This window comes from Barbatula barbatula (genome assembly GCF_947034865.1).
Source record: "Barbatula barbatula genome assembly, chromosome: 11".
Taxonomy (NCBI): domain Eukaryota; kingdom Metazoa; phylum Chordata; class Actinopteri; order Cypriniformes; family Nemacheilidae; genus Barbatula; species Barbatula barbatula.
Window position 1 is genome coordinate 17205094 of NC_136774.1, and position 131131 is coordinate 17336224.

The 131131-nt window shown below is 37.3% G+C and overlaps 20 protein-coding genes across 36 annotated transcripts; 12 read left to right on the forward strand and 8 right to left on the reverse strand.

The window, feature by feature from the left end:
* Positions 1 to 838: 838 nt before the first annotated feature.
* Positions 839 to 19336, reverse strand: col2a1a (collagen, type II, alpha 1a). Of its 2 annotated transcripts, XM_079468320.1 has the most exons (54): positions 19017 to 19336; positions 16956 to 17165; positions 15550 to 15566; positions 15401 to 15433; positions 15267 to 15299; positions 15031 to 15084; positions 14760 to 14861; positions 14563 to 14640; positions 13847 to 13891; positions 13617 to 13670; positions 13346 to 13399; positions 13176 to 13229; positions 12994 to 13047; positions 12853 to 12906; positions 11868 to 11912; positions 11693 to 11746; positions 11519 to 11563; positions 11353 to 11406; positions 11162 to 11260; positions 10868 to 10912; positions 10647 to 10745; positions 10491 to 10544; positions 10268 to 10375; positions 10097 to 10150; positions 9916 to 10014; positions 9567 to 9620; positions 9327 to 9425; positions 9172 to 9225; positions 9021 to 9074; positions 8856 to 8909; positions 8682 to 8735; positions 8522 to 8566; positions 8313 to 8411; positions 8030 to 8137; positions 7860 to 7913; positions 7701 to 7754; positions 7557 to 7610; positions 7346 to 7399; positions 6661 to 6768; positions 6486 to 6539; positions 6274 to 6327; positions 6021 to 6182; positions 5801 to 5908; positions 5441 to 5548; positions 5295 to 5348; positions 4759 to 4866; positions 4414 to 4467; positions 4062 to 4169; positions 3921 to 3974; positions 3686 to 3793; positions 3276 to 3564; positions 2951 to 3138; positions 2340 to 2579; positions 839 to 2238 (listed from the first exon to the last, which is right to left on the reverse strand). In XM_079468320.1, exons 1-54 carry the CDS (start codon positions 19108 to 19110, stop codon positions 2092 to 2094), a joined length of 4473 nt encoding a protein of 1490 aa, XP_079324446.1. In that variant the 5' UTR covers positions 19111 to 19336; the 3' UTR covers positions 839 to 2091. The 2 variants fall into 2 exon arrangements, with proteins under 2 accessions (XP_079324446.1, XP_079324447.1); XM_079468321.1 differs by lacking the exon at positions 16956 to 17165 and having other exon boundaries at positions 19017 to 19279.
* A 5494-nt stretch (positions 19337 to 24830) lies between these two features.
* Positions 24831 to 33062, forward strand: gls2a (glutaminase 2a (liver, mitochondrial)). Its single transcript, XM_079466971.1, has 18 exons — positions 24831 to 25214; positions 25371 to 25461; positions 26185 to 26306; positions 27030 to 27159; positions 27236 to 27315; positions 27473 to 27636; positions 28212 to 28270; positions 29456 to 29488; positions 29566 to 29624; positions 29722 to 29788; positions 29887 to 29937; positions 30262 to 30438; positions 30657 to 30788; positions 30920 to 31012; positions 31104 to 31165; positions 31267 to 31343; positions 31466 to 31529; positions 31615 to 33062. The coding sequence occupies exons 1-18, from the start codon at positions 25036 to 25038 to the stop codon at positions 31802 to 31804; spliced, it is 1830 nt and encodes a 609-aa protein (XP_079323097.1). The 5' UTR covers positions 24831 to 25035; the 3' UTR covers positions 31805 to 33062.
* On the reverse strand, positions 32254 to 35507 carry spryd4 (SPRY domain containing 4). 2 transcript variants are annotated; one of them, XM_079466972.1, is made up of 2 exons: positions 35321 to 35507; positions 32254 to 33929 (listed from the first exon to the last, which is right to left on the reverse strand). In XM_079466972.1, exons 1-2 carry the CDS (start codon positions 35448 to 35450, stop codon positions 33388 to 33390), a joined length of 672 nt encoding a protein of 223 aa, XP_079323098.1. In that variant the 5' UTR covers positions 35451 to 35507; the 3' UTR covers positions 32254 to 33387. The 2 variants fall into 2 exon arrangements, with proteins under 2 accessions (XP_079323098.1, XP_079323099.1); XM_079466973.1 differs by having other exon boundaries at positions 33056 to 33929; positions 35435 to 35507.
* Positions 35508 to 35854: 347 nt separating this feature from the next.
* Positions 35855 to 41543, reverse strand: porcn (porcupine O-acyltransferase). The gene is made up of 14 exons (XM_079467488.1): positions 41397 to 41543; positions 40743 to 40882; positions 40418 to 40610; positions 39858 to 39901; positions 39571 to 39752; positions 39341 to 39471; positions 39067 to 39087; positions 38637 to 38762; positions 38438 to 38538; positions 38140 to 38216; positions 37959 to 38022; positions 37482 to 37567; positions 37150 to 37260; positions 35855 to 37073 (listed from the first exon to the last, which is right to left on the reverse strand). Exons 2-14 carry the CDS (start codon positions 40876 to 40878, stop codon positions 36972 to 36974), a joined length of 1374 nt encoding a protein of 457 aa, XP_079323614.1. The 5' UTR covers positions 40879 to 40882; positions 41397 to 41543; the 3' UTR covers positions 35855 to 36971.
* A 301-nt stretch (positions 41544 to 41844) lies between these two features.
* Positions 41845 to 45494, forward strand: cpt2 (carnitine palmitoyltransferase 2). 3 transcript variants are annotated; one of them, XM_079468293.1, is made up of 6 exons: positions 41845 to 42116; positions 42189 to 42371; positions 42816 to 42896; positions 42984 to 43090; positions 43210 to 44514; positions 44645 to 45494. In XM_079468293.1, exons 2-6 carry the CDS (start codon positions 42193 to 42195, stop codon positions 44971 to 44973), a joined length of 2001 nt encoding a protein of 666 aa, XP_079324419.1. In that variant the 5' UTR covers positions 41845 to 42116; positions 42189 to 42192; the 3' UTR covers positions 44974 to 45494. The 3 variants fall into 3 exon arrangements, with proteins under 3 accessions (XP_079324419.1, XP_079324420.1, XP_079324418.1); XM_079468294.1 differs by having other exon boundaries at positions 41897 to 42116; positions 42255 to 42371; XM_079468292.1 differs by having other exon boundaries at positions 42052 to 42371.
* Positions 45495 to 45582: 88 nt separating this feature from the next.
* magoh (mago homolog, exon junction complex subunit) lies at positions 45583 to 47057 on the reverse strand. Its single transcript, XM_079468297.1, has 5 exons — positions 46783 to 47057; positions 46356 to 46414; positions 46159 to 46269; positions 45989 to 46071; positions 45583 to 45803 (listed from the first exon to the last, which is right to left on the reverse strand). Exons 1-5 carry the CDS (start codon positions 46871 to 46873, stop codon positions 45704 to 45706), a joined length of 444 nt encoding a protein of 147 aa, XP_079324423.1. The 5' UTR covers positions 46874 to 47057; the 3' UTR covers positions 45583 to 45703.
* Positions 47058 to 48451: 1394 nt separating this feature from the next.
* uck2a (uridine-cytidine kinase 2a) lies at positions 48452 to 62830 on the reverse strand. Its single transcript, XM_079467164.1, has 9 exons — positions 62569 to 62830; positions 61726 to 61830; positions 58258 to 58448; positions 54016 to 54175; positions 53648 to 53744; positions 53377 to 53519; positions 52939 to 53036; positions 52255 to 52303; positions 48452 to 51825 (listed from the first exon to the last, which is right to left on the reverse strand). Exons 3-9 carry the CDS (start codon positions 58360 to 58362, stop codon positions 51689 to 51691), a joined length of 789 nt encoding a protein of 262 aa, XP_079323290.1. The 5' UTR covers positions 58363 to 58448; positions 61726 to 61830; positions 62569 to 62830; the 3' UTR covers positions 48452 to 51688.
* On the forward strand, positions 60136 to 62317 carry tmco1 (transmembrane and coiled-coil domains 1). The gene is made up of 7 exons (XM_079467165.1): positions 60136 to 60317; positions 60467 to 60544; positions 60614 to 60673; positions 60758 to 60804; positions 60927 to 60994; positions 61111 to 61255; positions 61736 to 62317. The coding sequence occupies exons 1-7, from the start codon at positions 60248 to 60250 to the stop codon at positions 61832 to 61834; spliced, it is 567 nt and encodes a 188-aa protein (XP_079323291.1). The 5' UTR covers positions 60136 to 60247; the 3' UTR covers positions 61835 to 62317.
* Positions 62831 to 63913: 1083 nt separating the features above from the next.
* On the forward strand, positions 63914 to 68913 carry LOC306900456 (4-trimethylaminobutyraldehyde dehydrogenase A). The gene is made up of 12 exons (XM_079467468.1): positions 63914 to 64075; positions 64620 to 64776; positions 64989 to 65134; positions 65342 to 65471; positions 65949 to 66083; positions 66245 to 66441; positions 66649 to 66789; positions 67155 to 67343; positions 67448 to 67535; positions 67773 to 67914; positions 68029 to 68141; positions 68272 to 68913. The coding sequence occupies exons 2-12, from the start codon at positions 64626 to 64628 to the stop codon at positions 68364 to 68366; spliced, it is 1527 nt and encodes a 508-aa protein (XP_079323594.1). The 5' UTR covers positions 63914 to 64075; positions 64620 to 64625; the 3' UTR covers positions 68367 to 68913.
* Positions 68914 to 69827: 914 nt separating this feature from the next.
* Positions 69828 to 72687, forward strand: LOC306900951 (uncharacterized protein). The gene is made up of 7 exons (XM_079468346.1): positions 69828 to 69936; positions 70242 to 70321; positions 70396 to 70479; positions 70730 to 70864; positions 71301 to 71368; positions 71485 to 71629; positions 72110 to 72687. The coding sequence occupies exons 2-6, from the start codon at positions 70306 to 70308 to the stop codon at positions 71488 to 71490; spliced, it is 309 nt and encodes a 102-aa protein (XP_079324472.1). The 5' UTR covers positions 69828 to 69936; positions 70242 to 70305; the 3' UTR covers positions 71491 to 71629; positions 72110 to 72687.
* Positions 72688 to 74007: 1320 nt separating this feature from the next.
* Positions 74008 to 79299, forward strand: LOC306900568 (4-trimethylaminobutyraldehyde dehydrogenase A). The gene is made up of 12 exons (XM_079467686.1): positions 74008 to 74464; positions 75009 to 75167; positions 75380 to 75525; positions 75733 to 75862; positions 76340 to 76474; positions 76636 to 76832; positions 77040 to 77180; positions 77546 to 77734; positions 77839 to 77926; positions 78163 to 78304; positions 78419 to 78531; positions 78671 to 79299. The coding sequence occupies exons 2-12, from the start codon at positions 75017 to 75019 to the stop codon at positions 78763 to 78765; spliced, it is 1527 nt and encodes a 508-aa protein (XP_079323812.1). The 5' UTR covers positions 74008 to 74464; positions 75009 to 75016; the 3' UTR covers positions 78766 to 79299.
* Positions 79300 to 81243: 1944 nt separating this feature from the next.
* On the forward strand, positions 81244 to 85149 carry LOC306900429 (uncharacterized protein). 2 transcript variants are annotated; one of them, XM_079467407.1, is made up of 9 exons: positions 81244 to 81426; positions 81715 to 81811; positions 81886 to 81969; positions 82217 to 82357; positions 82615 to 82740; positions 82949 to 83089; positions 83345 to 83470; positions 83667 to 83786; positions 83945 to 85149. In XM_079467407.1, exons 2-9 carry the CDS (start codon positions 81796 to 81798, stop codon positions 84718 to 84720), a joined length of 1530 nt encoding a protein of 509 aa, XP_079323533.1. In that variant the 5' UTR covers positions 81244 to 81426; positions 81715 to 81795; the 3' UTR covers positions 84721 to 85149. The 2 variants fall into 2 exon arrangements, with proteins under 2 accessions (XP_079323533.1, XP_079323534.1); XM_079467408.1 differs by having other exon boundaries at positions 81324 to 81495.
* A 63-nt stretch (positions 85150 to 85212) lies between these two features.
* LOC306900426 (uncharacterized protein) lies at positions 85213 to 88376 on the forward strand. The gene is made up of 8 exons (XM_079467393.1): positions 85213 to 85410; positions 85774 to 85905; positions 85995 to 86159; positions 86284 to 86442; positions 86546 to 86659; positions 86825 to 86950; positions 87030 to 87071; positions 87147 to 88376. The coding sequence occupies exons 1-8, from the start codon at positions 85329 to 85331 to the stop codon at positions 87935 to 87937; spliced, it is 1611 nt and encodes a 536-aa protein (XP_079323519.1). The 5' UTR covers positions 85213 to 85328; the 3' UTR covers positions 87938 to 88376.
* A 771-nt stretch (positions 88377 to 89147) lies between these two features.
* Positions 89148 to 96258, reverse strand: LOC306900427 (uncharacterized protein). Of its 9 annotated transcripts, none has more exons than XM_079467397.1 (13): positions 95974 to 96225; positions 95541 to 95677; positions 93540 to 93628; positions 93232 to 93431; positions 93040 to 93135; positions 92450 to 92484; positions 91932 to 92018; positions 91669 to 91746; positions 91441 to 91565; positions 91236 to 91294; positions 90664 to 90813; positions 90406 to 90437; positions 89148 to 90242 (listed from the first exon to the last, which is right to left on the reverse strand). In XM_079467397.1, exons 1-13 carry the CDS (start codon positions 96179 to 96181, stop codon positions 90102 to 90104), a joined length of 1437 nt encoding a protein of 478 aa, XP_079323523.1. In that variant the 5' UTR covers positions 96182 to 96225; the 3' UTR covers positions 89148 to 90101. The 9 variants fall into 9 exon arrangements, with proteins under 9 accessions (XP_079323523.1, XP_079323526.1, XP_079323528.1 ...); XM_079467400.1 differs by having other exon boundaries at positions 93040 to 93087; positions 95974 to 96224; XM_079467402.1 differs by lacking the exon at positions 93040 to 93135 and having other exon boundaries at positions 95974 to 96258.
* A 6518-nt stretch (positions 96259 to 102776) lies between these two features.
* On the reverse strand, positions 102777 to 106007 carry LOC306900234 (uncharacterized protein). Its single transcript, XM_079467015.1, has 4 exons — positions 105726 to 106007; positions 104955 to 105091; positions 104234 to 104322; positions 102777 to 104164 (listed from the first exon to the last, which is right to left on the reverse strand). The coding sequence occupies exons 1-4, from the start codon at positions 105931 to 105933 to the stop codon at positions 103096 to 103098; spliced, it is 1503 nt and encodes a 500-aa protein (XP_079323141.1). The 5' UTR covers positions 105934 to 106007; the 3' UTR covers positions 102777 to 103095.
* An 881-nt stretch (positions 106008 to 106888) lies between these two features.
* haus5 (HAUS augmin-like complex, subunit 5) lies at positions 106889 to 112177 on the forward strand. The gene is made up of 19 exons (XM_079467386.1): positions 106889 to 107132; positions 107238 to 107300; positions 107428 to 107460; positions 107662 to 107686; positions 107771 to 107903; positions 108082 to 108241; positions 108389 to 108464; positions 108564 to 108649; positions 108746 to 108800; positions 108878 to 109005; positions 109076 to 109157; positions 109254 to 109387; positions 109503 to 109665; positions 109773 to 109853; positions 110004 to 110149; positions 110262 to 110358; positions 110822 to 110960; positions 111412 to 111544; positions 111699 to 112177. The coding sequence occupies exons 1-19, from the start codon at positions 107041 to 107043 to the stop codon at positions 111799 to 111801; spliced, it is 1929 nt and encodes a 642-aa protein (XP_079323512.1). The 5' UTR covers positions 106889 to 107040; the 3' UTR covers positions 111802 to 112177.
* Positions 111983 to 120487, reverse strand: fzr1a (fizzy/cell division cycle 20 related 1a). 2 transcript variants are annotated; one of them, XM_079467387.1, is made up of 14 exons: positions 117452 to 117668; positions 116582 to 116694; positions 116310 to 116441; positions 116141 to 116204; positions 115731 to 115861; positions 115568 to 115647; positions 115306 to 115489; positions 115131 to 115196; positions 114114 to 114216; positions 113779 to 113963; positions 113375 to 113608; positions 113167 to 113271; positions 112991 to 113083; positions 111983 to 112915 (listed from the first exon to the last, which is right to left on the reverse strand). In XM_079467387.1, the coding sequence occupies exons 2-14, from the start codon at positions 116648 to 116650 to the stop codon at positions 112874 to 112876; spliced, it is 1488 nt and encodes a 495-aa protein (XP_079323513.1). In that variant the 5' UTR covers positions 116651 to 116694; positions 117452 to 117668; the 3' UTR covers positions 111983 to 112873. The 2 variants fall into 2 exon arrangements, with proteins under 2 accessions (XP_079323513.1, XP_079323514.1); XM_079467388.1 differs by lacking the exon at positions 117452 to 117668 and adding an exon at positions 119797 to 120487 and having other exon boundaries at positions 112138 to 112915.
* On the forward strand, positions 116326 to 119843 carry LOC306900424 (uncharacterized protein). Of its 3 annotated transcripts, none has more exons than XM_079467390.1 (2): positions 116326 to 116462; positions 118480 to 119796. In XM_079467390.1, exons 1-2 carry the CDS (start codon positions 116418 to 116420, stop codon positions 119662 to 119664), a joined length of 1230 nt encoding a protein of 409 aa, XP_079323516.1. In that variant the 5' UTR covers positions 116326 to 116417; the 3' UTR covers positions 119665 to 119796. The 3 variants fall into 3 exon arrangements, with proteins under 3 accessions (XP_079323516.1, XP_079323515.1, XP_079323517.1); XM_079467389.1 differs by lacking the exon at positions 116326 to 116462 and adding an exon at positions 117658 to 118327 and having other exon boundaries at positions 118480 to 119843; XM_079467391.1 differs by lacking the exon at positions 116326 to 116462 and adding an exon at positions 117991 to 118374 and having other exon boundaries at positions 118480 to 119835.
* dohh (deoxyhypusine hydroxylase/monooxygenase) lies at positions 119809 to 122245 on the forward strand. Its single transcript, XM_079467392.1, has 5 exons — positions 119809 to 119958; positions 120316 to 120668; positions 120749 to 120825; positions 121034 to 121280; positions 121408 to 122245. The coding sequence occupies exons 2-5, from the start codon at positions 120395 to 120397 to the stop codon at positions 121722 to 121724; spliced, it is 915 nt and encodes a 304-aa protein (XP_079323518.1). The 5' UTR covers positions 119809 to 119958; positions 120316 to 120394; the 3' UTR covers positions 121725 to 122245.
* Positions 122246 to 126477: 4232 nt separating this feature from the next.
* Positions 126478 to 129466, forward strand: smim24 (small integral membrane protein 24). The gene is made up of 3 exons (XM_079466890.1): positions 126478 to 127129; positions 127642 to 127780; positions 128961 to 129466. The coding sequence occupies exons 1-3, from the start codon at positions 127063 to 127065 to the stop codon at positions 129055 to 129057; spliced, it is 303 nt and encodes a 100-aa protein (XP_079323016.1). The 5' UTR covers positions 126478 to 127062; the 3' UTR covers positions 129058 to 129466.
* Positions 129467 to 131131: the final 1665 nt, after the last annotated feature.

Sequence of the window (131131 nt, forward strand, 5' to 3'; positions counted from 1 at the left end):
ACCTCACTAGGTGGATTCAACCTGCCTTGAATGTGGGTTAATACATTTGGTCTCATTCAACAGCAAAATATATTAATTCATAATCTTTTTATTTTATGTATATTATGTCTCTTGACATATTTTGATCTGTGTGAGGCGGACCCTTCTGGTCAAGACACGTTGCACTGTAGGCCTACTACTTACCCTACATTACCATTGAAAATATGCTGAATGGTATGTCGTTTTATTCACATGACCCAAGGATTTGAGGGATACTTCACCCAACAATGAAAATTCTTGGCGAAGGGGGGCATCATAATGGAATTATGCTTAGGGCACCAAAATGGCTAGCAGCGGTACTGGTTGACTCCCATAATATTTATTTATCTACTATGGCAATAAATGGGAAATGAGATCTGACATCCTTCCAAATATATTCTTGTGTGTTCAGAAGAACAAAGAAATGTGTAAAGGTTTGAAACAATCGAAGGGGTAGTAAATGATACCTCAATACAATTGTGTGCAGGTACTTGCTTTAGAATGTGTTCTCTTTAGAACATCCATTAACCTTGCTTAATGTCATTTATAGTCATGCTGGATGCTATTTAATATGAATTACGGTTTTCAATCTTGTCAACTTTCTAAAAGACTCTCTAAATGGCTGTTTACTTTCCTGTTTTTGTTTAAAGCTTTTTCGGTTTTTAGAAGCCATTTTATTTTCTCTGTGTAAGCTGATATCCGAGCCTCTGTATGATACCTTTTCTTGAAATCTTCTAGCCAATTCAAACACTCACAAGCAAACACACACAGCAAACTATAGTTTGCTCATTTAAAAGTAAACACAATTAAAATCTGACTTCATAATTCCTTGTTTTTTCCTTTATTTTCAATTTACATTAATTAAAATCGTAACAAAACCAGAATTGAAAAGAGAGAACAAACAAAAAAAATCATGATCATAATATTATTAATATAACAAAAATATACACACCCTCACACAACGCACACGCATCCTGCTCAGTGCTACGGAGAAGCTTTGGGAGCAAACTTCCGGCATTCCCAAGAGTCCCTCTGTCTTTTGATCATCCCGTGTGATTCCGCATCCTCTGAGCAGGCTGTGGGTGTTGAATGAGGCTAGCTAGGGAGTGGGGTGATCTGGGAATTTTGGGAATACTGACTGATAGATGGAAACTAATAGCACCTTCTGAAGATGGACTGAGCCATGCCGGGGCGTTTTTCTGACCATTCCGGAAGCCCAGGCTGCTTCTGTTCAAATCCAGATTTTGACGTTTTTCCTGTGTGAGGTAGCTTTTCTTTAAAGAATGAAGATCATGCAAATAAACAAAAATAGAAATTGGTTCCAAATTTATTAGATTTTTTTGTTTGCTCTTATGTCAAGGGACCAAAACGTCCTTTTATGGGCAACCAAGGGAAGAAGGTACACAAAAAGGACCAAAAAAAAGAAAAAGAAAAATGAAATGGTAATGCACTTCCCCCAAAATAATGTTGGTGTGAACAGGCACATGCTTACACACAAACACATATAATTGTGAAAATATATAGATCTGGCTGCTTCAGAACGTATCGAGATTTTAGTTATTATACACAGTAAATATTAACTTATTCCCTCCTCAGATTTAACATTTCACAAAATCTTGCAGAGTGTGATTTTTCTTCTGAGTCACAGTCAAGAAGCAGAGAGAGGGGTGAAATGGAACTGGGCGTGGCCTTCTTTAGTGGGAGGGACTACTGTAGTATCCAGCCATAACGCTGTACAGCATCACCTGCCCACCCCTGCAGGAAGTGATGACATCAAGCCATGTTTCTGTCTTTCGTTTAATCTCTTGCTTGTTTCATCCTCCCTCTTGGCTCCCATCAGGAGGGCTTGCGGGAAACATGGCTGGATTTCAGAGGGAGGGACTATTTGGGACGATCCCGTTTAGCGCTGGGATTCCAGTGCGCTAAACGTGATTGCGTTTTAGAGAAAAAAAACTCAATTTTCTTTTCTTCCATATTTCATGATTTGGAATGTGTATTGCATCCTCACAGTTATTGCTCATCATTGGTATTTTTCCATGTCTTATCTCATAATCCACATAGGTTTGGTTTTCTTTATAAGAAGCAGACTGCACCGATGTCCACTCCGAACTCCTGATCCTCTCCTCCGATGTCCATGGGAGCAATGTCCACGATGGGCAGCCTGGATGTCTTCTGAGTTTTGTACTCAATCACAGTCTTGGCCCACTGACCTGTGTGTTTCTATAACACAATACAGAAATATCAATGTTAATGACACTGTCTCACCGACATATGTTTTCTTATTAGAACACTCGAAGAGTATAATGTAATATTTGGCTTACCTTGCAGCCATCTTCCAGCACGCTGTAGGTAAAGCGGCTGTTGCCCTCTGCTCTGATCTCCACGTCGTTGGATCCCTGCAGGAGAAGGGCCTTCTTCAGGTTGCCTGTGGCTTGGTCCATGTAAGCCACGCTGTTCTTGCAGTGGTAGGTGATGGTCTGAGTGGCTTCAGTAGACAGCAGCCTCAGGAAGTTCATCTGGATGTTGGCGGTGCTGGTCTGGCCGTTTTCAGCATAGCTAAACTGTAACAGAAAATGAGAAAGGCTTTTATTCACGATCATGGAAAATAAAATACAAGAAATCAGAAATGATTCAAGACAGTTCTCCATCTGGCCATGAATACACATGTCTCCTCATCTTTACTGGTTTATGATTGTATGATATATAGATTTTCAGGACCATGAACAGCTACCCAAACCAGAGGTTGGAAATGTAAAGGCCTTGCATAATCGAATCCAAATGTGCCTTGTTCTGGCACACTTCCTCTAGGATACTTTATTGTTTAATCAATCTGGACATTATATTTCGTATTTAAACTTTACATTAAGCATGAATGTTAAAAAGGCCAGGACCCTGTGCAACATCACTGAACTCCATAATCAATGTTACTCACGTGGAATCCGCCATTAATGCTCTCGCCGAACCAAATGTGCTTGTGCGTCTTGCTCTTGGTGGTCCACCAGTTCTTGCGTGGGATCTTGGGAGTGCTTGGCTTCAAGCAGGTCTCGCCGGTCTCCATGTTACAGTACACTTTGATGGCATCAGCACTGCTGCCATGGTTAGGATCGACCCAGTAGTCACCTAAGGACCAAGTAACAAAAACCATGGTTATGCAAGTATAGCAAAACTAAATATTTTAGAAACTAAAGTGCCTGTAAACATACTGTAAACAATAATAGGTGCTGTTTAACTTTGTCATTGTGTATATGTTCTCTTACCGCTCTTCCATTCGGGGTGGCACAGCTTCAGGTCTCGGCAGCTACGGGCAGGGTTCTTGCGGGAGCCATCGGGGCTGCGGATGTCCTCGATCTGGCTGTTGATTGACTTGAGTGTGGCATCCACTTCTACATCATGCTGTCTAAGAGAGCTGGAGGCCTCGTCGGCACGCATATAACGCAGGGGATCGGGTCCCTTCTCGGTCTGAGCCAACCCAGCAAAGGCAGACATGTCAATGCCAGGGCCTGGGGGACCAGGAGGGCCAGGGGGTCCGGTGTTACCAGGTGGACCCTAATGAGAACAAAAACGGAAATCATTTTTTTTACATGTTCTTCATTATTTCTACTTATTTTAATACTTTTGGAATTCTATACAAAATGTATCATAAGTGTAGTCTGTAGGCTGCACTCACAACAGGGCCAGATTCTCCAGAACGTCCACGAGGTCCAGGTGGTCCAATGGGTCCAGGCTGACCATTAGAACCATCCTTACCACCAGGTCCAACAGGTCCGGCAGGTCCCTATACAAACAAGATAATACACAACTTTAATAACCCATCTGATTATGAAAGAAAGTTTCTAAAGAGTATATTTATACTTTTGCTACTTCACTGCTGTGAAAACCAGTAAAATAAATCAGTCACTAACCTTAGCACCAGATGGTCCAGCAGGTCCGGCAGCACCCTGGTCTCCGGAAGAACCCTTTAATGAGAGACAAAAATAAAGTGTTTACAAATTTCCAATCTCTTACCAACAAAATAGTTACTAGGCTTAGTAGATAAAACTCACAGGAGGTCCGGGAAGACCCTGAAGACCAGTGAATCCCCTGTGTCCTTTCTGTCCTCTCTCTCCAGCCTCTCCTGTCTCACCCTTATCACCACGAGGTCCTTGGGGTCCCTGGTGAAGAGAAATTAACAGGACGCATTACAATAATGTGAGCATCATCGAAGTCACCAGAAATGAACTCCTATATGATGATTTGCAGTGTAAAATGAATTGATTCCAAATTTGCTTGGATGAACAACTAAACTCTACGGGTAGATGTACTGTATTTTCTTCTTACAACAATAAAAAAAAAAATTATGTCAGTGTGCATTTCGAGCTCTATGTGTTTTCTGCTCTCTTCATAAAGTGTACTTACAACCATGCCTCTAGCTCCAGCAGGTCCAGGGGATCCAGCAGGTCCTTGTGGGCCCTTAAGAATAAAAAAGGGAAGTGTTAAATATGGCATCAACACCTGATATGAGAACATTGCTAATGTTTTTAATCTTCATAAGGATCTCTCTTGTTTTAGTGATGTAATTACTTTACTAGAAAATAAAATAACCTGAGGACAGACTGTCAACGGTTTGGTTATTGTGTACACGTTACTATTATTTTGTGTATGTCTGCTTAAAACTGCATCCAGAGAATCCTTACATAGTCTATGATATGATACCTATGTGGGTGATTAAGGGATATCAGGGCAGAAAGGTATGGTACTCACATTCTCTCCTCTGTCTCCCTGCTTTCCAACTGGGCCAACGGAACCAGGAGCACCAGGGGCACCAGGAGCTCCTGGAGCTCCAAGTGGGCCAGTGTTACCACGCTCACCCTAGAAAAGAACAAAATGACACATGACATATGTCAGCCATTTGGAAACTGGGTCTTTTAAAATCACTTTTATGACATATTTAGAGTAATTCAACTGTTTCCTAACTAAAGGTCCAGTATGTAATTTATGGGATGATCTATTGATAGAAATGCTATATAATATACAGTAGGCTACATAGCTATGTCTTCAGAGGTGTATAAAGAGCTAACGCAATGAAACCTTTTATTACCTTAGAATAAGCTATTTCTATCTTAATACACCTTGGGTCCCCTTGCATGTAATTTGCTATGTTCTGTCAGCCATCGTAGTGTTTCGAAAGGTAGGGGGAGGGGGGAAAGTGAGCGGTTGGTTGCAATTTGCATCCTTGCCGCTAGATATTAATAACTGGACCTTTAAAAGAGACACAACACAAGTGTTGGTTTACTCACCTTTACACCAGCAGCACCATCTCTACCAGGTGGACCATCAGCTCCAGCATTACCCTAAAGAGATACAGAATGAACAGTGTTAGAACTCTCTTAAACCAATAAAATCTGAGATAGATAATTAGATAATTCATGTATTAGTTCTTTACCTCACGTCCAGGCTCTCCAGAAGGTCCACTCAATCCAGGAGGTCCAACAGGACCAGGAGGTCCACGGTCACCAGAACTACCAGGACCTCCCTGTTTGCCAGGCTCTCCCTGTGGAATAGATCAGTATTTTGGAAGTCGTTAATGTCAGATTATCTCCTATATCAGATTATAAACAGCATATCCTAGGTGTTTTTTGCTGGTCTGGATTGTGAACCGACATAGCAATGATGTTGGTCAGCCATATTTAGCTGGTTGACCAGCATTGCTCTATTGAAGCTTTTAAACCAAGGAAGTCTTGTCATGGTAAACAGTGTGATATGTTCTTATTGTATTGATGTTTCCACAGGGTTGTTTACTTACAGAGGGTCCTGGAAGTCCGGGGAAACCTCTTTCACCACGCTGACCAGGCAGACCAACAATACCGCGCTGACCAGCAAGACCCGAAGGACCGGAAGGACCATCAGGACCCTACATATGAGGAAATACGGAGAGAATATACATGATTTATTAGATGATTTTATTGCAGAATACAGCGGTTACAAATGACACTATCACAAATGGGTATCAATCTCAGCCATACAGGAGGACCATCCTCTCCAGGCTCTCCCTTCTCTCCAGGAGAACCAGAAGGTCCACGCAGTCCAGCATCTCCAGCTCTTCCAGGGGGACCAGCATCACCACGAACTCCCTTAGGACCATCCTTTCCAGAAGGACCAGCTGGACCAGCAGAACCGGGGTTACCCTGAGAAGAGAGGAAAATCATGTAAATAGAGAATAGACTGTACATCTGCAAGAACTATGAAGAAAGCGCAAAGAGATTTAATAAGGCTTACATTGGGGCCAGGTGAACCAACTCTTCCTGCAGCACCAGGGAAACCAGTGGCACCCTAGAACACAGCAAAAATGTTCGTTAAACTCAGTTTCTGAATATCAAAATCTCATATGATAATATCAAATATCTTTGGTGTCAAATTAAGTTAAAAATGTGAAACATTGGAAAGCTGCAAAATACATTCATGAGTAATTGACTTGTTAAGAAACTCACCGGGGCTCCTTGTGCTCCACGTGCTCCCTTGGGTCCAGAAATACCAGTTGGGCCCTAAAAATAAGCAAACATACATTGAAGAGCCAAATAGGAAGTCTATGCAAGACCATTTAAAAAACATCAAAATGCAAACACAAATCTTGAGTACCACAACTTGTCCAAAACCAAAACTTACCACTGGGCCGGGTGCTCCTGATGGACCCTGTGGTCCGGATGTTCCAGCATCACCTTTCTGTCCTGACTCACCCTGCTCTCCCTTAATTCCAGGCTGGCCATCAGCACCCTGTGGAGGAAGGCAAGAGATTGGAATCAGATTCTGCATTACCGTAAATCAATGTTTAGGCGTAACTTTCTTTTTAGTATTTTATCTTCCACATGACAAGAAATTAAATATGATTTTTTAATAGGGATTGTTAATCCAAAAAGGTATTGTGTGTCACCATTCATTCACAGTTATGTCACAAAATAAAATATTTTTAAAATCACCAAATAACATTGGCCCCCTTGATTTCATTGTATAGGCACAAAACCACTTCACTTTCACATTTCTCAAGAAAATCTTATTTTGTGTTCCCAGAAGAAAGAGTTTTGATAGGTAGGGTTTTTAAACAAAACAAGGGTGAGAAAATTATGACATAGTTGGGTGAACATCCCATTTTATGTCGAAGAATATTCTATACAAATAAAATTGTATTAGAATCAAATTAGAATATACCATTGCATTCCCAATTTACACAACTGGTTGTCGTGTCATGGTGATCTTTCCTTTTAATGAGGTTTAACTTCTGACCTTATTTACTTAATAAACGTATCTCCATAGATAATTGAGGTTTACTCTATGTGGCTGTGGTTCTACTTACAGGAGGTCCGGCAAATCCAGCAGGTCCAGGTGCACCAAGCTCACCACGATCACCCTGAAAATAAATAAACATTAGTGGTACTGACTACTAGAATTTAAAACAAAATTAATTATTTTGAAAAATGGCAGAACCAAATGGTATTTTTGCTCTAGACCTGCGGTCTAATTATAATTGCACTAATCACATGAAATCACATTTAATTTTTGCTTACAGGGGCACCACGGACACCAGGAGCGCCAATTGGGCCAATTGCACCATTTTCACCCTGTAAGAGAAGAAAAAGAACAATAAAATATAAGCATTCATAATTTATCATGTTACTATGGATGGGAGAACGCAGGGATTAGACACTTACCTTTACGCCATTGGGACCAACAGGACCAGGTGGACCAATTGGACCAGTCAAGCCCTAAGAAAATGACAATCACATGATAAGTAAGAGACAAAACCAGCACCTTCCTGACTTTAGATCGTAAGACTTCCATATTTGTGTTGGGAACATAACAGAACATACTCTAGAGCCATCTTTGCCAGAAGCACCTTCAGGTCCTTTCTCTCCGCTGTCACCCTAGAGAAAGAGATGCTCGATTATTCATCCAGTCAGCCGATGCATGTGGATTTAAGTGATGTGTACAGTGGTAGTGCTGCACCGGGCCTCGAGGACAGATGACTGAAGATACTTACTCTGTCACCTTTAGCTCCAGAGATTCCAACAGCTCCTCTCTCACCAGGCATTCCCTGCAGACCGGGAGGACCCTGAGTACCGGAAGCTCCAGCAGGTCCAATGGCACCCTGATGATAATCAAACAGAGACAGAGAGGGGTTAGGAGATGGCTCAAAGTGTTAGCCAGGTCAAATACACTAGGGTCCATAAGTCTGGAAAAAAATCTTACAATTCTGCAAGAATTGCAATGTATTTAGATTATCCAATAGCTTTAAATATTTATGTTAATCCATATGGCTTTACCTTGGGTCCATCAGTTCCGGGTGTTCCTGGAAGACCCCTGGGTCCCTGAAGACCCTGAGGGCCACCACCTCCTCTCTCACCAGGGAAACCACGTTCACCCTAAAAGAGGCACAGCAGAGTGTCAAAGTAAGTTTTAAGCAAAATAAATTAAAAGTTACTTGGGATATCCATATTTTGCAATTTGGGAGTTTTTATAATGAGTAACTCACTCTTGGTCCAGTGATACCAGCAGCTCCAGCTTCTCCAGGAAGACCCTACAGAGCAGGCAAGAGGGAAATGACCTTATAGTTAGGATGATTCCGGTCACTAATGACACCAGAACAGCACACGTGATGTGGCCTGATCTAAAGTATCTAAAGCTATTCTCACCTGGTCACCTGGTTTACCAGACTCTCCAGGGGGCCCAGAAGGACCTGGCAGACCCTGTGCAAAAACAAAGTATTTTTTTAAAACATGATCCCTTGAATAGACAATTATCATTACTCAAAAAGAATTTTTATTTTACAATTTCAACATTCACAATATTTATATTTAGAAATGTACCTGGAAGCCAGAAGGACCAGGCTGACCTTGTTCTCCTCTCTCACCAACAGCACCCTATTAATTACATTGAAAGCACATTTTAGCAAACGGCTGATGGGATATTAATACTAAGCTGTGCAGAAATTTTTTTTGTTAATTAATTGTGGGAAAGGCAGTAATACTCACATGAGGGCCAGGAGGACCAGAAGGTCCAGTCTCTCCATCTTTACCAGGCAAACCCTAATGACGAAATACATTTGTATATTGGTTTTGTTGTTCTGCTATATTTTGCAAAACATTTTGATGTGTGAAATATAGTCTCAAGAAGTTGACTTACTCTCAGACCAGTGCGTCCAAGAAGACCTTTCTCTCCAGCTTTTCCAGGTTCACCCTGTGGAAGAGAAATATAATTCATTAAGTTTCATCTCGTAAACAAACTGAACGTGAATTTTCTGTTATAAATGATGCGAGGAAATACTGTGATGGTCATACATTGGCTCCCTTGGGGCCAGGGAAACCCATCACTCCAGGCTGACCACGAGTTCCAATAGGACCAGGGGGACCAGGTCGACCATCTTCACCAGGGGTTCCCTACAACAAATGAAATGCTTTCAAATTATTTTAGGTCTAAAAGTCTCATCCATTATGGAAAGTGGAGCTTTTGCGTTAAGGTAAATTGACTTTGGGAATGGTTTACCAATAGGGGATGATTGAAAATTTTGAGATACTCACACTTGGTCCAACTTTTCCTTGAGGTCCAGCATCACCAGGACGACCAGTGAGGCCCTGCTCGAAGAAAGGACAGAAAATTATTGAATATGAACGCATCTCCTTGCTTAAATTAAATGGGTTTTGTAACTAGCAAAATGTTAACAGTTTCAACAATGAAGTAGTATGAAATTCTCGAAGCAACAGAAATAGAAAATAATCATATGAGACGGCACATGTTTATCACGTACTATATATCATATAATGTTTTTTTAATGGCATTCAGTTATTGAGTTGTGAAAAGTCAGTCAAGAGATGATTCCAAATGACCTTGTGTAAATCCTAAAAATATAACTCCAACAAAATGACTCACTCTGGCTCCAGGAAGACCAGACTCGCCGGTGCGACCAGGATCTCCAGTTCCTCCTTTGGGTCCAGTCAAACCAGGAACACCACGGTCACCAGGTGCACCCTATCACATTGAAGAACATTTGAGTATAAGGACAAGATGTCGTCTGAGCTTGCCTATTATTGGTAATATGTCTATCACCAACCTTTGCTCCAGCTAGACCATCCTGACCAGGGAATCCACGATTACCTGGAGCTCCCTAGAAAAATAATGCATAACATGTACAGTATTAAGAGTTGGACTCATTTGTGCGCTATTTTAAGAGCTTTGTCATCATACCACCGCACAGAATGAAACACCAGTGGATAAAACTCACTCTCTCTCCAGGAGGTCCAAGAGGTCCAGCAGAACCGGGCTCTCCTCTGGGTCCCCTTTTGCCTTCCTCTCCTGAGGGCCCAGCAGGACCTAGAGGTCCAGCAACACCCTACATGTTAGAAGGATTAAAGATAGGTTAGATTAAGTTTCTAGGATATTTCACAACGTCTTGGTCACACTTTCAAAGCTGGTAATAAAAACAATGTTGGGATATTGGGACTTACACGCTCTCCCTTGGGTCCAGCATCGCCTTTGAATCCTGGGATGCCAGGATCTCCCTATAAACATGAAAACAAATTACTTTAAAATGCTGTCCAAGAATACTTATAAAATGACATATGGCATATTTCCTTAATTTGATTCTTAAAATGATTACGTACAGATTGTCCTTTAGGCCCAAGAGGTCCAGTGGCTCCCTGAGGTCCTGGTGGGCCACGGGGTCCTGGGAAACCAGGGGCACCAGCAATACCAGCACCTCCCTGTCAGAGGGTAACAAGTTGTAAGTATGTTTCCAAGAGACAAGATCCTGATAAATCAATCAAAGATCAAGTGGGTGCATGATAAAAATTTGTATAAGAATAATGTGGGAAGATATACTCACAGCAGACCCTTTGGCTCCTGGAATACCATCAGTACCAGGGTTACCCTGTAGAATGTGACAAAAATCACTGTCATTAAAAACATGTTAAAGTATGTGAATTTTAAATTATGTTCTGAAGTACAACAGTCTTAAAAATGTATAAATCGATGCAAATGATTATTACTTGTATTCAAAGAATATACACTAAAACATGTCCCTCTTGTGCAAAAACTGGTTGATGCAAAGTTTTGTCCAAATGATGTGACACTGTATGTGTAAAGGCATCTTCATCATTATCTTAATGGTTTTACTCACAGAAGCACCAGCAGGTCCAGGTGATCCAGGAGTACCACCCTCTCCACGTTGTCCTTGTTGGCCCTCAGGTCCCCGAGCACCAGTGGGACCAGCTTCTCCCTGCAGGAGTGAAGATCACATCAGTCCACTGAGCCTTTCCTGGTGTCTCATGAAAATGTCAATGTTTCTTCTGGAGATGACAGATATTTTACCTTAGCACCAGGGGATCCGGGGAAACCTGGAGCACCAGCGGGACCAACAGGGCCCTAAGAACAAAACACATCAACAAGTGACAGTTATTTGAAGATCATTTGGCTTCTAGTATGGTAAAAGTCTTCTTGTAGCCTATGTGAAAACTTTTTGAAGAAGTGCACTTACAGGTGGACCAGCAGGACCAGGCAGACCATCATTACCACGGGCACCCTGTGGATAGACATAAGAACAAGCATTATAGCTTGAACCCATCATCAACTGTTAAAAACGTTATGTATTTTTAGCCAGCACACTTAAAAACTGTAACAATGTTGTAAACTACACTAAGTATGCACTTACAGCAGCACCAGAAGCTCCAGGACGGCCTCTCTCGCCAGGCAGACCACGTGGACCCTGGTGGACAAAAGTTAAATTAAAGGTAGAGAATTAGGCGGATTTTGCCAGACTGAAAAAAAGTTACGTATTTTCATGAGACAGATGATATGGTCATGATCTGATGTCGTTGATTACTCACCATTGGTCCAGCAGCACCATTCTCACCAGCAGTACCTGCTTCACCCTGGATGGAGAGAGAGATAGAGTAGAGATTAATGTTGTCTTGCAGATTAGATATACACATATCTATCTGTCCTAATAATGTATGCTTTGGCAGCTCGATAATGTAAGAATTAAACTGAGATCAAAGCCACATTACAGGCTTTTTGTGAAATTTTAGTGTGTTTGTTACTCTGGGTGCACATGCTGTTTTCATTCTTCCTGTCTCATTTGCAAATATTCCCATTACTGCAGATAATTATATAAAAAAGGACTGTTACTGTTGACTCTAACCATGTGTTATAAAAAACATTAACCATTAAATATGTGAAAACTGTGTGAAAATCAGATTAATTTATATAGATTGAAAAGAAAATTGTGTGTAAATCCATAAATGTGGATAACTGTAAATAAGTGATTACAAATGTGTGATAATATAACTTTGATTTGTTTGAGATGCTGATTAATTGACGCCTTATGGAGCAATGTGTGTTTTAGAGCTGCAAGATATACAGTATTAGAACTATTAAAATTTAACAAAATGTGCATATTGCAATCTGCACATTGAAAAGTTTTGCAATAACTGTATGATTTTACTTCTTAAAGTTATGTATAGTCAAAGTTTTATAGTCAATGTAGATAGCAGACAAAATTGCAAAACAGAAAAAGTGACGTTCTCTTTTGCCAGAAAGAATGTGAAACATGAATGTTGGTCATATGATTTTTATTTTTAATACTTTAATTTTTTTACTTTTTAGCATTATCAAATAGCAAATTGCATATAACATTATTTAGAAAGTCAACATCATGCAGCTCTAGTGTGTTTTATGGGCTGATACCTTCCTGTCAGCACACATGTACATATTCTTTGCTGGATACAATGAAACATGTGTTTGGATTCATAGGACACTGTTTTGGTTATTTGGAATGTTGGCTTAAGTTTGACTGTTATCATGTTTCTGTACCTTAGCACCAGCAGCTCCGCCCTCTCCTTTAGCTCCATCAAGACCTGGGTGTCCCTAAAAATATATTTAAAGGTTTGTTTCTTTTATTTCTGTACAGAAGCAAAAAGAGAAACACAAACTTCCGTCTCAGCTGAAACTCACTCTGTGTCCCTTGATGCCAGGAAGGCCAGGAGTTCCAGGGAATCCACGAGCTCCCTGTCAAAGAAATAAATTACAACATTTATTAATTATGATGCTGTTTTGATGAGGCATTGTATTGTACTGTATGAATATAAGATAAAGTTATGCATAACATAACTAAAAACTGTCAGTATTATATGCACCTGAGGCCCTGGGGGTCCGCGCTCACCACCCTTACCAGGCTTACCAGCTTCACCCTGGAAGGAAAGAGGGCAGGAACACATTGTGCAGTTAGTACAACAGTGATTCAAATGAAACTAGTGACTAAAAAGAACTAGCTTTTCTGTTATAGGTTGAAGATTGAACTACTTACATCACTTCCAGATTTTCCTGGGGGCCCAGATGGTCCACGGGGTCCAATGGCACCCTAAAGTAACACAATTGTTTAATTTAATTGAACTGTTTTCTTGCAGATCCTTTCAATCATGATTGATTGTAAAGCTATCTCAGTGTCTGTATGACCCTATAAATGTGTCATATGTGTGGGCTGTGGGAGTATGTATGTGGGTATATACAAAAATGTCACATATGTAGGCATATCATTCAAACTGGCAGTTTCATTTGGAAAAAAGTGGGATACTCACAGAAGGGCCGGGTTCACCAGTCTCTCCAGGGTTGCCTTGGAAACCCTGTGGGCCCTGGAATAAAACAGATGACAGTGCAGGGTTAGTAGTTGGCTACTGTGGGGGCTTATAGATTACTTATATCTTTCTCATCAGTGATCGCTTTTGATTTGAAAATAATCAACGTCATATTGTATTTTACCATACTTGGTAATATTAGAGCATTTTGGAAAAATTCTGTGTTTACTTACAGGTGCTCCAGAGGGGCCGGGAGGTCCACGGGGGCCCATCGGACCCTGTAGAAACAGATAAAAGTTAAATCGCAACACTGCCACTTTCCCAAAGATACATCAAAACAGCAAAAAAAGTGTTATATTCCTCAGTTATAGACTAGGTTTGTGTTTCTTTTTGGAATCTTGCCTGTAGTTCATTTGATTCATTAATTTGAATGTATTTTTAGTATTTGAATAAAAGATACTGACACTCAAGTGTATGCTATTCTAATTTTTATCTTTATTAGTTTCTGTAATCGTCAAAGGACTTTAATCTTGTAAATATCTGAAAACTGATGATATAAAAATGCTTACTTTAACTATATGTCAGTAGGGGGAATACATATGAAAAACATGTATTTAACTTTAATGATTTAAATGTGTGTGATCTTATAGTCATACAAACATACAGATGTACATCTGTTGGTTGATTTAATAAACGGTATCTTAAATACAGGACTATTCCTAAAGATGGAAACTTCGGAGGAATTACTGCTCTTAACAAAATGCATGTCATTTCAGAGTATTCCACCAGGGGGCAGAAATAACAAATGTTTGATTAACATGAGCCGTCTATACAAATGAGCCTTAAATGTTTAAAACATTAATTAGATTAATTTAAAAATATATATGGGATATAAAGTATTTCATATATTTTAATATGGTTTCTGTCTGTGGACTGTTTTTGTTCTCACCATTGGTCCCTGCATCACACCCATTTGAGCACCTCCGGCCTTCTCATCAAAACCCCCAGCCATCTGAGCAGCAAAGTTCTGCACACATACACAGAAAAAATTTATAATAACCTACAAAAGGCCATTATTAAAACAAAAAAAGCTTCATACTGAGTGAGTAAATAAATAAGTAGAAATGAGAAGAAGACGAAACATACTCCTCCAAGTCCCGGGGGGCCATTAGGTCCTGGCGGACCAGGTGGTCCAGGGTTACCAGGTGTACCAGGTTCGCCATCTCTTCCTCTGGGGCCAACATTTCCCTAAGAGGAAAGAAATAAACAATTGAGCAAATAAACTAAAAATGAAAGCGATTAGATTAAGCCTTTTCACATGACAGCGTGCTGCAGTGCATTCAATGCCCCCATGGTGGACCCAGACAACTGTTCATTTGGTCTGACATTACTATACCAAAGCAGTCTGAGAACTCACCTTATCACCCTTAGATCCTCTATCACCACGTGGTCCCTGCTCTCCTGGGGGTCCCTAAAACATCAGAAAACACTGTCAAAACAGTTCTATTCTAAAGTTGTAGATCTTTTACATCTCCATGTAAGAGAGAAGAAGAATGAGTACAGTTAAGTAAAGGTTCTTCAGAGCCTCCTAGTGGCAAGGAGTTGCAGCTGCACAGATCATTGTTATAATTAGCTTTTTGCTATTTATCTCACCATTGGACCAGCAGGTCCTTTTGGTCCTGCAACCTATAAAATAAACAATAAAACATATTTTAATGGCAAAAGTAAAAACAATTTTTTTACAAAGAAATGTTTTTAACACAAAGACTTTCAGGGCAATGACTTACATCTGCAATATCGCCGGGTTCTCCTTTCTGTCCCTGTGAGAAAATAAAAAACAAGTTATGTTAGACTTAAATTACTATTATTTATTTATTTGTTCTTAACTTTGCAACATTTTAATTTCTAAAACAATATATGAAGTTAAAAGTCTCACCTTTCCACTAGTCGACCCTGTTGATGAAGGTCATGATATAAGAGATAAAGTTTGGCATTAGTCATTTTTCTCAGATTTTGACAATCAGCATGTATTTAAACAAATAACATCTTATTAAAAACATCCAAAACACTGAAATTTATGAAACAGAAAAAAATCTTTAAAAGAATCAAAACATCAAAAACTAGCAGTGGTACAATAAATAATATAATTAGAAAGGTCATAGTAAAATGATCAAGATTACCAGAGCTTTACTATAAAAACTAATTTGAATGACGTCAACAGCTAATACTAACTAATAAACAACCAGTTGGACACATTCTGTGTTTCTTTAAAAAAGAAATGTACAGCTTTTAACTGCTGCAACTACACAAAGACTGACTCGACGGTGCCCTGCCAGGCAGTGAACCAAAACTGCATCATTCTCTTCCCAATCTGCCAGTTAAATGGTTAAAAACATAAAAGGAAGTTGCAAGCTCATGATTGGTTTAAATCATGATAGGCAGTGCATTATGCTGGAGCTTAATATTAGAAGCAACATAAAGGCCATTATTATATGTTGCTCAGCAAATATTAAACAAAATAACACTCTTTCTGTATCAGTAACATGAACTGATGACAGTGAGAGCAAATGTTCAGAAAAAAAAAAACTTTGTAAAAAGTATGTTCATCTTGCTATCGTGTGCGTCTGTACAGTAACAAACTTGTAAAAATTAACAGCTGTCCAGTTTGATTTAACATGAAATGCATGAAAAAAAAAGAAATGCATGAAAGCTGAAAGAACACTTCTAAATTCTTTGTTAATTGGGCTGTTTGAAGGAGGTTGTGTCGTGACCTCTCATTCTCCGACACAAAATGATTGGATGTTTTAATCTTTTGTTGTGACACCAAAACAATCAAGGGTCAAAGTGAGTCCACTTTTTAAATGCTTTTAATTTTTAGTTTTAAAATTACCTCACTCCAAACTACTACCTTCACTCCAATATAAAACATTTACAAAACATTGCTATAATATCACGCGTATGTTTTTACCTAAAACATTCTGAGAGTAGTATTTAAAGACTAAAGTACATTTACAAACTTTTTTATAAAGTTTAGTTTAATCAAGATCTCCTACGTTAGTGAGGCATGGACAACTTGTTTTCCTGCCCCAAACAACTTCCTATTAAGGGTCTAATGAAGTGGACACAGTATACAATATACAAATGGACTTTTTAAATTGGCAACATAAAACTTAGAAGTGTTACTTTTTTGCCCTTTTACATGTTTGCTTTGGGTTCTAAACACTGTCACATGATCAAAGGTTGTAGACACCTGGTATGTGACACTGTTGCTACAGTTACAGAACTCAAAGCAGACAGTAAGTTGCAGGGTTGTAGGACAGGTATGATAAGCAGAAAGCAGACCGATAGGCTCGTCGGTTTCGGCTAGGCAGATGGGACAGCACTCTCCAGGTGGAATGATGGGATTGGCACAGTCGCTCAGGTCCTCACAGATAACCTCGTCACACAGCACCGCCCCCGAGTCGCACACACAGACCCGGCACGCTTCTGGTTTCCATACCGCACGGTCTGCGTACTGCTCGCCATCTTGGATGCAACCGCCTATCTCTTCTTCTGTAGCCACCAGAAGGGGGCATCAGAATAGAGATATGTGAGGGTAAGAGACAGGTGAGCGACACACACACATGCACACATGAACTCCTACGTTCACAAAGCTCTCATTCTTTATGAAACGACATAGTAAAATATCAACTTCTTTCTAAATTAGTAAGGTGTCCTGCACTGCAATAGGGTGTTTCAGTGTGTATCCTATGAAATAACTAAAGTAGAGCAGCCACACATGACATCACAAAACTAAAATAACCAATTTGTTTCCCATACGTATGTAAAACTGTATTTACATGCAAAGACAGAATTCTGATTTAAGTCCACCTGGTGGTTGGTATCCGGTTACATTTACATTATGCATTCATCACAACACTGACTAGTAATATTTTACACCCTAGTGTAAAAATGTGGGCTCCTGGAGTCAGAGTGTAACTGAACCCCAAATCTACAACACTAGCCATGAATGGGCCTTTCTCAAACACAGACAGGGCTGCATTGACAACCTGGTGCCTTATGCAAACACACCCTTCTCTCTACTGCTCCATCTGGATCTAATGGTCTTACATGCCACTAGGGCAAACACACCCTAGTGGGTCGGAAAAGACGGCCCTCAAACAAACACGTACACACACAGAGCCCATAGGTATGTTTGCTTTTCAAACATTCATATGAAAGTGCAATTTGAGTCAGTGTCCATGAATGGAGCAATTATAGCTGTGTTATTCTAAACTGTAGATTCACTTTAATTCCAAATATTAGATGGCCTAAGACCCTTTCATCGTTTATTTAGCATGCATTTTAGGAGCACAAAGTAAAAAGCGTCACATATTTGTCTTCAATCACTTCATTGTCTTCCCCACTTTAAACTCTAAAGGTGTTTCGCACCTTGCACCTTACCGTTTCAAGATCCTTGTGCCCCTATGAGGTTGCCAGTCTGATGATTTGGCACCAGTACGTTCAAAAACATTCCAGAGATCTCCACCCAAACAAATCCACCCCATCCACCTACAAAAACCTAGTTCCCCAAATCTCTTTCTAAATCCCTTGAACTAAATCATTGTTTCCAAACACCTCACATGTGTATTGATGGGGCACTGCTTGAACCCTTGTGGAAACACTTGCTACTAATCTTTAGTGAAAAAGAACTTACAATCACCAGAGGACAAATGAATGGCCTATATCTGGAAATCTGGCATTGCAATGCTAAAATAACGACCTTGTTCTCTATGCCTGTAATTTGAGGGATATTCACAAAAAGACGTCAACGTGTCATACACACGCAGACGAACCAGCCTTAGAAAACAAACCATGGTGAAAATATAGTATTTTTACCATGTATTAGCACAATTTTACTATTATAATAGTGAATAACTTTAAAGTAATGTAAAACATTTCTTTAGTTGTATTTCTATTATAATTAGGTTGTTATTTTTACTTTGTTAAAACTTATTTTCACATACGTTTTTTCATCTAGCAACCAGTGCACTTTGCGTTAACCTGGTGCGCAACATCAGCATCTGCGTCAGCATCTGTCATTCTACCTTTTACGCGCTCGCTATTCAACGAGCATTGCGCAAAGAGAGAATGCAGCGGTATAATCAATGAAGTACACTACAAGTACAATAAAATGTATACAACTTTGATTATAATAGCAGCTTTTTGGTTAAGTTGCAACACTGGCCAAAACCCTGGAATTCTGCAGTGCGCTAAGACATCCACAATCCAGAAGTAAAACGCGCAAACCAAACTCCATTTCCCTTGATCCACTTCTCCAAAACTTTTTTCCCTGTCACCATGGCAACAACGTACATTTTGAGCAGAACACTTTATATTTCAATGTGAAAAATTCCAACTTACGGTCGTCTTCTTGCTGACATCTCACAAGGGATACCAAAACGCAATGCGTTGCTACAAGTAGCAGGAGAGTCCGTGAATCCGCTAATTTGAACATGTCTAAAGATCAGACATGCAGGTCCTCAGGGATGAAAGTCGCCGAGGAACCGGCAGCTCTGTGCTCGTGGGGAGTGTTTAAGTGGATATGGATGTTTTTTGGGAGGATCCGACGCCAGACACACAGACAGATGCCACCGCGTCAGGCAGAGCTCCGCGGTTTTATGTCCACTGGCGCATTTATGAATCTTAGTTTATCCCAAAAAGTGAGTCCAACCCCGACCCCCATGAGCGCTGAAATACGAGCCATATCACCCCCAACCCACCCCTTTGGGAAAAAAAGAGGGGAAAATGTCTGTCCCAAGAACAATCCCATCCAAACCCATCCACCCCCTGCTCTCTTTGCCCTTTTCTGTCAAGAGTTAGGCTTCTCTCAGTGCCTTTGAGTGATAGTGCATCTAAATGCCCTTTGCTCAGAAAATTATTATCGGAGCAGATTAAGTGTTAAGTGTTTGACCTACAAAGTTGCACAAAAGTAATCTTAGAAACTCAGGAAACTTTGATTCAACACTTCTGATTGGGCATCTGTCTGCAGTGAGACTGGAGGTGTGAGAATCATGGGTGCTCATAGAGCAGACTTCAAGTTTTAAACTGACAAATCAATCATATAGGAAACTGTGAGCAATATACTTAGAGTATAGCAAATAAAGAGATTGTGTTGATAGGGGGTACGCTTTTTATATTCATCTGCATTTAATGTCACAGATTGCTAATGCTGAAGCAGGCTTATGGCCTTTAATAACTTTTCTAACATAGACAATGTTCTTGGTAATGTTTCAGTCTTCTTACACTAAGCTTACATTATTCATCTGGTAGAGCTCTGACTGCTCCACACAAGTTGTTTTTGCAGTACAGTCCAAATACATTTCCAGGGCGCCCAAAGTAGATCTTTGCACAACTGCTCTTTGTTACAAATGGACATCTCAAATGTATCAAATCTGTTAATCTCTTGTCGATCTTTTAAACATATCTTTAAAGTGGCCTGCTTTTAAGTAAGACTAATGTTGTTGGTTGAGTTTCTTCAACTTTTCTTGCCAACAGCTTCTCCGCCATAGATGTATTTGTGTTGTGTTTATTTGGCAACCTCTCACTAGTTTATTTCCTTCTGCTTCTCTTTGTAACTCTTTCCGAATCCAATCACAATAAAACATCTACCATATTATCCGTCCCACGGTGGGAACAGAAGAGAAGAGGAAAATTGTAATGCTCTTGAGATTAAAAGATCAAACTGTTCGAAATGAGAGAGAGAGAACGAAGGAGGCATGAAAGAGCGAAACAGGAATAAGGATATTGGAAACTCGGCCCTCTGTATGAGACATCCTGTGTATGTAGATGAGTTCGATGAAAGCAGCCATGTGCGCATATGAAAATCACTTGGACGTGTGCGCGTGTGGTTTTGTGTGCCCGCACTTGACTCAATGTCTGTTAGCTTCATGAAGGGATACGTGTATGTGTGTACTTATCTGGGCGACTACCCTTTTCGACGAGGATGTGTGTGTGTGTCTGTGGGTCCAGTATGAGGCCTGACTGTGTGCTCTGTACAACACACACACAATGTGGCTCTGTGTGCAGACCTGTGGAATGTGAGAGCGCACCGGGCGGTGGGGGAGCGGAGAGCCGCGTCTGTAGATGGAGGGAGGGTGTGGAAAGGTAGAGGGATGAAGAGAGGAGAAGGGTGGTGGCAGGAAGACGGTGAGGCTCCAGGGGTGTGTAGGGTGACTGGGTTGCTGGAGATCAGATGATGCTAGGCCTGCTGATTGGCGAAACATTGACCGTAAGCCCTGGTGACAGAGGGCCAATCTGTGCCCGATGGGTCAGCATCGTCCGAGGGTTTCTTCTAAATGTGGTATTTTTAGACCAATCTTGTATTGCTACCAAAAGTACAAGCAAAATAAAGCAGAATTAATAAAAAATGTGAGTTTTAATCCATGAAACACAAATGGTCCGGTATATGTGGCAAGATGGCTTCACATGAGTGGACATGCCAGTATTCTGTAATTAAAGGGATAGTTCACCCAAGAATGAAAAAATTATCATCACACCTTTATGTGATTCCAAACCTGTTAGACTTGCTTTCTTCTGCAGAACACAAGAAAGCAAATTTTAAAGAGCGTTGGTAACCAAACAACATTGGCTCCAATTGACATCCATTGTATGGACTCAAAACAACTAAGACATTTCTTAAAACATATTTTCGTGTTCCACAGGATAAAAAGTAATAAACTGATTTTGAACAACATGAGGATAGATAAATGATGACAGAATTTAAATTTTTGAGTAAACTATCCCTTTAAAGTTCTAAAAGCACGTCCACAGTACATCTCACAAACATATAATAATAAATAAATAATATTTGAATACACTCCAAGATGGGATGTTTGAACTGTTTCTCAATTACACTTTTACAGACTGTGCTCTCTCATATTTGTGGACAATAAACTAAAACTAACATATTCTGGGTTTTTTCGCAGTGAGTATAATCAAACTGTGACGGCCGTGGGAACCCATAATGTTCTGTTTGATATTACAGTCCACGTTGGGGGGCTGAAGGCGCCCTTTATGTTTGGTCTCATAAAGCTTCCTATTTATTCTCATAACTTTTGAGATAATCTATGGCAAACAGAGTCCAGGCTTCCTAGGACGCAGAATGTTCGACAGCAGTTTCTGAATGAGGAATCCCCATTGACAGTGCGATTTAGTCCACAACTAAGCTTAATACGTCTAGGACACCACCAGCCAGATTTAACAGCTCCCCTTGGGCCAAAACCAAAAGATTTCAGATCTGATTAAATCTCGATGATGTAAATGAATAGTTAGGACCACAGGCTTCTGGAAAATGTCCTCATATCAGTCTGAGAATATAACAGAAGTTATTGTTTTATTTTTGTTGAACCAATACTGTTTACCAATGCTGGACGTTAGAACACACACACACACATACACACACACACACACACACACACAATGATTACTTAAACAAAACAAACATTCACCACAAGGCTCTGCATTTTTAGCAGCTCCCTGGTATACTTATGAGGGTGAGACCTTATCTTGTGAACTATCCTGAGAAACTGACCCTATTTGTGGACATTGCAGATCCAAGTTCTCAAAGAATTCAGGTGGTATGTGGATATTTAGTTATATAAAAACACAGGTGTTGAATTCATTGTGCACGTGGATCCAACGATATATTGTTTAAGAATATGTATAGAGCATTCAACAGTGATTATCAAAGACAGTATTCAAACTATAAACTATGATCCTATTTGGTTGCAATATAACAACAAAACAAATATATTTTGAATATGTTTTAGTCCAAATATTTTTTTGCCTATTAATATTGTATGTTAAGACAAACTGTACACAAATGCTTTATACATCAGTTCTGTCCAGTACACACATCAGAGAATTTTGGGAGAGGAAGATGGAGGGGAGAGGGGCGGCTTAAGATGGAGCAGGTAGACAAAGCCAGCATTCATGGACACCGAGAAGGAATGAAAAACATTCTCCACCAAGAGAAGCATGGTCATCAGTAGGGCATGGGTTAGGGTGTGTGCATGTGTGCATGGGTGTGTGTGTGCCAACACGAAAGGATATGATACGAGAGAAATGGGTGTCTGATCTGATGATAGGTGTGTATAGGCTAATTGTACACTATGTGCCCTCCACCCAATATCTACCAGCTGTTGTGGAGCTGCCAAAAGGGAGACAAATTGTATAGGTAATGAGAAGAAGGCCAATTTCTCATTCTTTGTGTGTGTGTGAGTTGGGGGTGGAAGTTTGTGACCGGTCCCCAAAGACAACAAGACAATGGCCCACACAGGCTCTGTGGAATGCACTGAAAAAGGGTTCACGGGCAATTCGGTCTGTGTTAAAATTCCATAGAACTGAAAACAGAAAACCATTGACTTATTTTTGTTACTTTACAAACACCAAATTGAGGTTGTAAATAAATCTCCCAGTGCTACTGAACTTCCATTCAGCTGAAAGAAGTGAGGTCTGTGGTGCTGATTCTGAGTTCATAGAGGTGTGTTGGTGTGGCCTGCCCCCTACAGGCAAAAGGATGTGGCGAAAGGGCTCTTTTGACTGAAAAGGTGCCGTGTCGACCTTATGACCCTGAAAAGGGATCTAATAAGATGATGTTGTAGTAATAAACAACTACCCTTTAACAGATAAACCCCAACGTGTAAATTCACGTAGCAAACGCTGAACGTTTTATATTCATCTATGGACGGCACCTGTGCATCAGAATGTAGTTGTACACGTGTCCACTAGGGGGTGCCAAAAAGAAGTAAAGTCAAATCATGACAGAGCAAGCTGACCGATTTTTTCCAGATAACCCGTAAAGTTACGAATTGCAAATGCGTTGTGCTTGACTACATATCATACAACTAACATACAAGTGCTAGACTGGTAGAGTTAGGTGAGGGAAGTTCATTCAAAATGAAACAAAATGCACACCCTAAAAACATTAGGGGCACAGCAGATTTAGTCAAAATACCACTTGGATCTGATACATAGACTCCAAGCAGATGCTGCCATAAGTGATGATGACCCAAATGACGTCCCAGAAGATCCAGAACAGCACTTCTCAAAGTCCGGACAGGGAGGAAAGTCGATCCGGACCCACATCCACTTCATATTTCAAGTGCACTCTAAACCTGTGTTGCAGTGCATATTTACGGACTTATTCCGTCAGACAGCGCGTAGCAACTGTCGACATTTTGGATAAACTGTATCTTTCATTCAGTAGAAAAAAACTGCCTTCCCGACGCAGCTCGTCTTTCTCTGCGTCAACTCTGTGCAGCAACCGTTCCGGCAGAGTTAGCAGAGCACATTCAACATAATGAACCGCAACAGACTTGTGAATGAATGACTACTATAATAGCGCTGCTACTGGCTGTGTGGGCATATGAACATCAACCTAGTTCATCTGTAATAATATGGACACAGTTTGTTGCAAACACGGACGTTTGTGCTGCATATAGAAATAATAGATGCCACTGCTCTGTATAACAGTGTATTGCAGTTATAATTCAAGATTTTAACAATTCAGTTACACTACAGGTTACATTAAAGTATTTCAGAAAGAAAAAATATGTCAACGAGATTTGTTTTGGGCATTTAGTTTTATATCAGAAACGTCACACTTAATGAGTCATGGATATAATTAGCATAAGTAAAGTTGAATTATTATTTATAATTATAAGCATGTTTATTAAAAAAGTGTTGTAATAAAATTATTACCTTTTGACGTTAAGGATAATTCAGATTTAAACCTTTGAATGTAAACCCCCGTCTAGAATATCAATTGTATGATCTTTAAAGAAAAATAACCTGGAACCTTGTCTCAAGCCCAGAAATACATAACCTCATAACCTCTTCACCAGGCTTTGTTTTAAACTATGTTTTTATTTTATCCAGACACAGGAAAACTATGGATCATAGGCTCATGATGCAACATAAAATCAAGCTCTTACAGGGTTAAACCGGTCGCCTTAGCAAATCAACCAACACAAACAAACTTGTAACTTTATTTTGAATATTTCGTAGCTTATTTTTCCTCTATTCACTTAAAATGATAAATCATTCAAATATCAGACAAAGTATAATATAAATAAAGTATATCAATTGAATAGGTTCCGCAAATCATTGAATCATCTGGCGCTTCCGTTCTGTGATACAACAATGTTACGTCATACACAGAGACACGCCCCTCACCCCGCCAGGGGGTGTTTCCCACCTGCGTGAGAGTTCTCACTTTACCGGCTAAATTTGTCAACAGATATCACTCAAGTTCCTCGTGGGATGTATAAAGAACTTGGGATCTACTAGAGAGGAAGACAAATCGCGCAAAATATATACTTTTTATTTAGACTAATTTAGAGCTATTGTAGGTTATTGACCGAATATACATTGTGTTAAAATGCTACGTGCGTCAAGCGCTGGTATTTTGCTCATAAGAAATGCTGGAAAATGGGAGAGAGTCGCGGGATGTTGCGGCAGAACACAGACACCTGTTCGGCTGCTGCACACGAGCGCGTCACCTGGTCAGCATCCGCGACATCAGCACCTGACAACAGACATAGACTCAGCAACGAACAGGTAATTCCCTACAGATTACTTTGCCTTATCATTGTGTTTTTGCTTTTGATCTTAAAGAGTGACTGCCCATTGCCTGCATTTAATATTTAAACAGTGGTCATTTTGATTATAAAGTTGAAATTATAAAAGAAATGTTGTGTTGTTGCGTTTTTTTAGAACTAAGAGGGGGGTTGCTGGGTTGGAGGACATGTTGTTCTACACCATCACCCAGGGAGAAGAGAAAATCTCTGTGGCACATTTTCTAGCTGTGAGTAGCACAAATTAAGTCACATTGCTGATGACAACTATACAGTATGTGTGTGATATGTGCAGTGACTTTACACACAAAGAGAATAAAATGTAATAGTTAATATCATTTAATATAGGGCATGGCAGGCTACATATTATCTATGATTCAATGCATTTAAAGTTACAGTAGGCTATCTGAACTTTTTGTCCCTTTCAAGTATGACTGCTATGAGGTATTTTTAGAGTTACTAAGTAACAGTCATAAAAATGTTGGGTATTGTATAATGTTGTTACTATAAATAGGCATCAGGTTTGGGTCATGTGGTTGAACCAAGCAAGAGCTACATTCAAACAGCCCCTATTAAATATATCCATGACTAAACATACATGGTCCAAGTTTGGATATTTGAGTTTATATTATATAGAGTAATAAATAAAAAAAACAAAAACACCCGTAAATATTAACCTCTTTATTTCTACACATAGCCCTGCATAGAGAAACCATAAATTTACATTTGCCCCTTCTCTCTCCTTGTGTGTTTGTGTGTGTGTGTTTGTTTCAGTGCACATGGCTCCTTGAAATAGAAACAACTTCACAACCTCTTACTTAAACGTCTGCTATATATCCATGATGTTTTTTTGCTATATATGATGGTCATCCCACCAATAAATCCATATCAAACAGCTTTGTGCATAACTGAAATGTAACAGCTATATATTAATGACTGATGATTTTTTATAGGCCCTCAGAAGCACAGGGCTGCTCACCTCGGACCCCCGTTTGAGAGACTGCATGCGACAGATTCACCAAGCAATCCAAGATTCAGTTGGAAACGCAATGATGGACCAGGAACTGTTCAGAAGGTGAGTTGGAAATTCACTAAGCAATGTAATTATATATACAGTACATGAGTTTATTGATAGTTAAAAAATGAAAATTCTGTCATCATTTTATCACCCTCTTGTCATTTCAAACAATGAAATGGCTTACTTAACAGCGGTACCCATTGAATTGCATTGGTTTTAGAAGTTAAAATGGAACAATAGAAGTTAAAAGCTACCGCCGTTGTTTGGTTACCAACACTCTTCTTATGTGGAGAAGAAAGTAAGCCATACTGTTTTGAAATAACAAGAGGGTGAGAAAATTTCTGATCTGATGTGTCAGAATGTTGGCACACGCGGGGTAAACAGGAGCCCAATGTTCCTGAAAGACTGAAAATACTACCATTTCATAAGCGCCGGAATACTGTGCACACACACACACAAATCATACTGGCATACAAAAATAATTTACCCCACTCTCCGTCCTCCAACAGTATTAGAAAAGCAGCTGTCACATTTGTTTTTGCATGTGAGTGTGTGCGTGCCTTCTGGTGGAGCATGTGCGGAGCACCTGAGACTTGTTTAGCAGTGACGCAATATTTGCTTGTCGTCTTAGTCGCAGTTTATCTCTGTATCAAACCACATCAGCAGTGTTAATGAACGTGGATCAAGTATCCATGGTTGTGAAACTCTCTTAAACACATTACACATCACAGGTGGCGGTTTAGTCACAGTTGTTTGACACAAGCATTTGTGTGTTTGTAGATGTGTTAGCAGTAATATTGTCCTGCTGACTCAAGCCTTCCAAAGAAAGTTCATCATTCCAGATTTCGAGGCCTTTTCATCCCTCATCAACCACCTGTATCATAACACACAAGCTCAGGATGGAGGAAAAGTGAGTTATATATTACTTCTCTGTTTAATCACCTTTATATTCACATTTATTCACAACCTCTTCTGTGTTTGGGCAGGTAGCCAACTACATCCCTCAGCTGGCAAAGTTCAGCCCTGATCTGTGGGGAGTTTCTCTGTGTACAGTAGATGGTCAGAGGTAAAATCTTCAAACACTCTTTATTCACATGTATGTGATGAGAACAAAATCCAGGATAATCTTCAGATAAACAAGTCACAACTGACACAAACTATTTCTCTTACTAGATTTCTTTGACTATCTGCTGTTTTTCTCTTTTCTCTTTTCATTTCTGTAGACATTCTATAGGTGACACAAATATGCCGTTCTGTCTCCAGTCCTGTGTGAAACCTCTGGAGTACGCACTGGCTGTGCATGAGTCCGGCACTGAACAAGTGCACAGATATGTGGGAAAAGAACCTAGCGGCCTTAAATTCAACAAACTCTATTTAGATGAAGAGGGTGAGAAACACTTTTTCCTGTGATTCAATGATACAGCCACATAAGTGTACCTGTAAACATTCAGGTGACCTACAGGTATTATAGAAATTTTCCATTTTTAAAATAAATGTTAATTCTCATATATTTACACAGCTTTTAAACTAAGGGCATAAGGTAAATAAGAGATATGATCAATAAACTTTGTGTTCCACACTCTTAAAAATAAAGGTGCTTAAAAGGTTCTTCAAAGCCATGCCAGAGAACAATTCAAAGGTTCTTTACGGAACCATATCTTTCTTACCTTTTTATAATCTGAAGAACCTTTTATGCCACAAAGAACCTTTTATGAAACAGAAAGGTTCTTCATGGTAGTTTCTAAACAAAAAATTCTATGGCATCATGAAGCACCTTTATTTTTGAAAATGTACTGTAACCAAGTTAGAATGAGAGAATGAAAATTAATTGTAGAAATCTCATCTAAGAATTTTATCATCTCTGGGAAATATTATATCTGCAAAAGTTATGGAATCCTTTTGTTATGGAAGGACTTTTTCAGCACCTTTAATGTTTTTGTACACTGTTTTTGATATTTTCAGACAAACCCCATAATCCCATGGTGAATGCGGGGGCCATTGTAATAAGTTCACTGATAAACGTAAGAGTTAAATTGTTCATACATTTGTTGTCGTTAGTTTAGTTTGTTTGTCAATAAAACTTTAATATACTGATCAATTTGCGTGTTGCCGACTGAAGTAGAAACTAAGATAATTGTTTTTGGGCTCTTTTCTCTTGACGGGTTAAAATAGATAAAAATGTGTCTTTGTGATGATGTGGTTATTGTGTTGTGAAAAAGAATGTCGGTGGGAGGGGTGGCCATATGGGGAATAACATAATATGATCTACAGTTGCTCAGGAGGTGTGTCCAAACAACCAATCAGAAAGTACGCAGAGAGACACAACCCTTTACAGTCAAATTGGATAAACTTTTTCATAATAATTTCTGGTTTTAGTAACAAAAGTAAAAACAAATTATGTTTTTTTTACATAAAAAGTACATAAAAAATTTAGATAATTTGATGAACTAATAGATCTATAATGTGACCGCATTTCAATTAAACCTAAATGTTGTAACTTTCATTGTACAGTTCAAGTTCAAAAGGTTGTCATCTGATCTGTTAAGGTTATTACCGAACATGTTGTGAATCAAAGACAAGCACTTTTTAAGATGGAAGACATTTCACAGCCATGATCGCATTGCACTGACCTTTCCTGGTAGACCCTGCCACCTGCCTTTAACAACTAGTCATCTTTACATCATATTTTTAGGACACATAAAACCCAACATGTGCAGCAATTTGTCTGCATTGCCAAATTGCAGAAACTATTAGTTCACATTCAATCTTTTCACTTAATGATACATTTTACACTTTACTTTGGCCCTTAAAGAGTAAATGTAATACATACACTACCTGCCAATAGTTGGAAACACCAACTTAATGTTGTCCTCATTATTACTAATTTTCATATTTCTTATTTACAATTGGCAAATGTTTTTTATTCAAAGCAACATTTTATGCCTTTAAGGTATACATTTTATGCGTTCGAACTCGTGACTTTGGTCTACCAGTTAAGCTGCAGTTCACATGCATTAAAAATGTCTAAGATCACACCACGTCTAACCCACTACTTGTACACACTGCCCTCTTGTGTCAGACTGTAAACTGTTTGTAAATGTATAAAGGGATTAATCCCAAAACAAACTAGTTGGCAAAATGTGAAGATTTGCAGTGTATATATATTATGCATGTTGTACATTTTATTTTGTTTATTTTTATTACAGCCTGGTTCTAACAAGGCAGAGAAGTTTGACTTTGTAAGTAAATTGCACCATCTCTGCAATATCTTTAACATCTGCTGTTAGTTTGTTATTAATATTAATTTATCTTTCAGATGATGGATTATCTGAATAGAATGTCTGGCAGAGAATATGTTGGGTTCAGTAATGCCACGTGAGTTTTTGACATTACAACAAATCAATGAATGTTCTGGTTTGATGTTGTATTATTAGTATATGATTCATAATAACTTTTTATTTTTATTTTTAAGTTTCCAGTCAGAGAAAGAAACTGGTGATAGGAACTATGCAATTGGCTATTATCTCAATGAGAAAAAAGTATGTTTTTATATTCTTTCTTCACTGTATAAGCATACTGAAATTTATTTTTGCAGGTCATGATATTGTCAATCATGTTCCTTGCTTCTGTCCTGCAGTGTTTCCCTAGAGGAGTTGACATGAGGGCAGCCCTCGATTTCTACTTTCAGGTAAATCAATTGGCTATTTGCTTCATTGTTGTAGTTCAATAGATTAGAAAGATTAGTAGTGCTTGGTTTTATTGTTCATACAGAGTTAGGAAACAATTTATCTTGCATTGTTTGAGCTTTGTGCACAAATGTTTTTTTTACTACTATTTTTATAAAAACAACTGAGATTTATGCCTGATCCAAAATAAATGTCAGGATAAATCCCCCACACATTGATCAGAACACCCAATAACTGAATCACCCAGCACATTTACATTTATGCTAAGGCTTTTAAAACCAATATCTTCATCTTTATATGTCTCTGTTTCTTCCTTTAATTTACAGCTATGTTCTATCGAGGTTACGTGTGAATCCGGCAGCGTCATTGCAGCCACGTTAGCTAATGGGGGGATTTGTCCAATCACAGGCGAGCATGTGCTCAGTGCAGAGGCCGTACGAAACACTCTCAGTCTCATGCACTCTTGCGGCATGTATGACTTCTCCGGCCAGTTTGCCTTTCACGTAAGTCCAAAAACATTTTCATGCTGTGCAGATATGTCATTTCTAGTGTTTTAAAGATTAGGCAAAAAACGAATTTACTTGCTGTCATGTCCGGTCTGTAATACCTTGATAGTGAGTCAATAAAAATTTTTGAGGAACTAACTTTTGCGGCCACTTTCCTCTTAAATGAGAAAATCACAATCCCTACTTTTATTGTATTATGTTTGTGTGTTCCTCAGGTGGGCTTGCCTGCTAAATCTGGGGTGTCTGGTGCCGTGCTGCTTGTGGTTCCTAATATTATGGGGGTGATGTGCTGGTCTCCTCCCATTAACCACGTCGGCAACAGTATCCGAGGAATTCACTTCTGTCAAGTACTTCAAAATCTTTTTTTCTTCTACTGGGTCTCTGTTTGGAACAAAATTCTAGCCTAAATTGATCTACAATGTAAAAAAAGCTTAATGGTTTTCTGAGCACTACTCAGACGAGCATCTTTTTTTTAAAGGAGTTAGTTTCCCTCTTTAACTTCCACAACTATGACAATCTGAGACACTTTACCAAGAAGCTAGACCCTCGCAGACAAACAGGCCACGATAGGGTAAGACCAAATCTAATATTCCATTCACAAAGCGCCAACAAAGAAGAGCTAACAATAGATGTACATTTTTTTATTATGTGTGATATAACAGAACAAGTCAGTGGTGGATCTAATGTTTGCTGCATACAGTGGAGATGTTTCAGCTCTCAGAAGGTAAAAAATATATCAAATCTCTTTCTTATCAAGAACAATGAATCGAGCTGTCTCCATATGTGCAGACATTTCTATCAATAAGGGATTCATTTGTTTTACAGAATCGCTCTGTCTGCGGTCAATTTGGAACTTACTGACTATGACTCCCGCACTGCCCTACATGTAGCTTCAGCAGAAGGTAAGAAAGTCAGAAAACCTTTTTTTGTTTTTTTTCTGACTCGAAGCTGTTAAATTCATAATAATAAATGCTTAAAATCTACATTTTAAAATGCCTCTGAAAGGAAATATGTCTGATTTCAGGACACTTGGATGCTGTCAGGTTTTTAACAGACACTTGCAAAGTCAACCCAAATGCAAAAGACAGGTAAAAGCACCAATCTCCTTTCTGTTCTGTTTTAGTTCTGCCTGTCATTTTGTTAGTAACGCACGTCCAACCATCTTCTCTTCAGATGGGGGAACACACCCCTCGATGATGCTATGCAGTTCGGGCACAATGCCGTGGTCAAGGCACTGCAGGAGTACCAGAGCATTTATACGCACACACTAATACCTGAAGAGCTCACTACAGACACGTGCCCTGAATCCACAATGGATGCCGAAGAACTGAAAAGCATGGAAACTCTGGAAGGTTTAATATGAATGATCATTACCGTGGGAGAACCATTGACTTCAAACTGTAATGAAGCATGTTGTTGTGAGATGCCAATCAGGGGCCCTGGACATTTATGCCAGCCTGTAGAGGAACATACTGTCCAGAGTCAGACATGCATCCAATAATGTAGTACTAGGCTTCGAACCGTCACTTTACTATTGCTTAGTGGTTAGAGCATGGCGCTAGCAACAGCAAGGTCATGGGTTCAATCCCAGGAATTGCACAAAATTACAAAAACCAAAGCTGCTGTACCTTATTATACTATGTAATATCTAACTACAAATGTTTAGAAATTTCTGGTGCATTTCACATGACAGTTTGGTTTATCGGACCAACTTAGAAATGTTTCTGCTTTTGCTTTTTTTACAGAATTATATTTAACATCATAACTGTTGCTTACACTCTAACACTGCACTGTAAAAAAATCCCGTACAAAAACAGATTAACTACTTTATTTATTTGACATTTCCGTTAATGCTAAAATGTAATTTAATAAAAAATGCAAAATATAAAGGTAAGGTAAAACAACTGTAAAAAATATATACTTCATATTAATACAGTATACTATGCCCTATTTTTGCAGGGTTTTTTATAGAGTGTGGTCACTGGTCAAGTCTTTCAAAACTTAACAGCATCTTAGAGGCTTGCTAAATTAAGACAAACCTGTAAACACATAACATGACAATTAAGCTGGTTATGAAATAACCCAACTAGAAAAATTGGGCCACTTGGGCTATTAATATTCTAGAGCAATACATTTTTGAGCAGATATTTGTATATATGTACACTTTTGTAAGATGTTTTAGACATGTTTGTAAACTATTATGTAACTTAAAATGTTTTATTTATGTAGGGCACAAAAGCTTTAACTTAGCCTGCGGAGGATTTGGCAAGAAATAAAAAGTATTTGAGACTTGTTCGTATATGCATTTTATCGATGAATCTAAAACTGGACTTAAGTTAAACGGATAGTTCACCTCAAAAAATTTATTATTTATTCATTCTCTTCAAAACCTGTAAACGACTTTCTTCTGTAGAACACAAAAATAAGAGCGAAATAAGAGATTTTGAGAATTGTCTCAATGGTTTTGTGTTCATTCAGTGAAAGCCAATGTAGCCCCAATGTTGTGGGGTACCACCGTTCTTCAAAATATCTTTTTTTGTGAGTTAATGGAAAGACGTAAATTTAGCGAGAAGAGGAAGTTGAGGTTAGAAACTGTAAATAAAGTTAATGAAATCACAAGTCAAGATTGTCTTTATTCAAAAGCATCTGTCATGTAAGCTGGACCAAACACACTGTACTCAAGCACCAATGGAAAATGAGCAATGACAAGTATTATTATGTGAATATGTAGGTTCATCACTTCACCTGCATGATCACTAATGGCACAACATAAGAATGCTCTCAGCAGCTGGATGGACAGACACTGGGTAAATACGCAGCATAGTAAAGTTAGTTTAGGACGGTAATGAGAAAGGGTCATAAAGGGCTGTGTTCTTAGTCTTTCTATATGGCCCTTACTCCCCCTTCTCTATCCATACACCATCCATGCGTGAACGAGCACACAAGTTACTTAAGCTCTCCTGGTATCTCCATCCCGGAGTGTGTAAGCAACTCTCCATCCCAAAGCCCAAACGCAGGACAGACGGGCGAGCGGAACTGTGTTTTTATAGTATGCACCACTTCAACTTTCTGGGTGTCCACCAGACTGAGACGGCCAGCCTTGTAGTCCAGCAAGAGCCCGACCCGATCGGGTTTCCCCACTAATGGCACAGGGACCTGCTTACCGCTGGTCATGGCAAACCACTTCCTCTGGACATATGCAAACACCCAGGAAGTGGAATCTGTGCCCACGCATTCATCACGTGAGGTCAGCACTTCAGCCACGCCCAGCCGGAACTCATGGGACTTTTTGACCGTGACCTCCCAATAGTGGCAGCCAGAGTCGATGTGTGCATCAGCAAGGACTACGGCCCAGTCACGAAACCGTAGAGGGGTGTCCTGCACAAGGGTGGGATCCACACCGAGAATTCGATAGATCACACCCGTCTCCTTTTTAAAAAGATCCAGACTGCTATGAGCCGTCCGTTCATCAAGCTTAAACTGTAAATCTGTTGAAAGACAAAGCATCTTTAATAATATGTCTTACACAATTCATTGTTAGTACTATGAAACTACCTTTGCTTTGACATGTTAGGCTTCTTCAACAATATCATGATTTTAGTAGCTTTTTATCCTATGCCATTCTTAAAAGTACATTAAAGTATGTCATGTAAAAGGGGTAGTTGACAAATAAACCGCACATGTGTCCTACAGTATAGCAAAATACTAACAATGTAGAATAGATCATTCTAAATACATATACAAGTCATTAAATAATCTTAACAGTTTGCTGTCACACCATAGGACACAGTTAACCTGTCAACTTCCCAAATATCATGATGTATGAATATGGTAATTTAGTATCTAATAGTGCTTTCCAAACAGTGGGCTATAGGGGTATTTTAGGGGAGTGGCTTGAGCACCATCAAAGATGTTAAATATTGTATTACCAATATTGATATGAATTGTCATTCAAAAGATTTATGACTATGTAGCTTTTGCTGCATACTTTGATGTAATTTGCAGTGTTGGTGATTACAAATAAAATGTATTTATAAATATCATACCTTCACCAGAATAGGATACATATATAAGCAGCATATTTAAGCCCATGCAAAAATAGCATAGTAGGCCTATACTATAGTATTTACTATGGTATCATAAAATACTGTAATATATTACAGTATTTTGTAGCATTAAATATAGTAAAGTGATAAGCAGTAGAATATGTTCAAAACGGTGTGTTAGTATTGTATATGTTTAAAAACACTTTATTCATTTTAATTATTCAAAGAAATGGTGTTTACTAAATATATGTTTAAAAAGAGTATGAGGGTATGTCGCTGGTGGCCTTTAACCATCTGTTTGTAAAGGTCTATTCTAATACCAGTACTGTGCCACTGTACTGGAACAGTGTATAAGGTTACCATTGAAGTGGCAACATATCCATTTTTAATCCCACCAAGTATCAAAATTAACTGTGATATATTTAGTATTTTGAAACTAGTATGCCAAAACCATGGCAAAGGTCAGCACGGAAAACCATCAACATATACTGAAGGGTAAAAGGATGACTCTCTCATGTTGAGACATTGAGTCACGTTACACAACGTTCTCGATTGCATGATACAGGTAGCTTGGACTGTCATTCACTTGGGGTTATTATCACAAGATGTTTTCCCTTGTATAACGTTACTTAACTCGTGCAAATCGTCTTCACTCAAACATCTGACTCTATAGAATGTTTACTACCGAGTTCACATATAAATGCCACTTCATTGCCTTTGGTGTAACTCAATAGTTAAATGCTGCACGAAAATGTTATCCATTTCTGTTGACCTCCGAGTTCGTCTGGACTGAGATCTGTGCGGATAACATTGAAAGCATGCGTTTTACTCACTGTTCCTCACACTGGTAGATATATACCATCTCCGGCTTGTGAGGGGTTTTCCACGGCTATAACCGAGTACAGTCCCTAAAGATCGGCCTGTCAAACGGCACAAATGTACCATACCCGAGGACATCGCCATGTTGTCCAACGTGGAGTACGTTTTGATTCCGCCCTGCCCCAACTTCTCGCGCTCACAATTCCTACGCGCTACTGCCCCCTACTGTGAGGAAAACAATTCGCGTGACCCCGCAGACAAGCTTCATATTCAAGCTTCATATTCATTACAAAGATAAGATCTTTAAAATAACGAGATCAAACATTTTATCATTAACACTTTGCCTTGTCTCCAAGACAAAAGATTTCACATGAACCTCTTTAGTTACTAAGAAAAAGTGTAATCCAAATAAAAATAGCTTGAATATTGTTGATTGTAAAAGCTTAGACACAAAAAAAGATCAATATGTCAAAAGCCATCAGCTAATATTATTAATGATCGGCTATAATTCTGATCGGCTCATTACACTTTAAAAAAATAAATCCATTGAATTCAAGCCCCATGTTGTATTTACAACCTTAGTAATAATACAACATATTAATACAATAACAATGATAAAATAAATACATATAAAAACAATAAACATATCTAAATCCTGATTTCATATGTGCCGGAAGATTATAATTTACATTTTTCAAAGGTCAAACATAATCATTAATTAGAACAGTTTCCTATTAAACACTAAAATACTTACAAAATGGTGGCATGAATTTCATCATATGTTCATTCAAAACCCTATACTAGTAGTGACAAAGTCTGCCTTTCATGATACACAGCGAGTGGGTGTATTCTGATTGTGAATCGCAGCATGATATTAGTGAAAAACTAATAGTAGACACTCTGTTTGAAATATAAATAAAAGAAGCAAGCTAAATCAGACTGAAACCAATGTGTCAACCACTACTGAAATGAACCACTTCTGAATGTTTTGTTTGTCAGCAGTTGAACATGAATAAGAACGTCAGCATAAAGAACATGAGAATCCTGTTGAGAAAACTTTCAACTTCAGTTAAAAATAAAGTTAAAATAACATTAAATAAGTGTTGCATACATTTCAAGAGTATTGACTGAGTCTTGATTTGTGTAGTTTATGCATTACGGATTACAAAAAAACTATTGAGATATTTACTTCCTTTTCACACATCAAGAGTTTTCGCCTAAGACAAAATGAAAACATACATTTTTCCTTATGTGTAAGTTTATCTGATCCTAAATCTATCGACAAAAAGAACAACAAAGTCTAAGCTTTATTTGTTAGTCACAGAGTAGTGATCAATTCATTAATGACTATAAAGTTTTAAATCTTAAGAAATATTTTGGAGTGCTGTGGTTTGTAAAAAAAACCTTGATGCTCCCTTGAACTTTAGGTAGTTTAAAAAACTGGTACTTCCTGGGCTTTGCTGTAGTCGAACCAGCTGTGTGGAACCATATTAAATGTAAATCACTGTTTTCCCGTATTTGTGAGTACTCTGTTCCACAGTCAAGTTCCTCCAGAGTTCACAGTGATGTCATAAATGGCACCTCTCAGTAATCCCACATGTCACAGCCAATCACAGTTTATTGCTATCTTCTCCCATCTCCCTTTGTCTATGTAGGTTTCAGAGTTTAAAGAATAAGGCGATACAGGACCCAAAGGCCAAAGGTCAACCAGTGGCTTGTCCAGCTGAGCTGTGTCCATTTCTGAATGGTGTGACTGGCCATACCATCCTGTGGACAAAATATAATTGTAATGACAACTTGCATACTACATGCAAAGAGATTAGAGTGAATAAGGTTTTCGAACCTCAACAGAGTCCATATCATCTGTGCTGGAGCCGAAAATGGAGCCAAGGTATGTTAAGTGTAGCACAGCTAACATGCTAAATGTCCCGTTTATTAAATACACCCACAATGCCTAGAGAGAAGAAAAATATTTGAAAATAAAATTAATTGTCATAATGTCCTAGTCTCTACTAACAATGATGTTATGTCACATTAAAATGTCCATATGTTGTTTTACCATTATGTTTTTTTATTTGAGCAATGTTATTAGAACAACTAACACAGTTCACTTCAAAATGTATGACTTGTTTGTATAAACAAGAGCTTTAATAGCCTCAATGACATGTATGATACCTTTTTGTTTTGATGTTTGCAGTCAGATGGGCATTTCTTGGAGAGGATGCAAGCATTTAAAATGACTGACAATCCTTTCCTAAGCACTGAAACACAGAATAAACAGAAACTGAATGCGAGCACAATCCATCACACGCAAACACCAAAAACATCATGAAAAACAATGAAAAGTGTGTAAAAGTCTCTACGCCTCTTATCATCCCTTGATGAAAGAATGTTTTCCTAAATATGAACTATCAATATAATAAATCATGTAATAAATATTTGAAAATACATAGAATAATACATTGTTAATGTATTCCAATATTTCAATATATTGAATAATCATATTATAATAAAAATATAAGCGCTTGGTTCCAACATATGGAAATGTATAGTTTAATATATTGCATTATATTTTCCAGTATGCTCACATATATTTTTGTTTTGTTAGGGAGCTAAATTTAAATTTTTGAAATGTGATATGTATATACTTACCATGCTCAATGTATGTCATAAAGCCAAGAGTAAATAGTACTGCACAAACATGAAAGCTCAGACCCTGAGAGAACCAAGTAAATTGTTTTAAAGTAATGCACGACAAGGTTTGTCTAAGAATAATGCACTACATTACAGTAAAAATACATTAGGAAGTTTGTAAAGCCAAAGTGCCACTAACATGAAGCAGAGCACTAGCTGTGTATGTCAAGATGATAGCGGAGAAGGATCCATATTTGAGAGACTTCTTAAACACATCTAAAAGAGGAGCATAAATGTGAATTACAAATATATTTGTAAGAAATACAGAAAACACACAAAACATGGGTTGAATAAAGGTAAATGAGACCCTTTTTGGTTCATTTTAGGGTTAAAGTTAAAGAAAAGGGTTAAAGATTTTGCAATCAAGCCCAATAGTGTGACCACTCCTTTACAACAAATATCTAAAAAGCATCCATCAGTTAAGAAAACACACATACAGGTGTTGAGCCAGCGGGACATGGGCAGGTTCCAAGAAGTTACAACCTCCACCATAGACCGTGGAAACTCAACATTCAACGGCTTTGCTATTGTCATGTCCCTGAAACCAGAGAAACAGCACAACAGAAAGAGTGAATAAAAACACAGATACATTAAATGACCATTTCTAACATTGGAGTGTGTATCATTTGTACAAACCACTTAAGGTTGTCTTTCTCCTCTGTGAATCCAGCACCTGACAGTGTGGTTGTTGTCTCACCCAGGTAACTCACAAAGTAATTACTGAAATGGAACGACAGAGTGTTCTCATAGGCCTGTAGCCACCTGGTGAAGAGAAAACATGATGGTTACCAAAGACTATAGTCTGTTCTAACATTGTGACTAGTTAAATCACAAGTTAAGTGCTTGCTTACCTGGTTATGGAGCCTCTGAAAAGCATGAAATATCGACGTAATATTCAATAGAAAACAATATTAAATATGATGTTACGTGTTGCTTCAATCTAGAAAATTTTGCCAACATATAATATATGTAACATTAAGATCCTAATCTTCACAGTCGATGATTATTTATGTGTAATTTTGCCATATTTATTAATTATTGATTAATAATATAAGCAGAATAATACCTTATCTTTCTTCTTTTTTTGCTGGTGGAGTAAAAGGAAAAAATAGATGACTCAAGACAAAAAGGGAAAACCTTAAAAAAATGTAAAGCAGCTAAACAAGCAAAAAGCATTGTTTGTAAAACATATTATCCAATCTATTCAACTCTTGGTTAGTTTTTTAAAAACAACACTATATAAGATTATATTTGCTTTATTGTTTCCTCATTGTTTCTTTGGATAAAAGCATCTGCTAAATGTATCAAATCATAGTTTAATGATTCAAATCTATACTCACTTGCGAAGCAGCTTGTCTCCAAAGACTGGAATGAAATAGGGAAATATATATGGTGCAATACAATTAGAGACGACTAAACAGACTTGACTCGCCACACAGCTGCAGACTGACTTTACAAACCAGGAGAGGCTCTGAAAAAAAGACAGACTAAAGCAAACTCTAAAGAGACTAGAGAAAAACATTTACCCAATTCTGATCTTATACTGACAACTGTTAAAATTGACACTCACAAGTTTTCGACTCTCCACTGCATCCATATAGCTGTTGAAGCTGATCCAGGGCCCAAAGATGACTGTACCCACAAAGTAAATGTAGCCCATGAACTCCACTGGAGAGGGAACTTTCTCCACTATGCCTTTGTCAAGGTCAAAGGCAAGAGAAATTGCCTTCATGGCAACAACCATCTGGGAACCTACGTATCACAGTAATGTCATATCAAACTCAGTTACAATCTATAGTAAAGGTTTATCCAGCATGGTTTAATGATCATTGTTAGGTAACAAAACAGCAAACTCACCTCTCATTTTATGCCAGGTTGTTGTATCCATCATATGCAACTCTCTAAAACAGAAAAAATAATGTATTTTATTTGTATTTCAGATGAGCTTTCAAAAAGAATATTTTTCAGTCTATGAGATGCAACATTTTTTTGTGAAGATGGTGGACAGTTGCAACTATTTTTTGTTTTGGAAAGCATTGCTTGTCTTCATTTTCCCAAGGGATGTTCAACAGCTTTTAATAAAGCTAAAAGATTTGTCACTCAAACCTACACTGTTAAAACCCTAAAAATCTTTCAATCATTTGTTTAGAATCACACTAAATGACTGCCATTACAAATAGCAATTTCTAGTCAGCAAAGTAAATAGTTAGAGATCATCGAGTAGTTAGTGACCATCGAAAATCTTTTTTTAGAGAGATACCGTTCACATAAAGACAAAAATGTGTTCAAAATTGTTTTAAAACATTCAATTCTGAGATTCTTATTGCACACAAATAAACGCAAGTTGACTATTTTCTGCATACACTGCTGTTAAAAAAACACACACACACAAGATGTAACAAGATGTGTTTTTCTACCCTAACAGCAGGTAGATGAGGATAGTGATGGACAGGAATGGACCACGGCTGCTGGAATGACGACACAGGAAGAGAATGAGGTAGCAAAGCAGGCTGAGAAGCACCACCCAAACCATGTGCAGCTCGAAGAACAAGTACAGCACGTAAAATCCACCCACCACCGTACTGAGATGTTTTAAGAAAGGGGGCAAACCTGTTAGAAAAACACAATTTACAAAATCAGTTTCTTCAGCAGCATTACATTTAGCTTTGAATTGTTTTGTAAGTGTAGAATTATTACTATAATCATTAGGCTACATAGTGTGATTTGCATAAATCCTCTTACCCAATCTCCACAACAGCCGACACACTAGGCAGATTAGTAACAGTTGCCATATTTGTTCTAGACCCTGCTGGAGAGTTGGAAGCAAGCATCCTGATCCCAGTTCCTGGAAGAACTCTTTTTTGCTTAGAGCTACCATTGCCCTGTTTTTTAGAAAAAAATATATAATTGTTTTATATGTCAGTAATATATACCGATTAGCCTAACTGAGGATATAAGGTCAGATATTTGATACATATGGACATCATTAACTACTATATGATAAAAACATATCGTCTTGACTTTAAGAAGTTGAGAGTTAGATAGGAGAAAATCTTTGTTGATGTTCGGTGTGATTTTGTATTATAACCAAATGCTTTAAATGTTGGATCGTAAATTGCGCGTCCAGATTATCATACCCCTGCAATATTTTAATAATTTTACACCGCAAAGCAGACGACAAGCATCCAAAAATTCGTGGTCGAAAATAAGAGAATATTAGCTGTGAAATCGTCAAACTGTATTACATCCACAAAATAGACTGCGCTGATCAAAACCTAAAATGCACAAATCGTTATACACCGGGCGAATTATACACGACGCCCCCACGACAGACACCGACGTCCGGCGTGTCTCGGTAAAATGTACGATTTTTATGAACTGTCAAATATTGCTTACCTAATTTTAACCGAAAAGCCTTAAATCTTCTGTCAGATTTTAATCCAAATATGGACAGCTATGTCTAGCTTCCGGCACAATTGGTGCTGATGATGCGCCTGATGTGGCTCATTCCCATTGATGCTATCCGTCATTCAAGTTTACAGTGTCGCAAAGGGAAACCCAACGGCCAATCACCTTTCTAGACTTCTGGAGCTACACCAATCATGGGAGAGAATCAGACTTGAGGGGAGAAGCTCGTCCAATGGTTGACAGCTGTGTTTTGAAGTTTATTCAAAGCTTGAAATATATGTACACTGTGGATATTTTTTTACTGAACACGTTCTAATTGTGAAATTATGTTTGTTAAATATTTTATTACTTGCGTTATGGTACTTGGCAAGTGTAAGGGTATGGGTTGTTGGAGGAGTAAGCCTTATGTTTTGTACGGGAGGAGGTTGAGCAAGATACCACAGATCGTCAGAACACCGGTACTTTTATTTTGAAAGGCATGACAGGTTGTGAGGCGGAAGTAACGACTGAAATATTAAAGGCTAACATTTTTGCTTTAATGCACTTGGTACATAGATCTATTGGAAAAATCAAAAGAGCTGCTAGTATTTTATAATTAGCTAATAAATAGTTGGCGGTAACGTAACTAACTGCTGTTGATTGGTTTATGAGGAGCGACCCTGCTTTCATTCAGTAACGTTAACGCTAAATCGGATGACAATAATAAATGTGAGACGCACTGTTTAAAAGTTAAGATCGATTTTGGACCAAAGTAGTAATTTATAACGCCTTATTTTTAAGTTGCATGATGACAGGTTTTCTCTCTATCCAATATTATTCGTCGTTGGGAAAATTACAACTACTGAGGAATCAACCTGCCCTATCGGTCCTAACTACATGTCAGCGTAAATACAGCAGTAATGGGAGTGAGTATTTGCACAAAAGTGTCGTCCCGACCATGCACTATCAGAAGAGTTTACCAAGGTACGTGGATTTAACACATGTTTTATTGACCGAATTATAGACCTAATCTCTGAGATGCTTTTATTTTTTATCAGTACTACTATTGTCGATTATTTTAGATGTAAATGCTCAAATTTCCACTTTAAAAACGTAAACTGTAAGATTTACGATTGAATGTAGGTGAAAGTGCGCTTGAGTTTCAAGGAAGGACACGGTGTTACATTTTATGATGTTCTCCTTGCCTGAATTTCCGTTCCCCCTGTGTTTGTACAGTATTTACAAAAAACTGTTGTGAATGCTAATAAAATAAAAGAATTTACTAAATGAAAATATATACCATAAATACGTTAAAAAAGATTACACAATATTACACAGACCCATAAATTACCTTAAACAATAAGAAGGATGTCTTTTGGTGATTTTGTTTGGATGGCTTTAAAAAATGTTTCCATTTTTCATTTACAGGTTACCAGTCCCAAAACTGGAGGACACAATACAGAGATATCTGGCAGCTCAAAGACCCCTGCTGAATGATGAACATTACAGGTACTTGACAAGGGTCTTGCTCATCTTAATATTTGAATTGGTTTCAACAGGTTTTCTGACTACTTTTGTGTTCTTGAAATCCAACAGTAAAACAGAGAAAGTAGCACATGATTTCCAGAGTGGCTTAGGAAAACAATTACATGAAGAACTTGTGGCCTTAGACAAACACAACAAGCACACAAGCTATATATCAGGTGATATATATTTATATATATATATATATATATATATATATAAGTAATATAAATATTTTGGTTTGTAACAAATATTTCTATAATGCATGCTCATTTATGAATTTCATTTTTCCTTGCAGCTCCATGGTTTGATATGTACTTGTCTGCCAGGGAGTCTGTTGTGCTTAACTTCAACCCCTTCATGTCCTTTAACCCTGACCCCAAACCTGAGTACAATGACCAGCTTGTGCGGGCCACCAACATGGTTTGCTCAGCAGTGCGATTTATGAAGACCCTGCGAGGTGGTCTGCTTGAGCCTGAGGTGTTTCATTTGAACCCTGCCAAGAGTGACACCAATAGTTTCAAGAGGTTCATCCGATGGGTGCCCTCCTCCATCTCATGGTTTGGAGCATACATGGTTAATGCATATCCTCTGGATATGTCCCAGTACTTCCGGCTTTTCAACTCTACACGCATACCCAAGCAGAAGCGCGATGAGCTCTTCACGGATGATAAAGGCCGCCACTTGCTTGTGATAAAACAAGGCAATCTGTATGTATTTGATACACTGGATCGGGATGGCAACCTGATAAAGCCCTCTGAGATTCAAGCTCACCTGAAGTTCATACTAACAGACTCTACCCCTGCTCCGTCATTCCCCTTGGGTGTTCTGACCAGTGAGAACAGAGACACTTGGGCAGGCTTGAGACAAAAGCTACTGGATGCTGGAAATGGTGAAGCTTTGCAGTTAGTAGACAGTGCTTTGTTTTGCCTCTGCCTGGATGATGAGGAAATGAAAGATCACATTCACATCTCCCACAACATGCTCCATGGAGACGGCTGCAATCGCTGGTATGACAAGTCCTTTAGTATCATCTTGGCCAAGGATGGGCAAGCGGCCATCAATTTTGAGCACTCCTGGGGTGATGGCGTAGCTGTCCTCCGTTTCCAGAATGAGGTCTTTAAGGACACCACTGAGAAGCCACTGGTTGGCCCCAACTCCCAGCCAGCATCTGTGGACTCAGCCTCTGCAGTTCGAAGACTGGATTTCAAACTAAACGAAGAGTTAAAAGCAGGGATTGTAAAAGCTAAAGAGAACTTTAATTCTGCTGTTTCAAAGCTCACCATCGATGCCATGGAGTTCAAGAAGGGTGGAAAGGAACAACTTAAGAAAAAGAAGCTTAGCCCAGATGCAATTTCCCAGCTGGCTTTCCAAATGGGCTTCTTACGGCAGTACGGGCAGACTGTTGCCACATACGAGTCCTGCAGCACTGCAGCCTTTAAACACGGCCGCACAGAAACCATCCGTCCTGCTAGCATTCACACAAAGCGTTGTGCTAAGGCTTTCGTGGAGGAGCCAGGAAAACACACAGTTGATCAGTTACAGGGGCTGCTACACGAATGCTCTAAATACCACGGCCAGCTCACCAAAGAAGCAGCCATGGGTTAGTATAGAACTTCAACGGCATGCTTAGTTCTGATTTAAATCTGTTTATCAATACTGAGCAATTCATTATATATTTAGGCTAATTGTTCTCTTGTTGGTATCAATTTCCTTTGTTCATCTACGTCTAGGTCAAGGATTTGATCGCCATCTTTTTGCCATGCGCTACCTGGCTAATTCTAAAGGAATGGCACTGCCCGGTCTGTACCTGGACCCAGCATATGCTGCCATAAATCATAACATCCTGTCCACCAGTACCCTCACCAGCCCTGCAGTCAGTCTGGGTGGGTTTGCTCCTGTGGTGCCTGATGGTTTCGGAGTGGGCTATGGTGTCCACGACGAATGGATTGGGTGCAATGTGTCCAGCTACCCTTCCAGGAATGTTCATGAATTTCTTAAGTGTGTTCATAAGTCATTGGAGGACATTTTTACAGTCCTTGGTGGAAAGCCCATTCATTAGTAAAAAGCACTTGTTTTGTTAAAGTCAATTAAACCATTGGGCATTTAGGATTGGTCTAGATTCATATCGGTTTTGTTGAACTAGATAGGGATACATCTGCAAGCTAAATATGACATAATAGTCCTTAACGGTTTCTTGTTCTGTTTGAATAACCATGCGTGTATCTTATTTGATGTACAAGCAAAATATATATTGATATAGTAAAAATCTATATCTGTGGCACGCAATTATTTTTTTGTAGAATTATTTTGAATATTACTGATGAGGAAATCAATTTAGCTAATTGTTCTCCAAATACAGGAGAGTAATTACGATTCAATGTAATAGACCACAGATTCTAGTAAAAATAAGTTATTGATCAACAGTGAAATGTGACGCTTCTTTCTGTACCTTATCTGAGAATGTAAAGGAACAGAAGAGAACGTGGCTACTTTACTAAACAAAATGGTGAATACTGCTGTTAGCAGCAATGCATATTAAAGAATTTCATGAAACAGCTGGCATTAAAACCTTTGTGACTTATTTGTGTTTATTAAGTTTACATTGTCATTAGAATATTATCTTGACATAATATACACCCCATAGTAGAAAGATGAGCCTTTAAAGGGAGACAATGGTAGACCAAGTTTTATTTAAAAAACAATCAAGACAACAAAACTGCTAAACAATGTACAAATTCTGAAAACAAAACATAAAACCATTTTCAGCCAGACTAAAAGCAGCTGAACAGTTAGATGGGCTTGATTTTGAAGTGGAGGCCAATGAGACTGAATACAAGGCATTTCAGGTCCTGAACCAGATAGTAGAAGACTCTGAGCCCCTCTGGATCCCTGAAGAATAATGTAAAAAATACATGTTAACACTTTTATAATGAATCAGAAACAAAGATACTGAAATTCCAGAGCGGAGCGCTAAACAGCCTTCGAGGGGCACTATTTTAGTGGTATTGACATGAGGTGTTAAACGTCTTACAGGCTATTATTCAGGAAATAAAATAGCTATGAAAGATGCTTACTTGGACTGGTTGACATCAATTAAAGATCCAATCTTTGAAGTTGTGAATGAGATATGTTCATCACCAATGACAATCTCGAGTTCCTTATAAAAACAATTAGTATGTTTTATTACAAATGGTGAAAACAGGGCATTTATTTTGTACATAAACAAGAACTTTTATCCACAAACCTGTCGGCCAACTCTGTCTGGAGGAGGCCACAATGCATCATCTTCTTTTGTGATTTCACTGTCGTCAATGATCCTCTTTAACTCTTCCATCACGCTTTTATGAACATAAGCCTTCAGAGGAAACATTATCACAACTTAAATGTAACACAAATGACTCACATTATACAAACGTCCCGTAATCAGGCTGCTAAGTTCACCTCTTTTCTGATCATGACGTCGTTCTTGTAGTTACTGTTGTTTGCATATCGCAGCTTGCCTAGACAACAACACACATACATACATTTAATTACAAATCGAAATGTATGCACATCTATAACAGTCACAATGACTGATCTTTTGACTGAAAGTAGGAAATAACAGTCCAAACTACAAACATTCCTTGTAAAGCTGAACAACTGTAAGTTACCATTACAATATTGGGTACTCGCAGTTTTTAACTGGTGTACTGATAAATCACTTATTATTGAGAAAAATAACTCGTGTTCTATTACTAACCGTAAAACAATAAGCAACATAATTAAAAACTGCCCAAATTGTGTTTGGTTTGCAAGAAAGGCATGCAAACAGGGTTACAATAGAAAGGCTGTTAGCATGTTAGCTAGCTAAAGTTGGCGCCTCACTTACCGTCAGGTCTGAATTCAAATTCCAGAAATTCGTGGCCGAATTTACCTTTGTGGCCAACATAATACCTCAGGTAAAAGTCACTCGTAGACATACCTGACGAATACTAACGTATATCTTTGTGAATCTAAATTACCCCACGCACAGTCTTCCTTAAATAAAACGTTTGAGCTTCAACGACCAATATGGAATCTCGTGCGTCTGCGTACTGACGACGCGCTGTAACGTCATGTGCAAGGCGCATAATGATGACGCGCCCACAGTGACTACAAATGTCCAAAGAAACACGTTTCAAAGCATAAAGAACTTGTATAATTTGCACGGCATATAAGCTTTCAACCTATTTAATTTTTATAGTTTTTTGTGAAATTCCCTCTCCTTTTAAATATTTTGGGTGTTTGATTGTTTGTTTTTTGTCTTGTTTGTTTCGAGACCTGGTAATGTTTTATTTTCTCTTTTTTCTCTTTTCATCAAGTGTTTCTTAATGTTATGTTATGTTTATGTTGTAACATTGTTTTGTTATGACAAAATGCTCAATAAAGCATTAATTAAAAATACTTTACACTGTAGGCCTATATGAAGAGTTTGGTTCCAAAATGACTATGTTAACATGTTTTTATTGCGTTTTATGTTGTTAGTTGGCTGTATTTTTTGTTATTATGGCTCAAATCAACTGCAGTTTGATTGATATAAATTGTACTGCACAATAATGGACAAGATTTTTTTTAAACTGAGTTATCTCATTTTGGAACCAAACTCTTCATATATCCTTCTAATCATTTTTTGAATGTAAAATTCAATACTGCGAATTCTCCATGTTTTGATTGAGAATGAGGTTGATAGGGAATGAGGTGGTTGCTGATGGCTTCGCATTTAATCTTCAAGATTGTATGGGTTAACCAAAAATGGTTGAAATTTGTTTTATTTAAGATTAGATTAGATTCAACTTTATTGTCATTACACATATACACATATACAAGTACAGTGTAACGAAATGTAGTTTAGGTCTAACCAGCAGTGCAATTAGCAAGTGCAGGATATACAGTTAGAATAAATACATAATACAATATTAGACAAATATTATACAGTGGGCATGGATTATTCAAAATATTTTATATTAGCTATGTTCTAGTGAAAATATGACAGTAGGTATCTACTATGAACAATATATACAGATGGCTATATACTATGAACATTAACACTATGAACATTAATGTACAGGTGGCTATAAACAGATAATAATTTCGACTAAAATGAATAACAATTAATAACAATATTCTGACAATATTAACTAACAATATTCTAATATTGACCAAGTACTTAATTCATTAATGTAGATTTCATAAATCCCCTCCTTCATTCATTATGTTTAGAAACGAGTCAAAACATTTCTTAAAATGAGGGGTCATAGGCAAGGAAACAGTTAGATATGCCGCTTATGATTTATTGTGAAACAATTTTATTATTTTATTTTATTTTTTGTCCCGTTTTGATACTATTTATTTAATTTATTATAACTTTAGTTACTTGATTATATATAATTTTAAATGTGTTTTTTATTTTATTTTTTTCATTATTATATTGTGTTAAGCCTATTTTGTCTTTTTGCCTTTGTTGTAATGTGTGTTTTGTATTAATTCAATAAAAAATACTATGTTTATTTGTTTATTTTAATTATCCTTTAATTTAATTTTGTCAAACTAGTTTTGTATGCACAAAGAGAGTTTGTAGCCTAACAGCACTGGCCAATTAACAACATTATTCAAAATAACTTCTTTTCAGTTCAGCGAAAGAAAGTCATACACCTTTAGAAAGACAAGAGGGTGAGTAAATGATGACAGAACTTTAATTTTTGGGTGAACTACCACTTTAACTGTAAAATTTCGGGGTACGTTAATGGTGGGTAAATGACACCAATTCTGTGATATTCTGTAATTTAGTTCTACTTTGGACCATTAATGCTGTTCACCTTGCAATAATTTTCTTAATTATTTGTCATATTTTACCCTGATACAACCAATACTACCACATTTCTCAAATGGACATTTAACAAACTCGGTACAAAAACTTTATTCAGCTTTGCTGTCAATCACTTTGTTATACAACTTTCTGCGACTGTTTACACATTTACATGATGATTCAGATATTATGGATTTATTAAACCACATGGACACTTAAAAGGGAACAAAAGAGACCATCTTTTTCTCTCAGCTTCTATTTTCAAAGTATAGTGTTGTTAATACCCATTGACACAATGTCACAGAAACTGTTTAAAAGCCTTGCTGCCACTGTTTGATCCAACGTGTTTTGAGCATGCAGCAATTTTATCAATGAAAACAATTCAGTGGCAAGTTTGTCTTTTTCTTTCTTTCCATTTTGCACCACCTTTGCAAGCATCACAACTCAAAAGGCATCATTAATAAAATAAAAACTTTTAAACATATACTGGTCCATCAAAACCCACCCCAAAGCAACAAGGACAACCAACTGTTCCAGACAAGTTTCTCTGCAAAACCAACACAAATAAATCAACATAGACGTTATCACATGTTTTGATTAAAGCAGTATGTACCATAATTACAGACAGTATTGTGGGACCCAACAAATTGATTCCACATTAAATGACTACAGCTTAAATCCCAAACAATTCAGTAAAAAATTACTATATTTGCATCATTTGCGTCAAGTATTAACACAGTGTGCGCAAGTTAAGACAGAGATGATAACAGTAATGAAACCATGATTGTATTGAGGGCCGAGTTATGTGAAAAGTTCAAAAGCTGGTGTTTAAATCTGTGCTGATATGCCCAAACTCTCTGATGGTGGATGAGATGTCTGAATATTTCAGTTGTATGTGTTGGGCGTTTCGATAACCCACCAAAGTATTGTTTAGAAATGTAATGTTTACAAAACTTTAGCCAAGCCCTGTGACATTTTGAAAGGGATTGAACATTTAAAATAAAGGAAAACGTATCTAATTTCAACATAAAAAGTGATTTGATGACACTAAATGTGTTGCATTGGTTTTAAATGTCAAAACATTTGGTAATTTCAAATGTCAGTGAAGCACAAATGTACATGACTGAAGCAAACAAATAGCCCAGGGGTCAATACAAGCACTCAAGTCACAAAATCTGATTTTTTTTGCATGTTGCCCAGATAAAAGATAATTATGATTAAAAGGAATAATCTTAATGAGTTTACTCTGTCAAAAATAAAAATGCACACATATTCGTAATCGTTTTTACACTGGAAGGCAAATGAGTCACCCTGTCTCATAGCAGCAACGCAGTAGAAAACATATAAACAAGGTAGGAAAGAAGTACACTATAGTGAAGTGCAAAATAAGGGAATTGAATAAGGGGCAGTCCTTACATGAATGATTAACCCATTTATGAATGAACATTACATGAAGTTAAACAGTTCAAGATCAAGCGATACAGGATCATTTCAGAGTCAAGGTCAGATTGTTTAAGTGAAAGCCCTGGGTCAACAGTAGGGCATTTTACCGCCCAAGTCCCTGAATGATTGAGTGGAGTTTAATGAAAATACTTTTCTGGACCTCTGTAATCCCAGAATTGTTTAGCTACAGGGCAAAATGCGCTTTGCGTGTGTAATGTACATCAAACAACTTGTGAATGGTTAAAAAATACTAAATTAGTTTAATCAAATACTGACCAAGTTGGCATCATGGTGTATATTTTACATATGGTCAGTCATTTAAAATCATTATTCCATGAAAGAAACACGAATGAGACAATAGAAAATTGCAAGTAGAGACAATGGACAAGAGACTAAGAAAAGTATCAATTTCAAGTAAACGTCAAACTTACTTCTCCAAATTCCACTATGATGAAAGAGTGTCATAAACTGAGTGTCAAATGCATTATTAGAGTTAAGGGTACAGTGCATAGTACATGAACAGAAATCTCTTAATAACTAGCTCAAAATCATTGACTGGCACATGTAATTATTTCAGGGGGCTAGAATTGAATCTGCATCTCAACCTTGCCACCTGACAGCACTTCTGGAATTAAGAAGTGAGCAAGAAACTTATACCCAACTTATTAAATTAGCTCATTGAGGTGGATATTTAATAAATATAGCGCTTTTTTAATCTCAACTTGATATGTTTTGTCTGGATCATTTGAAATCACATCTCGTTCCCTTTTAGAATACAGTACAAATTGTTTTCCATTATAATAACTACACCCTGAGAAGCCTGTTGTGAATCAGCAACACTTCCTGAATTATTCAAGTGAAATGGAGGAAGTTCATATAACAGTTATATTTCTGCCATAAACACTGATTTTAGAGGGACGTCTTAAAAAGTGACATACCACTAAAACAACATCACCGCCAAGCAGAAAGTAAAACAGAAAGGGTTTCAAAACTCCAATCGTCTTTGGCCTTTGATACATTTTTCAGTGATGAAAAAATAAACGTTTGATCATAAAACTTTGTTTACAAATGCAAGAGCAGTAACAGGTGAAAATAATATTACAACATAAAAAAATAATGTAAAATAAAGTAAATCTCAATTCTTTTTAGCATGGAGTCATGTAATAGTAAAATATGTTAACCCTCCCCATTTAACCAACAAACATACTTGCAAATAGTTACAAAAAAATACTGAAATAAATATTGAAGAAAAATCAATGTCGACCTTTAAGTATCCACAAACTCTAAACTCCTAAAACATCAAGCGGAGCCAGTCCAAAAAAGTTGGAAGCAATAGGAAATAAAAAGGCAGACTTTGAAATTCTCTTTCTCTTTATGTCTTCAATACAGTGTTGCCTTTTAACAGAACGCTAAAGCAATCGTTCATTTCATCCAGCCACTCCTTTTGCATCCCTCTTTCAAACATTATTTTCCTCTTGCATTCCCCAACTTTCTGTGAGACGGCTGGTCAGTGCGGCCTGCTGCTGGACTCTGAGGGATGCCGTTTACGAGGCGTGTTGTGACCGTTGAGGAAGCCGTTCAAGCGTTTGGTTAAGCCACCATTCAGAATATCCTGAATGTGTTGCACTATTAAATTTATGGCAACTAGAAAAAGGGAAAAAAATCAGATGTAAACATCTTTCGTAAAGAAACTATATCAAATTAAATAAATTCATTCATATATACATATACATATACATATATATATATATATATATATGTATATATATATCACGCAACACATTGCATTAAAAAAAAAATATCACCAAAAATATTAGCACCAGTTTTACAATCCTAGATTTGTCGTTAAATTTACTGTTAAAAAAAATCCACCAAGAGTGAGGAAAACATGTTGGAAGACTCTCAAAACTCAAGGTGTGACCTTGTTTGGCACCCTCAAAACATGCCCACTTTCAAAACAACGTATACGATAATCCCTTTCAAAAACAATTTCTTATCAAATGACTTGTCCCTCATGTCTTCCAAGGAAGTCTAATAACACATTTGGACAATAAACACAAACTCAAATCTCACCCATGTTATCAGCTCCCCTTGGAATGATCACATCAGCATACTTTTTCGTCTGAGAGTAACATAAATAAGAGGGGGACAAATTAAAAGAAGCCCTGAGAGAAAGCAACGTTCCACAGACCAAATATTTTGCCACACAAAACCTGTTGATAACATGCTTAACATTTCTTGTTCCATTGAAAACCATTAGGGATCTTATTATTTTAAAGGCGCTGTGTGGAATTTTTTGGAGGATCTATTGCCAGAAATATAATATAATATATATAAATATGTCTTCAGAGGTGTATGAAGACCTTACATAATGAAGCATTATGTTTTTTATTACGTTAGAATGAGATATTTCTATCCACATACACGGCGGGTCCCCTGACATGGAATTCACCATTTTGTTTCTACAGTAGCCCTAAATGGACAAACTGTTCTACAGAGTGTTTCATAAATATGTTATCTCCTTTGCCACAGAAGCGAAAAACGTGAAAACTGTGTTATCCTCCGGAGTGCTTGGAAAAGGATGGGGTGGGTTGGCATGATCTGTTAGTTGCACTCGCCACAAGATGTCGCTACATTTCATACACTGGACCTTTAAACCTTTTTTCAGAACCTTTTAATTTCCACTTTAAAGCCGAAGACACTTTCTGAGCACTAATAGTCAGCATAAAGATTGGTAGAAAGGGGAAAAGAACTCACTGGCAGACAGAACTCCTCAAAGGCAGGCTTGACAAATGTTATGTATTGGCTTAGCACTTGTTCTAGGTCTCGGCCTCTTTCACTGATGTCTCTCAGGACTGTGGATGGAGGGGAAACATGGGCCGAAAAAAGAGAATTGAAGGAGGATATGTATCAAACTACTTTGAAAAACTTGTAACGCCACTTTGTAACTTACACTCTTAAAAATAAAGATGCTTAAAAGGTTCTTCACAGCGATGCCACAGAAGAACCACAAATAACCATTCAGTCAAAGGTTTTTTAAAGAACCATTAGTGAAGAACCTTTTGTGAAACAGAAAGATGTTAAAGGTTCTTATATGGGATCGAAGAACCCTTTGAAGCACCTTTTTTTAAGAGTGTAGTTCAGATGCCGTGATATTTGTTGCGATTGTTTGATTACGATAAAACCCACACGCACCTCTGCGTGACAGTCGCGTATCTGCATCTGTGTCCACAAACAGCTTCATCTGAAACAGATCTCGGATTTCTTGCGAGTAAAACATGAGGATTCCTTCAAATAAAACCACATCTGCTGGATACACCTTGACAGTCTCCTCCTTTCTGTGTAAGGAAAACAAACAAGTTTATCAGGAAATACCTGAACAAACAGACTACTAAATAACACTCAAACGGTCCAAACTGACACAATGCAATGATATGTTAACTATTAAAGTATTGCCTGAGCTGACCTTGAATGGGTAACAAAGTCATAGACTGGAATTTGGACGGTTCTTCCCTCCATGATATCGCACAGGGTTTTGACTATCAACTCATTATCAAAGGCATCTGTGGGACAGAGAAACAGAGGATGAGAGAGGCTATTGCCGCACAGAAATTGTTCTGTTTGCCTCATTCACAGGTGGTGGAATTCCAAAACATTAGCTAAGCCACCTCTGCTAGTGCAGAATATGGGTGTTAGGGTTGCAGATTCAGGAAGACAGCTGCCAAAGTACACTAAGTGCATAGTCATATTACCTCCCAATAACACATTGGGCTTGTAAATAAAAGTACAGAGATATCTGAATAAGAGTAAACATGAGGTCTACAGCTTCTTTACCTGGGTGATCAAAGTTGAATTGTCCTTTTAGAGCCTTGGACTTCTGATCAGGGGTGAGTACCCTGTAGAAACTGTCCTGGCTAAGGATGACCACCTGCCTCTGATGATGGTCGATCTTATTCTGTCCGAGAAGCTCCATTATCTTTCCACAAACAGATGACTGAAATATAAATCACAAAATCATAAAAAGGTTCTGTTCATGCACCAAAACCAAGTTCCAATACTTTATTCTATCTGTGTTTGGGGTAAAATTCAGTGTATTCAATAAATGTATTAATAATAATAACTGTAATAGTATATAAAACTGACACGCATTAAAGGAATGGTTCACCCAAAAGTCTTAATTTACGCTCCCTCAAGGTTGTTCCAAATCTGTATAAATGTCTTTGTTCTGATGAACACAGAAATATATATTTGGAAGAATGCAACCAAACAGTTCTTGGCAACCATTTACTGCAATAGAAATATTGTTTTATCCATTTCTTTGTTCTGCTGAACACAAAATAAGATGTTTTGAAGAATGTAGAAAAGCAGTTCTGGGGCACAGTTTGACTACCATTGTCATTTTTCCTACTTTGGTTATCATTGGTGGCCAAGAACTGTTTGGTTACAAGCATTCTGCTAAAAATCAAAAAAGAAATTTATACAGATTTGGAAGAACAGAATTTCAAATTTTGGGTGAACTGTCCCTTTAAAAACAAATCACACTCCCCTATATCAAGGCATAAACAGAACTTTACATAACAAAACTGGCTCCTGTTAAATGATTGCATAACAAGTCTTTGTATACACAAGAAACATGCCAAAAAAGAATACCAGGAAGGAATGCTAAAGCCTACACACACACCACCTGCACTTAAAAACCACAAACCTGAAGCAGTTATATTAAACATAGGCAGGTGCATGCTTGCTTTGTCGCTGAAGCATGAGAACTCTGCACCCTTCTGCAGTTTAGTAATCTCTGATAGACCGATCTATATTCCAAAAATGGTTTTAACAGGACGAGTCCAGCAAAACTCAGATCATATCATTTATATGTTAAGTAATCTAAAACCACACAATTGATGTGGATTAACATTAGTTTTTATTTTTGGTAGAACTCAACAATCATGTGAGCATTCATGTTTATTGATTAAGCGTTCAAATAAACACTGTCCTCACAAAAATGATAACCTCACCATACAACAAAGAAAACCACAAGTTAAAATCAACAAAGACTCAACACCACACCAGTGAAGGCATGTGCAATGGAATTCTGTAGAACTTCATCTGCAGTATCTAAGTCAGACTGGTGCTTCAATGTCTGACAAAGCCTTCCTCCAACAGTGTCAATGCTGTCAAACCCTTTTAAACGAAATCCACAAACGCTTCAAGCTGTCCCACACCCTGTGTAAGAAGCTACACGCAAGCATATGTTAAGAAGTGGCAGTCATGAGCTTCCTTACGAAGATGAAAAAGAAATGTCTAAAAGAATCTAATATCTTAGTAACTTGATAAAACAGTCGCCACGGCATCCTTCAGTTGATTTAACGTCATAACTGGGGTGAGGCTGCACATTGAATGAGGTCGGGACTAGTCCACCCAGACTGAAGACAGGTCCACCCAGAATTCACAGAACCCTTAATTGTTTCATGCTGCACAAGAAACGGTTAAGAAACAGTATTAGAGTAGAATACCATAAGATCATTGCTGGCATTTCTGTTTTGTGGCGTCTTGTATCGTGAGAAATTTGTATCGGTTACGGTGAGCTAAAGAAAACCACTTATTGTGTACACCGAACGGACCATGCACGTAGTTGAAGGGCAATTTATTTAGATAAATAAACTACACTACAACGGCGTACACGGCCCTTAAAATCCAGCACGCAAACCATAATAATGTGACGCACAAAACAACATAATTTAGAACAGAGAGTCACTCGATGGCACTACGTGATGCTGGGACCAGAGCCCTGCGTGAGGGTGCACCTACTTAGATATTTCTTACATATTTGGATTAGGGCTGTGCAATTAATCAAAAATTAATCGTAATCGTCAGTTTTGGCCTTCATCAACTACAAAAACAAAATAATCGAGGTAAACGATTTTTGTGCCACATTCCATTATGCAAGGATCCTCTCTTTTCTTGTAGTATAAATCCACAGCGCACGCTTTTCTTTACGAGTTAAAAAGCCAAGTTCTTTCTACTTTCTATGTTGTTTTAAGAGTTAATGAGTAATCGTGTTATATTATCGGGATCTTAATATTGGCCAAAAAAAAAAAATTTGTCATAATCGAGCAGTTATTTTTCGAGCAGAGTGTCTTAATTTCCTGTACGCAGATAAAGCCCAATATTTTCCTTGAAATCATTAAAGTGACGTTTAGGGAATTGAAATAAACCCTACATTAGATAAGAGGAAGAGACCACAGTTCTCACAGAGCATCTTCCCAAGCCTGTCATCGTTAACATCCATAACAGCAGGCCCTAACTTAGTCTTGCAAAATATAAAATGTGCAAATTTACCAAATAGAAAAACTTGCTATTGCAGTGCTGAATAAACTTGCTCCTAGTTCATTCCTAAATTAATATTTAAAAGCGTCACGTGCGTTTTGTTTTTCTCTAAAGTGATACACACTGACAAAATGTATACCTTGAATGTACCATTTTTCCCCGAGTGGTCGAAACCACAACCTTGGCTTTGCAAATTTTGTGATTATCACTTTCATTAACACATTGTCTGTTTTGGTTGAGCATTTTCAGTATGAGTGCAAAATGTAAATAAAATCTGCGTCCTTAAAACAACACACTAAAGACAGAACATTCAAAGCGGTGGACAAAACATTCATGGGAGAAATGCCGACAAGAATGATAACATACTGATTTAGGGAGACTAGCCAAAGATTAAGTGAGAAATGAGACAACACATTCTCCCATGCAGAGTGCTCAGGAAGAGAAGTTTGTGCACCTGACAGCTGGGTAGAGATTATTAGTCAAAACATAAACGGCAGAAAACTTTACACGTGTATGTTTAAAGTAAGCAAATAAATGAACAAAGACGATAGAAGCATTTATTAAAATCATTATTAAATAATTTTATAAAAACCCATTCAAAAATGCTTCGGAGCCTATTTAAACGATTATTCCTTCCTATACAATATAATAAAGACAATTACAGAAAATATTTATTACCCTACAAAATATTTATAGCAAAAACAAATCCAAAGCCAACCATACGTCAAGAAAGGATCTGTTTTGACGCACGCACGCCAACAACGGACGTAATGAGGTCATATGTGACACAATTTCAACGTGCCGCTGACCTCAATAAAGCTAGCCACCCAAAGGCTCCGCGATTACTCATATTGACCATCCAGAATTATTTAGTTTGGTTTAACGTCAAACACAAACAAAGGAAGGTACACGATGTGATTTCACCACACACCGTCATCCAGTGAAACAAAGAGGCGATGTTCTTTGTTTCTGTTTCTGCTAGGATAACAGTTATGGTAATAGACAACATCCGACAACATGAACGCAGACTCGGACAAACTGTGCATTCAAATACAGCCGCAAAGTACTACGTACCATTCATATAGTGTATTTAGCTTGAATATACACCTAAAACGTTCAACAGCTCATGGGATTTGAATGAATCTGAAGGAATGTCGGAGATAACGTTACCGGTTAGATAGCCGGCGTGAGTCGCTTCTAACAACAAAGACAGTCGACACATGTTTCCTCTCGACGGTAAACATTGCCTAAATCATAGCAATACTGTCATTTTTTATTGATCAGGCTATATTGAGCATTCCATATGGAAATTATATTAATAAATTGATCATTCATAAGTTGGTATGTCCACCATCGTCATAACGTATGGCGATTGTGCATGGGTGGGATGTTCTAAGCACCGAAAAGGTCTGCTTTATTAACAATTACGCGATGTGAAAATATCACTATAGCAAAGTGCTCACTTTTCTCTGTTACGTTACATATAACAGTTTTTAAATAACCCTTGTTTCTTTTGATCTACACACATAAACATTGAAATGTACTAAAGTAATTAAAACGCATCACAAATTAAAAATATTTTCGTCTATATTTGTTGTAAGACAGATGTTAAATGAAAAAATGTAAGCAGCACATTGATGATACCGTGTGACAATGAGCCACGCGGTCAAGTGTGGGCGCATCTCACAAACACAAAACTATACAATCGGTAATATCTCTTAAAATGCATGTTAGGGAAACCAGAATGCCAACCTTGCCGCTGGCAGTGCCGCCGGCCACCCCGATGAGAAAAGGTTGCCTGACAACATGCTCATTTTCGGCTTGATTGTCCAACTTGCTCTCGCTGTCTCCTGTCATGCTGTCAGTGCGCCCACTGAAGCTGCGGCTGTTTTTACCATGACAGGCGGGCGGCGCTCCTCCTCTCCTTTCAATTGTATATTTTCCTTTGGAACGTTGGGTTTGTTTCCATGAAGACAAAAAAAGCGTAAATTTTAACTTGAGTCTCGACTACTATAAAAAGAAACATTTAAATGAAGTTCTAGTTATTACGTGTAAATATTACGGTTATGTTTTGCCTACAAAGTGAAACAACTTGAGAAATACCCTTGTGGTAATTAACAAGTAAAGAATGGTTTGAATGCAGTGCCATTGCCAGAATGAGGTTTGCAGCCTGGGGGTATTCCAGAAAACAGGGTTCATTAACCGTCAGCTAAACCCTGAACTATGTGTTGGTTAACCCAAACCTTGCTTACTAGGAGTATGTAGGTTCTAGAACACGTGTGAAGAGTAGAGTAATGGCTAGTATACATTACAAGACTCTTAAAGTTTTGACTGTAAAACAACGTTATTAACAAGTAGGTATAGTTCTCTTGAAAGTGTCTTTTTCACATATTGCCTGCAGTTCTTTGTGAATTAAGTACATCAGGGGTCTTCAATGGTGGCCGTGACATCTAGTGGTACTTGGTGGTACTGTAAGGAATTCTCCAATTGTTGAAGAATATTTAGTTGAAACGTGAAATAAGGTATTCAACTAAAGTTCCATAACAAGTTAATAATATATTACAATATAACTCGCATTAAGTCACATTAAGGCTGTGGATGCCAGGCATGTTTATTTTAATATCTTTGTTAAGTAAAAACCATAATTCAATTTTATATATATAGTGCTTTTCACAATGTGCCTTGTTCCAAAGCAGCTTTACAGGAGAAAATAAGGAAAACTGAAAAACACAAAAAAGGTCAAACACAGCACAGTAGAACAGAATAGAATAGAACAAGCTAAATATGTGTGATAGTGATAGATGGTTCTAGTGTGATAGAAGCTCTATTATGTAGGTAGGGGCTAAACCGTTTAAGGCTAAGTGATTAAAAGAACTTAAAAGTCAATACAATACTTAACGGGCAGCCAGAGAAGTCAAACCCATATATGATTTGTACATCTGATTTCAATAGGGTTTTCCAGTTGTTACTACACAGCACAGATTTAAAATTATTGTTGAATTTAATCTCCTGAAATGATCCAAGAATCTTAGAATTTTCTCCGTAATAAAAATAAAAATGAAATGACAAAATTTTTACATCGTGTCCTGCAGTGCTTTGCATTCTCGGACATTTGGTAAGTCTATGTTGTTACTGAATGGCTGTTTATGGGCAAAACAGTGATTTCATCAGCATCAGCATTTCATCCTTTTAGTATTCATTTGAGATCACTTTACAACGCTCAACAAGCTTTGCTTCAAGTTTTAAATCATTCATTCAAAGAAAAAGTGAAATGCAGCAAAATATTTTTATAACCCAAATTAAATAATTAACATTATTTCAAAATACCATGATGTTATAGATGAGCTGTTAGCATGTAAAAAAACGCACAATCTCTACATTTTTTAAAGAAAATGTTAGATTTGGATATACTCATTATTACATTAAAATGATTGATAATTCATTGATTACTCAGTGAAAATATTCAGTTATAGCTACATATGACAAACATCTTTTACAAATGATCATTAAATGTCCATATTTACACGTTCATTTAGAGGCCTATTTTACTGGTATTACCGGGGTACTGCCACTAGTGGAAGAAGTGGAGTCGCGAGTTCCCAATTTAACTCCAACGAGAGACCCAGGCGCACGCCGCACATTGATGACGTCACCATATTAACGCTGACGCTGCTGCTTAGAAGGGGGTTGTGTGTGAACCAAAGCTTTAGCATATATTCTTAATATAGCAATTTCTTTAAAAATGAGCACAATGTTTGCAGACACGATATTGATTGTGTTTATATCTATTTGTACAGCATTACTAGCGGAAGGTAAGTAAACGCCGTCGTTCATCGGCTTTACATGACATGAAGGAGCGCCTGACTGCTAGGAAAATAAACTTAGCACAGCAAATAGAGGACAGATTCATTAGCTCTTTTTTTTAAGTGATAGATAACGCATTGCTTTTGTTTATTTACAGGAATTACGTGGGTTCTGGTGTACCGCACAGACAAGTACAAGAGATTAAAGGCAGAGGTTGAAAAGCAAAGTAAAAAACGTAAGTATGAGTATTTGACCTTTGTTGAATTAAAGTGATCATATTTTGAAGATCTGCAACTTGTTTTAGTGGAGAAAAAGAAGGAGACAATTACAGAATCAGCTGGGCGTCAGCAAAAGAAAAAGATTGGTAAGACTATAAAAGTATTCACTATTATTACGTGTATTTTAATAATGTGGTAATTTAATGGCATAACTATGTTGTATTCAACAGAAAGACAAGAGGAGAAACTCAAGAACAATAACAGAGATCTGTCTATGGTATTGTAATGTTCAATTTGATGACATTACCAAGATTGTTTTTCATCAATTTCAAACTAAATGTTATGAGTCATCTTACAATTTACATTGTAAAAAGAAAATATGTTTTTATTTAATTCCAGGTACGGATGAAGTCAATGTTTGCCATTGGCTTTTGCTTCACCGCTTTGATGGGCATGTTCAACTCCATGTATGTAGGCGCATACATTTTACAAGGGAGCTTTATTATAAATGTTTAGCAATAACTTTTAGTATTTTTTTTGTGACATGGACAGTTGTACAAATTTTTCTTATTTGTCATTCCAGCTTTGATGGTCGTGTTGTGGCCAAACTTCCATTCGTCCCTTTGTCTTATATCCAAGGGCTCTCACACCGTAACCTCCTTGGTGAAGATTACACCGACTGTTCCTTCATCTTCCTCTACATCCTGTGTACCATGTCAATTAGACAGGTAAGGTCTATCTGTTATTTTGATGTAAAGTGATCTTTTTTCCTTAGTTTGAGTTAAAAAACTTGCTGTTGATTGGTCCACAGATATATTGTCATTATGACCAAGTAATAATCTTGATATCGGGATACTTGGAGTTTTCAATATTAACACTTAATCAGAATAATACAGATAATGAATAAGAGGACATACAAGTATTTGAAAGAGAAGAGAAAATATTTGGACAAAATAAGGAACAGCTACTTGAAGACACTGGGAGGCATTTAAATTGAGTGTTTTTTGATGAACTTCAACACAAATTCTATAAACGTTAATACTGTAGTTTATATTTCTCTATTTAATTTATTTCTGTGAGTCCGTATATCAAATTCACGTGAATAGGATACCTTTATTTTGAAAGTAGCTTAAACCTTTGTTGCTGTTTATTCAGCTTACTATAATGCATGTTTTAACTTTTATCTCTAAATACTTACACCTCCTCAGAATATCCAGAAGATGCTAGGTCTTGCTCCTTCACGTGCTGCCACTAAACAGGCTGGAGGATTTTTAGGACCTCCTCCACAAGCTGCCAAGTTTTCCTGAACATTTGGAGACAGTGACATTCATACATAGAGACTCTATGCTTGTATGTTGTGTAAACGAAATGCAAAAAGGTGAGAGTGTTAGTCAGGTTGTGCACACGGGCTGACTGTAACTTCATTTTTTGATTGATTGTTTTGTTTCTATGTTTTGGTTTTCAGTTATCATGAATTTATAAGTTATATGTAGTCAAGTTTTTAACAGTAAAGTTCCTTGAGCAAAGGATGTAAATTCAGTCATCAGCATTTTTGTCAGTTTATATTTGCATGTGTATCTATATTTGCAGATACTTCATTGCTCAAAGGGTACAAAGATTCTTTCTTAATACAAGTATTATTTTATAATAATCTTTAAGCTATATTAAATAATATTAGACTGATGTTTAATTTCTTTTTGACATGTGAAAAATCGATTTGACTCCAGATTGTTATCATGTTTCTCTGTAAATGTTTTATTTATGGGAAATAAATTTTCATTAATCATTTTCATTCTTCTCTAGTCTTTGTTTTAAATGTCTCAATTACATCTGAGTGCAAGTATGCAAGAAGAGGTGTAGGTCCTATTCATCATTTTACAATTTGGAGTAAAGTGTCAAGTTTTAGCCTCCCAATGGCTCTGCCATTTTTGCCCTGCATGCTATCATTTACCGGTTAAAGTTTCCTTCTATTTTATGGAAAAATAGGAATAGTTCATCCAAAAATGAATTTTATCATCTACCAACCCTCGTCATTTCTTACCTGTGTGACTTTCTTTCTGCTTCAGAGCACAAAAAAAGATGTTTTAAATATGTGGGTAACCGAACAACGATACCCATTAATGTCAATGAGTGCCACCATTCTCAAGCCACGATTGTTTTTTTCAAAAGCCCCGAATCTATCTGAGTTAATTTAGTACGCTGGGTGGCAGCATTCAGCTTTGAACTCGGTCCTCCACTCCGGTAACGTTAACCGAGGAAGAGCTAATGTTAACACTCTGAATAGTCTGCTCTAGTCGTTCCTCAATGGTGGCCGGCCCCCTGTTGGGATATAAATAAACATAAGTAATCACTTTTTGGCGATCTATGTGCCCTATAGTAACTTAATACAGCTGCAGAAGCGCTACCAATGGCTACAGATCGTCAGTGTAAAAAAGTTGACCAATCAATGAGAGACAGTTATAATCCAATTACAGAGACCAAGCAGAATGTCAGCCAATCAGACTGAAGACCGAACATCAGCCAATTGGCAGGCGGGCGCGTAACTTTTATCTTATGGTTTCATAATGATAATACATTTAACATTTAAAAATAGTAATATAGCTACCATAAATGGGGGGAAATATTCTCCTTGGGGGACCATGCCCATAGATTTGGGCTAAGCCCCCAATGTCTACAACGTCTGGCTCCGCCCCTTATGCAGCCAGGGGATGCGTGTATTTTTACTTATGGCTGCAGAATGGATATTCAGTTTTAAACAACCGGATGGAGTTAAAAAGAACAAGTCTACACGTTTATAGTTTATAATATTTTCTAAATCCCTGATGGGTTTATTATCTGAAGAGTGCCAGAGTAGATTGACTTTATTTGCTCTTTTCATTGTCTCCATTCATCTGCCACACAGTTTGGGTATACCTTTTCAGATTATGTTCAACCACAGCAGTGCAAAGATCAATAATAACCATCATTAAAGAAAACACTTCTTGCGCAATTATTGCCTACATCTAGAACTTTTAATTTAATTAAATTAAAGAGAGAGAAATATCATCATTTACTCACCCTCAGATTGTTTCATATAAAAATGTACTTGTTTTGTTATCCACAATGAAAGATCTGTGTATGTTAGCCATTTTCAGTTCTGTGACATCATCCACTTCCATAGTAGGGAAAAGAATATTGTATGTTTGTTAGATAGTTTGAAGAATTTCGGAACAAACTGTTCTGGGGCACCTTTGACCACCATTAAATTTTTCCTACTATGGCAGTCAACAATAAGCAACAAAATTGCTTATAAAGATCTTTCTCCGTGTTAATCAGAACAAAGTAATTTATACAGGTTGAAATGATGAGAGTGTGCAAATGAAGACGTCATTTTCATTTTTGGATGAACTATCACTTTAAGATAACATTCCGTCTGTCCCACCCACATTGTGCAAGTGAGCCTAGGGGTCAGTTTAAGCAACAATCTGCTTTAAATTCATTGACAATCGTGCAATTTTCGCGACAGAAGCATTCTGTACTTTATAGAGATCGCAGCTTTCATTGATAAGGTAAGGAGCATTCACTGCATGCATTGCTTATGTCATGTTTTGCAAAAGTTCAATTGCTTCAATGTAGATTCACAGCAACAAAGCTTGTGCAAATTTCAGAGTCAAGCATTCAGAAAATCAGTTCAAGTTGCATAATTCGATGCTGTACCGATAACGTGTAAGGTTAGTGTAGCAATAGCAAGTTAGCTAAACTGAACTGATTAAAACCTTATAACTATAGTCTATAGTCACACTAAGGACGATCATTTAACTGCAAAGTCGTTTTCAATTGATCAGATAGCAAAATAAAGTGCACATCAGAACGAACGATATCGCTGGTATCGACGAAACATTGCAGCCAATCAAATTTAAAGGGCTCGCACAATCAAAATGTGAAAGCGTAAAAAAACATAAAACTATCGTCCAGGATTGACTTTAAACTTTACTGTAATATTCCTTCTTGATCTTAAGTCGTCTTGACGTGCATAAAACTTGAACTTTGCGCAATCTGCACTGCACATCGTCGATTTATGACCTGCTAACGTTATTAAACACTCTCTTGCAGATAACAATGGCTCAACAACCGCTTCTGTCCCTGCCCGAGTTTCAGAACGTATCCACGGGTACTTTGGTAGTGAAGGAGCCTCTTAATTTCTGGGGAGGACAGAGAGTGAAGCCGAAACATGCGAAGAACGCAGAGCCAGTGTACGAACCTTTTACTGGTATGTGTTATTTACACTGTGTCTATACATGCATGTTCATTGCATAGGGCGTGTACTTGCATGTCATGCAACTCCTCATGAGTGCTCCCTGTGACTCTTCATTGACCTTTAACTATCCAAAGTGATTGATTTGCTAGCTTCACCATCCTCAAAGCAATATGTTATCTTCGCTTTAAATCTGGACATCCAATTCACTGTCTCTCTGTTCCCAGGCCGTGTGCTGTGTGATATGATTCCCTGTGTGGAGGAGGAGGTAGACCAGGCCATAAAAAGCGCTCATTCTGCATACTTGCAATGGCGCAAGCTGTCCGGTATGGAGAGGTCCCGGATCATGCTTGAGGCTGCCAGAATTATCAGGGTAAATTATGCTGTGTTTAAGATTACATAGCCAAGAAGAGTCTTGCAGATACTGAGGCTCAATAAAGTTATAAACTAGATTAATCTATACAGTGATTAAATCATTATGTAGACTTTGCACAAACGTCTATACTTATGTGAAGATTTGCATTATAGTTGTACCAATTACTAAACAGACTAACCATTGATCATTTGTTCTTTTGTGCAGGAGCGCAGAGATGAAATTGCAAAAGTGGAAGTGATCAACAATGGCAAATCCATCACTGAGGCTGAGGTGGATATTGACATCGCCTGGCAATGTATTGAGTACTATGCTGGCATTGCCCCAACATTGTCAGGTAGATTTGACATACCCATAAATGCAGTGTATTTAGGACAAACATTTCATCAGTTTATGGGTTCCCTTGGAATCAAACGCCTAGCCAGGGTTGCCAGGTTTGCGTAACAAAACCCTAGTTTAAATAACAAAATTCTGAATATGCCACTCCTATACCTAAAATGCATATTTAACAGTCATCGCTATGCATTACACGCAATTATTACTAAAAATGATAAACACAGTTTGTAACTTAATCTTACCCTTACTGGCGCTGATGAAAAAAATGATTCCCCTTTGAACCGCAGAATAAAAAACAACCTACGGCAACCGTTTAAAAGTAGCTCAAGACGTAGCAAGGCCCTAGCTCAGTCACCGTTGTAGAGCATATGGGCTACCAGTGGAGGAATGTGTTATTTATGATTTTTGCATTCCGATTGATAACCTTTTCCATTCGCAAAATATTTTCTCTGCCATATCTTATCATCTTTTTCTGAAGGCCAGCACATACAACTTCCAGGAGGATCTTTTGCGTATACCCGAAGGGAGCCGCTGGGTGTTTGTGTCGGCATAGGAGCCTGGAATTATCCCTTCCAGATAGCGGCTTGGAAGTCAGCCCCAGCAATGGCCTGTGGTATGAGCAGAAATCCAGGATTTTTATCTATCTCTTTGAAAGTAGTCAACACATTTCTGGGATACTTTAAAGTTTTTTTTCTTTGGAGTATTCACGAAGTACGTTGTGTATGTTAAGTTTGTTACCATTTGTCTTTTCTCCAAAACTTTCCGCCAATTTAGGCAATGCGATGGTGTTCAAACCATCTCCCATGACTCCAGTGACAGCAGTCATTTTGGCAGAGATCTACAAAGAGGCCGGTGTCCCTGATGGACTCTTTAATTTGGTGCAAGGAGGAGCTGAGACCGGATCTCTGTTGTGTCACCATCCCATGGTGGCTAAAGTGTCTTTCACTGGCAGCGTACCCACGGGAAAGAAGGTATGGCATAGCATGGAAAGCAAATCAACGTCAAATAGGTCATAATTGCACAATCACTTTAAAGTGAATTTCCTTGTCTTTATTTGGACAAAGGCTATACATGCTCATTTGCCTGCAGAAGTGCTTTGTTTGGAGAATGTAAGGATGGATTTTACAAAATACTTTTAATATGCATGTTTGTTTGTGGCATTTTAAAACTCTTTAAAGGTTATGGAAATGGCAGCCAAAGGTGCGAAGCAAGTGACACTAGAGCTTGGAGGGAAGTCACCTCTTATCATCTTTAAAGACTGTGAACTTGAGAATGCGATCAAAGGAGCCCTCATGGCCAACTTCCTCACCCAGGGAGAGGTGTGTAAAAATGAATGTGACCATCTTTAAAGCAAACTGCTAATTTTGAACTATTTAGCTATTATCTGCACCACTGTACATGCTTTTTGCTGTCAAACATGAATTGAAGGTTATATGTAACCTGCTTTATCTTTAAACCATAAATTAAACTACCCAGAGGGGATTCATACCCATAATCCTCAGCTCCTTAGCCCACTGGGCCCTCTGCTACAGTTTCAGTAGTTAATTTGTCAATGTCTTTTTCTTCTAACAATCATTGATAAATATACTATAGAGTCAGACTCGCTACCTTAGTCTTAAGTCCCAAAACTCATACTGCTCCTTTCACAGATAACATGAATTCAATTGATTTAAAATGAACCTAGGTGTGCTGCAATGGAACCCGAGTGTTTGTGCAAAGGGAGATCATGCCCCAGTTTCTAGAAGGAGTGGTGAAAAGGACCAAGGCCATTGCTGTTGGCAATCCCTTACTACGAGATACACGCATGGGTGCCCTTATTAGCAAACCTCACATGGAAAAAGTGTTGGGTTTTATCAAGCAAGCTAAAGAACAGGTATGGCAGAACACCTGTTTAGGTGAAATGTCACTTTTTCAATAAGTCTTATGTCTTTTCTTGGTTTGCTTTTTTAAACTCTTTGTTAATTATTCATCTTTTAGGGTGCAAAGGTGTTGTGTGGAGGTGAGCGATTTGTTCCCAGCGATCCCAAACTGAAAGAAGGATACTTTGTGTCTCCATGTGTGTTGGGTGAGAAAACCTTTTATTTTTATTATTTGTCTTGTCTAAACATAATGTTTTTAGTTTGTTTCAAAATCCCTATGAACTGACCTGAAGTGTGCAGTTATTTTTCCCCTGTTGATATATTGTTTTAAAAACTGTTTTTTTTTCAACAACTTTTAGCTTACGTCACAGCTGATGTTCCGCCAGTCCACATAGGTGGTCTCAAAGTTAGTTAAATCGATTTTTTTCTGTAATTACAAATAGATAACTGCAGGGATGACATGACTTGTGTGAAGGAGGAGATCTTTGGCCCTGTGATGTCCGTTTTGCCTTTTGACACAGAGGAGGAGGCTCTTGAAAGAGCTAACAACACAACCTTTGGCCTGGCGTCTGGAGTCTTCACCAGGTAACTCCTCCATCATTTGTGACATTATTGTTCAGGCTATTTATGTATACTCATACATACAGATACACATACATTTCTAGTATTTATTTAACACTCTAATATATTTGTATTTAGAGATATAGCTCGAGCCCACAGAGTGGCTGAGAACCTCCAGGCAGGAACGTGCTTCATCAATAACTACAATGTTAGCCCTGTGGAAGTTCCTTTTGGAGGCTACAAGATGTCAGGTACTCAATATGCTACTTTTAACGAGACAATCATTAATATATCATCTGCAGATATGCTGTAACCTGTTTGGGTATCCCAGTTCAGAAAAATATCTGTACTCAAATCTGAAAGATCTCTCTGCTTTTTTAGGTTTTGGGAGAGAGAATGGACAAGTGACCATTGAATACTACTCTCAGCTCAAGACTGTTGTGGTGGAAATGGGAGACGTGGCAGAATTCTTTTAAGCTTGTGGGGTTACCAATCAGCATTTCTTATGTGATTTGTACAGTGTTCAGATCAAAAGCTTTTTCTGTGTGCACATTAGTGAATGGTTCATATATGCCTTTCCTTAGGCTTCAAACAAGGATACACATATATGCAAAGTTGCTATTAGGTAAGAGCGGTACTTTAGTAGCAATAGTTGAATGTTCTTCTAAACTCAATCTTTTTCCAAGGAAATATTTTTGTTTTATTTGCTTCAGTCACATCCCATGGAAACACTAGAACAGGATTAACCATTAACCAAATGTATTTTACAGTACTGTGTGAAGTTTAAGAGTTTCCAGATACAGATGCAAAGCAAGTGCCTTCTAGCCTGTTTCTACTGATAATTATACTCAGTCAGACACAACTTAGTAGGATTTAGTAACACTTATTGTTGATTCTAGATTTGTTTAACTCCCTTTTCTCCTACCCTCTTCATCTTCAGACTCCGTTATGACAGAAATGGCTGATGATTTACAAGTTTATAGCATTTCAAATAAATCACCTGGGTTTCCATGAAACAAAGTCTGTTTTTGTTTATTTTTAAGTAACCTGTGCATGATATTGGGAGTTTTACAATTTAGTTTACAAAAAATATTTTTAGAATTTCTTTGTGATTTTAATATTTGCTATATATTTAATTCCATGCGATTTATTTTTTTCTAAAGGTTGGGGTTAGAGTTAGAGTAGGGGTATAGAACTATATATCCTAATGAAATGTATTTTGGCAACATAAGTTTCTGGTTTATAACTTAAAATTTAAACAATTTAGTTTTTTCCCATTAAATACAATTCGTTTTCTTTAATATAATTGTATCAGTTAATGCTGTATTTAGAGTTTAAATATAAAGGACTTGAAATCCCATTTGTGGGTTTTTAGTGCCATCTGGTGTTGGTTTAAATGAAACGACGTGAGATGCCACTGTCTTCTTTCTGGCGGCCTGTAGATTTGGTTATTTAATTACTTTCAATAGTGTACAGATACAAATTCATTCAGATACATATATTCTCAAAGACTACTTTGTCAAGATTTAGATATCTTTGGTTTGAAAAGTTGAGTGTCAGTTATAAACAATACACATTATTTTAGGAAAACAATACATGCGTTCACTCGTTAATTGATTTCAAATGTAATACAAATATAAAATAATATGAATAATACAAAAACAGACATAACATAAGGATTAACCTTAATCACAACACTTAACGTAATTTTTCGTAGTTCTGTAAAAATGACTAAATGTAAAAAGTAGCCGAAGCCTACAAGAGAGTTAGAGAGCTAAGGCGGATACGGAAATGGCATCTTAATATATCGTTTATTATTATTCATCTTTAATAAATATATTATATGTGTTTATTGCCGTGAACATGTCCGTCTGTAGAAAAACTCCGCAGGAAACAATTCGGTAAATCAAACGTTCCTAGTCGTTTAGAACAACCAGTTCCGTGTGCACAACAGTGGCGCTATCGGGTTTGCACTTGGGACTTGACAAGCGCTGTCAGGGCAAAATCCCCAATATTGTCTGTGACCGTACCACAGCTGGATATTCGGTAAGTTAGGTTGGTTTTCCGCCCTAGCAGGGGAATTTTCCTAGACGTTATGTAACGTTATCCGATAAGGTAAGTTATGTTAGTCACCGCAATAACGAGCAGTTAACGTTACTATCTGGGCCTTATTTTGACTTTTATACAACTTGTAAAGCATTTATTATTAATATTTAGACGTTTTGGTGTCCATGTTGATATGAAGTGTCTTGAGTGACTGCGTTATTCTTTGCTGGTATGAGATGGGATTGTTGTGTTTCAGGTTACACCTGATTTTGTCTTTCGTGTCTACATGGTATTTAAACGCGCAGCGCTCAGCTCAAACGCTTTGCATTAACACACTGCCTTTATAAAGGAAGCGTTTATCCAAGAAAAATGGCAGAAAGCGGTGGTAAGTAATCATACGCGCATTAGGCCTATGTAGTTTAAAGTAACTGCTACTTCAGTTTTCTTTTTCTTTTACAGACACAGTAATAAAGTTAGAACCAAACAAGGGAAGTGATGGTGAAATTGACAGTCATGATCAAGTCTCCTCCCATGTAGAGAAAGGTAATTTAATCAATTGTAATATTAGATTGATTTTATTATGCATATGATACATTTTAGTTTTTAGTTTCGTATCGTGTTAATGCAAGTTGTATGCTGTAGTTGGCCCAAGTGGTTCTAGAAAAGAGAGGGTTGTAAGTGTGGTATATTTGAATTCAGATGTGTATTCTTATCATTCTTACAGAATAAAATGTAAAAAAAGTTGTATAATGATAATATAATGTTTAGCATTTTTAATTATGTTTATAATCAGTCACAGAAACTATTCACAACCCTGGAGACACTGATTCAGGCAACAAACAGCACGGGGACGGCCCTCAAACCGACCCTAGAATTCCTACAAAAGTTGACAAGGGGCAAGACAATGAAAATGGGCAAAGACCAAAAGGTATTTATGAGTACATCAAATTATTGAAATACAACAGTATACTAATATATCATATATAAAATAATATAATTATGTAAAGTATGAGAAAAAAAATATTGTAATACAGTTTTGCATCTTGCTGCATGAATATAGAATGTTGCACGTGTGTGTTTAAACCTGAAACATGCTTCATCCAGTTGGAATGTAGAGTCTATAAATATTAGTTTTATAAAATACCTCTTTTCCATGTTTGACATACAGGGTTTTTAAAACCCTGTATTTTAAAACCCTGGTTTTAGTACAATTTTAAAATAAATAACAGAGATCTGTCTATGGTATTGTAATGTTCAATTTGATGACATTACCAAGATTGTTTTTTATCAATTTCAAACTAAATGTTATGAGTCATCTAACAATTTACATTGTAAAAAGAAAATATGTTTTTATTTAATTCCAGGTACGGATGAAGTCAATGTTTGCCATTGGCTTTTGCTTCACCGCTTTGATGGGCATGTTCAACTCCATGTATGTAGGCGCATACATTTTACATGGGAGCTTTATTATAAATGTTTAGCAATAACTTTTAGTACTTTTTTTGTGACATGGACAGTTGTACAAATTTTTCTTATTTGTCATTCCAGCTTTGATGGTCGTGTTGTGGCCAAACTTCCATTCGTCCCTTTGTCTTATATCCAAGGGCTCTCACACCGTAACCTCCTTGGTGAAGATTACACCGACTGTTCCTTCATCTTCCTCTACATCCTGTGTACCATGTCAATTAGACAGGTAAGGTCTATCTGTTATTTTGATGTAAAGTGATCTTTTTTCCTTAGTTTGAGTTAAAAAACTTGCTGTTGATTGGTCCACAGATATATTGTCATTATGACCAAGTAATAATCTTGATATCGGGATACTTGGAGTTTTCAATATTAACACTTAATCAGAATAATACAGATAATGAATAAGAGGACATACAAGTATTTGAAAGAGAAGAGCAAATATTTGGACAAAATAAGGAACAGCTACTTGAAGACACTGGGAGGCATTTAAATTGAGTGTTTTTTGATGTACTTCAACACAAATTCTATTAACGTTAATACTGTAGTTTATATTTCTCTATTTAATTTATTTCTGTGAGTCCGTATATAAAATTCACGTGAATAGGATACCTTTATTTTGAAAGTAGCTTAAACCTTTGTTGCTGTTTATTCAGCTTACTATAATGCATGTTTTAACTTTTATCTCTAAATACTTACACCTCCTCAGAATATCCAGAAGATGCTAGGTCTTGCTCCTTCACGTGCTGCCACTAAACAGGCTGGAGGATTTTTAGGACCTCCTCCACAAGCTGCCAAGTTTTCCTGAACATTTGGAGACAGTGACATTCATACATAGAGACTCTATGCTTGTATGTTGTGTAAACGAAATGCAAAAAGGTGAGAGTGTTAGTCAGGTTGTGCACACGGGCTGACTGTAACTTCATTTTTTGATTGATTGTTTTGTTTCTATGTTTTGGTTTTCAGTTATCATGAATTATAAGTTATATGTAGTCAAGTTTTTAACAGTGAAGTTCCTTGAGCAAAGGATGTAAATTCAGTCATCAGCATTTTTGTCAGTTTATATTTGCATGTGTATCTATATTTGCAGATACTTCATTGCTCAAAGGGTACAAAGATTCTTTCTTAATACAAGTATTATTTTATAATAATCTTTAAGCTATATTAAATAATATTAGACTGATGTTTAATTTCTTTTTGACATGTGAAAAATCGATTTGACTCCAGATTGTTATCATGTTTCTCTGTAAATGTTTTATTTATGGGAAATAAATTTTCATTAGTCATTTTCATTCTTCTCTAGTCTTTGTTTTAAATGTCTCAATTACATCTGAGTGCAAGTATGCAAGAAGAGGTGTAGGTCCTATTCATCATTTTACAATTTGGAGTAAAGTGTCAAGTTTTAGCCTCCCAATGGCTCTGCCATTTTTGCCCTGCATGCTATCATTTACCGGTTAAAGTTTCCTTCTATTTTATGGATAAATAGGAATAGTTCATCCAAAAATGAATTTTATCATCTACCAACCCTCGTCATTTCTTACCTGTGTGACTTTCTTTCTGCTTCAGAGCACAAAAAAAGATGTTTTAAATATGTGGGTAACCGAACAACGATACCCATTAATGTCAATGAGTGCCACCATTCTCAAGCCACGATTGTTTTTTTCAAAAGCCCCGAATCTATCTGAGTTAATTTAGTACGCTGGGTGGCAGCATTCAGCTTTAAACTCGGTCCTCCACTCCGGTAACGTTAACCGAGGAAGAGCTAATGTTAACACTCTGAATAGTCTGCTCTAGTCGTTCCTCAATGGTGGCCGGCCCACTGTTGGGATATAAATATTTAAGATTAAGATTATAAGATTTATGTGCCCTATAGTAACTTAATACAGCTGCAGAAGCGCTACCAATGGCTACAGATCGTCAGTGTAAAAAAGTTGACCAATCAATGAGAGACAGTTATAATCCAATTACAGAGACCAAGCAGAATGTCAGCCAATCAGACTGAAGACCGAACATCAGCCAATTGGCAGGCGGGCGCGTAACTTTTATCTTATGGTTTCATAATGATAATACATTTAACATTTAAAAATAGTAATATAGCTACCATAAATGGGGGAAAATATTCTCCTTGGGGGACCATGCCCATAGATTTGGGCTAAGCCCCCAATGTCTACAACGTCTGGCTCCGCCCCTTATGCAGCAAGGGGATGCGTGTATTTTTACTTATGGCTGCAGAATGGATATTCAGTTTTAAACAACCGGATGGAGTTAAAAAGAACAAGTCTACACGTTTATAGTTTATAATATTTTCTAAATCCCTGATGGGTTTATTATCTGAAGAGTGCCAGAGTAGATTGACTGTATTTGCTCTTTTCATTGTCTCCATTCCTCTTCCACACAGTTTGGGTATACCTTTTCAGATTATGTTCAACCACAGCAGTGCAAAGATCAAAAATAACCATCATTAAAGAAAACACTTCTTGCGCAATTATTGCCTACATCTAGAACTTTTAATTTAATTAAATTAAAGAGAGAGAAATATCATCATTTACTCACCCTCAGATTGTTTCATATAAAAATGTACTTGTTTTGTTATCCACAATGAAAGATCTGTGTATGTTAGCCATTTTCAGTTCTGTGACATCATCCACTTCCATAGTAGGGAAAAGAATATTGTATGTTTGTTGTTCTGTTGAACACAAGTGAGATAGTTTGAAGAATTTCGGAACAAACTGTTCTGGGGCACCTTTGACCACCATTAAATTTTTCCTACTATGGCAGTCAACAATAAGCAACAAAATTGCTTATAAAGATCTTTCTCCGTGTTAATCAGAACAAAGTAATTTATACAGGTTGAAATGATGAGAGTGTGCAAATGAAGACGTCATTTTCATTTTTGGATGAACTATCACTTTAAGATAACATTCCGTCTGTCCCACCCACATTGTGCAAGTGAGCCTAGGGGTCAGTTTAAGCAACAATCTGCTTTAAATTCATTGACAATCGTGCAATTTTCGCGACAGAAGCATTCTGTACTTTAATAGAGATCGCAGCTTTCATTGATAAGGTAAGGAGCATTCACTGCATGCATTGCTTATGTCATGTTTTGCAAAAGTTCAATTGCTTCAATGTAGATTCACAGCAACAAAGCTTGTGCAAATTTCAGAGTCAAGCATTCAGAAAATCAGTTCAAGTTGCATAATTCGATGCTGTACCGATAACGTGTAAGGTTAGTGTAGCAATAGCAAGTTAGCTAAACTGAACTGATTAAAACCTTATAACTATAGTCTATAGTCACACTAAGGACGATCATTTAACTGCAAAGTCGTTTTCAATTGATCAGATAGCAAAATAAAGTGCACATCAGAACGAACGATATCGCTGGTATCGACGAAACATTGCAGCCAATCAAATTTAAAGGGCTCGCACAATCAAAATGTGAAAGCGTAAAAAAACATAAAACTATCGTCCAGGATTGACTTTAAACTTTACTGTAATATTCCTTCTTGATCTTAAGTCGTCTTGACGTGCATAAAACTTGAACTTTGCGCAATCTGCACTGCACATCGTCGATTTATGACCTGCTAACGTTATTAAACACTCTCTTGCAGATAACAATATGGCTCAACAACCGCTTCTGTCCCTGCCCGAGTTTCAGAACGTATCCACGGGTACTTTGGTAGTGAAGGAGCCTCTTAATTTCTGGGGAGGACAGAGAGTGAAGCCGAAACATGCGAAGAACGCAGAGCCAGTGTACGAACCTTTTACTGGTATGTGTTATTTACACTGTGTCTATACATGCATGTTCATTGCATAGGGCGTGTACTTGCATGTCATGCAACTCCTCATGAGTGCTCCCTGTGACTCTTCATTGACCTTTAACTATCCAAAGTGATTGATTTGCTAGCTTCACCATCCTCCAAGCAATATGTTATCTTCGCTTTAAATCTGGACATCCAATTCACTGTCTCTCTGTTCCCAGGCCGTGTGCTGTGTGATATGATTCCCTGTGTGGAGGAGGAGGTAGACCAGGCCATAAAAAGCGCTCATTCTGCATACTTGCAATGGCGCAAGCTGTCCGGTATGGAGAGGTCCCGGATCATGCTTGAGGCTGCCAGAATTATCAGGGTAAATTATGCTGTGTTTAAGATTACATAGCCAAGAAGAGTCTTGCAGATACTGAGGCTCAATAAAGTTATAAACTAGATTAATCTATACAGTGATTAAATCATTATGTAGACTTTGCACAAACGTCTATACTTATGTGAAGATTTGCATTATAGTTGTACCAATTACTAAACAGACTAACCATTGATCATTTGTTCTTTTGTGCAGGAGCGCAGAGATGAAATTGCAAAAGTGGAAGTGATCAACAATGGCAAATCCATCACTGAGGCTGAGGTGGATATTGACATCGCCTGGCAATGTATTGAGTACTATGCTGGCATTGCCCCAACATTGTCAGGTAGATTTGACATACCCATAAATGCAGTGTATTTAGGACAAACATTTCATCAGTTTATGGGTTCCCTTGGAATCAAACGCCTAGCCAGGGTTGCCAGGTTTGCGTAACAAAACCCTAGTTTAAATAACAAAATTCTGAATATGCCACTCCTATACCTAAAATGCATATTTAACAGTCATCGCTATGCATTACACGCAATTATTACTAAAAATGATAAACACAGTTTGTAACTTAATCTTACCCTTACTGGCGCTGATGAAAAAAATGATTCCCCTTTGAACCGCAGAATAAAAAACAACCTACGGCAACCGTTTAAAAGTAGCTCAAGACGTAGCAAGGCCCTAGCTCAGTCACCGTTGTAGAGCATATGGGCTACCAGTGGAGGAATGTGTTATTTATGATTTTTGCATTCCGATTGATAACCTTTTCCATTCGCAAAATATTTTCTCTGCCATATCTTATCATCTTTTTCTTAAGGCCAGCACATACAACTTCCAGGAGGATCTTTTGCGTATACCCGAAGGGAGCCGCTGGGTGTTTGTGTCGGCATAGGAGCCTGGAATTATCCCTTCCAGATAGCGGCTTGGAAGTCAGCCCCAGCAATGGCCTGTGGTATGAGCAGAAATCCAGGATTTTTATCTATCTGTTTGAAAGTAGTCAACACATTTCTGGGATACTTTAAAGTTTTTTTTCTTTGGAGTATTCACGAAGTACGTTGTGTATGTTAAGTTTGTTACCATTTGTCTTTTCTCCAAAACTTTCCGCCAATTTAGGCAATGCGATGGTGTTCAAACCATCTCCCATGACTCCAGTGACAGCAGTCATTTTGGCAGAGATCTACAAAGAGGCCGGTGTCCCTGATGGACTCTTTAATTTGGTGCAAGGAGGAGCTGAGACCGGATCTCTGTTGTGTCACCATCCCATGGTGGCTAAAGTGTCTTTCACTGGCAGCGTACCCACGGGTAAGAAGGTATGGCATAGCATGGAAAGCAAATCAACGTCAAATAGGTCATAATTGCACAATCACTTTAAAGTGAATTTCCTTGTCTTTATTTGGACAAAGGCTATACATGCTCATTTGCCTGCAGAAGTGCTTTGTTTGGAGAATGTAAGGATGGATTTTACAAAATACTTTTAATATGCATGTTTGTTTGTGGCATTTTAAAACTCTTTAAAGGTTATGGAAATGGCAGCCAAAGGTGCGAAGCAAGTGACACTAGAGCTTGGAGGGAAGTCACCTCTTATCATCTTTAAAGACTGTGAACTTGAGAATGCGATCAAAGGAGCCCTCATGGCCAACTTCCTCACCCAGGGAGAGGTGTGTAAAAATGAATGTGACCATCTTTAAAGCAAACTGCTAATTTTGAACTATTTAGCTATTATCTGCACCACTGTACATGCTTTTTGCTGTCAAACATGAATTGAAGGTTATATGTAACCTGCTTTATCTTTAAACCATAAATTAAACTACCCAGAGGGGATTCATACCCATAATCCTCAGCTCCTTAGCCCACTGGGCCCTCTGCTACAGTTTCAGTAGTTATTTTGTCAATGTCTTTTTCGTATAACAACCATTGATAAATATACTATAGAGTCAGACTCGCTACCTTAGTCTTAAGTCCCAAAACTCATACTGCTCCTTTCACAGATAACATGAATTCAATTGATTTAAAATGAACCTAGGTGTGCTGCAATGGAACCCGAGTGTTTGTGCAAAGGGAGATCATGCCCCAGTTTCTAGAAGGAGTGGTGAAAAGGACCAAGGCCATTGCTGTTGGCAATCCCTTACTACGAGATACACGCATGGGTGCCCTTATTAGCAAACCTCACATGGAAAAAGTGTTGGGTTTTATCAAGCAAGCTAAAGAACAGGTATGGCAGAACACCTGTTTAGGTGAAATGTCACTTTTTCAATAAGTCTTATGTCTTTTCTTGGTTTGCTTTTTTAAACTCTTTGTTAATTATTCATCTTTTAGGGTGCAAAGGTGTTGTGTGGAGGTGAGCGATTTGTTCCCAGCGATCCCAAACTGAAAGAAGGATACTTTGTGTCTCCATGTGTGTTGGGTGAGAAAACCTTTTATTTTTATTATTTGTCTTGTCTAAACATAATGTTTTTAGTTTGTTTCAAAATCCCTATGAACTGACCTGAAGTGTGCAGTTATTTTTCCCCTGTTGATATATTGTTTTAAAAACTGTTTTTTTTCAACAACTTTTAGCTTATGTCACAGCTGATGTTCCGCCAGTCCACATAGATGGTCTCAAAGTTAGTTAAATAATTTTTTTTCTGTAATTACAAATAGATAACTGCAGGGATGACATGACTTGTGTGAAGGAGGAGATCTTTGGCCCCGTGATGTCCGTTTTGCCTTTTGACACAGAGGAGGAGGCTCTTGAAAGAGCTAACAACACAACCTTTGGCCTGGCGTCTGGAGTCTTCACCAGGTAACTCCTCCATCATTTGTGACATTAATGTTCAGGCTATTTATGTATACTCATACATACAGATACACATTTATTTCTAGTATTTATTTAACACTCTAATATATTTGTATTTAGAGATATAGCTCGAGCCCACAGAGTGGCTGAGAACCTCCAGGCAGGAACGTGCTTCATCAATAACTACAATGTTAGCCCTGTGGAAGTTCCTTTTGGAGGCTACAAGATGTCAGGTACTCAATATGCTACTTTTAACGAGACAATCATTAATATATCATCTGCAGATATGCTGTAACCTGTTTGGGTAAGTATCCCAGTTCAGAAAAAAAGATCTGTACTCAAATCTGAAAGAACATCTCTCTGCTTTTTTAGGTTTTGGGAGAGAGAATGGACAAGTGACCATTGAATACTACTCTCAGCTCAAGACTGTTGTGGTGGAAATGGGAGACGTGGCAGAATTCTTTTAAGCTTGTGGGGTTACCAATCAGCATTTCTTATGTGATTTGTAGTGTTCAGATCAAAAGCTTTTTCTGTCTGCACATTAGTGAATGGTTCATATCTGCCTTTCCTTAGGCTTTAAACAAGGATACACATATATGCAAAGTTGCTATTAGGTAAGAGCGGTACTTTAGTAGCAATAGTTGAATGTTCTTCTAAACTCCATCTTTTTCCAAGGAAATATTTTTGTTTTATTTGCTTCAGTCACAACCCATGGAAACACTAGAACAGGATTAACCATTAACCAAATGTATTTTACAGTACTGTGTGAAGTTTAAGAGTTTCCAGATACAGATGCAAAGCAAGTGCCTTCTAGCCTGTTTCTACTGATAATTATACTCAGTCAGACACAACTTAGTAGGATTTAGTAACACTTATTGTTGATTCTAGATTTGTTTATCTCCCTTTTCTCCTACCCTCTTAATCCTCAGACTCCGTTATGACAGAAATGGCTGATGATTTACAAGTTTATAGCATTTAAAATAAATCACCTGGGTTTCACGAAACAAAGTCTGTTTTTGTTTATTTTTAAGTAACCTGTGCATGATATTGGGAGTTTTACAATTTAGTTTACAAAAAATATTTGTAGAATTTCTTTGTGATTTTAATATTTGCTATATATTTAATTCCATGCGATTATTTTTTTCTAAAGGTTGGGGTTAGAGTTAACTGTACTGAACTATATATCCTAATGAAATGTATTTTGGCAACATAAGTTTCTGGTTTATAACTTAAAATTTAAACAATTTAGTTTTTTCCCATTAAATACAATTCGTTTTATTTAATATAATTTTATCAGTTAATGCTGTATTTAGAGTTTAAATATAAAGACCTTGAAATCCCATTTGTGGGTTTTTACAGTTTTTTACGATTGCTAAACAACTGGAGCTACATGTGCAAAACTCTAACTACAGTCTGCACAGCAGCAGTTCATGTGGACCAAACTCTAGTTCGGTTTTCATTGCTTGAACACAGTTTTCAAAACTGTACACACTTATCCCACGACTTTAACCACGACCTACACAACACTGTGGATTTACAGCACTTTGTTCAAATGCTAACACACTGCTGTCAAAACTGTGAACCACACATTCAAAACAGAATAGATTTCAGCCTTGTGCCTTTCAAACACTTTAAAACACTTTGAGTTTTTAGTGAACACACACATATATATATACTGTGTGTATATATATATATATATATATATAAGAACTCAGAAAAACTAATTTTGGAAAAGGAACGAGGAAGACGGGTTCGTGGTGGGAGAAGGGTGGCAGGGAGAGGGCAGATGCGTGGAGGAAGACACAGAAGACACAGAGCTGTTATTTCAGATGAAATAAGGGCTACACTTATAGACCCTGTCGTGAATCATGGTCTCTCATTGAGAGAGGAAGGTTTGAGGGTGCAACACAATCTGCAAAGATCCACAATGGCATCTGTAATGCCAATTTTCCATCATACAAACAGACGAGATTTACATCCTTACAGTTAATGAAAACATTACAGGAATTTATTTTGTATTGCAATTACAGTATAGAATATTTACACAGATATATATTACAGTAAATTGGACTGTAAAATATATTTTTACAACAGGACCCAAAGGCTGACCCCAACAGGAGGAAGAGTAGAAATATGACTTTGTATGAAGTCACTGAAATTATTGAAACTGTAAAGATGAAAAGTTTGTATTTTCTGTATTGGTGTTTGATGCTTGTGTTTTTCCTCTCAGTGTGTTCTGAGTGACAGTGTGTGTTATCTCAGTGAGGGTTGTGGATTGGGTTTGGATGCACTGAGCCTGTTTTGAGCCGTGTGTTAAAAGTTGTGTTGCTTTGAATGAGTTTTGCAGGTGATGTGAAGAGTTTAGCTCAGGTGACTGTTGGTAGCGCAGACTGTAGTTAGAGTTTTGCACATGTGACTCCAGTTGTGCTCAGTGTCGTTTAGCAATCGTAAAAAACTGTAGTGTCATCTGGTGTTTTAAATAAAATGTCGTGAGATGCCACTGTCTTCTTTCTGGCGGCCTGTAGATTTGGTTATTTAATTACTTTCAATAGTGTACAGATACAGATTAATTCAGATACATATATTCTCAAAGACTACTTTGTCAAGGTTTAGATATCTTTGATTTGAAAAGTTGAGTTCGGTGTCAGTTATAAACAATACACATTATTTTAGGAAAACAATACATGCGTTCACTCGTTAATTGATTTCAAATGTAATACAAATATAAAATAATATGAATAATACAAAAACAGACATAACATAAGGATTAACCTTAATCACAACACTTAACGTAATTTTTCGTAGTTCTGTAAAAATGACTAAATGTAAAAAGTAGCCTACAAGAGAGTTAGAGAGCTAAGGCGGATACGGAAATGGCATCTTAATATATCGTTTATTATTATTCATCTTTAATAAATATATTATATGTGTTTATTGCCGTGAACATGTCCGTCTGTAGAAAAACTCCGCAGGAAACAATTCGGTAAATCAAACGTTCCTAGTCGTTTAGAACAACCAGTTCCTTGTGCACAACAGTGGCGCTATCGGGTTTGCACTTGGGACTTGACAAGCGCTGTCAGGGCAAAATCCCAAATATTGTCTGTGACCGTACCACAGCTGGATATTCGGTAAGTTAGGTTGGTTTTCCGCCCTAGCAGGGGAATTTTCCTAGACGTTATGTAACGTTATCCGATAAGGTAAGTTATGTTAGTCACCGCAATACCGAGCAGTTAACGTTACTATCTGGGCCTTATTTTGACTTTTATACAACTTGTAAAGCATTTATTATTAATATTTAGACGTTTAGGTGTCCATGTTGATATGAAGTGTCTTGAGTGACTGCGTTATTCTTTGCTGGTATGAGATGGGATTGTTGTGTTTCAGGTTACACCTGATTTTGTCTTTCGTGTCTACAGGGTTTTTAAACGCGCAGGGCTCAGCTCAAACGCTTTGCATTAACACACTGCCTTTAGAAAGGAAGCGTTTATCCAAGAAAAATGGCAGAAAGCGGTGGTAAGTAATCATACGCGCATTAGGCCTATGTAGTTTAAAGTAACTGCTACTTCAGTTTTCTTTTTCTTTTACAGACACAGTAATAAAGTTAGAACCAAACAAGGGAAGTGATGGTGAAATTGACAGTCATGATCAAGTCTCCTCCCATGTAGAGAAAGGTAATTTAATCAACTGTAATATTAGATTGATTTTATTATGCATATGATACATTTTAGTTTTTAGTTTCGTATCGTGTTAATGCAAGTTGTATGCTGTAGTTGGCCCATGTGGTTCTAGAAAAGAGAGGGTTGTAAGTGTGGTATATTTGAATTCAGATGTGTATTCTTATCATTCTTACAGAATAAAATGTAAAAAAAGTTGTATAATAACAATAATATAATGTTTAGCATTTTTAATTATGTTTAGAATCAGTCACAGATACTATTCACAACCCTGGAGACACTGATTCAGACACCAAACAGCACGGGGACGGCCCTCAATCCGACCCTAGAATTCCTACAAAAGTTGACAAGGGGCAAGAAAATGAAAATGGGCAGAGACCAAAAGGTATTTATGAGAACATCAAATTATTGAAATACAACAGTATACTAATATATGATATATAAAATAATATAATTATGTGAAAAGTATGAGAAAAAAAAATTGTAATACAGTTTATAGGCTAAGCATTGTTGCATCTTGCTGCATGAATATAGAATGTTGCACGTGTGTGTTTAAACCTGAAACATGCTTCATCCAGTTGGAATGTAGAGTCTATAAATATTAGTTTTATGAAATATCTCTTTTCCATGTTTGACATACAGGGTTGACTGGAGAGATTCAGCATCATGAACAGAAGGATGCACAGAAGAATGCACGGGAGGTCAAACAAGAGAGCAATGAATCCATCAAGAGAAAAAGTGAAAATGATCAAGACTCCTCCCATAAAGGTTATATTATATTATATTCTGTTTTTGTTTAGTACAATTTTAAAATAAGAGTTTGTAGTATGCAGTAGTTTACCCAACTAGTTCTAGAAAAGAGGTTAATAAGTGTGGGATATTTGAATTCAGATGTGGATTCTTATCATTCTTACAGAATAAAAATTTTAAATTGTATAATGATAATATAATGTTTAACATTTTTTATTATGTTTAGAATCAGTCACAGATACTATTCACAACCTTGGAGACACTGATTCAGACACCAAACAGCACGGGGACGGCCCTCAATCCGACCCAAAAATGTCTACAAAAGTTGACAAGGGGCAAGAAAATGAAAATGGGCAGAGACCAAAAGGTATTTATGAGAAGATCAAATTATTGAAATACAACAGTATACTAATATATGATATATAAAATAATATAATTATATAAAGTATGAGAAAAAAAGATTGTAATACAGTTTATAGGCCAAGAATTGTTGCATCTTGCTGCATGAATATAGAATGTTGCACGTGTGTGTTTAAACCTGAAACATGCTTCATCCAGTCGGAATGTAGAGTCTATAAATATTAGTTTTATGAAATATCTCTTTTCCATGTTTGACATACAGGCTTGACTGGAGAGATTCAGCATCATGAACAGAAGGATGCACAGAAGAATGCACAGGAGGTCAAACAAGAGAACAATGAATCCATCAAGAGAAAAAGTGAAAATGATCAAGACTCCTCCCATAAAGGTTATATTATATTATATTCTGTTTAAGTTTAGTACAATTTTAAAATAAGAGTATGTAGTATGCAGTAGTTGACCCAAATGGTGCTTCTTTATTAAGTAACATCAATAAAAGACAGGGTAGTAAGTGTAGTATATTTGAATTCAGATGTGTATTGTATTTTAGTTTAATAAGACACTTTTGGGTATTTGACATACAGGGTTGATTGGAAAGATAGAAGAGGGCGAACAGGAGGACGAACGGGATGACATACATGTGCACGAACAGGATGGCATACAGGAGCACGAACAGGATGGCATACAGGAGGTCAATGAATCCAGTAAGAGAAAATAATGTAATTTCCCACTGGAGAGACATAGGATTGATACCCAGTTCTCCCCTGCATGCGGGACCATACTGCATTTACTAATTTTGTGTCATAAAGACGTTTTTATCATTGTTTTACTCATTTTTACTCAATGGTTTCTTCCTTTACAGAAATGATTTGGTGGCTTATTCCGGTGGTAATTGTGTTGTTAGCTTTGGTATATCCGTGCCATCACTCTACCCCACCTGTGCAAAAAGATATTGATGTGGTGGATGTGTTCATCGAAAGAATGGCAAAAGTTGAGTCTAGCTTTCCAAATCAGCGTCCAGAGCTCTGGAAGAGAAGTCGGATTCATATCAGCCGCCACCTAAAGACTGTTAACCCCACTGAGCCAGTCAGTCTGATTCTTACATCTGGTCATGGCACCGAAAGAACACTCGGTTGCCTGGCTCAACGCTTGGCTGAGTCCTTTTCTGGTACTCTTAATTCTTCAGTCCTGAACATTGATGGAAAAGGCAAAACATTGCAAGACAGTGACCAAGTCAAGCTAGAGATTGATAGTGATTTGAGGAAAGCCTTTGAGGGTAAGACGCTTGCGGCAGTTATACATCGCTTTGAGGAGCTCCCACCTGGATCTTCTCTCATCTTCTACCGGTACTGCGACCATGAAAACGCGGCTTATAAAAAGGTCTTTCTGGTGTTTACTGTTATGCTGGATGCGTTAGTGGAAATCCCTTATAATGCCTCTCTAGCCGGAATTGAGGACATGGTACATGACCAAATAAAACGGAAGTTTGTCTCCTCGGACAAGTCAGCTGTGTTTAATCAAATGGACGTGGACAAATTAAGTGGACTGTGGAGCAGAATCTCTCACCTCATCCTACCGGTGGCTCGAGTGGAAAGGATTGAACAGCAGGGGTGTGGGTCTGATGGTGAATCATTCTGAAAATAGTCAATGGACTCTTCGCACAAATTACTACTTGAAATATTAAAACACTTTGCCTCTTAAAAGAGGGCTCTATACTTTGGATACAAACAATTGTTTTGACATTAATGAGTTGTTGGGTGTGTGCTACTGTTTGGAGGAGGGCCCTTGGAATTGTTCATTTAAAATGTGAAACACATTAAATTGATTTTTTTATGAATCTGAGGGGATAGAAGGAAATGTTTTTTTATCTAAATTATGCCTTAAACGTCAATGAAGGTGTTTTTTAATCTATTTGCTTAGCCAGGGATTGCCTTGGAAACAAGTTATGTTTGCTGTCAATGATTATTACGTTGTTAATTTTTAAACAATGGCTTTAACAGAGAAAACAATAGTGCCTTAATAAATACACATTCTTCTCTCAAGTTCCGTCGACATGTCATTGAGTTTTTGGATTTTGTGGGAAAATCGTTGCAGTGACTTGTAAAAGAGAAACTAAATGGACTGATAACTGCTTCCGGGTGATGTGTGTTCCACTAAAAGCGCTCCGAAAAAACCTTTAGTCAAACTTTCGTCTTCCGGCCTCCGCAGCTTCGGTAAAAGTTTCGAAACGAGAGGCATTATTTGACATGAAACAAATGGATTCGGGTGATTCTAATGAAGATGGATCTAAAACTAGAAGGAGAAGCACCAGACAGTCATCCAGAACAGGTTTGTTAATGGAAAAATAACTTATGTCTGCTGAAAATGGGCGGGACGGAAACTAACGTTACTTATTAGCTTGAGCGCTTGAGCAGAACAATTTGTGTACTTTTCATGCATTAAATAAATTATTTAAACATATAATTTGTGTAATTGTTATTTACAAGGTTTTATTATGACCATCGTTTGTATTTGTTAATATGTCTGTAGTTCACAGTCATCGTAACGTTATAGCCATCTGTCATTATTTCGAGCTGAACTGAAAATAATTTAACTTCTTGCTGGTTTGACAAACTAACAAAATGCGTTTATTTTCACACTTGCACAGAAATGGCGCAGGAAGTTAATAGCTTGTTACATTTTCCTCTTTAGATTTCTATAGTGCTGATCTTAAGCCCAGACCCGCTTTAAAGAGAACCCGGAAAGTGATAGAAGAGGAAGCGCTATCGCGGGTTGTCAATGGATCCAAGGAGACGAAGAGCCTCACAGAGAGAGACGATGACGGTATGGTAAACGAACGAATATAAAGTTTGTTTTTAGATATAACATGTATGTGTGTTTTTGGTTAACTTTCTTCATTTAAACCAACACAGAATCCCCTGTTAAGATCCAAAGGCTTCAGGAGCCAGATGAGGCAGGGGATGAAAATAACAGGGGTGATGGACATCAAGCAGACGTGGAGATGGATGAGAATACGGACCAAGATGAAGATATGAACTCAGATGAAGAGGCTGAGCAGGACCGTGGGCTCCTGAAATGTAAGATTGTTTTTGAGATGTTAGGTCTCAAAAGTTTACATTATATTTATAATATATATATATATATATATATATATATATATATATATATATATATATATATATATATATATGGGGTCCTTAGTTGAGTCCAGAATAGATGACAAGCATGCTGCAGATGTACAGGAAGAAAGTCTACAACCCGAGATAGGTCTGAGGAGCAGAAGATCCATTCATAAGACTGTGGGCCCTGAGCTACCCAAACCCAAAATGGGTCAGAGATCAAAGTACTCCACATTTAGAGGTTTGTTTACAGAAAAAATAATAACATTATACAGAAAAAAATAACATTAATTTATTGTAGATCATAAATGTCAGTCAAAGTTAATTTAAATGTTTATTTGCAGAGTCCTCTAGTTTGGGTGCTGTACCTGTTCAGCTCAAGACATTGGAAAACCTAGAGGGATTTGAAAGAAGAAGTAACACAAAATATCTGGACCACACAAATATGAAAACAAGAGGTTCATGTTATTTTTTATCATTTCTATATATTATAGCAGTTTTAGTTGTTTAGCAGTTTAGTTGATTTAGTGGTTTTACTAAATTAGTACACATGAAGACAATAACTTTTATTGTTATTATGTTACAATTATATGTTACAAGATTAGAGATTTAATTTTTCGCAGATGCCTTCAGAGGTTCACTTCCTGAGAGTGTGCACAGGCACCAACAGTCTGAACCCAATATCGTTTCAGTACACCACACAAACAACCTTCCCATCAGACAAAAAGCCCCTCAGCTCAAACATGCTGGTAAAAACCTACATTTAAAAAAAATCGTTTTTCCTTGTGTTAAATGCTTGTCACTCATTTTACAAATCTCTTCTTGAAGAACTGCTCCACTCAAGAGCAAGTCCAGCTTCCAGCTCTAGAGGTATTTTTTTCACCGCCCGCTTATCCTTATAATTGTTTTTTCCCCCAGAAAATTCTGAAATTCTTGTCTTTCTAGGCTGTATGTGGTATGTGTGTAAACTTCTGCAGTGGTCTCTAATACTAATAGGATTGCTGGCTTTGAGCTTGTGTGCCTATCAGACCACTTTGACCACTAGAACTGATGCTGTCAAGCCGATTATAAAGGAGAAGTTCAAAATAGAGATAGCTGCCTTGCAGCTACTTTTTCCAAGTCAGCGCTCTGTGTTTTGGACGAGGAGTGCGAAACATCTTGAGCGTCACCTGCAGACAGTCAATCCCACTGAGCCAGTCAGCTTGATTCTGACCGCGGGCTTAAAGGCAGAAAGGACATTGGCTTGTCTTGCACAAAGCTTAGCCACAGCGTATTCCACTTCCCTAAACAAATCTTCAATCTTCGAAATCGATGGGACTACCAAAACTAAGCAGGATAGTGACCAGGTCAAACTGGACATTGATACAGGTCTGAGAAAAGCTTTTGAAGGTAATGAAACTGCAGCCGTTGTCCACCATTTCGAAGAGCTTCCTCCGGGTTCTACACTCATATTCTATCGTTACTGTGACCACGAAAATGCAGCTTACAAGAAAGTTTTTCTGACTTTCACTGTGATGCTGTCAGTGGATAAAATAGACCCAGGGACCAGTCTGAGTGCCGTGGAGGACATGGTACACGATCAGATAAAGGAGAAGTTTGTCTCCACAGATAAGTCAGCTGTGTTTAATGAAATGGACGTGGACAAACTAAGTGGACTATGGAGCAGAATCTCTCACGTTATCCTGCCGGTGTCTGCGGAGGAAAAGATTGAACAACAGGGCTGTGAAACCTATTAGACCCCAACTGGAAAGCACAAAATCTCTATTGACATTTTGTACAGTTTTGAGTTAAATCTTTGTGGCATTGCTGCCACATAAATGTACAAAGAGGAAATTCTCATTCCAAAGAAGTTTTTAACTGTAAGATGTATTTGTTATAAACATTTTATAAAAAATGCTCTTGTATTTGTTTATATTTAGTTTCTGTTAATATTTGAAAATCATAGAGCGCCATGTTCAACCATGTATGATGACAAGCACTTGATAATATATAGTCAGTGCTTTTGCTTTATTCGAAAGCATTTGAGACCCAGTATAAATCCGCTTATGAATATTTTATATAGCATTTCCTTGTACTTGTGTTAATGATTAAACTGTTGCACTGATTTTTTTAAAGGTTAAGAAACTCTTTAAATCTAAGCTTGACATTTACAGATTAAAATTTTGTTTTGTTTGATTAGTGTATTTTTGTGTGACTATAAGATAAAATATAAAAAACTCATTGTTCAGCCAATTGTATCAAATTTCTTGCCTCCAGATATTTTAAAGGTATGTATAATTTATAGAATTTCTTTGTAAATGTGAAAATATTAGATGAATGTACGGTACTCAAGGAAGACACCTTGCTCTGATTTGGGAAACGTAACAGCGTTTTATTTGTAAGTTACTGTGCATTTTAACAGCCTCTAAGCAACAGGTGTTTGGAATTTAAAAGGTTTCATATGAAACTAAATAAGTGTCAGTCCTTTTGCAGAACGGTAAAATCAGAGCTGTGTGTGAATACTTTCATGGTCTGATAATAAGGTTGTTTTAAGTGTCCTGACACTTGAGTCAACACTCGGCTGCTGTAAACAATTCCAGCAAACTGGAAGTGATAGATACAGTGATCATTAAAGGTTCAAAGGGCATTTAACAACAAAAATGTTATTGTTAAAATACATCTGTTGGTTATTGCCAGTGAGATTGAAATGGCAGTGAACCAGGAAGATAAACAGAATATTCTTTTGTTAGAGTGAGAAGTGCACACCAGGAAATGTCAGATAATATTCCTATATTAAAGCATTACCTTATCAGAATATCTATTATGTGGTGAACTTTACTAAATAATGTTTAAAGTATATCTATGTGGGAATGGTTCACAATTTTGTTATAATACTATAACACTCAAGTCCACCGGCTCAGGAAAATTGGTCTTAGATGATGACAAAAAGTACTATGACCATTGTTTAGACAGCAACATTTAAAACCATTTGTGCCATGATTCTTCATTTGATTTATTTCTGCTTCAAATCATACACATGTAACATGCCAAAGTGCAGCTTACTTTAGGTTATCAGTTTCTATCAAAAAGAAGCACATTGTGAATTAGAAAATTACAAGTCTATGCACATTTATTTCAGCTAAATTATGTTTTAAATACAGACACAAAAAAATTAAATAACTAAAAGTAGAGATATAGGGGGAAAACTGACAATATACAGTACAATGTGATGGATAGATAAATAGCAGAATATCAGAATGCTTTCATCATACAAATCTAAAGAATCTTGAGACTTTGGGGTAGTTTCCCATACAGGACTTAAGACTAGACAGCTTGCACTGACATATCTAAAGAGATATCTGGACCATTGTTTTGTTTTAGTTTTAAAATGCACACAAATTATTAAAATGAATTGTTTGTAACTATATGCCTGGTTTCACAGACAAGGCTTAGGACTCCCAGACTAAAATGAAAGTTTGAGCTGTCTCACCGGAAAATAAATTGCCCTGTTTAAATGTATATCTTTATGTAATTACCATTGTTTTGTCTCAAGATGCACACCAGTAATGTTTTCATTAAAAATGACTTAAATAACTTAAATTAACTAAGGCATAGTCCTGGCTTAAACTAAGGCTTGTCAAGCCAGGTTTATCCCAGACTGAAATGAATGTGTGACATATCTTAAAATAAGTCAGTGCCATTGTTTTCTCTCAAGATGGACACCAGTAATGTGTACTTGTTGAAACTAGTAACTTTGCACCTAATGTACTATTGCTCTTTTATGACATATCGCTTATTGCTCCACGAACTCTTTGTAAGTTTCTTTGGATAAAAGCGTCTGCTAAATGACTAAATGTAAATGTAAATGTACTTCTAAGATATTTTTTATAAACGCGACATAAATCATAAATCTTAATTCAATTAAGGCATAGTCCTGGCATAATCTAATCTCTGTCTGGGAAAATGTTCCAAAACCATAGAGGTTAAAAAAACTCCTGTTATAAGTGCAATTGTAAACAATATATTAAAAACAAGAAATAAGCCTTTGATCCACTGGAGCATCTGCAAACAAAACAAAATAAAAATGTGTGATATGACAGTGTTATTTTGAATCCTATGAAAGATCAAAACTACAGTATAATGTTTGAATTGACCATTTACTAAACTGGAACTGGACTTGTTTTCTTCATACAAATATAGGATTATAGATTAAATGTTCACTTACCTTCCTTCTCTTACCCTGCTTCTGAATTCCTGCTGAGGTAAAAAAAAAAGCAATCAAATAAGATTAAACAAGTTCACACAAGGAAGTTCACACAAAAGTATCATATAACAGGAAAAAGTTAAATATGACAAATTCATATGTTTTAAAAAATCATTCAGAGAGTATGACTAATCACAAATAGTATTATGTATAAAGTCTAGTATCGAGCATTAGATGGAGGATTTTTCTCTAGAATCTTCAGTGAGGCAATGTATTTACCCCCAGTTTGTCTTCTTATTTGTTTTCTGTCTTTTTGGTAACACCAAAGTGAGATCAGGTGAAGCAAGATCTCCCAAATTACATAAGCACCCATTAATATTGGTAGCCAGCGCCCTTGAAAACACCACAGTCCAACGAGTATTGTAGCAGCTAAAATGAAAGTACAAACAGAAACAAAAGAGATGAGGGAAAACAGGTAGTGGGTAAGATAATTATTTTTGATAATTGTGTATTGATACTGCAACACGTTTTTAAATGTTATTATAAATGTAGTATGTGTTTACACCTATGTCAAACACTAAATGTGGAAGTAAATAAACAATTGCTTTGAGGAACGAAACAAATTTACATGTTTGGAACAGTAAAATATGTGGTATTTCATCAAGTATACTGGTCAAGTCTTTGACATGATCATCTTTGCATAATATATTAAAATATTTTAGATACAATTGCAGATAAAAGTAAGTACAACAACATATAGCTCAGATGGAAAAACCTATTCACTTTACTTTAAGGGCAAGTTGTACAAAATACATATTCACTGATAAGGTATGTGAAATGCATAACCTTACTTGTGATGCAAGTATTCAGCAGATGACCTACTATGGCAGCACAAAGCCAACACTTCCTTCTATAATTAAAGTTCAACACACACAAAGTTTAATGCAGGAATGATAATGCAGGTCACAGTAATTTGAGCTCATCTTAACACAAACATAAAGCTCTCTATATTCTCTGCATGCAAAAAGCTGTATAACATTTAAAGATAACACTCACAACTCATGGCTGGGTCCACATAAAAGGAAAATAGTGATGGTGTGCAGCAAACTTAAAACCATGGCAATCCCTATCAGAGCAGTAAATTCAACTCTGAAACCAGCACACTGCCACAAGGACGGGTACTGAAATTTGAGCAAAAGGGAGAAAAATTGTGATCAATTGATATTTTATATACTCAATTAGGCAAGAATGATAAGATATTAATATAATATAAAATAATCTTACTTTCTTGGCTCTTATTAATACGAGGATGAAAGCAATCATTTTGGATGCTAATTCAAGGACAAACAGTATTTTGGCGACCTGTGAAGAGAGTTTTTCCATCTGTAAAAGCTACTAAATATATGTATTTTTTTCATTTGGGTGAATCTAAGAGATAATATTCTAATGCGTGTGATGACCTTGTGTCAGTCATAAAAACAGACGCAGTACTTCAATGGCACACATGAAAAATGTTTTTGGTTTTTAGAGGGTTTTAAGACACTTACATTTCTCAGAACAGGTGTAATGAACTGGACAGACCATCCACCAAGAAAGCACAGACGACTAAACAGTAACAGTGCTAAAACAACTCTCTGAAATGTGTAGTGTGCAAATATAAACAAAAAACAAACAAATTAAAAAGTAAAAACACATAATATATCCAAATTAACTAAAGCAGTTGATTTATGGACTAAAGATCAAGGTAAAATCCAACACAATCTCACGGCAATTCACAACTATTTTACGACTGATTTGTACAAATTGTTACAATCTCCTTCATGAGCTTTAGTACGATTTGTTTTAACTCCAGTGACTGTCACTGTCACTGTATTTTGCACCTACTGCAAAATATTTTTATAGTCCATGCCCACTGTATTATATTCTCTCATATTGTATTCTGTATTTATTCTAACTGTATATAACTGAACTCCTGTGAGATAAGGCTTACATATTGATCTTGTATATGTGGCAAGATAATCTTGCAAGATTTATTAGATTTGTAAAATGCAAATAATGTTAATACCACATAATCCATAGGCACCGTTGGCAGTGGTGTGACTACAGGTAAATTCAAACAAAAGTTAAGTGTTAGAACCACATAACAAATAAACACTGATATCTTCTTTTGTCCTGTACATATAAAGACTTTTTAAAATATGCTTTTGATGGAGGTACAATTATACGGAGGACTTGTAATGGTTAAAGTGTAAAGATAATAAAAACGTGAACTGCAACATATACATAGAAAACGGAAATATTGAAATGAGGAAGCATGAACAATAACAAGTGAACATGTACTGCATATGCTTAATTTGCTCCTGCAAAAAAACAATGCATAAGATCATTGAGTACTGAAAGGTCTGCATTTAAATGCAGAAAAGTAAAAATTTGAAAGGAGAACTTGTGGTGGTTTTTGCAGTGGCGATTGCAGGGAGTGCAGTTGTATCTGTTTGTGGTTGCAATTGTGCCTGCCGTGGTAGTTGCCCTGGTTTCTGTAGTTGAGATTGCTTGCATTCGCAGTGGGTTGTGTTTTTTATTGTTTTTGTTTGCTTGTATCTGCAGTACTATTTGTTGTGATTGCATTGGTTTCTGCAGCTGTGGTTGTAGTTTTACCTGCATTGTTGGTTGCATTGGTTTCTGCAGTTGGGATTGTAGTGGTACCTGCATTGAAAGTTGATTTGGTTTCTGCAGCTGTGGTTGTAGTTTTACCTGCATTGTTGGTTGCATTGGTTTCTACAGTTGGGATTGTAGTGGAACCTGAATTGTAAGCTGAATTGGTTTCTGCAGTGATGATTGTAGTGGTACCTGCAGTGGTGGTAGCAGCATCTGTTCCGGTGGTATATGTAGTGGGAAAAGCAGTGGTACTTGTGGTGGGGGTTGCAGTGGTTGAAGTGTCTGCATTGGTTTCTGAAGGGGTTCCTTGAGTGGTTGTTGTGGGTGCTGCTGTTGTAGCTTGAATCGGCTTTTTTAGCCAAAAGACACTGTAGGTCTTTGTGACTGCAGCTCTAAACGAAAAGTCCATTAAGGTGCAAGAATTCAGGCGTTTTAATGTGAATACAACATGAAGCATGAAGCAATTGGTAATTGAGTTCTATTGTTTTGTTAAAAAGTACCTGAAGTGGAAGGTTCCCGCCGCAGGCACACGCCATTTTACAGTGATGGTATGTTTATTCAAGTTATTACTGTGACTTACAGCTCTGCCCTGAAAAAGGCCATAAGTAAGTAAACAGTACAGTATTCTCAACAATAATTTACGGGAAAGTTCAATTTGTTATCATTAATTCAGTTAACATACGGACAAAACACCTACAGCGTCTATAAGCTGTTTCTAAACTGTAACTAACATGAACAATGAAAATTGTATTGGTACTAACATTACCAAAGATTAATAAAGGCTACAACTATACACTTGACATTTTTAGTTCATGTAAGCTGATGCTTAGGTAATGTTTGTTGGTGGGACAAAGTCATTGTTTTGCAAGTCACAAGTAAGTCTCAAGTCTTTGCCCTCAAGTCTCAAGTCAAGATAGACAAGCCTCCTTCTCTAAGGTCCTCTTCTTCGTGAACCGGAGGCACAGGTTGCTCAGTCTCTGCAGCATCTTGCAGGATAAATTCTGGCAAAACATGTAACAACAGCCGAAACAAAGAGCCCTTATTACTACTGGTGTTGGTGATACAGTGTTAGACTAAAACAAATAATTATTGTTGCAGTCAATTAGATCAGATTATGAGGAAAAAGTTACATTTAAGTCAATAATATTTACCTTTAACTTGTTGAGCTTGATGTCTTGATGTCACCTCTGCCTTGATGTCACCAGCACGTGGGGCTCCACCCACAGCTGAGAAAAGGATGGATCCAAGGCAGCTGCTTTGAGGTAGACTGGATCTCAATAAAGGGCAGTGATCCCAAAATTCCAAATCAAACACATCTTTGAATGTTGTGCTTGTGTGGAGCAGTGAGCTAAGTTTTGATAACTTGGAAGGAGAAGGACATGCCACTTTTGTTTCTTTGCAAAACACTGCAAGCGCTGTTTCTTTGCCATAGCAGCATCTAGCATTTGCTGATCTTTCAGGGTTAAGTCACACGCGAGATTAGTGTCATCAAGATGATCTCCGTCATAATCATCCTCTTGTTCACTGGGGAAGTACACAGAGAATGCCTTTCGCATGTTAGCAGCATTGTCAGTAATAGTGTAGTCCAATTTATCTTTGATGTAGTATTCATCACATATTGCCTCAAATTGGTCACAGATTCTTTCAGCTGTGTGTGAGCCTTTGAAGCGGTAGCAGGCCAAGAGATTAGTCTTTAGCTGTATCCCCTCTGCCTCTTTCTCTATCCTGTGCACAGTGACACCACGGAATCCCCTCATCTTTCGGTCAGACCAAATGTCCACAGTGACTGAAACATGGTCAGTGTTGCTTAATTTTTTAGTTTTTAATTTTGAACGTCTCTCTTCAGCCAGGTTTTCTGTTTTTGAATTCAACGTTCTGCAACACTGGGCTGTACGAAGTTAGAAGTTGTTGCGACTCCGCTGGTAATCTTCGACCCACATGTTTTGCATATTGCAATTCGTTTTTGTTGACCATCTCTTAGTTTTTATACCCGAACGAAAGTATCTTTGGTGTATTTTTTTCCAACTGGCCCGTTGTTTGACAGTTCTTCTTCATTGGTTGTCCTGCAATTTGATTGGACGGATGCTGTCTGATCAAAAATTGATCTAAATTGATTGGAAGCTGGGCCGACAGCACACACTCACAGATGCACATGAACAGAGAGAGAGATTGAGTGGTCCTCGTCAACATTTAATCTTTGGGTTTTGGGGAAAGTAGCAAGTATTTTCAAGTCAAAAGGCTCAAATCGAAGTGAAGTCACGAGTTACTGATTTTAAAGTCCAAGTCGAGTTGCAAGTCTCTTTACATGTTGTCAAGTCAAGTCAAAAGTCATCAAATTCATGACTCCCGAGTCCACACCTCAAGGTGAACATGAACCCACTTTCTTAATACATCGACCCGTCCTACATTAGTTGTTGTAAATGTATTGCCCTTCCATATTTGCAATTTAGTGTATAGTGATTAAAGTGTAAGAAGCTTTTTTAAAAAGTGAGAGAACTCACAAGTTGACCATCACATTTTAAGAGGACTGTTTTGCTCGAGTCAGTCAAAATGAAAGTCCCAGCAGGTTTACACCCCTCACACTCATAAGCCTCCAGCATGAAACCATTAAACGGAGATGAATTAGTCGAAAGCACCACTGTGAAAAAATGACAGATATACAATATAAGCAGTTCATTTCTGAAGGGCCCTTGAGCAAGGCACCTTACCCCTGATTGCTCTGCAGTAATGTGCCACTGTATAAAACTACTTGTAAGTCGCTTTGGATAAAAGCGTCTGCCAAATGAATAAATGTAAATGTAAATATACTGTGTAAATGTAAATAACACATTTTAGATTTGGTATGCCTATAAAACCCACAAGAAAGGAAGTCTAACATTCATATTTTGATAATGTCAAAATCACATATGAAAAAATAATTGTTGCCTGTCTAACCGGAAATGTCTTTTCCCACTTCTGAATCATTGAAGGTTTTATTCTCTGGATCGACGGTAAACGGCGATTCACCGGTTTGTGGCTGCATTCCGTGGTTGATGTTCATTCCTTGACATTCATCTTCCAATAAACCTCCATCACTGTAACAGTGAATCAACTGCAACAGGGTGCAGCCAAATAAAAGAGAAAGAAGACTCCCAGGGTTCATTTGAAACGACAGGGCAACACTGTGACGAGAACCTATGAAAGCTGTGAAGTGATTCGCACCTTTTCAATGTTTCACATACAGGCTACTCCCTGAACCCGCCTACAGTATCAATCTTTTTAACCCGCCCATCAAACGGGTTAATGGGCGTCTTTAGAAAGACGTCATTTTATACACGTCAATTACATTCAAACTATATACGAAACTTTATCATTTTGTACGATTCTAAAGTATTTATTACAGGGCAGAAATGATATTCCTTAAACGAGCAGTGGGGCAGCCGTCTGCAGTGTCTGACACAGCCGAAGAAAGTTCTCATGCGTTATTTTGAGCGCATCCTTTTTGGGGAGACAGGGGTAGCTGCAGCCTGGAGCAATGGGGCGTGTCAAAAGGTAGAGGCGTGGCAAAAGGTTGGTGAAAGGAGTTTTACTGTATTGGCCAATCTGCGTTAAACTTTTGTTCCACGCTCCAGTCCAGCAGGTGGCGGTAAAGCACTTATCAGTTGTGTTGTATTGCTATGGTTACTATTACTATTAAGGTTTGTAAACTTTTTTTAATCGTAAAAGACTACAATATGTAAATATATAAAGATGAGAAAATACAATTAAATGTTGAAACAAAATAATAGTAATGAAAGAGAGAAAAAAGATAAAGGGAAATATATATAATTTATATTTACTGCTTACAGGTTTTGCAAACTTTAACCTAAACTTGCCGCTCCATGCAGGTAGTTTTCGCAAAACCTTTTGCCACTGGGTTGTTATTGAAAAGCAAGGGTGATGAGCTCTGTACTAATACAATTGTATAGCTAAATTCTTCATCCACAAATGTAGAATTGTGAAATCATCTCCCAAATTTGTTTTTTTAAATGAATTTAAACTGTATATGTCTATAAGTCTTTAGGAATGTTGAAAGGTCCTAAAGCACAAAAAAATACCCTAAAATACTTCCCAACTGAGGTTAACAGCTGAACAATAACGGTATTCTCCCCTTATGTCGTGTTGTAATTTTCTTAAATTTAAATTTATTTTATTTACTTATTTATTTTTTCCTATTACAAATCATCTTTTTTCTTCTAAGACTACATATATATTACCTGTTTGTATCAAGAGCTGCTCCCTCAGGCTATGTCTTTTCTGTATTATATTATGAAGAAACGGATGTTATGCAGCCATGTTTGTTTGTAAATCTTGATAATTTCAATAAAAAAATTTTTTATAAAAAAACTTTTGGCACGCCCATACTTATCGGCGAGACCAATGAGAAACCTGTTGGCACGCCCCATACCTTTTGCTGCAGTTATCCCTACTTGTTTTTGGGGGCGACCTGTATGTAGTTATCAAAATCCAAAGCGCTGAAACTTCGGTCTGCTGAAGAACCTGAACCGCCAGCAGTCAGACTTCCAGATGATGGTTAACTGTAATAGGCCTATCGAGCATCACCGCTGTCCCTCCACCGTATAGTCTTATACATTTCCTACGTAAGAAACAGTGTTGCCATAAGTAAACATTTATAAGCTCCCATTCAAAGATTGCTAAAAGCCCTCGTTAAAAAAACTGCGAAATGCTGCGTTTTTAATACGATTATTACTTGCAGATTGATGCCGATGGCATTGTATGAGTTTGTGGTGCTATCTAGTTGCTGTGTGTGTGGAGCTCTTATGAGCCTACAGTCAGTGCCCAGGGGTGCTTGACTGCCATGAGCCCGAGGAAGTTTCCTCCATCCAGTTTGATACAGAAAACCAAAAAATTTATAATACATGGGTTCCAATAGCCGATACAAGCCCTCAGTGGAGACCCTGTAAACAAATCATGGCAACATATGTTTTTATGTTACTTTAACTCATCAAATTAAATTAAATAACTTATTAATTAAATTACAGCATATTAAAAAAGCATTTTTGTGAATCTTTTGCCTGATAATTTGATGTTTACAGACATGTGTCACAGGGGCATTTTATGGTGAGAAATATTTATTTATTTATGTGATTAATTAAATACATGTATATTTGACAGTTAATTAAATATCGTGTTTCATGCGCCATCATTTAAATTCCATTAAATTTTATTTATATAGCGCTTTTCACAATCTGCATTGTTCCAAGCAGCTTTTCAGGGGAAAATAAGAAACCGAAAAACACAAAAAAGGTAATACATGGTGTTTATAAAACAAGTTAATTTATTCTAGTAAATAATATCTAATAAATGCAGTCTCCCAGTGGTTTATTTTGCATATTTTTAATTAAGTGAATGCTTGGCTGAAAAGATGTGTCTAGATTTAAATTTGGCTAGTGTGGTTGGATTCCAACACTCGAATAGTGTTGGAAAGGCTATTCCAGAGCTTCAGTGTTACGCATCAGAAAGCTCGACCCCCTCTGGTCGATTTATTCTAGGTGTTATCACAAGTCCTGAGTTTTGAGATCTTAGAGAGCGTGATAGCTTGTAGTGTGATAGAAGCTCTGTTATGTAGGTAGGGGCTAAACCATTTAAGGCTTTATAAGTGATTAAAATAACTTTAAAGTCAATACGAAACTTATTGGGTGGGTAGCCATGAAGGATGGATAACTTTGGGGTTATGTGATCGTATTTTCTGGACCTGGTTAGAACTCTGGCAGCTGCATTCTGAACTCACTGTAGTTTGTTTATTGAAGATGCAAGACAACCACTAAGTATTGCATTAGTCAAGTCTTGAGGTCACAAATAATTTGGTTCATGGTTGATTTTCCGCTGTGTAGCTAATATAAGATTTATAAACCATGTAGAGATTATTTTTGGCCTAATGCTAAAAAAAATATTCATTATCATCTTAACTTTCACTTTCTATAACTGAATGCGCAGCTATGCGAAAGAACGGAAAAATTGTGGGAGGAGGCCCTTCGAAGTAAAAATCCGTCCCTGCCTACACTATGGGAATAAATTATTGCTGAATAGATTACTAGGCTACTGATGTAAATTAGTGAGAAGATGTCATTTGTTAATTATATTTAAGGTTAGCATAGTAGAAAATAGTATTTAATAGTAAATAGGTTAAAAAAGGAATAACTCATGTTCAGCATGAGAAGCCAGCACGTTTAACATTGTAAGAATGCATGAAACAGTGTTAAATCCCCCCTTTAACAACTAGTCTCACAGACTAGCAATTAGTTAGGACTAATCATGCTTTACGTTTCATGTTTCAATCTACTGTTTTATTTAACTGATTTTAAGAATTTTTTTAAAGAAAAAATCGCATTAACACAGTCTAAGCAGTTTATGCAACCAGCCCCTGATCAGGACCCTGACTACTGAACGAGGAAGCTGATTGAGACACACATAGTCTTCTCCTTGATGTTGACTGTAGGGACAGTTCACCCGAAAGTAAAAAATCTGTCATCACGACCTTCAAAACCTGTTCCGTATATGACATTCTTCTTGCAAGTTTGATTTATTGGAGCAACTGACTATATACATAAACAGAGCATGACATTTGAACAATGTCTTTGTCAAAGCCGTTGAAAAACAGAAGTGCGTCATACTTTGATCATGCAGTCACATAAATAGAGCTCTAAATATTATATATAATATAATTCAAATATTTTTTTTATTCAGTGCAGGATATACTGACAACACTCAGACAATATGCAGAATGGTAAATAGAGCTGAGAAAACTTTTGTCTAATTGGCTGATATAATTAGCAATTTTAATAACCAGATTAAAGTAATAGTTTATGAAAAAACTCCCCTCATGCCATGCAAGGTGTGTATGACTTGCTTTCAGCCAAACACAATTGGAGCTATCTTATGCTTCGCAGTGGAGTTTTTGATGCTCCGAAAAGCATTTCCATCAATTGTAAAAGTAATCCATACGCCTCCAGGGTGTTACACCTCAACAATTAAATTCTTACTAAGCCTTTTATAATACTAAGATCTAAAAACTGTCATGAATAACTTCCCCCATAGTTGTTCCAAACCTATATACATTTCTTTGTTCTGCTTAAAGATATTTGACAATACTAGGAGCATTTGAAACGGTTATCAAAGGTGCCCCCAAAAGGTTTTCTTCCCTAAATTCAGATCTATTAAAGAATTATACAAAAAATTTTCCTATGGTATCCATGTTGTCCCAGAAATGTAATTTGGTAAAATTTTTCCAAATATCTTTCTCTGAGTTCATCAGAACAAAGAAATGTATACAGATTTGCAACAACTCGAGGGTGATTAAATGATGACAGAATTTATGGGTGGAGCATCCCTAAAACAAGCACTTCTGCCTATGGTGTAAGAAAAATAAACTTCCCTCATTAAATTTCACTTTCCTACAAACAAGATTAAAACATTTAGTGAGAAATGTATTTTTTAGCAGTGTATTAATGTCATTTTATTACTCATCATATGTGTTGTGATGAAACACTCATATGAGTATTATCACAAACATATCATTTGGTTATGTAGTTTTGCTTTAGAAGGCACTCTTAACAATACAGGTGCTGTCAATAAACATCGTTAATCTTAAAATACATTTATGTTACACAAAAGTTTCTTTGTAAAAAACTTTGAACTCACTTTTTGGAGCTGTAAAGATACAGGCGTATTTTAAAAGCAAATACAGACAGGGTGTTTTAGATATCTGTGAGTGATGACAGGTATGGGGAACAGCTGTCAATCCCAGGTGAACCAGGACGTAAACAGATTTTTTTATTACTGTCATGACAGACACACCAAAATGTTTAAATGCATTTAAAACTGCAACATGCACCATCATTCAACTGTACATTTATCACTTATCATAAAACGGTTAGTACCAGTCCTCGATTCTGATTCGTCAATAGCTGTTTGTGCTTTATTAACAGTAAGACACAGCTATGACCCCTTCAACCATATTATTCTGTGTATCACTATACACCCTTAGCAATGTAAGCGAAACATTCTGTTGCTGTTGTAGTTGATCAGGGGCAAACGCAAGAAAGGTTTTAAGTGATTTTACTTTATGAAAGTTGCCTAACAATGCTCTTCAGCTGTGACTTATTCACGATAGAGCCTCTTGTTCCTGGCTTACATAACTTTTATTTTAACTATACTTAAGAAAGTAAGACATTTGCTATTTACAAAGAGAATTTGCAATAATACCATGAAATGTACAGTATCTTAGCAGAACATAATTAAAATGAATGAAATGATAAAGTTTCAGTTTTTTTGGGTGAAGTATCCCTTTAAGATTGCAATCGGACCATCGAAAACAGAGTTAAAGCTGCCATAACAGACACAGTTCTCAATCTCAAATGAATCTTGAGTACCTATAGAGTAGTATTGCATTCTATTTATCTTCGTATTAGGTTTATCTTGAGTATTTGGTTTGATCACATTTATAAAAGATAGATACGGCTGTACGATTATTTCCTGAAAAATAAGTTCTCCAGGGGGTGTTGGGCAGTGGTGGACGAAGTACACAAACCATGTACTTGAGTCAAAGTAGAGATACCCAAGGTAAAATATTACTTAAGTAAAGAGACTTGAGAGCAGTTTCAGTTTAACATTTATTTGTAACAGTAATCCAAGTTTTTATTTTAACTTAAACTTGCAATAGAACAATCGTAAAAACAAATATGTACTAATCTAAGTGGATTCACTGAACCGTATTATAGCACTTTGTCTCTAATTAGACATTTCTCCAACTTGAATTCTTGAAAGCAGACTGTTGGTTATGTAAGTATCTACCCCATCTTCATTCCTGATAAATGAGACAGGTTTATTCCTCATCTCTCATTCTTTCACTCAGAGAAGGAACTTAACAATGAAAGACTTGTTCTTCTTTTCAACAATTTCAAAAAAATCGCGTAAGGCCATGGGTGTTGTGGCAAGTTAGATTCGGTAGTTTCTTCCATGATTTAACTTATGAAGACATTGGCAGTCAAAATGTTATGCTGTTGCAGACTGTTGCACTCAATCTGAAGTGAATCGTATGTTCACGCTAAGTAGATAACGTTACCAAGGCGACAACAGGGGCAAAACAATTTCAAAACAAAGAGCACGTTGTAGTGTGATTGGTGGCTCGTTTTACCGGTTAAGTTTTTATTGACTCATAAAAAAAAGGAACGACTGGTTTTTAAAATGTAGTAGAGTAAAAAGTAAGAAATTTGACTTTGAAATGTAGTGGAGTTAAAGTAAAAGTGTCCCAAAATTGAAATACTTCAGTAAAGTACAGATACACAAAAAACTACTTAAGTTTACTGTCCACCGCTGGTGTTGGGGGGGTATAGGAACTAAATCACGAGCACACAATGAATGGACCCTCAAACAAAAGTCTCAAACATGATGACTGATATCCTATTAATTTAAGGAGAGGAAGAACGATCTACATATTCACGGAAAGTAATCTGTGCAAATGCAAAATATTTAGCCCACTTTAGCTATTTCTATCAGGATGTAAAGAGGCTTTCGACCACTATGACAAAAAAAATTTTTTGGAGAGAAATGCCCACCCCAGTTTTAAGGCTAAACAAAGTTGGATTGCTCTCCTCAAAGTGGGCTTAATCACCCTTGCACAGAGGAAGAATAAGAGCAAACATGGAGCAGATGGGGAGAAGGAAGGATGCGGGAAGAATTGACAATTGACGCTGACTGAAGGCCTAATATACAGCAGTGGTTTAATTAGATGCAGAATGTTTATAATGTACATACCACACAATCCACACATTGAATTTTAATTAGTCCTGTGCAAATATTTAATGTTTTAATGAAGGAAGTAAAACTAAATACAGGATTTGAATTGTTACAACAATGATGACAACATGAAATAGGACATGTGCATATGAAATAAGAAGGAAGCATAGATTAAAATAAATTTGTACATTTAAAATTTTGCCCTACAATTGTTCTTCTCAAAAACAATGATTGAGATTAACACAGAAAGAAGTCCATTTGGAATTTTTTAGACTGTTGTTAAAAAATAATAAAATAGAAAAACATAATAATAAATAGTGTCTGCACAATACCATTTCCAAAGACTGCCGTTGCGTTTGCTTGTGGTTGCAGTATCTGCACAACACCATTTATAAAAACTGCAGTTGTGTTTGCTTGCAGTTGCAGAAGTATCTGCACATAATCATTTGTAAAGACTGCTGTTGCGTTTGCTTGTGGTTCCTGTAGTATCTGCCTAATACTATTTGTGATAACTGCAGTTGCGTTTGCTTGCAGTTGCAGTAGTTTTAGCATACTGCCATTTGTGATGACTGCCGTTGGGTTGGCTTGATGTAGTAACTGCACACATTTTTTTGTAAAATCTGCAGTTGTGTTTGCTTGCAGTTCCAGTAGTTTCTGCACAAAATCGTTTGTAGTGAGTGCCATTGTGTTTGATTGTGTTATCTGCAGCATACTACTTGTAGTGACAGCCGTTGTGTTTGCTTGTGGTCGCAGTGATGTCTGCAAAATACTATTTGTAGTGACTGCAGTTGTGTTTGATTGTGTTTGTTGAGATATCTGCAAAATACTATTTGTAGTGACCGCAGTTGTGTTTGCCTGTGGTTGCAGTGATGTCCGTGCAACACCATTTGTAGTGATCGCAGTTGCGTTTGATTGTGGTTGCAGTGATGTCCGTGCAACACCATTTGTAGTGATCGCAGTTGCGTTTGATTGTGGTTGCAGTGATGTCCGTGCAACACCATTTGTAGTGACCGCAGTTGTGTTTGCCTGTGGTTGCAGTGATGTCTGTGCAACACCATTTGTAGTGATCGCAGTTGCGTTTGATTGTGGTTGCAGTGATGTCCGTGCAACACCATTTGTAGTGATCGTAGTTGCGTTTGATTGTGATTGCAGTGATGTCTGTGAATTAGCATTTAAATCAAGAGCTGTTACGTTTGCTTTTAGTGTCTGCAGTATACCATTTGTTGTGATCGCAGTGGTTTCTGCAGTTGTGAGTGCAGAGATTGGTGTTGATCTGAGTGCAGCTGTTGTAAGTCTGGCTATTGGCTTTCTTAGCCAAAACTTACTGTAGGTATTTGTGATTGCAGCTCTAAAAGGAGAGTTGAATTAAACAAAATTTGTACATGTTTGTTAAAAATTTTAGTAGAAGAACAACTACCTGAAATAGAAAGTCCCTGCCTCAGGCACACGCCATGTTACTTTGATGGAATATTTTTTCAAGTTATTACTGTGACTTACAGCTCTGCCCTGAAAAAAGATAATCAAAGTAAATAATTTGTTAGCAGTCGAGTTCATCAAGTTTGACGATAAAAAACAACTGTATTCCTTAAAGTTGCTGTGTGAAACTTTTTAGCGGCATCTCAGGTGTTCTACGGTTCTGAATTAAAACCTACTGCTCATTCCACCTCTCTCGTAAGCTGAGTGAATCGTTACATCTCTAGTGACATGTCAGGAGCTGTATGTACATAGAAATAGCTCATTCTAATGTAAGAAAAAGGTCTTTATAAACCTCTGAACACATAGTTATGTATATCATATTGCATTTCTGTCAATAGATCCTCTAAAAAATGTAACACTGGTCCTTTAACATTAACAAAGATTAATAAATAGAAATATATAGATTTATGTCAGTGCGTGTTTTGCTTTTGTCAAGTATATTGTGTGCATGTGTGTTGTAAAGTGTCAATTTAAATTGAAACCTTCTCAACATAATATTAAAATTAAGCCTGTTTACTTTTGTACTTTTTTTCCTGCCACTCTGTTTAACTGTAACATGCATTATATTACAAAATTAAAATCTGCTGTGAAGCCATAGCATTTGGGATTTAACACACCATTGAAAGAGTAAGAAACCTATAAAAATATGCTGCATGACTCACATGTTGACCATCACAGGTCAGGAGGACAGTACTGCTTGAGTCAGTGAGACTAAAAGTACCAGCAGGATTACACTCCTCACACTTACGAGCCTCCAACATAAAGCCATCAAATGGAGATGAATTAGTCAAGAGCTGCACTGTAGTAAAATAACAGGTAAACAACAGATTTTAGAATCAGTACACTGAAAAGCCCACTATACGTTATACCTTAGTTTGTGTAATTTGGTTATGACCAATGATGTATTTGATGTTCTGTATTTGATATTCTGTTTTTTGTCATTTGTTAATTTCCTTAAATACTTTACACCTAATGATCATAACACACTTTCTCTGCTCTTAAGGTGATGTGATAAACCAAACATTTTGTTTTAAAACTGTTAGAAGCCCCTAAACCCTGTGTTAAATATAAGTTATGAGATGATGTACGTGATGTTTCTTACACATTATATGTGTATACTGAATGAAGCCTTCCCGATCTATTTTCATGAATAAGTTTAATATATAAATATTAATAATTACAGTAAAAATCCAATATATTCAATATAAATAATTATAATGTGAGTGGCAAGCCACAGAACTGGGCACTATAGGCTTGTATTAAACATAAACTCTTTCATAAAACAAGACTATATCTTAGGTCACTTTCCTTTTAAAGTAAGCCTAAATATATCTTGATTTAAGAATTTTCAGTTGAAAACAAGACAATAATACTTGGTAAGAAAGTTGTTTGACTTTAAATTGAAAGAAAGAAAGAAAGAAAATAAAGTCTACCGGTAAGTGTTTGTCCCACTTCTGAATCGTTGAAGGTTTTATTCTCTGGATCGACGGTAAACGGCGATTCACCGGTTTGTGGCTGCATTCCGTGGTTGATGTTCATTCCTTGACATTCATCTTCCAATAAACTTCCATCACTGTAACAGTGAATCAACTGCAACAGGGTGCAGCCAAAAAAATAAAATAGGAGCCCGCAAGGATACATTTGTAACAACAGAGCAGTGATGCGATGAGTTGTTGAGAGATCCTTTTGTGATTCGCATTTACTTGCTCTTTCAGGTATACACCTGCATGAACCGTGAACCCTCCTATCAAATACCTTTCAAACTATTCAAGGCTGGGTGATCAGTTTTACCCAAACCTGTCAACATTGAGATTTGAAAATAAGGGAAATTTTATAACCAACAATTGTTCAAAATGTATTTTATTATGACGCAATTCTTTACAAAACATAATTTTCAAAATCTCTCGTTGGAGACTAAAGTGCAGAACATAGTTAACACAGTTAAGTACAACAAATACAATAAAGAAAGTAAATACAAATAAAATACAATACAATAAATTAAGCGAAGGCATTACAATCCTTGCATGTCAAAGTTGTTCACATTCATATATTGTCCTCAGTCTTCAAATATTCTTAAAATAAAGTTACACGGAAGCTTAAAAAATTATAATAACAAATATTTTAATACATCTTCACATAGAGAGTAAATATTATCACTGGAATCTTTCAGGAGTTTCAAAGAAGCAAAGTGATCACTCAATTCAATTTTAATCACCGGAAGGATTTTTATTTTGCATTTACATTTATGGATATTTTCGTCAATCCTCGGAATGCTGCTGTTCTTCTTCGCGCGACTTCGCGCGAAATATTAAAAATACGGGAGAAATACGGGAAAATATTTAAACGGGATGATAGCGGGATAGCAAGGTAAAATACGTGACTTTTCCGGCCAAAACGGGATACTTGAGAGGTATGGTTTTACCTAAGTATTTTCTCTCAAAAATAACAATTGTATTACAAAAAGAAGTTTGCTATAGTAAATCAAAGGTAATTTAAACATGGTTTTGCTACAGTAACTATGTTTTTTATGATGTTTGGTAAACAATTTGTCACTTGACACATGATGAATTTTGTTAAACGACCAGTGTGGGGCAGCATCCGCAGAAGCTGTCGGACATTCAACGGAGGCGAAGAAGTTCTCCCGCTTATTTTGAATGCATCGTTTTTGTGTGAAAGTTTTGTCACGTATGTGATATTTGTATAAGAGAGACTGTAGTTATCAATTATTAAAATAAGGACTCTGAAAAGATGGGGAGTCTCAGTCGAGAGCTGAAACGTTGGGCTGTTGATGAGCTTGAACTGCCAGCAGCGAGACTTCCGGATGATGGTTATATAAAGACGTAAGTTAAGTTTGTTATGATTGACATCAGCATAGTATTTTTTTTATTAACGTTAAATGATTTACATTTTCATGTTAATATGGTTAAATGCTTTTTGTTGTTTAGGTTGTGTGTCGGTCCCGGTGCTTCAATTTGGAAGTATATCACGCAGCATGTTTTCAAAGAGAGGTGACATCCCAGCATATTTTAATAGCTTAACGTTTAATGATTTCTTGTTCATAATATTTCATTTCATTCACTGGGTCTCAGTTATATGACTGTATGTTTTTGTGCTTTTTTAAATGATGTCGTACAGGAATGTTCGAGTTATGAGGGGGAATCTTCAATGGTATCCTTTTGTCTTCTCTGCCTGTTTTAATATAATTAAATGTGTGACATGAAATTGGAAAGCCATGACGCATAAAAGTAAATTATATAGAGAGGGCTATGAAAGTCTGAAGTGTGTATATACGTATTCAAATATTACATAATAATTTACTTTTTTGAGGTGTTGAAGATTTATTTAGTCCTTTACAATCTCAACCCTAAGGTACAAGGTATTGCAGGATAAAGAGGTAAGAAATGTTTCTTTTCTAATTTGTTATCTACTACAATATATGTAAAGTAAAATAATTCAAAAGCGTCCTTGTTCTGCGTAGCTCAGCCAGTTTAAGAATCAAAATAAAGATGCAAGAAGGCTTGAGCTTCAGAGAGAGATTAATGCCCTTCAGACTGAACTGAATCAACTGGACACAAAGATCAGCAGAGTAGAGGATCAGCTTGCTACTGCAGGTTAAACTCTTCTATTGCTTTATACCAAGCCCCCCGTGTTCTAGTGAATTTCCAATTGAGTAATGGTCCACCCAAATTTATTTTCTCTATAAATCTTGTTTATCTTTGAACTTTAGTAAACAGCTCTTTGTGTCTGTTCCTAATTTTGCTGTTGTATTGTTCTTCTATGACTAAGCAGATCAAGATATGAACAAAAACTGGGAGAAATTCATAGACAGCAGACACAGACGGCTCCTGATGGATTCCTTTAGGCAGCGTTGCGCTGAGGAGAGAAACTTGCTTTCAGAGGACACGCATATTATTGGCACACAACGGCAGGCCCTAGAGGACCTATCCAAGTGAGAAAAAGCCCATGAAGACATTTGCATAAGACATTTTAGAATTGCTAAGGTTTTTCATAGGTTACACAGATATTGAATATGGAAAAGTAATTTAATTGCAGTGATAATTTACCATTAAATGCTTGTATGGGTTTTCTTGTCCAGGAAAGCAGAGATGAACCTGGTGTTTGGACCCTCTGGCAGTGGAAACAGTGAATCTGCCACAGATCCCATGGTTTTAGTAAGTGCTTCTCTGTTTAGTTGGATTTGTGTTGTACTGTTTTAAAAAGCATCGTTTCGACTTTTCATCAATGTTGATTTAGTTTTTTACTTATTTCAGAGAGATATCCGAGACCTCTGTGACGACAGAGTTCTATTTTTCCGAACCTTGCTAGAGAGCGAACTAAAGACAAATCAGTTTGCAGAGTAAGATCAAGTGATCTCGGATATCGGCATTAAACCATGCAATGTATTCGATATGTTGTCTCATTTGACGTTATGTTTTTCTGTCTTTCCATCCAGATTTACTGTTGATCAAAGGAATGCTGTGATTCAGCACTGGATGAGTGCAGCGCAGGTGGGCGAAGACATGTATTGCAAGAGCATTTTTTCCTTTTCGTGGCCATGAAATTATCAACATGTTTAATTTTTTAGAACGTCCTGTGTTCTCATCCTCCAAACCAAGTGCTCTCAGCTCTGCAAGCTCTGGCCTCCAGGCAGCAGGTGGAGCTAGAAGAAAAGATCGTAAATTTGGATGTGGACCGTGATGTGTCTGCTCTGGGGTAAATGTTTTCATTGTCTACCAAAATCAAAAGTTTTTATTTTGTAACTTATTCAAGCTGCTTTTTGTAGGATTCGATATGAGAGGGATCACCTAATAGATGTGTCAGCTGAGCAGACGGAAGAGTTAGCATCTGTTCAAAGTCTATTACAGGTGATTACAAGGGATTTGTACAAGGTACAAAAGGTTTTCCTTGTATAAGGCTGTAAATAAAGGATTTTCTCTACACGCTGCTTACTTTGTGTTCAGTCAGCCTGGGAGGAGGTTGAACAGAGTTACGTTGAGTTGGCTCAGACTCGCTGCAGACGTGGGCAGCTGGAGGCTGATCTCATAGCTTTAAGAAGTAAGCCAGCACTGGCATTGGACACAGACCCACTGGCCAGGTGAAACATTGTTTATCTAAGTGTCTCATACGTCCGCCTGATATATAAACTTTTAGGCTGTGTATGATTTGTAATGTGCTGTGAACAGAACTGAAAACCTTGCGTCTGTGTATAGGAGTGTATTTGAGTTGGAGCTGGAGGGAGTGAAGCAGGTTGCGGTTAGAGACAACATCCGAGAGCAGTTAACCCAGCTGCAACTACGGTCCAGACAGGGACAGGAAGCCATCAGGACCCTGCAGACACAATGGCAAAGTGTCATGGACTTTAGACAGCTTTTGGTGGGTCGTCTTTGCTTATTTATTGATCACTAAAGTCCCTTGCCGTATTGTTACCAAATATCAGAATGTTGGTTTCGAGCCAAGTGACATTTCTTTTGGGTCTGTAGGACAGGAGACAGGAACAGATTCGGAGCTTGATCAAGGGGAACTCCTCTTTGAAGACTGAATTAACTCGTGTCCAAGCTGAGGTACATATCAACGTTTTTACGAGCACTGGCAACATTTACAGTACATGTTTGCCTTTGGCAGATGTTTTACAAGACATTTGAAGCATTCATAATGCCAGTTGCATTGAAATGTGAATGCTTTAAGTTTTAATAAAGCTTGATTGTTTCCAGGTTAACCAGTTTGTCCAGGAAAAGCTTGGTCCTCAGTTCGGGAATGTGATTAACGCTGCCAGTGGACAGCGCAATTCTGTGTCACAGGGGGCCAAACACCTTGGCTGTGTTTCACTGGCTGCGTTGGACTGTAGGGTCATGAATGGGTCAGCAAATATATGTATTCATTTTTCTACACTTTACATTTTACAATTTCATCACTTAGAGTATAGCTTTATGATTGGATGACCTGAAAAATCTGAGTTCTGTAATCTGCAGAGGGCAGAAGGTTCCAGCAGCTCAGCTTTCAATCCACCGGATACAATCTCCTGCTTTCCACAAACTCTGTGGTGATCTCTCATTTCCCATGTATATGGTGAGATATGCAGTGTTTTAACAAGCTTTAAGTAAATGTTTCAAGTCGCAATCTGTAAATTTGTAACATGTCTATGTACTAGCTTAATACATTTTTTTGAAATAATTTTCAACCAAATATTATATTATGTTTTTATTGTGTTAGTTATTATGGCTTAAATCAAAACAAACCAACTGCCGTTTGATTAATATTAATTGGAATGCACAATAAAAAAACGTCTCATCTTGGAACCGAACTGGCTTTCAATTTAAAGTGATTATTCACCCAAAAATGACAATTCTTCCATCATTTCCTCGCCCTCATGTAATTTCAAACGTTCTTCCTTCCTTAGAACACACAATATATTTTGAAGAAACAGCACTGGGCCTCATTCACTTCTATTTCTTGGATTCCAAACCAATGAGGGAATGTGGGCTAGTTAACAACATTCTTCAAACTGTCATTTTTGGTTTCTGTTTGCTAGGCTCCTGAAGAGCTGTGGTCTCAGGCTACGAACCTGAGACTGGAGATCCGAATTCTGCGCAGACTTCTTCATCTTCTCTCTGAGTCAACAGCAGAGCTGCAGATGCTGAATGCGCATTTACCATCACCTGATCAGCACAGTATGTCTTCACACTGAGATTTCTGGTATTGCTGAAAGTAAATATAAGAGCCTGATAACAAAATGCTAATTTCAACGAAAAAATGGTCCGAGGGTTTAGGGGGTTGCATCAGAACACTTCAATAACTACTGGATAGTAATCTGTGTACCTGTTATCCCTGACTAAATTTTAAAGGAATATTGCTGAACTTCTGCACGCCAAAATATGGTTGCAACGGTAATTAATTTGTACAACAGTGTTTTCCTGAAACGTCAGTATCTGTTGCTGATCGATACCAGAAAAGCCACACCTCAGACTTGGTTTCTGTTTGGAGATTAAACTGAACTGAAAATCAATTTATTAATAGCTTATGAATAATAGTCAACAGTGCATGTCACAGAAAGTATTTAAAAATCGGATTGATTGAAAAGACCAGATTTCTCCCAGTGAAACAATTTCGGGTTTCCTTCAGCCTTGCGGCAGCGTGTGAAGATGACGGATGAAGAAATTCTGGAGACATTGCTCCCTCGGGCCTGTGAGCTAACAATAAGATGCTCTAAAGGCCTGGTTTATGCAGAACAAGTTAAGACTGCCATCACACACTGGTAAGTGCTCTGAAATTGTAACATCTCCGGTTGAATCGTGGTATGAAATTGGTTAATTTTCTGAAACCTATAACAAGTTTGTACATTGTACTATGGTCATTGTCAGTTTGATTCAGATTCTAGTTTTAACACAATATTTACTGTGTGAATGCAGGTGGGAGCAGCCCGGACAGTTTGCCCTGCCAGAGATGCAGAGAGAAGGTCTGACTTTCCAGCAGTGGTTACAGAGATGGAAACTGGCATCAAAAGAATCCTGATTTGCACTTAAAACTGTTCATATAGTGATTTAATCTGCATACAGTTTACACTTCACGCTCATGTTCTTATTTCTATTAAAAATAAACTCCTTTACCTGCATCATTCAGTTTTTGTGTCTGATGTTGAATTATTTAAGGAATATTGTAAGGTTGAATAGAATAGGTACACAGTACTTATGTTGTATGTCTGACATGCTTTAGAATAAAACGTTTGAACACGATACCCGTAATATATATTTTTTTTACAAAGTATGCATTCCTTCTCTATGTGATTAAATTGTAACCCTTCATATATTTAACTTACTATTAAAATAACTGGTTTCTTAAATAAAATGTGCGTTACCACTGTGTATTTTTAATAAAATAACCAGAATACAATTTCTTGTTTGACCACAGTTCTTGAGAATGCTAAATTAAAGATAACAGCAACCGGTTTGACCTTTTTTGCTTGCCAAAGACAACAATGGTGTAACGTGCCAGAATATGTTACCTTGTGTTGAACTCTATATATTTTTTGATACTTGCCACAATAATAACCTCTGACCGATCCACCCATTTAAATATTAAAACACTTAATCTGCTCATTCAAATCTGGTTAAGAAAATTAATTCCTTACGACAAAAACACAAAACAGTTTTTTTAAGGGTGTTTTATAATACGTTATAATCATCTTAAACAACTCAAGTTAAAAACTGAATTTTTTCATAAACATTTTTTCACCCTTACAATCAAAAGAGCACCCCATTAGGATTCTCACAAACTATTCCAGAGGCAGTTGTATCACAAATGGCAATTTTTCTTTCCACCCTGATTCAATGGCATTATGATCTGGCTTAAGGCTTGGATGACATATACGTTCATAATAGACACTTCTTCGAAACCAAAAACAACCGACACATAAAAACATAAACTGAACTGTACACATAAAAGTAAACATAACATCTGAACTTAAAATGAAATGACAAATGTCCCATGTTTTGTGTTTGAGATATCATAAGATGCTTTAGTGATATGCTGTCTACTGGGTGTGAAATCGATGACATATTTATACATCCTTTCTTCAGCAGCCAAATTATCGTATTCTGGTAAACAGGTTTAAAACTGACACAGATTCCTGAAAGACAAAACAAACAATAAATAAGCACACATTGAAGAAATAAATACAACGAGAAAAAAAAACGGAACTTGCCTTTGTTGATCGTGTTTTACTAAATACATTCCAAAAGCGCAGAGTTTCGTCACCTGCTCCTGTTACGATTGCTTCCCCATCTGGAGACATTGCCTTAAAAAATTAAATCATAGAATTAGCAAAGTCACGTGTACTTTTTCTTTTGCTAATGTATTTGAATATTAAGAGGCGCTTACCAGATAGAGCACTCTGTAAGAATGGCCGGTTAATTTGGCTACTTGAGTGAGCGAGGGGTATTTCCAAACGAGAATCTGATTCTGAGAGTAACCATGTGTGCTTACCTGGAGAAGACAAATCATTTTAATTAAACAATAAAAAAACTATTTACAGATATAGAATAAATATGGCAACAGTTTCTTTGTTAAATGATCAGAATACACATACCAGCTCATTGGTGTGTTTGGACCAGGCCAGGTTGCAGACCTGTGACCCTGTGTCGATGCACTGCAGTGGCTGCGCCGTGAGTGTGTTCCAGAAGCGGATACATCGATCAGCCGTTCCCCCTCCAGAGGCGAGCAGCCCGTGCTGGTGAGGAGACCAAGCGATGGCTTTCACTGCAGCCAGGTGCTCTGTGTACTGCTGCATAGGCAACACGCTGGAGTGGTTCCACACTAACAGCTGCAGAGATCATAGAAATCCCTTTAGAGCAATGCACTTCTTAATCAAAATTTCCTCAAGACAGAATGTTTAAAAATTATAGGCTTTGAAATGTAAGCTTGATCTCTCAAGTCTAACTTAATGGTGGCTAGAACAGTCTTTATTAAGTGTTGCGTCACACAAGCAGTTACCTTATTGTCATTGCCACCGGAGGCCAGTAGCTGGTGGTCAGTGCTCCACTTGAGTCCGCACACCTCCTGCCTGTGGCCCTGCAGCCTGCGCTCTGACTGCAGAGGTGGTGTCCTGATGTCTCTCTGCAGGATCATGCGGTCCCGACTGCCTGATGAAAGCTGATCTGCATTCCAGGCCAATGCACCTTTGGGCACATGTTTACAGTTTTATTTGTGCAACCTCTTTGATGAACATAAAGAAAATCACTAAGTGTTATAATGAAGACAGGAAAAGCAAAGAAAAGAATAGAAATTTCAGTTAACGTCACCTAGAGGTAAAACAAAAAAATTCTTACCCACTCTTGCTGTGTGCCCCTCCAAAGCAAACAGTTTTTTGCCAGCTGTAGCATCCCAAATTTGTACAAAGCCTTTATGTGTGCCCACGGCAACCAGATTACCCTATAACAGAACAGGAGACGCTGTTAGGCAACCACACTTAGGATAAAATATCTTCTGGAAGAGGTAAAAGGTAGGGCTGTGACGGTGACATTTTTTAGCACGTTGTGGGGTGGTTGGGAAATATATATTATTCATATAAATAGTTTATTTGTGTGTAGCAACCACATGACGAGCGGAAGAGAAATATAGACCTTATTTCAATACTTGGAATTGTTAAATACGATATTTGAAATAAATGAGGATGAAACATCCATCCATGTTTACTGCACAACATTTTAATAATCATCAGTAAATAATGAAAACTTAAATCATATAAGAAATATTAAATATAAATAAAAAAGCTCTTGTTGCAGTGACAACTTCAGTCAGTTGCGTATTAACTCTTACAGTCCTTAACAATTCCATTTGAAACGAACCGTTTAAACATACTTTGGCTTTCCTATTCAGATTGCCATAAAAACGTTACCTTTTCCTACTCGTTGATGGAAAACTTACATTTTGACATTGTCCAAATTAAGATCTGTCCAGATTAAGATCTGTACAGCTGCACTAAATGCACGTTCACAAGATATGCACAGGAGCACATTTGAATAGATGTCTCTCCTTAACCGGAGCAAAACCTGCGCGTGCTCCGACACCAAGCAAACGGATTAACCTGGGTCTTTCCATGCAGACCCGCACTCGAACGCACCAACGGAAACGTATACCAATAATTTCTGTGTTAATGTAAAATCTTTTAACTAAAACCATCCACAATTGAAAGGCTACAAATAGTAATCCTTATCGCAACTGTAAGTCACACTTATATTTGTCACGGTGACGTGCACTACAGCCAGTGGCAGCTCACCACCATCATGGCACTTTACCACCGCGGTGGTGCGGTTGTCACGGCCCAAGTAAAGGGTTTAACTTACTCTCTCCGACCAGCCGACAGACGTGACCGAGTCTCCTTCTACTGACAGATCACATAGTCGCGTTACCTGAAGACAAACCAAAGAGATACAGTGTTATTGAACGTCACATACTGAGTTTCCTCAGGGACAAAATTTTAGAACATTACACGTGTCAAATATTTGAGAAAATGCATACTTGACTGGTGCAGGCACTCCAAAGGTAAACACAAGTTCCCAGTCCAACACTAAGCACATTTAGGGAGGACCAGTCCACTAAGTTGAGGTAGAAGTCATCCTGAAGCTCAGGTGCATCAAGCACCTTAAACGGAATCTTGGAAATTTTGCGTGTGGGTTTTCTTGGCGATCGCAGCAACTTTTGACTATAAATAAACAAAGCATTAACCCTTAACAATGAGTTCCACTGTTAACAAACATGCCGTTTTCATAATAACAAATACCTTTTGCTGCTAACAGGTGACAAGGAGTATGGGGAAACACTGTTATCATCGGGTGTGGATCGCTTGGCACTAAGAGAATACTGGGCATGGACACAAAAGTTTAGAGTTAGAAATGATCACAGATAAGTAGTATGTATCGTATGACCACATCACAGAGACATACACTAAAGAGGCTCCTCCTCTCTGGTGTGGAGGGCTGTAGTCTTCGATCTTCTGTCTGAGGATCCAGGACCTTCTCAATCCCTGCTCCTAGCAACTCATTCTTTAGTAGGGCAGAATACGCCAAACCATCTGCTGTAAGTCAAATCAATACAAAGGAAACAGATGTTGCATTTAAATAATATATATTTGGACAGAAATGTTATCGGTATGCGTGTTCCCTTTTTGTACGTTTAAAGAAAACAAACAGAAATGTTAACAGCATTTAATAGTCTTTGGATGTGGTATGCATAAACTGAATTTAAGAAAAAACTTGAAACTTAAGAGTCACATATTATCTCGATTTATATCTAGTCTAATGGATGCAGTAAAATAGAAAATAGAAAACACAGCAGTTTCTCTCTACACACATACCTTTACCAGTGTCTGATGTTGCATCTTTGGTTTTTTTATTCTGGCTTGGGGATTTTTCATTCTCCTGCAAAATGGTTAAAATAAATATACAAACTTTAGACTCAAAACCAAATAGCAAGAAATGTTATCAAGATATTAATCAAAATGTAAATGTTTATGTGTGACCCACATTTATTCTGTGGAAGTTGATGCTCCAGTTCGCTCCAGCTCGAGAGGGTATAAACCGGTCGCCATGCTTGCTGGGTGATGACAGGGGTGATTCTGGAGTTGGCGTCAGATGACTGATCACATCTCTTACTTTCTGCTCGTGATGACGCAGATGGTAAGATAAAAAAACAAGGATGGAAAAAGTAAAATTATTAGTAAGAAAAGATAATGATAAGTATCATTATAAGAAATGGAATGCAGCACATTGACCTTTTAAAAAAACGTTTAAATTACCATGGGGCTGGTGTTGTCATTCTGGACGTTGATCTGCCGCAGTAACCGGCGCTCATAGTCCTGATCCATGGATGTGATTTGGATGCCTGTGTGTGTGGAAATCCAGTGGCTGACTACATTCGAGAACAAAACACAAACAAATAGGGTTTTACACATGAAAAGGAATAGCATTCATGTGTTATGAGGTTACCAGGGTGACCACACGGACCAACAAGAGCTATAGATGTACTTTTAAGTTACACTAATTTGTTGTCTGGTTAACGAGGCAGAAAGCTGTTCAGAAACGCCACAGCAGATGCCATCTGCTCCCGAAAACAGGTGTTAAACAACAGCTGCTTAAATCGACAACCTCAAACAATGAGCCATGGGCACATATACACAAAAAATGTGCCGGGTTGCAATTTCTAGTATATGACCATTCAATAAGAGACCCCAAATCTTTGCCTTCATTCGATGGCTACCCTAAGCTAACAATGACAGCGAATCGAACAGTTGTACATCATAAATCTTTGCTATTTTGTTCAAGTAAAACGTTTTAGGCAGAGAAAAAAATCATTATAACGTAAATCTACCCTGAATAATAGTAAACTCTGAACCCTGAATGGGTGTCTAAATTATTTATCAAAATTACTACCGAGATCAGCGTTAAATGCCGCTTTGCCAGTCTTTCTGTGGTTCATTAGGACATCATATCCCCACTAGACATAGTAATATACACAGACATACTACAAAATAATACAGTCAATATTTATGTCCAAAAATGACTCAAATGCACTGATTATTATTATCTTGGTTATCCACAAAGGATCACCGAGTAACGTTAGCTAGTTAAGCTAATTTGAACCTCAGAAGTCATCGGACCTACGTTACCTTGACCACGATCTGTTTGGTGATTTTATTCTCTAACCGAGTCGACTTCAACCACAAACAAGCATTAGAGTAGAAAACGTGATGAATAAGTAGAAAAATGATTAGTAAATGTATGTAGTGTGCAGCTCCGATTCGGTTAGCAAGCCGATGCTGTTATTATCGACGGCACCGCAAAGAATCATGGGACTGTCTTACATCGTGACGTCACTACATTTGAAACAAAACAAAAAGCCACGTTGCTATGTTTTAAATGTCGCACGGAAATCGCTAGTCGAATATAATCTGCATGGACAAAATCATCTATTCATTGAAATGCTTTTGAACACAGGGAGTTACGATAATTGTGCATTTGGATCATTTATTATTTATTATATTAAAAGGATAATTATAGATTTCACCAGAATTATGGCAGTGCAAAGCAGCGGGTTAAATCAATGAAATTACACCACAGACTGCCCAAGGCAACAATGCTGGAACAGAAGTTGTGATATTAATAGTCAAGCAATCGTTAAACTTTTATTTTGACAAACCCACGGGTCACCGCCGGAAGAGAGCAGTTTCGGGCAGGTGCACCGTTTATTTTCGTCGTACTGGGAACGTTTGCGTTCCTTCATCTTCAACCTAATCTGATAATAAAAATTATCCTAAAATAATAAGCGCCACTCGGTATTATTTTCAACAATTCACTCGAAAATGCCGCGTTCATACTTGAAAAAAGACGAGGCGAGAGATGCTGCTGAGATGAGACACTTGCTTGCCTCAAAAATAAGACGGCGAAAGGAAGAGATCAAGAACTACTTATTAGAAAGGCGAGCTGATGTTAACAAACGAATCAGATATCGAAGGCGTCTCTTCCAGAATTATCTGAAGACAACGGTACATGTGTATATTGCAATGCATTGGCAGTCATTCTCTGTACATTGGTTAGTTTTAAATATGAAGTCAGTTACTTGAGCTGTATGTATAATGCACGTTTAAAATGCCGTTTTTCATTGATTCTCGTAAATTTGTCTGCCCGCGTGCTTTAGTTGCCTTCACCAGATGATGATGATGATGATGAAGAAGATATGCGAGATCACGTTCCAATCCCTGCAGACCCAGACTGGTGGGAGCGAGTTGTCATGACAGAGTTTGGACCAGATGACTGGCTTGACAAGTTCCACATCACAAGAGACATTTTCTTTCTTTTGACCACCAAACTCAAACCCCAGCTTGAGCAAGTGTATACACAACAAAGTGGGCAAACCCTTTCACTGGAGAGATGTGTTGCCATGGCCTTAATGCGCCTGTCCACCAGCACAGAGTATTGCTTTATAAGTGAGCTCTTCGGTGTCTCTATTTCCACTGTTTGCCAATGCGTGAGAGAAGTGTGTGAAGCCATTATTTTGTTATTAAAACCGCATTACATGCAATTGCCAGCTGACCATGAGCTGGAAAATCATGCCAATCAGTTTCATGCCCTGTGGGGTTTTCCTCACTGCATTGGCATCATTGACACCCTGTACATCCCTATTCAAATGCTCTCTACGGACAGCCAAGAATGCTGGGACCCGAGAGGGTGTCACTCTGTTGTTCTTCAGGGTGTGGTGAATGCACACGGCACTTTCTGGGATGTCTGTTCTGGATTTACAGGGAGCACTGATGACATGATTATCTTGCAGAGCTCAGAGCTGTGGACCATGGCTGAACAAGGAGGCCTCTGCCCTCAGCCGCCCAAAGAACTTGTGGATCAGCCGTTGGGATTTCTGCTGCTTGGGGATGCAGGTTACTCACTGCAGACTTGGCTACTGAAATCCTATCCTCCCTCTCCAAATCTTACTCCACCACAACAAACATTCAACACTAAACTAACTCATTGCCTTAAAGTCATTGAACACGCTTTTCAGCACCTAAAAGCTCGCTGGCAGTGTCTACATAACAGGAATGACAGTAACTTAGACTTGGTGTCCAAGATGGCCGTAGCTTGCTGTATTTTACACAATATCTGTAAGGTGCATGATGTCCCTTTTAAAGAGGAGTGGATTGAAGCATTACATCAGAATGAATGTCCACAGCCTGCAGATGTGTCTACAGTCTATATAGACGATCCAAACGCAGAGGCAGTTCGTTCTTTGCTTTGTAGTTATTTTGAGCAGCAAAAACAGAGCAAGCCATTGGATCAGTTTCCAACCACCAGTTCTGTTCTGCCTCCAGGGTTAGCTTGTCAAAAATAGTCACCTGCGATTATCTGCTTCTTTAGAAGTTCAATAAGGTGTATAATTAATTACAATGCAATTAAAGCATATATCAAAATCTTGCTTTGTAAAATGAGCGGTATTTTTGTTGAAATAAACTGATATACGTACCGACTGGACTGCTGGTTAGTATGTGTACTTGCGCTCACTTCCTCCACTCCAGTAGGTGGCGCTTGATTAATGTGGACTTTCGGAAACTCAATGCTGGAATTCACGAGTGAAAACCCTTGGAGTGTGCGGCATGGATAGCACCCTATGAACACTTTAAACACAGTGAGTTCATTTTGTTTTTTTAAGTATACTTTTTCAGATTGTTGCCGTCAAAATGTTGTCAAAATTATGTTTCGAAACCCTTTGTATTACCGCCTATCGTACATAACGGACAGATGTTTTCAAACAGTATTATCGCAAGTTCAATCACAGTTGTTATTAAACGGTTTGCAACACTCCAGAGCTCGTTTTTGCCATGTTACATAATCATAATTTGCAATTTAAACGTTTCAAAACTGCTGTCAAAGTAGACAGCCCATCAGGTTATGAAACGCAGCGTAAGGTTTCATTTGCCACTACGACGCACTGCACGTAAGTCATTCATTCCTTAACGCAAACCTGTTTTGCTTTTAATTATAGCTGCCGTGTCTGCTGCAGAAATATCGTAAAGGCCCTAAGCATCCTGTTGTAATACGACATAAGTCTTAAACCTTCCCTCATGGCAAGTGATAAAGACGCAGCGGTAGTGGGGAGCTCTCTTGTGAACCCGAAGCTGGACCTGACAACTCGCTTTAGAGCACTTTTTACTCTCCGTAATCTCGGTGGAGCTGAAGCCATTAAATGGATCAGTAAGGCTTTCGCAGATGAATCTGCACTCCTTAAGCATGAGCTGGCCTACTGCCTGGGCCAAATGCAAGACGAGCGGGCCATTCCTATTCTAGAAACTGTGCTAAAAGACACCAGTCAAGAGCCAATGGTCAGACATGAAGCAGGTATGAGACAGAATCTTGATTATTTCTGTTATGGATGAAAGTAGACATAATAATGTCATTATAATGTCTTATCATTTTAGGGGAAGCTTTGGGGGCCATTGGAAATCCCAAAGTCTTGGATTTATTGAAGCACCATGCTGAGGATCCAGTTATTGAGGTATTCCTCCAATACTCTGTTTACACATCGTTTTACATGTAAAACGGGCATTTCCTGTGACCCCTTGTGAATGTTTGGGTGACTAAAACATTTTGAACCCCATTAAGCACTTTGCAAATACCATGTGTGAATGGCGCCCATGAGTCACTTTTGAGTTAAAACCTGAGCCTAAAACCTACAATCTTGCCAATAAAGATGTTTTTTAAAGGTGGCAGAGACGTGTCAGCTGGCGGTCCGGAGGTTGGAGTGGTTGATGAATGGAGGCGATGAGTCAGCAGAGAAAGATTTGAATCCCTACTGCTCCGTTGACCCCGCACCACCAGCCTCTAAAAAAAGCGTCCCAGAATTGAGGGCGCAGCTCTTGGATGAAAACTTGCCCCTGTTTGAACGTTACAGAGCGATGTTTGCCCTGAGGAATCTTGGGACTGAGGAGGCTGTTCTCGCTCTAGGAGATGGTGAGAAAAAAGCTTTAGTTTTCTTTAATCGTTATGCCCAGTGTCCTTTTTAAAGGTTATGCCCATTAAAATAAAAAATAATGATATGACCAAAAATAATGAATTTGACATAATGTTCCTCTCTTAGGTCTTCAGTGCAGCAGTGCCTTATTCCGCCATGAGATCGGTTACGTGTTGGGTCAGATCCAGCATGAAGCCAGCATCCCTCAGCTGCAGGCTGCTTTGGAAAAGGTGGAGGAGAATGCCATGGTCAGGCACGAGTGCGCTGAGGCACTGGGCTCCATTGGAAAGGAGGCGTGTTTGCAGATCTTGGAGCGGTACAAGAAAGACCAGGAGCGGATTGTAAAGGAGAGCTGTGAGGTGGCACTGGACATGCTGGAGTATGAGAACAGTTCTCAATTTCAGTATGCAGATGGACTGCTGAGACTGCAGGGCACTCAATGAAACATCTTAAACATGTTTGTTACACAATTGGCTCGTCTTTTAAACTTACGGCTGGGATTGCAATCCAATGGCTGTTTTGGCCCCTTTTGAAATATTTAATACATGTCAGTCTGTATTCTCACATAAGTTTAAACATTCACTCCCTTGCAAATTCTGTAAAATAAAAGCCTGTATATAATAAACAATTCCTTTTGGCCACATATACTTGTATATTTTGCTCTTAGAAATTTCCCATAAAATGTGTCATTTGCTCACTTTCATGTTAACAACTCTTTAAATTTTTTTATGAATTTTTTTAATAGCAGTGTAATCGAAGTGAATATTTGTGTTTTTGTAATCACATGTCTATAATTACAAATCCACTCCTGGGATGATGCGATCAGGGCAGATAAGACAGTCAGAGCTGAGAGCGGTACTCAATATAATGACTAACTAATCCTAACAGCATGTCTACCTCATCCAATAAGACTCCTCATTCTCCAAACATGCACAAGTAGAATTAAAATCCAAATGCTCTAATGGATACTTTAAGTGATCATTTTTTATTAGAATATTACATAAAATTACTGTAAACAAACAAAGACGCTCACTGATTACTTTTGTGTCTGTTTAAGTTCTGTAAAATCAGATGCAACCAAATGGCAGACTTTCTACATGTCCTAAGAAGACAAAAGTATTTGTTAATTTACTGATGGTGAGCAAAAAGTGAGGTGGACATGGAACACCGTGGTCAGCAAAGACTGAGAATTTTCAAGTCTTTTAAGCTTAGTTACTGAAGCAAGAGGAGGAGCCTTGTCATGAAAACAGCGAAAGTAATATAAAGGGGAGAGATGCTGTAAGAGCAGTCAGAGGAAAACTCGCAAACATGATACACCCTTTAATGATTGGCATTATTACGATTAATACGTCCATGACCATTGCATACTGGATCTTTATTCTGACAGAAGCTTTTCATAAAAAGACTGAAGATGAAGACAACCCGGCATAGCCAACATAACCTGTGTGTAGTCAAATAAGGAAAGGGTAGAGTGTGTTTTATATGTGATTTATTTATTTATTTCGAAAACCTAAGAAATGTTGGCCTTTTAAATCATCTGAATTGATCCGGTAAAATACACATTTTCCAGGGACCGCTTTTAAAGGTAACATATTTCGAAATTATTGATAGCTTTTAGTAGCTTTTTTTGTGGGGGAAACATTAAGGTGTATAAATGTTTATGCAAAAATACAATCAAGAAACATTGCTCTAACTGTATAACATGGGTATGAATGCAGAGGGTGGGGGGTTGAGTAATACAGATCAGATTCATTCATACATAAAGTATCAGCCTGTAGTTTTGAAGAACACACCAGCTAAAACTGATGCATCCTGATCGGCATAGTGACCGCCAACTCAACTTTAACTGTTGTCTACTGGAACTTTCTTGTGTCTCAGATTTTCTCCAAGAAAATCAATGATGGGCCAGAACCAGAGGAAGTTCCTGTCTGAGTAAGTAACATACTGTGTCCAAACTCTTAACTCTTAATCATAATTTAACTAAATAGTTAGTTTTTATTAGGTACTGTGTTACAATCATTCTGCAGACGAATGTTGACAATGTGTTTAATAATGTTTTATAGCCTCAGTGGTTATTTTAAAGAATTTACAAAATAATTAAATGTTTTAAGGATTAAAGGAGAAAGAAAATTCTTCATTAACAGACAACAGTTTGTATTTAATATATATTTATATTATTTTTATATTGTCAAGTCAGAATTTTCTTTTAAATCTACATTTATTCATTTGGCAGACGCTTTTATCCAAAGCAATTTACAAGGAGGAGAGCATATAAACATTTTGTCAACACACTAAACACCATTAGTTTACAAGGCCATGCCACTAGGAGGATTAAAGCTGGTGTAAGAAAAGGAGAGAATGAAAAAACAGATTTTTTCAGACACAAGACACAGTTATTGGTTAGTCAAATAAATGCAGAACCGGTATGTTTTGAGCATTTTTTGAAAGTTGTGAAGGATGCTGCAGTTCGGATGGAGGTTGACAGTTCATTCCATCACAGGGGAACCGAATGAGTAAAGGTTTTTGCAAGCGATTACAAAATCTATCTGAGCTTTGTCCTGTCTGTTAGTCTTGATCTGGTCCTTTGTTAGATGTATTTATCATTAATTTAGGTTTTTGCTTTGTTTCAAATAATCTATAATAGAATCAGAATTCATGTTTTTATTGTGTTCTTTTTTCATTGTGTTAGCTGTTTTATATGTTAATATTACCTGATCAAAACAACCCAACTGCAGATTGATTGATTGATAGGATAGAATGCACAATAAAATATGATTTTAAGATGAACTCTTCAATTACCAAAAAAATACAATTTACAGTATGCAGAGGAACATCTCTGACAGGATTAGTTGGATTACAGTGTAATGCTTTCACCTTCATGAAAGACAACTGCAATTGCCCTCAAAGGATTATCAGAGTCAGCGAGATGATGGCCAAAGGCTTGAACTGGGATTAAGAGCTTTTTAGACCACATTCTCTGACCTTAATAACAGAATACACTGTTGTTATTAGCTCACAGATCTACAATTGGAGACAAATTTCACACACAGTTTCTCTTTTTCAGACAGATGAAGGTCTTGATCCTGAGCCTGGTTATGAAGATCCATCCAAATGATTGTGAGAGGATGAAGAGAGATGATGGAAAGAAAACAAGAGTAAAGACACAACAGATGTGACCCAGACAAAGACCAGAAGGGAAATGTTCCATGATCAAAACTGTTGTACTCTTTTCCACCAGTCATATCAAACCAAAAAATGTACAAAGCTTTAAATGTTGTTTAAAAGATGTAGTGAAAGATGTGTTTTTTATAGAAAAAAATATTTGTCATGGAAAAGATTAACTAAAGTTTTCTCAGTGTAGAATATATTACATTTGTTTAGTTAGTAAACTTGCATGTATCTTTTTCTTAATAAATAAATAATAGAGTACAGGGTGTCATTGTGATGCTGGTCCAGTAGCTATTTGAGTCTACTTTGTTACCTTAAAGTTGCTGCCTTAAAATATTTTGATAATTTTAAAATATTTGAACAAAACATTTTAATGAAATATTTCATAAACTGATTTAATGTAATTAACAAATGTTTTAATCTGAAATGCTTTCAAGACACAAGCTGACACAATTCACATTTGTCTTAATTGACGTCATTGGTTCAGTTGCACTACACAGTACAACAAGTGTTAAGACGCAGACAGATAGTAGAAAAAAAGAATAAATTCAGGCTCAAGTGACCACCTCATTGCACTAAGAACATTAGCTTGATTGTCTTCTGCTGTTAAAGAACTCCAGGAAGGAAATACACAGGAGGTCCATCCATGGCTACTAAAGAAGGAATAATCGATATTACTCTAGCATCCTTTGTTGGGATTCTACAAATATGCAACAGGAAGGAAAGCAACCAAGGAGCACTGAACTCAGAAAGAGAGAGAGGGGGAAAGGTAGAGAGACAATTCAAAATGATGGATGACCGCCGTGTCAATGAAACAAAGCTTTGCAAGTGGTATGTAAACATGGCTACTGAGAACCATACAACTGCAATTTATCCTAATTCTAACAACTAACCATATTCTCAAATGTGTTAAAGACAGCATAAACAGCTTCTAATAACAATAATTGATTAGATTGTTTTAAAAATATATATTAATATTTTTTTATATTTCTTTGTTGTTCTCACACAGAACGTCATAAAATGAATGCCAACAAATGCTTGTGAAGTGGCGGTACCTAAAGAGACACATTGGAAAAAATATATATGGATATAGAGCAAAAGACAGATAATGCTCTCAATGAGGATGTTTATTTCAGGGACTACAAACCTGTAGAAAAAGATCTGATCACGTTACCAAAGCATCTCATACACCTGCTGCTGGCTGTAGGTGTGAGCGGGATCACCCTATCATTAGACACCTCATCAAAGATATCCTTCATGATCTGGCTGGTATGTGGTTTGTTTATGTATGCATTTGAGACGGCAGTACCCTGTCACTTATGCATTACAAATCTTCTTAGCAGTTGGTGTTTTTTCGTATTGTAATGGAAATTTTCTAGTCTAGCTTCTTGATGTGTGTCTGTCTATATGTTTACGAAGTGTTTATCTATGTGTTCTTTAAAAATGTTATCATGTTTTTCTCTATACACGTCATACCACTCTGCCTTTGCCCTCGAGCAGAGGCCAAGATGTTCTGTTTGGAATAACGGGCATCACTTCTCGTAAACCAGCTCGGGATTCTTGCTAGGGGGCAAAGGGAGGGGGTGTCACGTTTTAATATATACTCTGTGTGCAGGAGGAAAGAGCGCCTTTTCTATGCACCATCTCATTGCTTATGCAGATTAAACAACAATAAAATACTTTGCAAAGTACCTGATGTCTCTGTGTGTTGTGTTTGTCAAAATTGACTCATCTAGATTAAGGAATAAGAAAATTCCACAACAGTATACTGCTAAACAGAAGAGAATTTGTTCTTCTCTTTTAAAACAACAGTTCTTCCAACAGTGAGAATGATCTCATCTGCTATTCAACCACATGTGATTTCAATATGTGAAAACGAACCAACATCTGATTTGCGAACGAATGGTTCCTTTGAGTCAGAATACAAAATACATAAGAAAAACACATTAAAAACCCATCATAGTTATAATAGTTAGAAAAACCTCAACACGCTAACTATGTTGTGTCTGACCGTGATGATTTAGATTTCCTGTTCAGCCGGTGGAAGAGCATGAGGGGAAAGACAGGAAAAGTTCAAGGCAAGCTGGATTCCAGAGACAAGCATTGAGTTGGAAGAAATGAAAAGGAATGTGAGATCCAACATCTCAAAGAAGGCACGGAAGACCTATGGATTATATCAGACAGATTTAAGTCTTATGCGCCTCATCCTCTACGAAAAAAACGGTTAGCTTGAGTAAGATGTAAACTTCAGCACACTCCTTATTAAATATCAAAAAACCAATTGTGTTCCCCAAAATGGAACATTAACATTTTAGTTTTTTTTTTGTGTCATCAATATATTTGTATAAATACAAAACATTCAACATAGCAACATGTTGATTCTTTAGGGTTTAAAGACCTTGCGTCTGTTAGGACTAAACTTGTCAGTATAGTTGTTGGTAACTGAAATTCTTATCTTTACAACATAATAGCACACAAGAGATTACCTAAGCATAGTTATGCATAGTCCAGTGATCTGTGATCTCTATTGTGGCATTTGCACTTTGGTCATTAAGAACCCAGCTCATATTTGCTGAAGCAAAGCAGACTGTGTCTACAGATTGTAAATCCACGATGTTTCATCTAAAGAATATCATCGCCTTCATATTACTGTCTGCCTCTATTTGTCAGGCTAAAACTGGTGAGTGAAATTAAATACATTTCTATGACTTACTTTTCTCTTAGTTTTTTCAGTAGCTGTAAGATTCTGCTGTGTTACACTGTATGTTATTGTTAAAATGTTTAATATTTTCTGTGCAGGTTGATTTTGAATTTGTTTCATTGTAGCTTAAATGAAAACATGTACAACTATTTAAAGAGATAATACATATTAACATGTAAACTGTCATAATTTACTTACAGTGGATTGACACCGTGTCTACACTGGACGTGACGACAAAAGACATTAGAAACGCATTTGAATCTATTAAAATTTAACATTTTGTCCACACTGGATTCACGGAACAAAGCTAGTTGTCATGTCGTGTACGACGCACCTGTCGCGTCCGGTTTAGACACAGACTTATTTGATACAATAACACCGCTCCCTATATCGCCCCTTAAACAATGTAACAATGAAAAACAATGTAACAATGTTGTCTTTCTGCTTCATGAAAAACTATGTGGTTCTTTATTTCATGTAATATTATTCAGGTGGTCTACGGGCCTCAGATACAACTACAACTAAGGTGACAATACAGCCTTGGTTGGTGGGACTGGCAGCTGTTGTTGGCTTCCTCTTTATTGTCTTTGTGGTACTTATTGTGAACAGACTCTTTTTCATGAAAGACAAGTGAGTAAACTTACTGACCTTTAGGGGAACCCAGTGTATAGAGAGATGTAGGGCTTAATGCGTATTCAAACCTTTCACTTCTAGCATTTGTTGTTAGAAACATATAAAATATTTTCAATTCTCCAAAAGAAATGTAATACTCATTTTAACCTAAGGTGGCCGCCATGTTCTTTTTCGATGACGTAAAATGGTTGCATGCACAGCAGCCAAACTTAACACAGACAGACTAATCAGTATATACACACATATATATATATATATATATATATATATATATATATATAAATATATAATTCTAAAATAAGAAAGAAAGAAAATAAAGACGCTATTTGGTGTATACATTTTAATATTGTTTGTCAGAAACAATACAAACACATATTAACAACCGAAATAATTTCGAATTGATTACATAGATGATGTTTTAGCCATTATACAATGCATTTTATCTTGATCTTATGTTTTACGTGTCATATTTTACTGATTTATATGGTAAACGTGTGTGCTTCACTGTTCCGAAAGAGAGCAGGTTTAGGTTGCAACCATTTTATATCAGGGATTTTCAGGGTTCCTTTTAAAATGCTGTGTACAACCAAAAATATACAACCAGTCAGTTGAACCTAAACAAAACTTATTTTTAATTTTATTATGTTGAGAAAAACATCAGGTGTAGGCAAGCTTTTTTGTAATGTTTCAGTTTAATGTATGAGATCATAACTTATGCATGTGATTTCTAGGTTTGAAAGGGCAGTAATACTGTTGTGACAGTCCTTAATAATACGGGTAGTTAGCCAACAACATTGTGACAGTCATTAATCATTTCATTCGCGTAGTTTCCAAACAACATTGTAATGATAAGATAAATGGCTGTAAATTGTTGTCATTTTATTAATGTTATCTTTTAAGAGTCAAAGGCTGAATCCAGACAGAGCTGGTTGTTCGTGATATTAGAGTGTCATAATGCACGTAGACAGAGTCACAATTTATTGTTTTGCGACTTTTTGCGTTGCTTTCTATTGTAATTATTTTATTTCTATTTGAAGGATAAAAAGTTACACCCCGCACCCCAACACACATTCTTGTTTGAGTTTAGTAGGCTATTAATAATTAAACTACCTTGCCTTAGTGAAATGTTACTTTTTAAACGAAGCATTTAAGAAAAGCATATGTGTCTTTTTTGCAGAGATGAGACGACAGAAAAGGATATAGAGGACTTTACCTTTGAAAACAAAGCAGCTGATCTGGAGGCAAATGAGGAGACCAAGCAGACCTCTTTATAATAAGAAGATCAGAGGATGATCGAACATTTCACCTTTAACCTCTGTGGAATTTAGCAATTCTCGAAGGAACAATAAATCCAACAATAGCATTTTTGTCAGATACCTTCAAGTCCAAACCTGTATGTTTGTATTGTTTCTTTGGTATACTTAATAAGAATTTTGGAAGCTTTTAGAAAGCTGTGCTGTGTTTCAGAGTCTATTATTTTGAAAGATTTCTCTTTTGTTTTCCACAGTAGAAGTAAAAACATAAAGTCTTGGTATAACCCAAGAATGAGTAAATTACAGATTTTTTGATTAAAATATCAATTTAATATATGTGAACTTGAGTAATTAATTTGCAGGCGTCCCTGTTGTTATTTACTTATGAACTGAAAGTAAACACTGTGTCAGAAGTGTTTTTATTTCTTTACACATTTTTGAGTGTTGTTCTTTAAATCAACCACTAGATGGTGCACCCTTCACCCAACAAAAGCCCTTGGGTGAACCATTTTTGGCACTTTCTCACAGTAATCTTCACTATGTTGTAACTGAAGCATACTTTTATTTCAAACACATTCATTTGGTTAGGAAGCATAGAAAAATACAGGCTCATTGAGTTACAGCCTGCACATAATGCTCTCATTAACTGGGTTTTGACTTGTGCGTCTTGGATCGGCATGCATAAATGCTAAATGGACAGGGCTATAAGATCCATTACTCATTTTGAGTGACAGTTTGGGCATGTTAAATGCTTCCAGTGAAATGACGTAACATACAGTTGTGAAGAACTTTGGTTTTGGAACCATTTGTTGGTCCTGGGGAATGTGATGAATATATCAAAAGTTACAAAAAGTATGACAGGTGTTTAGTTGTATTTAATGGTGTGCACCCAATAATCAATCTGTAATTTATGTAATTAAGTGTGAACTATAGTTCACTAATGCCAACACCTAAATAACCATGATGTGCTGCACATGATGTGCTGCTAGTGAATTTGAGGAAAGAATTTCATTTATTTTCACTGCTGACCATACGCCAAGAAAATCCGAAAGGAATTTGTCCAAGATACTGGATGTATGGAATAAGGATGTAAGTTTAATTAATGTGAAGCGTATGAAAATTCTTCAAACCATCTCAATTTAATAACATTTAAACACCAACATATAAGTTAACATTTAAGTTCATCTGATGGTGACAGCTGAAAGTGCTTCTGTCCTGGATGGACTTCGCATGCTTTCTCATACATGGAAAATGAATTAGTTTCAACAGTGAAGATGAGTGGCAGTATTAAAACCTCAGAGTCAGGAACAGCAGGTGAAGCGTGAAACCAGAGGGGGCCTACAATTTATTTTCAAATATTAGGCAGTCTTTTCAAACATTTATTTAGTTTTTCCATAAACAAATGGTAATTTACAGAGCTTATACCAAACCTGAATGCTGTTTTTGTTCCGAGAAACATTTCAAAAAGGGTTTTTTAGACATTTTCCATTCAATGACAGTTCGTAGCGTCCACAGAGCAGTGCTTAAGATGCTTGGGAGTCAGTAACATCAAACATACTTCTATTGTGACCTACAGTGTATGTGAAAACCCATAAAATGATTCTACATAATGTAAAATCCAAACTATGAAAACATTATCTTAGTAATATTGACTAAGTAAGGCCATGTCAAAAAAAGGAATGGAATGTTTGATTATTAACAGACCGTTTTGAAGCTTGACAGTATGTTGTTATATGAGTATCTACAGTATAGACAGTTTTAGACCAACAACATAAACAAATGTTACTGTGCATGCACTTTTTGGGCTGGTAAACATCTGCAAAGAGTCCCTGTAGATTATTTCTGAAAGCAAGCGAAATAAATAACAAGTGAATTACATTAGCCAGCAAGTTAAAAGTAGGTCTTTGGCTAGCTAGTATTATTTAAGGCTGTTCGTGAACATTGGAGCTGAAAACTGCAGTACCAAAGTACACCATAAAATAAGTTGCTAAAGTACCCTAAAGGATAGTGCTGTGCTTGTCTTCTAAGAGAGGTTAAATGTGTTACTGTAGCTCAATTGGAAGAGGTTGTGGGTTCGATTCCATGGATGTCTTTT

Bases quoted from the DNA above. Each gene is read 5' to 3' on its own strand.
- col2a1a (XM_079468320.1), bottom strand. From the start codon at position 19,110: ATGTTCAAATTAGCGGATTCACGGACTCTCCTGCTACTTGTAGCAACG. The intron at 11,913-12,852 runs GTACAGAAACAT...CTCTCCATCCAG, and splicing joins GCGGAGCTGCTGGTGCTAAG to GGTGAAGCAGGTACTGCTGG. The intron at 3,794-3,920 runs GTTAGTGACTGA...TTGTTTGTATAG, and splicing joins CTGGACCATCTGGTGCTAAG to GGACCTGCCGGACCTGTTGG.
- gls2a (XM_079466971.1), top strand. From the start codon at position 25,036: ATGCTACGTGCGTCAAGCGCTGGTATTTTGCTCATAAGAAATGCTGGA. The intron at 27,637-28,211 runs GTGAGAAACACT...TGATATTTTCAG, and splicing joins ACTCTATTTAGATGAAGAGG to ACAAACCCCATAATCCCATG. The intron at 31,166-31,266 runs GTAAAAAATATA...TTTGTTTTACAG, and splicing joins GATGTTTCAGCTCTCAGAAG to AATCGCTCTGTCTGCGGTCA.
- spryd4 (XM_079466972.1), bottom strand. From the start codon at position 35,450: ATGGCGATGTCCTCGGGTATGGTACATTTGTGCCGTTTGACAGGCCGA. The intron at 33,930-35,320 runs GTGAGTAAAACG...GTCTTTCAACAG, and splicing joins ATCTACCAGTGTGAGGAACA to ATTTACAGTTTAAGCTTGAT.
- porcn (XM_079467488.1), bottom strand. From the start codon at position 40,878: ATGGTAGCTCTAAGCAAAAAAGAGTTCTTCCAGGAACTGGGATCAGGA. The intron at 37,568-37,958 runs GTAAGTATATAC...TCTGTGTTTCAG, and splicing joins TATGACATACATTGAGCATG to TGCTTAGGAAAGGATTGTCA. The intron at 37,074-37,149 runs GTTCGAAAACCT...TTTTGTCCACAG, and splicing joins ATGATATGGACTCTGTTGAG to GATGGTATGGCCAGTCACAC.
- cpt2 (XM_079468293.1), top strand. From the start codon at position 42,193: ATGATGACAGGTTTTCTCTCTATCCAATATTATTCGTCGTTGGGAAAA. The intron at 42,372-42,815 runs GTACGTGGATTT...TTTCATTTACAG, and splicing joins TATCAGAAGAGTTTACCAAG to GTTACCAGTCCCAAAACTGG. The intron at 44,515-44,644 runs GTTAGTATAGAA...ATCTACGTCTAG, and splicing joins CACCAAAGAAGCAGCCATGG to GTCAAGGATTTGATCGCCAT.
- magoh (XM_079468297.1), bottom strand. From the start codon at position 46,873: ATGTCTACGAGTGACTTTTACCTGAGGTATTATGTTGGCCACAAAGGT. The intron at 46,415-46,782 runs GTAAGTGAGGCG...GTTGTTGTCTAG, and splicing joins ATTTGAATTCAGACCTGACG to GCAAGCTGCGATATGCAAAC. The intron at 45,804-45,988 runs GTAAGCATCTTT...ATTATTCTTCAG, and splicing joins ATTGATGTCAACCAGTCCAA to GGATCCAGAGGGGCTCAGAG.
- uck2a (XM_079467164.1), bottom strand. From the start codon at position 58,362: ATGACAGGAGACAGCGAGAGCAAGTTGGACAATCAAGCCGAAAATGAG. The intron at 53,745-54,015 runs GTAAAGAAGCTG...TCTGTCCCACAG, and splicing joins ATTCAACTTTGATCACCCAG to ATGCCTTTGATAATGAGTTG. The intron at 53,520-53,647 runs GTCAGCTCAGGC...TTCCTTACACAG, and splicing joins GACTTTGTTACCCATTCAAG to AAAGGAGGAGACTGTCAAGG.
- tmco1 (XM_079467165.1), top strand. From the start codon at position 60,248: ATGAGCACAATGTTTGCAGACACGATATTGATTGTGTTTATATCTATT. The intron at 60,995-61,110 runs GTATGTAGGCGC...TTGTCATTCCAG, and splicing joins ATGGGCATGTTCAACTCCAT to CTTTGATGGTCGTGTTGTGG. The intron at 61,256-61,735 runs GTAAGGTCTATC...ACACCTCCTCAG, and splicing joins GTACCATGTCAATTAGACAG to AATATCCAGAAGATGCTAGG.
- LOC306900456 (XM_079467468.1), top strand. From the start codon at position 64,626: ATGGCTCAACAACCGCTTCTGTCCCTGCCCGAGTTTCAGAACGTATCC. The intron at 64,777-64,988 runs GTATGTGTTATT...CTCTGTTCCCAG, and splicing joins AGTGTACGAACCTTTTACTG to GCCGTGTGCTGTGTGATATG. The intron at 67,536-67,772 runs GTGAGAAAACCT...AATTACAAATAG, and splicing joins TGTGTCTCCATGTGTGTTGG to ATAACTGCAGGGATGACATG.
- LOC306900951 (XM_079468346.1), top strand. The intron at 70,480-70,729 runs GTAATTTAATCA...GTTTATAATCAG, and splicing joins CTCCTCCCATGTAGAGAAAG to TCACAGAAACTATTCACAAC. The intron at 70,865-71,300 runs GTATTTATGAGT...ATTTAATTCCAG, and splicing joins AAATGGGCAAAGACCAAAAG to GTACGGATGAAGTCAATGTT.
- LOC306900568 (XM_079467686.1), top strand. From the start codon at position 75,017: ATGGCTCAACAACCGCTTCTGTCCCTGCCCGAGTTTCAGAACGTATCC. The intron at 75,168-75,379 runs GTATGTGTTATT...CTCTGTTCCCAG, and splicing joins AGTGTACGAACCTTTTACTG to GCCGTGTGCTGTGTGATATG. The intron at 76,475-76,635 runs GTATGAGCAGAA...CCGCCAATTTAG, and splicing joins AGCCCCAGCAATGGCCTGTG to GCAATGCGATGGTGTTCAAA.
- LOC306900429 (XM_079467407.1), top strand. The intron at 82,358-82,614 runs GTATTTATGAGA...TTTGACATACAG, and splicing joins AAATGGGCAGAGACCAAAAG to GGTTGACTGGAGAGATTCAG. The intron at 82,741-82,948 runs GTTATATTATAT...TATTATGTTTAG, and splicing joins TCAAGACTCCTCCCATAAAG to AATCAGTCACAGATACTATT.
- LOC306900426 (XM_079467393.1), top strand. From the start codon at position 85,329: ATGAAACAAATGGATTCGGGTGATTCTAATGAAGATGGATCTAAAACT. The intron at 85,906-85,994 runs GTATGGTAAACG...AAACCAACACAG, and splicing joins CACAGAGAGAGACGATGACG to AATCCCCTGTTAAGATCCAA. The intron at 86,660-86,824 runs GTTCATGTTATT...AATTTTTCGCAG, and splicing joins CACAAATATGAAAACAAGAG to ATGCCTTCAGAGGTTCACTT.
- LOC306900427 (XM_079467394.1), bottom strand. From the start codon at position 96,181: ATGAACCCTGGGAGTCTTCTTTCTCTTTTATTTGGCTGCACCCTGTTG. The intron at 93,629-95,540 runs GTGAGTTCTCTC...GGCCTTTTTCAG, and splicing joins TAAAATGTGATGGTCAACTT to GGCAGAGCTGTAAGTCACAG. The intron at 90,438-90,663 runs GTAAATACATTG...TTTTTACCTCAG, and splicing joins AATAAGAAGACAAACTGGGG to CAGGAATTCAGAAGCAGGGT.
- LOC306900234 (XM_079467015.1), bottom strand. From the start codon at position 105,933: ATGTATCCTTGCGGGCTCCTATTTTATTTTTTTGGCTGCACCCTGTTG. The intron at 104,323-104,954 runs GTGAGTCATGCA...ATCTTTTTTCAG, and splicing joins TGACCTGTGATGGTCAACAT to GGCAGAGCTGTAAGTCACAG. The intron at 104,165-104,233 runs GTAGTTGTTCTT...CTCTCCTTTTAG, and splicing joins GCAGGGACTTTCTATTTCAG to AGCTGCAATCACAAATACCT.
- haus5 (XM_079467386.1), top strand. From the start codon at position 107,041: ATGGGGAGTCTCAGTCGAGAGCTGAAACGTTGGGCTGTTGATGAGCTT. The intron at 107,687-107,770 runs GTAAGAAATGTT...TGTTCTGCGTAG, and splicing joins AGGTATTGCAGGATAAAGAG to CTCAGCCAGTTTAAGAATCA. The intron at 110,150-110,261 runs GTCAGCAAATAT...TGTAATCTGCAG, and splicing joins GACTGTAGGGTCATGAATGG to AGGGCAGAAGGTTCCAGCAG.
- fzr1a (XM_079467387.1), bottom strand. From the start codon at position 116,650: ATGGATCAGGACTATGAGCGCCGGTTACTGCGGCAGATCAACGTCCAG. The intron at 115,197-115,305 runs GTATGCATTTTC...GTTTGTCTTCAG, and splicing joins GGAGTGCCTGCACCAGTCAA to GTAACGCGACTATGTGATCT. The intron at 113,609-113,778 runs GTAACTGCTTGT...TGATCTCTGCAG, and splicing joins CCGGTGGCAATGACAATAAG to CTGTTAGTGTGGAACCACTC.
- LOC306900424 (XM_079467389.1), top strand. From the start codon at position 118,145: ATGCCGCGTTCATACTTGAAAAAAGACGAGGCGAGAGATGCTGCTGAG. The intron at 118,328-118,479 runs GTACATGTGTAT...CGCGTGCTTTAG, and splicing joins AGAATTATCTGAAGACAACG to TTGCCTTCACCAGATGATGA.
- dohh (XM_079467392.1), top strand. From the start codon at position 120,395: ATGGCAAGTGATAAAGACGCAGCGGTAGTGGGGAGCTCTCTTGTGAAC. The intron at 120,669-120,748 runs GTATGAGACAGA...TTATCATTTTAG, and splicing joins AATGGTCAGACATGAAGCAG to GGGAAGCTTTGGGGGCCATT. The intron at 121,281-121,407 runs GTGAGAAAAAAG...TTCCTCTCTTAG, and splicing joins TGTTCTCGCTCTAGGAGATG to GTCTTCAGTGCAGCAGTGCC.
- smim24 (XM_079466890.1), top strand. From the start codon at position 127,063: ATGTTTCATCTAAAGAATATCATCGCCTTCATATTACTGTCTGCCTCT. The intron at 127,130-127,641 runs GTGAGTGAAATT...AATATTATTCAG, and splicing joins TATTTGTCAGGCTAAAACTG to GTGGTCTACGGGCCTCAGAT. The intron at 127,781-128,960 runs GTGAGTAAACTT...TCTTTTTTGCAG, and splicing joins CTCTTTTTCATGAAAGACAA to AGATGAGACGACAGAAAAGG.